The 144179-nt window shown below is 43.0% G+C and overlaps 1 protein-coding gene across 1 annotated transcript; it reads right to left on the reverse strand.

The window, feature by feature from the left end:
• Positions 1 to 6084: 6084 nt before the first annotated feature.
• Positions 6085 to 97877, reverse strand: LOC126282343 (proteoglycan 4-like). Its single transcript, XM_049982000.1, has 4 exons — positions 96742 to 97877; positions 95821 to 96276; positions 18140 to 18256; positions 6085 to 6214 (listed from the first exon to the last, which is right to left on the reverse strand). Exons 1-4 carry the CDS (start codon positions 97875 to 97877, stop codon positions 6085 to 6087), a joined length of 1839 nt encoding a protein of 612 aa, XP_049837957.1.
• Positions 97878 to 144179: the final 46302 nt, after the last annotated feature.

Here is a 144179-nt window from a genome sequence, read left to right on the forward strand (position 1 = left end):
TGACATGGACTCAACAACTCACCACATTTGCAGAAATACTGAGCCTTGTTGCCTCTATAGCCGTCCATAATACCGAAACTGTTGCCACTACAGAACTTTGTACAATAACTGATCTCTTGATCATGTTCCATAAATGTTTGATGAGACTCATGTCGGGCTATCTGAGTGTCCAAACCAGTCGTTAGAACTCTCCAGAATTCTTGAAAGCGGCAACGAACAACTGTGGGCCGGTCACACGGCCGATTTTCATCCATAAAAATTCCATACTTTTTTTCGAAAAATGACGTCAATGAATGGCTGTAAATGGTTTCCAAGTTGCCGAAAATAGCCGTTCCAGTCAGTGATTAGTTCATTTGGACCAGAGCACCCAGTCCAGTCCCGCCCACACCGTTATGGGGGCATCTCCAGGTGCACAGTACCTTGTTGATGACAAGGGTCCATTGCTTCGTGAAGTCTGTGCCACACTGAGGCCCTACCATCAGCTATTACCAATTTAAATCGGGAATCATCCGACGAGGCCGTGGTTTATCAGTCGTCTACAATCCAACCGATATGGTTACGAGCCCAGGAGAAGCGCTGCAGGGGATGTCGTGCTGTTAGATGAGGCATTCCATTCGCGTCGATCATCTGTTGCCATAGCCTACTAACGCCAAAATTTCGCCGAACTCTCCTAAAGAATACGTTTGTCGTACGTCCTATATTGATTTCTGTTGTTATTTCACGCATTGTTGTTTGTCTCTTCGCACTAATAACTTTTAGCACTAACAACTCTACTCAAACGCCGTTGCTCTCGGTCGTTAAGTGAGAGCCGGTGGCCACTGCTTTGTCTGTGGTGAGTGGTAATGCCTGAAATCTGGTATTCTGGCACACTCTCGGCACTAAGAATATCGGAATATTGAGGGTCTTAACAATTTCGGAAATGGAGTGTCCCATGCATCTAGCTCCAACTACCACTCCGTGTTCAGAGTCTGTTAATTCCCTTAGTATGGCCATAATCACGTCTGAAATATTTTCACATGAATAACCTGAGCACAAATGACAGCCGGTCGGTGTGGCAGAGCGGTTCTAGGCGCTTCAGTCTGGAACCTCTCGACCGCTACGGTCCTTAGGTTACTTAGGTTTAAGTAGTTCTAAGTTCTAGGGGACTGATGATCTCAGATGTTAAGTCCCATAGTGCTCAGAGCCATTTGAACCACAAATGACAGCTCCGCCAATGCACTGCCGTTTTATACCTTGTGTATGCGACACAACCACCATATTTGTATGAGCATACCGCTATCCCATGACTTTCGTCACCTCAGTATATTTTCGTGACCTCTACGTCAAGTCTTCGTTTGTTAATCAGGAAACGAAATTCTCTGAAACATCTTCAGTGACATGAAGTATATAATTTTACTTAAGTTGAGGACTTTTCATTTTGATTCATCGTAATTTATGTCTTTAAAAAACCTGCACCTGTATTAGTAATGATTTAACTGATAAAACGCTGCACCAGTTACGGAGCAACAACAAAAAAATGTGGTATTGTCTTTCTTAATTAATCATGAACAGAATAGCACGAGTACATGTAGTGCAGTAACTACGCTAATAACACAACACATATTATGCTGTAAACTAGTAGCGCAGAAATTTTAATTTTGTTACGGGAGTTGGCAGTTAAATAGTGGCAACTGCTTATTCACAACCTTTACAAAAGAGTTACATGTTTGCACCTGTTACTGTCCTTCAAAGTAGTCACCAGCATTGTGTATAACCTGTTGTCAGCGATGTAGAAGGCGTAGTATACCGTTAGCACAGCCTGTTGATGGTGCAAATGGAGCGGTCTTGCCTGTCGAATCTCTAGAACTGTTCGGAAACGAATGTCCCGAAGTGGTTCCTTCATCTTCGGAATCAAATCAAGGACTTAAGTCCGGAGAGTATGGTGGATGGTACAGTACGTCCCAGTCCCATAGACCGAACACAGCACCCCAGCTTACGCTGTATGCGTCTGCGCATTGTCGTGCAAAATGATGGGTTGGTTGCCCAGGAAGTGTCGTCGCTTCTTTCGCAAAGATGAAGACACTGTCGTGCTGTACGACCTCTGGCACATTCATTCTTGATCCAACTCCGTTGTTCCTGTTTCGAAAACATAGTGACACCGATACGTTAGACCGCTCGCTCACAAGTGACTGTTTCCCTCGATTGTGCGCACACCGGTGACGTGGGACGAGCGAGGCCATTTGCTCGGAGGTAAGGTAGGTACGTCAACAACGTGTGCTATCAGCGAAAATAGTAGATTCCATTGCATAGTGTCTCCAAAGCAGTGTTGCCATTATTTATGTTCTAACCCACGTATGTTTGTAATCACATTATATGTAATGTAAAAGTGCTGTATTCTAAGGGAAAATTTTCAAATTTCTTTAGATTCTTCAATAAATCCAGGCGAAATGTCCATAACAAACGTGGTCTGAGATGTGAGAGGTGATAATTTAACTGTAGTTTTTCACTGAACGAGTTAATTAATACAGATTTTATTGTTTTCAATGTTTGTGATTCCTACTACGAACCCAACAGCATTTACTGTTTTGACCACAGACACATTCAACAGTCGTTAATGTGACTTCCGATGTAATCTCTATTAAACGTAATGTTCACTACGCATTAAATTTTATGACGACAGCCACGCGGAATGGCCTCGCGGTTTGAGGTGCCATGTCACGGGTTGCGCGGCCCCTCCCGACGGAGTTTCGAGTTCTCCTTCGGGCATGGGTGTGTGTGTCGTTATTAGCGTAAGTTAGTTTAAGAAGTGTGTAAGTCTAGGGTCCGATGGCCTCAGCAGTTAGGAAGTCACACACATTTGAATATTTGGAACAGGCGACGGTCATTGCTTACTCTTTATTAGCCTTGCTCACATTAGGGTTGAGGGAAGATTATGAGGAGAAGACACTGTAATGGCTGATTTTAAATCTCATATATTCCATAAGTATGCGAGGTGACACTGCACCCGCTGCCAAAAGCAGGGTACAAACAATGTCAATTCTTGCAGCATTCCAACCTCCTTTTGTGGCAACATCTAATTTACCACCGACATCGAAAAAATTTTAACACGAATTAAATTATAATATCATTTGCAAACCTATTTTCTAATTTTATAACTGGATCAGTCTCGTAAGACATTTTCCAGTGGTAATGTACCTAGTATCGTAGAGGTGCACAGTTTGCATCTATGATCTACACATCGACAGGCTCATAACCACTTGAAAATGGTTCCTGTCATGTTTTCGTATGAAGCAGTTGCACAACCATTGGAATTCACGGTATCCAGTTTTATGGCGCTATATGATAAGTTCGTTGATTTTAAAAAAAAAAAAAAAAAAAAAAAAAAACGTATTGGGCTGAAGATGGCATAATGAATTTCCGAAACTGGTTGCTTTCAGAATAATATAAAATATCTCACAGTGTACGGCTCTTGGTGAAGTAATGGACAGAGACTTGAAAATGGTTTTGGAGGCTGACCCGGTTGTAATGTTAGAAAATAAAATGGCAAATGGAATAGTAATTCATAACCAGTTAATTATTACAGTTGTGGGTTATCGATTCATAGAATAATGTGCAAAATGTTACTGCAAAATTTAAAGCTTCTGAGACATGATATTTACCGCGAGCAACCCAAACAGACGTATCTACGAGGGGCGTTCAATAGGTATACTTCCCTCACATATCAGGTTGATTTTATTTCGGATTTCAATACACCATATTATTTCCCACACTCTTGGCTACAAAAGCCTGTTTTTTGAAACATAATGTACGTGCAATGCACTGGGCTTACGCCATCTTACTAGGAGGGCCTATGTGATCGCACAGTACCATTCTACTCGTAGACGTCGGAGCATGCGTCATGGAAGTTGGAAGGTGCGAGATCCCAGCTGTAGGGTGGATGAAGAAGAACATTTCAACCAAGTTTTGTGAACGCCTCTCGGATGCACAGACTTGTGCGAGCTGTTGGGCTGTAATGCTGGTTCGTTTGCCTTTTTGTAGCGAAGGAAACCCTGAAGACCTTTCTTCAATTTTCTGATTGGCATCACAATACACTTAAGAATTGATCGTTTCACCGTAAGGGAGGGCATTAAACAGAATAACTGCTTCTGAGTCCCAGAAGCCCATCTTGAACTTTTTCTTCGGAGGAGAGATGATGTAGCCCCACTCCATGGATTGTCGTTTTGTTTTCGGCTCGAAGTCATGAAAACATGTTTTTCTATTGTGACGATGTTTGACCAAAAAATGGTCACGATTAGCCTCTTTACGCTCAGGCTATAGAGCACAGATGGTCCTCAGTTGCTCTTTGTCATCTGACTATGAATACCCCAACTGGTGGACGAGTGTGTCAGCACTTCCTAAAGAAACGTTCAGTTGAACAGCGAGATGGTTTTAAATGGTGGATCACCTCGAATGAGAATAAATGTAGCTCCATCTTGGACTCAGGAGTGTGGGACAGCGGATGTCGATGAAATATAATAATACTGTCCGAACAGCCGTTATTTTTTAATTGCTTTATTAAACAAACAGTTTCGACGTCCATTCAAGTCCAGGCCTGTCGCATGAATGACCCCAAGTAGCAATCATGCTTGTATAAAACACGGTACTAATATTCATTCAGTTGCTGTCACATGAAAAATGAAGTTCGGATGCCTATGGGACAGACACAAATACCGGTGTCTTGTTTGATATAAGAACGTCTATTACTTGATGTCCTTTATACGACCGCGTGAAGATGAAGTGATTGGGTCGTCGAATCAGGCTGCCTAATAAAATAGTGTCAGAATAACGGCTGTTCGTATAGTATTACTGCATTTATAGCGAGAGTGTACGCACTTTCCGACATTGCACGAGTCACAACTGTTGTAAAAGGCAGGCACGAGGGAGATCCGATAGGTTTGCACAACCTTCTTGCAATGATGACACGCCTCCCCCAAGGACTCGTCTAGCATTTCTTCACTGTCAGTTCTCCTAAGACATTTTGCAAGTGCCTTTAAGTGTCTGGGATGATTTGATTTTCTGTCAAACTGAAGTCAACGACATCTATCTGATTGGATCGTATTTCCGTTATAGATGCCACTTTTAAGGCTACTACCACCTATCGTAACTTCATGAAATTAAAGGGGTTGAAGCGGGAATATTCTAAGAAGCTCCACAACAAATTCTGCGCTTATAACAGAAATCTGCCGAGAAAAAAATGTTCGTTCATCGTATTTGAGGGTGGTGGTCATCGATTTCTCCAGACCTCTGACGTCACAAGGGTCCGCAGTGCCAACGAGTGGACCAAAACTTTCAATTGGGTCAGCAATGATTTTTATCTGTATCTGTGCCGTGCAAGTGATGCTCAATGTTGTGGCACAGGAAATCTTTGGTGTTGTAAGTGTCTATGAATTATCATATCAGAAATCTTTAACAAGTTTTATATTCACTAATTAATCATACTTAAAAGAACGAGTACATTGACAAGATGATCATAGCAAATAATCCAGCCCTCAGTTTACATAATTCCAACTTGCTACCTATCGTAGTAAATCATACGATAAAACACTCTGGCCCTCAGAATATCTTCAGCTATACAAAAAGAAGGCACAGAAAAATATAATGTATATTACAGAGGTATACACATCGCAGCTAGTAACAACTTATCCTGGCAGCACCATGTTCCTTTGATCCACTAGGCCAACACCGTCTACTCGTACACGATGGACCCAATGGCCTGCGTTGACAGCAAACCACCACAAGTCGAGATCGTAGATTCTGCCAGGCTGCCTCCGCTTCTATGCTGCTCAAGACTCTGCTCCACCTTATACAGCTGGCTGCCCTCTCACACAGTTGGTTACTGTCGTCCCTTGACCGATTACTTCCATTCTCACTGCTGCTCCCCTCTGGCGATGACAACGCCCGTGCCGTCCCCTTCATCACCGGTTGACTCCATTAGCTAGCCACGGCAGAGCGTAAACAAGAATGGGCGGCACGCAACCCACGACTCCCTGCACTGACGGAGTGTGGGCTGGCATATAGCTGTCGGGGAAAGCAGGGAGTGGATTGCAGGTAGACTCCATGGCCAGATCACAAACCTGACCGTGAGTCCTCCTCCCACTCAATCGCGAACAGGTCGGCAAAGACCTGCTCGCCGAGGTGCTGTTGCTGGCGCTCTCTGCCGCTGCGGAAGGCAACAACCAGCGCTGGCGAAAAGAGCCTGGTGGGGCACGAATACGTCTGTGTCTTAAATCACATATGAAATAGACCACTGAATAGGATGATGAATTGGATTCTTCTGTAGCAAACTTAGTAATTAACACTGAACAGAGCATTGGTACTACCGTAAATGTTGCTGTTTTTGAGTCAGAGGAAGTGCAGTCATTGTTAACATTTAAAGAGGGTCAGATGCATATTAATAGGTAGAGGAGGGACCTAGCACAAGAATTAAATGAAAAAGTATGAAAGAGTGAGGATTAGGTAGTTGAAAGTGTTGCTGAAGGTTAGTGTTACCGCAGAATTCCTGTACATGATGATCAGGTATTTAAGGTAATGAAGGTCAGGTTGATCCTATGTCTCATTGTGAGAGGAGGAGACCACATTGTAATCGTAGAGATTTCCAATGAGAGAATGTTCGTGAAGTATAAATGTTTGGCTCTGACTGTATTCACTGTTTATCTGTCAAAAAATTCATTTGCTTACGAACACAACAAATGGGATTCATTGTCTTGCTTGTTTTGAGAAATCTTATTTTTCATCCCACCAGCATCGCCTGTTTGCCACAGTACTGAATTTGTATGTGGTTACTTGACAAGATGAATTGCTTCATGGATCTGAACCTTATTAGGATGTGTGAGCCTTATGACGTGTATAGGCATTTGCTCTTGTCTGCACGTTGGTCTGACAGAGATGGTGCCAAATTTTAGCAGTTCTGGTTTTAGCAAGAGTGCGTGTTTCTTTGAATATGTGTTAAAATCACTTTATATATAACACCATTATGTTGAGTTTATTTGTATTTGCCTTATGGAACTTATTTCACATTCATGAAAAATTATTGTGATTGACTGTGTGAAAGATAACTGTTTTCAAAACTTACTACACAAAATGGATTACGAAAGTAGTGATGAGGATGGATGTGGTAAGAATGGTAAATTATTTATTCTGATCTGAGGCCACATGAAATGGGGACTATGATTACGGGTGACATGATTTGTGACGTGATAGGTATGGTAATGGCAGGTGGAGACAGGGGGATGAAGAACCTGATTAAAATAAGGATGGTTAGAAGCGTGGTTATTTTAGTTATAACAGAAGTAGCAGAGGAAACGGCAGTGGTGGTCGCTGAGATGACAGAGACACAAGTCTGCACATTGTGGAAATACAATCAGCTGATCCAAGGAGTAATGCTGAAGTTAACTTCGGTGAGTGTGCAATTAGGGGAAGAGTTTGAACACTGTCTCAAATTTCTTTTCAGATCAATATTGTTCTTTGAGTCGAAATCTGTTGTGAATGAAAATAGTGGTAATGCAAATTTTATCAATATACACTCCTGGAAATTGAAATAAGAACACCGTGAATTCATTGTCCCAGGAAGGGGAAACTTTATTGACACATTCCTGGGGTCAGATACATCACATGATTACACTGACAGAACCACAGGCACATAGACACAGGCAACAGAGCATGCACAATGTCGGCACTAGTACAGTGTATATCCACCTTTCGCAGCAATGCAGGCTGCTATTCTCCCATGGAGACGATCGTAGAGATGCTGGATGTAGTCCTGTGGAACGGCTTGCCATGCCATTTCCACCTCGCGCCTCAGTTGGACCGGCGTTCATGCTGGACGTGCAGAGCGCGTGAGACGACGCTTCATCCAGTCCCAAACATGCTCAATGTGGGACAGATCTGGAGATCTTGCTGGCCAGTGTAGTTGACTTACACCTTCTAGAGCACGTTGGGTGGCAAGGGATACATGCGGACGTGCATTGTCCTGTTGGAAAAGCAAGTTCCCTTGCCGGTCTAGGAATGGTAGAACGATGGGTTCGATGAAGGTTTGGATGTACCGTGCACTATTCAGTGTCCCCTCGACGATCACCAGAGGTGTACGGCCAGTGTACGAGATCGCTCCCCACACCATGATGCCGGGGGTTGGCCCTGTGTGCTTCGGTCGTATGCAGTCCTGATTGTGGCGCTCACCTCCACGGCGCCAAACACGCATACGACCATCATTGGCACCAAGGCAGAAGCGACTCTCATCGCTGAAGACGACACGTCTCTATTCGACCCTCCATTCACGCCTGTCGCGACACCACTGGAGGCGGGCTGCACGATGTTGGGGCGTGAGCGGAAGACGGCCTAACGGTGTGCGGGACCGTTGCCCAGCTTCATGGAGACGGTTGCGAATGGTCCTCGCCGATACCCCAGGAGCAACAGTGTCCCTAATTTGCTGGGAAGTGGCGGTGCGGTCTCCTACGGCACTGCGTAGGATCCTACGGTCTTGGCGTGCATCCGTGCGTCGCTGCGGTCCGGTCCCAGGTCGACGGGCACGTGCTCCTTCCGCCGACCACTGGCGACAACATCGATGTACTGTGGAGACCTCACGCCCCACGTGTTGAGCAATTCGGCGGTACATCCACCCGGCCTCCCGCATGCCCACTATACGCCCTCGCTCAGAGTCCGTCAGCTGCACATACGGTTCCCCTCCACGCTCTCGCGGCATGCTACCAGTGTTAAAGACTGCGATGGAGCTCCGTATGCCACGGCAAACTGGCTGACACTGACGGCGGCGGTGCACAAATGCTGCGCAGCTAGCGCCGTTCGACGGCCAACACCGCGGTTCCTGGTGTGAGCGCTGTGCCGTGCGTGTGATCATTGCTTGTACAGCCCTCTCGCAGTGTCCGGAGCAAGTATGGTGGGTCTGACACCCCGGTGTCAATGTGTTCTTTTTTCCATTTCCAGGAGTGTGTGTACGTCTTAAGACATAAGGATTTGGTTTCTCTATGACGAGGAAGGAGATGAGTTAGTGAAAGAGAATTTGTTCGGTGTACTGTATATTACCATTCAGAATTCTGTGAACATCGTGGTGTGTGGAAAGTTTTTTTCCTATCAGACTAAGGAGAACAGTGCAAGAGCTCTTCCTGTCAGGCTGTATCCTGTCCCAGGGTTTAATAATACACATGTTAATGCACAGGATGTTTGAACTTGCTGTGACTTCTGATAATAATGAGTTGTTAGTGAGGTCTAAGAAGGGAGATGGAATTTGACTGCTGCTATATTCCAGACAAATTCGTATTGTTATTGTAGCATCAATGTAATGACTATTGACCTTAGATATCTTGTTGCAATAATATCACGGTATTAAGGTTCCTTCTTCTATTCTCTTATGACAAGTTACTGACAGTTTGAGCCTCACCTTTGTTGTCGAAAGTTCACAGCATTCCTATATTGTTGCTGTTGCTACCTTTTGGGTTGAACATCCAGTCAATTGCATTTATTACAGGTCTTAATAGGAATATATCTGGCGATTTGAGAATAATGTTGACTATCTACATTGACAATGTGTTGATTGTCTAGGAGAAAGTCATAGCGAGGTTTTGTACAGGCTGTCGACAAGTTAACTTAGAAAAATCGCAAATTTAGTAGGTGTCACGTGAAATTTCTTGGACATATTGTGAAGGCATCAAGAGTTCCACATGATTCTGTAAAGATTGAGGTAATTAGATGCTCCTCTGTTATAAAAATTAGGAAAAAGATTAGAGCATTCTTGAGAGTGATTAATTTTTAGAAATGGTTTATAAATAACAATATTTTGCCTACACATAGCTGTGTGCATTGATTGGAATGAAAACTTGCTGGCTTTCGGAAGGCATGAAAAATCCTATCGTCAGATTACGGAAGGATGTGGAAGGAAACTGGTGGTGCCTTTTGCATAAGAACCAGTCTTGCATTTGCCTGGATCGATTCAAGGAAATCAGGGAAAACCTGAATCCCAGATGCCCGGATGGGAATTAAATTGTCATCCTTCCGAATGTGAGTTCTTTATGCTAACCACTGGACATGGGACACCCAAATAAAGGCAGAATTTGAGTATGTAACGCTGGCTGTTGTAGGGCTACCTCTTTTTTCATATCCAGACTTACGGGTAGGTGAAGAATTTTGTCTATTGTCTTCCAAGAAACTGCTGTACACTGCCCAACAGAATTAAAAGATTACTGCTTCAAAACCCCGTAATTTCCACCCATTAAAAGATTACTGCTTCAAAACCCCGTAATTTCCACCCATTGCAACGCAATAGTTTGATATATGGTACAAGGATGCGACCTTCTTCCTCTGTAACGGTGCAGAAACGTGGCGTCCTGCGATGTCACCCTCAGGCTCGACGTTTCTTCGAACAGCTTGGTGTTGTTACATGTGGAGAAACGAACATACCTCAAAAGTTCATGTCACGTGTAAGGCGAATTAATGATGCCACATTGACACCAAATTTCACGAAAATTCTCCGCAACGTCACTGTGGACGTGTTATGTGAATGGAAGGTGGTAACACCCCGTAATTGGACGCCCTTTCAATGGAGGGCACAATCACGTTGCCAATCGTAGAAATTAGTATGTTTTCTTATAGGTGGCTGGGGAAATCATTGCAGACATACCGCTCCGAATCGACGCGAAAGGCCGCAGGGATTGACGAAAAGGGCGAAAAGGAAAACACCGTTTTTCCCTGTGGGGTTGATTCCCACACATTTCAAGATCGAGAACGACAGTTTACAGTGTTCTGAGCAACAGGGAGACATTCTTGGCAACTTCTGACACCCTCGGGCGATTGAACTACACTCCTGGAAATTGAAATAAGAACACCGTGAATTCATTGTCCCAGGAAAGGGAAACCTTATTGACACATTCCTGGGGTCAGATACATCACATGATCACACTGACAGAACCACAGGCACATAGACACAGGCAACAGAGCATGCCCAATGTCGGCACTAGTACAGTGTATATCCACCTTTCGCAGCAATGCAGGCTGCTATTCTCCCATGGAGACGATCGTAGAGATGCTGGATGTACTCCTGTGGAACGGCTTGCCATGCCATTTCCACATGGCGCCTCAGTTGGACCAGCGTTCGTGCTGGACGTGCAGACCTCGTGAAACGACGCTTCATCCAGTCCCAAACATGCTCAATGGGGGACAGATCCGGAGATCTTGCTGCCCAGGGTAGTTGACTTACACCTTCTAGAGCACGTTGGGTGGCACGGGATACATACGGACGTGCATTGTCCTGTTGAAACAGCAAGTTCCCTTGCCGGTCTAGGAATGGTAGAACGATGGGTTCGATGACGGTTTGGATGTACCGTGCACTATTCAGTGTCCCCTCGACGATCACCAGAGGTGTACGGCCAGTGTACGAGATCGCTCTCCACACCATGATGCCGGGTGTTGGCCTTGTGTGCCTCGGTCGTATGTAGTCCTGAGTGTGGCGCTCACCTGCACGGCGCCAAACACGCATACGACCATCATTGGCACCAAGGCAGAAGCGACTCTCATCGCTGAAGACGACACGTCTCCATTCGTCCCTCCATTCACGCCTGTCGCGACACCACTGGAGGCGGGCTGCACGATGTTGGGGCGTGAGCGGAAGACGGCCTAACGGTGTGCGGGACCGTAGCCCAGCTTCATGGAGACGGTTGCGAATGGTCCTCGCCGATACCCCAGGAGTAACAGTGTCCCTAATTTGCTGGGAAGTGGCGGTGCGGTCCCCTACGGCACTGCGTAGGATCCTACGGTCTTGGCGTGCATCCGTGCGTCGCTGCGGTCCGGTCCCAGGTCGACGGGCACGTGCACCTTCCGCCGACCACTGGCGACAACATCGATGTACTGTGGAGACCTCACGCCCCACGTGTTGAGCAATTCGGCGGTACGTCCACCCGGCCTCCCGCATGCCCACTATACGCCCTCGCTCAAAGTCCGTCAACGGCACATACGGTTCACGTCCACGCTGTAGCGGCATGCTACCAGTGTTAAAGACTGCGATGGAGCTCCGTATGCCACGGCAAACTGGCTGACACTGACGGCGGCGGTGCTCAAATGCTGCGCAGCTAGCGCCATTCGACGGCCAACACCGCGGTTCCTGGTGTGTCCGCTGTGCCGTGCGTGTGATCATTGCTTGTACAGCCCTCTCGCAGTGTCCGAAGCAAGTATGGTGGGTCTGACACACCGGTATCAATGTGTTCTTTTTTCCATTTCCAGGAGTGTATTATCTAGAGACATTTTGGGTTTGCATTACCGCACTGCGTGATTGTGCAAATTCGGAGTCTACAGGTTGGAACCACCAATGACAGTCTGAAACCAGTCGACGAAATTTGAACGTGACCCAGAGCAGAAGAGGGTGCCTAAGCATTTTCAGCGCTTCTGAATGTGTCCTCCTATAGCGTGACCGTGGCGGGGTGCGACATTGCCATATGCGTCAGTAAAACGGCAAAGAGTACCTCACCCCCCCCCGCCCTAGTTCGGCAAAACCCTCGGTCGCGTCTGTCCACCTTTATTGAAATTTTTAAAATGTTTCTCTGCATACAGTATCCGTGGCGAGAGTCCCCAGTCCCTGCAAGTAGGCTTTGCTGCTGCACATTTGGCACCAGACTGCTGCTCTTGCACCTGGTAGAAGGCATCGCGAGACGGAGAGAGGGGGATGGGTTGCTAGTCTACAAACACCTAGGGCTTCGGCATGGGTTCTGTCTATAAAGTTACATTACTAAAATTTTCAAATAAGGTAGGTAGGTGCCAACGAGAGTTTTGCCAAAATTGGCAGTCTTCGATCTTTATATCCTCTGTTTGCCATTTTCTACATCTACATCTACATCCATACTCCGCAAGCCACCTGACGGTGTGTGGCGGAGTACCTCTATCGGTTCTCCCTTCTATTCCAGTCTCGTATTGTACGTGGAAAGAAGGATTGTCGGTATGCTTCTGTGTGGGCTCTAATCTCTCTGATTTTATCCTCATGGTCTCTTCGCGATATATACGTAGGAGGGAGCAATATACTGCTTGACTCTTCGGTGAAGGTATGTTCTCGAAACTTTAACAAAAGCCCGTACCGAGCTACTGAGCGTCTCTCCTGCAGAGTCTTCCACTGGAGTTTATCTATCATCTCCGTAACGCTTTCGCAATTACTAAATGATCCTGTAACGAAGCGCGCTGCTCTCCGTTGGATCTTCTTTATCTCTTCTATCAACCCTTGAACCATTTGAACCACAAATGACAGCTCCGCCAATGCACTGCCGTTTTATACCTTGTGTATGCGACACAACCACCATATTTGTATGAGCATACCGCTATCCCATGACTTTCGTCACCTCAGTATATTTTCGTGACCTCTACGTCAAGTCTTCGTTTGTTAATCAGGAAACGAAATTCTCTGAAACATCTTCAGTGACATGAAGTATATAATTTTACTTAAGTTGATGACTTTTCATTTTGATTCATCGTAATTTATGTCTTTAAAAAACCTGCACCTGTATTAGTAATGATTTAACTGATAAAACGCTGCACCAGTTACGGAGCAACAACAAAAAAATGTGGTATTGTCTTTCTTAATTAATCATGAACAGAATAGCACGAGTACATGTAGTGCAGTAACTACGCTAATAACACAACACATATTATGCTGTAAACTAGTAGCGCAGAAATTTAAATTTTGTTACGGGAGTTGGCAGTTAAATAGTGGCAACTGCTTATTCACAACCTTTACAAAAGAGTTACATGTTTGCACCTGTTACTGTCCTTCAAAGTAGTCACCAGCATTGTGTATAACCTGTTGTCAGCGATGTAGAAGGCGTAGTATACCGTTAGCACAGCCTGTTGATGGTGCAAATGGAGCGGTCTTGCCTGTCGAATCTCTAGAACTGTTCGGAAACGAATGTCCCGAAGTGGTTCCTTCATCTTCGGAATCAAATCAAGGACTTAAGTCCGGAGAGTATGGTGGATGGTACAGTACGTCCCAGTCCCATAGACCGAACACAGCACCCCAGCTTACGCTGTATGTGTCTGCGCATTGTCGTGCAAAATGATGGGTTGGTTGCCCAGGAAGTGTCGTCGCTTCTTTCGCAAAGATGAAGACACTGTCGTGCTGTACGACCTCTGGCACATTCATTCTTGATCCAACTCCGTTGTTCCTGTTTCGAAAACATAGTGACACCGATACGTTAGACCGCTCGCTCACAAGTGACTGTTTCCCTCGATTGTGCGCACACCGGTGACGTGGGACGAGCGAGGCCATTTGCTCGGAGGTAAGGTAGGTACGTCAACAACGTGTGCTATCAGCGAAAATAGTAGATTCCATTGCATAGTGTCTCCAAAGCAGTGTTGCCATTATTTATGTTCTAACCCACGTATGTTTGTAATCACATTATATGTAATGTAAAAGTGCTGTATTCTAAGGGAAAATTTTCAAATTTCTTTAGATTCTTCAATAAATCCAGGCGAAATGTCCATAACAAACGTGGTCTGAGATGTGAGAGGTGATAATTTAACTGTAGTTTTTCACTGAACGAGTTAATTAATACAGATTTTATTGTTTTCAATGTTTGTGATTCCTACTACGAACCCAACAGCATTTACTGTTTTGACCACAGACACATTCAACAGTCGTTAATGTGACTTCCGATGTAATCTCTATTAAACGTAATGTTCACTACGCATTAAATTTTATGACGACAGCCACGCGGAATGGCCTCGCGGTTTGAGGTGCCATGTCACGGGTTGCGCGGCCCCTCCCGACGGAGTTTCGAGTTCTCCTTCGGGCATGGGTGTGTGTGTCGTTATTAGCGTAAGTTAGTTTAAGAAGTGTGTAAGTCTAGGGTCCGATGGCCTCAGCAGTTAGGAAGTCACACACATTTGAATATTTGGAACAGGCGACGGTCATTGCTTACTCTTTATTAGCCTTGCTCACATTAGGGTTGAGGGAAGATTATGAGGAGAAGACACTGTAATGGCTGATTTTAAATCTCATATATTCCATAAGTATGCGAGGTGACACTGCACCCGCTGCCAAAAGCAGGGTACAAACAATGTCAATTCTTGCAGCATTCCAACCTCCTTTTGTGGCAACATCTAATTTACCACCGACATCGAAAAAATTTTAACACGAATTAAATTATAATATCATTTGCAAACCTATTTTCTAATTTTATAACTGGATCAGTCTCGTAAGACATTTTCCAGTGGTAATGTACCTAGTATCGTAGAGGTGCACAGTTTGCATCTATGATCTACACATCGACAGGCTCATAACCACTTGAAAATGGTTCCTGTCATGTTTTCGTATGAAGCAGTTGCACAACCATTGGAATTCACGGTATCCAGTTTTATGGCGCTATATGATAAGTTCGTTGATTAAAAAAAAAAAAAAAAAAAAAAAACGTATTGGGCTGAAGATGGCATAATGAATTTCCGAAACTGGTTGCTTTCAGAATAATATAAAATATCTCACAGTGTACGGCTCTTGGTGAAGTAATGGACAGAGACTTGAAAATGGTTTTGGAGGCTGACCCGGTTGTAATGTTAGAAAATAAAATGGCAAATGGAATAGTAATTCATAACCAGTTAATTATTACAGTTGTGGGTTATCGATTCATAGAATAATGTGCAAAATGTTACTGCAAAATTTAAAGCTTCTGAGACATGATATTTACCGCGAGCAACCCAAACAGACGTATCTACGAGGGGCGTTCAATAGGTATACTTCCCTCACATATCAGGTTGATTTTATTTCGGATTTCAATACACCATATTATTTCCCACACTCTTGGCTACAAAAGCCTGTTTTTTGAAACATAATGTACGTGCAATGCACTGGGCTTACGCCATCTTACTAGGAGGGCCTATGTGATCGCACAGTACCATTCTACTCGTAGACGTCGGAGCATGCGTCATGGAAGTTGGAAGGTGCGAGATCCCAGCTGTAGGGTGGATGAAGAAGAACATTTCAACCAAGTTTTGTGAACGCCTCTCGGATGCACAGACTTGTGCGAGCTGTTGGGCTGTAATGCTGGTTCGTTTGCCTTTTTGTAGCGAAGGAAACCCTGAAGACCTTTCTTCAATTTTCTGATTGGCATCACAATACACTTAAGAATTGATCGTTTCACCGTAAGGGAGGGCATTAAACAGAATAACTGCTTCTGAGTCCCAGAAGCCCATCTTGAACTTTTTCTTCGGAGGAGAGATGATGTAGCCCCACTCCATGGATTGTCGTTTTGTTTTCGGCTCGAAGTCATGAAAACATGTTTTTCTATTGTGACGATGTTTGACCAAAAAATGGTCACGATTAGCCTCTTTACGCTCAGGCTATAGAGCACAGATGGTCCTCAGTTGCTCTTTGTCATCTGACTATGAATACCCCAACTGGTGGACGAGTGTGTCAGCACTTCCTAAAGAAACGTTCAGTTGAACAGCGAGATGGTTTTAAATGGTGGATCACCTCGAATGAGAATAAATGTAGCTCCATCTTGGACTCAGGAGTGTGGGACAGCGGATGTCGATGAAATATAATAATACTGTCCGAACAGCCGTTATTTTTTAATTGCTTTATTAAACAAACAGTTTCGACGTCCATTCAAGTCCAGGCCTGTCGCATGAATGACCCCAAGTAGCAATCATGCTTGTATAAAACACGGTACTAATATTCATTCAGTTGCTGTCACATGAAAAATGAAGTTCGGATGCCTATGGGACAGACACAAATACCGGTGTCTTGTTTGATATAAGAACGTCTATTACTTGATGTCCTTTATACGACCGCGTGAAGATGAAGTGATTGGGTCGTCGAATCAGGCTGCCTAATAAAATAGTGTCAGAATAACGGCTGTTCGTATAGTATTACTGCATTTATAGCGAGAGTGTACGCACTTTCCGACATTGCACGAGTCACAACTGTTGTAAAAGGCAGGCACGAGGGAGATCCGATAGGTTTGCACAACCTTCTTGCAATGATGACACGCCTCCCCCAAGGACTCGTCTAGCATTTCTTCACTGTCAGTTCTCCTAAGACATTTTGCAAGTGCCTTTAAATGTCTGGGATGATTTGATTTTCTGTCAAACTGAAGTCAACGACATCTATCTGATTGGATCGTATTTCCGTTATAGATGCCACTTTTAAGGCTACTACCACCTATCGTAACTTCATGAAATTAAAGGGGTTGAAGCGGGAATATTCTAAGAAGCTCCACAACAAATTCTGCGCTTATAACAGAAATCTGCCGAGAAAAAAATGTTCGTTCATCGTATTTGAGGGTGGTGGTCATCGATTTCTCCAGACCTCTGACGTCACAAGGGTCCGCAGTGCCAACGAGTGGACCAAAACTTTCAATTGGGTCAGCAATGATTTTTATCTGTATCTGTGCCGTGCAAGTGATGCTCAATGTTGTGGCACAGGAAATCTTTGGTGTTGTAAGTGTCTATGAATTATCATATCAGAAATCTTTAACAAGTTTTATATTCACTAATTAATCATACTTAAAAGAACGAGTACATTGACAAGATGATCATAGCAAATAATCCAGCCCTCAGTTTACATAATTCCAACTTGCTACCTATCGTAGTAAATCATACGATAAAACACTCTGGCCCTCAGAATATCTTCAGCTATACAAAAAGAAGGCACAGAAAAATATAATGTATATTACAGAGGTATACACATCGCAGCTAGTAACAACTTATCCTGGCAGCACCATGTTCCTTTGATCCACTAGGCCAACACCGTCTACTCGTACACGATGGACCCAATGGCCTGCGTTGACAGCAAACCACCACAAGTCGAGATCGTAGATTCTGCCAGGCTGCCTCCGCTTCTATGCTGCTCAAGACTCTGCTCCACCTTATACAGCTGGCTGCCCTCTCACACAGTTGGTTACTGTCGTCCCTTGACCGATTACTTCCATTCTCACTGCTGCTCCCCTCTGGCGATGACAACGCCCGTGCCGTCCCCTTCATCACCGGTTGACTCCATTAGCTAGCCACGGCAGAGCGTAAACAAGAATGGGCGGCACGCAACCCACGACTCCCTGCACTGACGGAGTGTGGGCTGGCATATAGCTGTCGGGGAAAGCAGGGAGTGGATTGCAGGTAGACTCCATGGCCAGATCACAAACCTGACCGTGAGTCCTCCTCCCACTCAATCGCGAGCAGGTCGGCAAAGACCTGCTCGCCGAGGTGCTGTTGCTGGCGCTCTCTGCCGCTGCGGAAGGCAACAACCAGCGCTGGCGAAAAGAGCCTGGTGGGGCACGAATACGTCTGTGTCTTAAATCACATATGAAATAGACCACTGAATAGGATGATGAATTGGATTCTTCTGTAGCAAACTTAGTAATTAACACTGAACAGAGCATTGGTACTACCGTAAATGTTGCTGTTTTTGAGTCAGAGGAAGTGCAGTCATTGTTAACATTTAAAGAGGGTCAGATGCATATTAATAGGTAGAGGAGGGACCTAGCACAAGAATTAAATGAAAAAGTATGAAAGAGTGAGGATTAGGTAGTTGAAAGTGTTGCTGAAGGTTAGTGTTACCGCAGAATTCCTGTACATGATGATCAGGTATTTAAGGTAATGAAGGTCAGGTTGATCCTATGTCTCATTGTGAGAGGAGGAGACCACATTGTAATCGTAGAGATTTCCAATGAGAGAATGTTCGTGAAGTATAAATGTTTGGCTCTGACTGTATTCACTGTTTATCTGTCAAAAAATTCATTTGCTTACGAACACAACAAATGGGATTCATTGTCTTGCTTGTTTTGAGAAATCTTATTTTTCATCCCACCAGCATCGCCTGTTTGCCACAGTACTGAATTTGTATGTGGTTACTTGACAAGATGAATTGCTTCATGGATCTGAACCTTATTAGGATGTGTGAGCCTTATGACGTGTATAGGCATTTGCTCTTGTCTGCACGTTGGTCTGACAGAGATGGTGCCAAATTTTAGCAGTTCTGGTTTTAGCAAGAGTGCGTGTTTCTTTGAATATGTGTTAAAATCACTTTATATATAACACCATTATGTTGAGTTTATTTGTATTTGCCTTATGGAACTTATTTCACATTCATGAAAAATTATTGTGATTGACTGTGTGAAAGATAACTGTTTTCAAAACTTACTACACAAAATGGATTACGAAAGTAGTGATGAGGATGGATGTGGTAAGAATGGTAAATTATTTATTCTGATCTGAGGCCACATGAAATGGGGACTATGATTACGGGTGACATGATTTGTGACGTGATAGGTATGGTAATGGCAGGTGGAGACAGGGGGATGAAGAACCTGATTAAAATAAGGATGGTTAGAAGCGTGGTTATTTTAGTTATAACAGAAGTAGCAGAGGAAACGGCAGTGGTGGTCGCTGAGATGACAGAGACACAAGTCTGCACATTGTGGAAATACAATCAGCTGATCCAAGGAGTAATGCTGAAGTTAACTTCGGTGAGTGTGCAATTAGGGGAAGAGTTTGAACACTGTCTCAAATTTCTTTTCAGATCAATATTGTTCTTTGAGTCGAAATCTGTTGTGAATGAAAATAGTGGTAATGCAAATTTTATCAATATACACTCCTGGAAATTGAAATAAGAACACCGTGAATTCATTGTCCCAGGAAGGGGAAACTTTATTGACACATTCCTGGGGTCAGATACATCACATGATTACACTGACAGAACCACAGGCACATAGACACAGGCAACAGAGCATGCCCAATGTCGGCACTAGTACAGTGTATATCCACCTTTCGCAGCAATGCAGGCTGCTATTCTCCCATGGAGACGATCGTAGAGATGCTGGATGTACTCCTGTGGAACGGCTTGCCATTCCATTTCCACCTGGCGCCTCAGTTGGACCAGCGTTCGTGCTAGACGTGCAGACCGCGTGAGACGACGCTTCATCCAGTCCCAAACATGCTCAATGGGGGACAGATCCGGAGATCTTGCTGCCCAGGGTAGTTGACTTACACCTTTCTAGAGCACGTTGGGTGGCACGGGATACATGCGGACGTGCATTGTCCTGTTGGAACAGCAAGTTCCCTTGCCTGTCTAGGTATGGTAGAACGATGGGTTTGATGACGGTTTGGATGTACCGTGCACTATTCAGTGTCCCCTCGACGATCACCAGAGGTGTACGGCCAGTGTACGAGATCGCTCCCCACACCATAATGCCGGGTGTTGGCCCTGTGTGCCTCGGTCGTATGCAGTCCTGATTGTGGCGCTCACCTGCACGGCGCCAAACACGCATACGACCATCATTGGCACCAAGGCAGAAGCGACTCTCATCGTTGAAGACGACACGTCTCTATTCGACCCTCCATTCACGCCTGTCGCGACACCACTGGAGGCGGGCTGCACGATGTTGGGGCGTGAGCGGAAGACGGCCTAACGGTGTGCGGGACCGTTGCCCAGCTTCATGGAGACGGTTGCGAATGGTCCTCGCCGATACCCCAGGAGCAACAGTGTCCCTAATTTGCTGGGAAGTGGCGGTGCGGTCTCCTACGGCACTGCGTAGGATCCTACGGTCTTGGCGTGCATCCGTGCGTCGCTGCGGTCCGGTCCCAGGTCGACGGGCACGTGCTCCTTCCGCCGACCACTGGCGACAACATCGATGTACTGTGGAGACCTCACGCCCCACGTGTTGAGCAATTCGGCGGTACATCCACCCGGCCTCCCGCATGCCCACTATACGCCCTCGCTCAGAGTCCGTCAGCTGCACATACGGTTCCCCTCCACGCTCTCGCGGCATGCTACCAGTGTTAAAGACTGCGATGGAGCTCCGTATGCCACGGCAAACTGGCTGACACTGACGGCGGCGGTGCACAAATGCTGCGCAGCTAGCGCCGTTCGACGGCCAACACCGCGGTTCCTGGTGTGAGCGCTGTGCCGTGCGTGTGATCATTGCTTGTACAGCCCTCTCGCAGTGTCCGGAGCAAGTATGGTGGGTCTGACACCCCGGTGTCAATGTGTTCTTTTTTCCATTTCCAGGAGTGTGTGTACGTCTTAAGACATAAGGATTTGGTTTCTCTATGACGAGGAAGGAGATGAGTTAGTGAAAGAGAATTTGTTCGGTGTACTGTATATTACCATTCAGAATTCTGTGAACATCGTGGTGTGTGGAAAGTTTTTTTCCTATCAGACTAAGGAGAACAGTGCAAGAGCTCTTCCTGTCAGGCTGTATCCTGTCCCAGGGTTTAATAATACACATGTTAATGCACAGGATGTTTGAACTTGCTGTGACTTCTGATAATAATGAGTTGTTAGTGAGGTCTAAGAAGGGAGATGGAATTTGACTGCTGCTATATTCCAGACAAATTCGTATTGTTATTGTAGCATCAATGTAATGACTATTGACCTTAGATATCTTGTTGCAATAATATCACGGTATTAAGGTTCCTTCTTCTATTCTCTTATGACAAGTTACTGACAGTTTGAGCCTCATCTTTGTTGTCGAAAGTTCACAGCATTCCTATATTGTTGCTGTTGCTACCTTTTGGGTTGAACATCCAGTCAGCTGCATTTATTACAGGTCTTAATAGGAATATATCTGGCGATTTGAGAATAATGTTGACTATCTACATTGACAATGTGTTGATTGTCTAGGAGAAAGTCATAGCGAGGTTTTGTACAGGCTGTCGACAAGTTAACTTAGAAAAATCGCAAATTTAGTAGGTGTCACGTGAAATTTCTTGGACATATTGTGAAGGCATCAAGAGTTCCACATGATTCTGTAAAGATTGAGGTAATTAGATGCTCCTCTGTTATAAAAATTAGGAAAAAGATTAGAGCATTCTTGAGAGTGATTAATTTTTAGAAATGGTTTATAAATAACAATATTTTGCCTACACATAGCTGTGTGCATTGATTGGAATGAAAACTTGCTGGCTTTCGGAAGGCATGAAAAATCCTATCGTCAGATTACGGAAGGATGTGGAAGGAAACTGGTGGTGCCTTTTGCATAAGAACCAGTCTTGCATTTGCCTGGATCGATTCAAGGAAATCAGGGAAAACCTGAATCCCAGATGCCCGGATGGGAATTAAATTGTCATCCTTCCGAATGTGAGTTCTTTATGCTAACCACTGGACATGGGACACCCAAATAAAGGCAGAATTTGAGTATGTAACGCTGGCTGTTGTAGGGCTACCTCTTTTTTCATATCCAGACTTACGGGTAGGTGAAGAATTTTGTCTATTGTCTTCCAAGAAACTGCTGTACACTGCCCAACAGAATTAAAAGATTACTGCTTCAAAACCCCGTAATTTCCACCCATTAAAAGATTACTGCTTCAAAACCCCGTAATTTCCACCCATTGCAACGCAATAGTTTGATATATGGTACAAGGATGCGACCTTCTTCCTCTGTAACGGTGCAGAAACGTGGCGTCCTGCGATGTCACCCTCAGGCTCGACGTTTCTTCGAACAGCTTGGTGTTGTTACATGTGGAGAAACGAACATACCTCAAAAGTTCATGTCACGTGTAAGGCGAATTAATGATGCCACATTGACACCAAATTTCACGAAAATTCTCCGCAACGTCACTGTGGACGTGTTATGTGAATGGAAGGTGGTAACACCCCGTAATTGGACGCCCTTTCAATGGAGGGCACAATCACGTTGCCAATCGTAGAAATTAGTATGTTTTCTTATAGGTGGCTGGGGAAATCATTGCAGACATACCGCTCCGAATCGACGCGAAAGGCCGCAGGGATTGACGAAAAGGGCGAAAAGGAAAACACCGTTTTTCCCTGTGGGGTTGATTCCCACACATTTCAAGATCGAGAACGACAGTTTACAGTGTTCTGGGCAACAGGGAGACATTCTTGGCAACTTCTGACACCCTCGGGCGATTGAACTACACTCCTGGAAATTGAAATAAGAACACCGTGAATTCATTGTCCCAGGAAAGGGAAACCTTATTGACACATTCCTGGTGTCAGATACATCACATGATCACACTGACAGAACCACAGGCACATAGACACAGGCAACAGAGCATGCCCAATGTCGGCACTAGTACAGTGTATATCCACCTTTCGCAGCAATGCAGGATGCTATTCTCCCATGGAGACGATCGTAGAGATGCTGGATGTACTCCTGTGGAACGGCTTGCCATGCCATTTCCACATGGCGCCTCAGTTGGACCAGCGTTCGTGCTGGACGTGCAGACCTCGTGAAACGACGCTTCATCCAGTCCCAAACATGCTCAATGGGGGACAGATCCGGAGATCTTGCTGCCCAGGGTAGTTGACTTACACCTTCTAGAGCACGTTGGGTGGCACGGGATACATACGGACGTGCATTGTCCTGTTGAAACAGCAAGTTCCCTTGCCGGTCTAGGAATGGTAGAACGATGGGTTCGATGACGGTTTGGATGTACCGTGCACTATTCAGTGTCCCCTCGACGATCACCAGAGGTGTACGGCCAGTGTACGAGATCGCTCCCCACACCATGATGCCGGGTGTTGGCCTTGTGTGCCTCGGTCGTATGTAGTCCTGAGTGTGGCGCTCACCTGCACGGCGCCAAACACGCATACGACCATCATTGGCACCAAGGCAGAAGCGACTCTCATCGCTGAAGACGACACGTCTCCATTCGTCCCTCCATTCACGCCTGTCGCGACACCACTGGAGGCGGGCTGCACGATGTTGGGGCGTGAGCGGAAGACGGCCTAACGGTGTGCGGGACCGTAGCCCAGCTTCATGGAGACGGTTGCGAATGGTCCTCGCCGATACCCCAGGAGTAACAGTGTCCCTAATTTGCTGGGAAGTGGCGGTGCGGTCCCCTACGGCACTGCGTAGGATCCTACGGTCTTGGCGTGCATCCGTGCGTCGCTGCGGTCCGGTCCCAGGTCGACGGGCACGTGCACCTTCCGCCGACCACTGGCGACAACATCGATGTACTGTGGAGACCTCACGCCCCACGTGTTGAGCAATTCGGCGGTACGTCCACCCGGCCTCCCGCATGCCCACTATACGCCCTCGCTCAAAGTCCGTCAACGGCACATACGGTTCACGTCCACGCTGTAGCGGCATGCTACCAGTGTTAAAGACTGCGATGGAGCTCCGTATGCCACGGCAAACTGGCTGACACTGACGGCGGCGGTGCTCAAATGCTGCGCAGCTAGCGCCATTCGACGGCCAACACCGCGGTTCCTGGTGTGTCCGCTGTGCCGTGCGTGTGATCATTGCTTGTACAACCCTCTCGCAGTGTCCGAAGCAAGTATGGTGGGTCTGACACACCGGTATCAATGTGTTCTTTTTTCCATTTCCAGGAGTGTATTATCTAGAGACATTTTGGGTTTGCATTACCGCACTGCGTGATTGTGCAAATTCGGAGTCTACAGGTTGGAACCACCAATGACAGTCTGAAACCAGTCGACGAAATTTGAACGTGACCCAGAGCAGAAGAGGGTGCCTAAGCATTTTCAGCGCTTCTGAATGTGTCCTCCTATAGCGTGACCGTGGCGGGGTGCGACATTGCCATATGCGTCAGTAAAACGGCAAAGAGTACCTCACCCCCCCCCCGCCCTAGTTCGGCAAAACCCTCGGTCGCGTCTGTCCACCTTTATTGAAATTTTTAAAATGTTTCTCTGCATACAGTATCCGTGGCGAGAGTCCCCAGTCCCTGCAAGTAGGCTTTGCTGCTGCACATTTGGCACCAGACTGCTGCTCTTGCACCTGGTAGAAGGCATCGCGAGACGGAGAGAGGGGGATGGGTTGCTAGTCTACAAACACCTAGGGCTTCGGCATGGGTTCTGTCTATAAAGTTACATTACTAAAATTTTCAAATAAGGTAGGTAGGTGCCAACGAGAGTTTTGCCAAAATTGGCAGTCTTCGATCTTTATATCCTCTGTTTGCCATTTTCTACATCTACATCTACATCCATACTCCGCAAGCCACCTGACGGTGTGTGGCGGAGTACCTCTATCGGTTCTCCCTTCTATTCCAGTCTCGTATTGTACGTGGAAAGAAGGATTGTCGGTATGCTTCTGTGTGGGCTCTAATCTCTCTGATTTTATCCTCATGGTCTCTTCGCGATATATACGTAGGAGGGAGCAATATACTGCTTGACTCTTCGGTGAAGGTATGTTCTCGAAACTTTAACAAAAGCCCGTACCGAGCTACTGAGCGTCTCTCCTGCAGAGTCTTCCACTGGAGTTTATCTATCATCTCCGTAACGCTTTCGCAATTACTAAATGATCCTGTAACGAAGCGCGCTGCTCTCCGTTGGATCTTCTTTATCTCTTCTATCAACCCTACCTGGTGCGGATCCCACACTGCTGAGCAGTATTCAAGCATTGGGCGAACAAGCGTACTGTAACCTACTTCCTTTGTTGTCGGATTGCATTTCCTTAGGGTTCTTCCAATGAATCTCAGTCTGGCATCTACTTTACCGACGATCAACTTTATATGATCATTCCATTTTAAATCACTCCTGATGCGTACTCCCAGATAATTTATGGAATTAACTGCTTCCAGTTGCTGACCTGCTACTTTGTAGCTAAATGATAAGGGACCTATCTTTCTATGTATTCGCATCACATTACACTTGTCTACATTGAGATTCAATTGCCATTCCGTGCACCATGCGTCAATTCGCTGCAGATCCTCCTGCATTTCAGTACAATTTTCCATTGTTGCAACCTCTCGATACACCACAGCATCATCTGCAAAAAGCCTCAGTGAACTTCCGATGTCATCCACCAGGTCATTTATGTATATTGTGAATAGCAACGGTCCTATGACACTCCCCTGCGGCACACCTGAAATCACTCTTACTTCGGAAGACTTCTCTCCATTGAGAATGACATGCTGCGTTCTGTTATCTAGGAACTCCTCAATCCAATCACACAATTGATCTGATAGTCGGTATGCTCTTACTTTGTTCATTAAACGACTGTGGGGAACTGTGTCAAACGCCTTGCGGAAGTCAAGAAACACGGCATCTACCTGTGAACCCATGAGTACGAGGCTCATTCGTGTTCATTTAATCCGGTGGACATTATAACTACGTACTCGGTCTCGTGGACGAATAGCGCGAGCTGGGTTTCACACGACCGTTTTCTTGCTAAACCCATGCTGATTCCTACAGAGTGGATTTCTAGTCTCCAGAAAAGACATTATACTCGAACATTCATGCTTGTGTCGATGTCATACGCCCCTCGTCTTCACGTCACAAGAGGACACAAAGTAAGAACGCTGGAAAAGCGTGAAATCACTTAGCTGTTTCGGTTCACATTCAGATTTCTTGAAATAGTTTTGAACTGTCGGTAGCGTTTCCAACGGCTACACGAGAGCAAAAATAGCGGTCACGCTGCGCTGCAAATGCGTGCATCACATTGTGTGGTAATGGTGCCCCTAAATGTCCCTTGAGATGAGTTCAAAACCCTGAGGGTGTCAGCAGTGCCAACGGTTGTGAAGAATGCCTTTTTGGTTCTTATAGCACTGCAAACTGTCGTTTGGGACAGCAAAATTGTGGGAATTAGCGTTCTAGGGAAAACGGAGTTTCATTGACGCTCTCTATGCCACCCCCTGCGGTTTTTTCGCGCCGATTCTGCGTGGCGGTGTGTCCGGATTATTTTCTTCGGTGGCTCATAAGAGGACGGTTATGCACACCTTTGAGCTATATTTCAAAAGTAATCATCACAGTGGGTGGAAATTACGGGGTTTCGGAAAACCGATCCCCTAATTCTGTTTTGCAGTGTATACGGGGTACTATGACGTCATAACGTTGTTTTTCTAACTTGGGTGGTGATTAATGTGAATGCAATAACTCAGTTACGGAGCTTGATTAGTTATGGAAGGATATCGAAGTACGTGTTTGGTCCGATGATGAAAATTAAAACTCATCATCGAGTTCTGGAAATTTTGATGAGTACGAGGCTCATTCGTGTTCATTTAATCCGGTGGACATTATAACTACAGGAACTGAATTTCAAAACTGAACGAGAGAGAGCTGAAAAGTAATGCTTCAAAATCTGTTACATAATTCTGAAAACTGAAAACAAGCGTTCCTAACATTCTACATCGTTATTCTTCATGTCTACATATACATTTCTCAACACTGTCATCCGGGCGACGAACAAATTCTCTCAATGAGAGACCAATATGTTGATACCATCACTTTAGTGTGTTTGACCTTGTTGATGGAGCCACAACATCACTTCCACTTGCACTATTTCATTACTAACAAAGTGAGGTTATCGAAGTTATTCTTTTTCAGAAATAGGTGAAAATTATACGGGGCGAGGTTGGGACCATGTGGAGGATGAGTGGTGGCGGTGAACCCAAGAGTACGGGTTACTGCAAGGGTCACAGTGCGCATGTGTTGACTGGCATGGTCAGCCTGAAGTAGAGGGGCCTCCATGTGTGGACGAACTCTTCGAATTCGAAACTCGATTACGGTACTGCACCGACATGTGTGTGTTACACGAAACCTTGTTACACGCTACAACTTCAGCATTATAACTGTAAAGGGCTACAAATATCTAGACATGAAAGAACAAAGATGTAAAATGTTATTATAGTTTGCATCATTTAAAAAACTTTACGAGTTTTCGTAATTAAAATTCGGAGGCATTACTTTCGATCACACCTTCTTATACAGGCCTGGAAAAGATATCATTGCTGACAATCTCCAAAGATCTCCTCTAGTGTCGACTCATGGGACCGAGAATGATGTAGAATAGAACAATTCAGTGTAATGTACTCACAGAAATTTTGGTTTTGGTCATTACATTGTGAGTGCACTTGAAAATATTGAGTAGGTGCAAGCTAAGATGCACCTTGGAAAGAGGTTAAGGAGAAGTGCAAAGGTCAAGACAACAAAGCAACAGGCAGTTTTATTTGGTGAAATGTGTCATTTAGTTTGAGAAAAGAACTGGAAATAATTCAGTGCTTGTTGTCTCTATTCTTGGAGAATTAGTCAATGATTGGTCTGTCACACACATTTTAGTTATGTGTACCATTGTGCAAGCAACTTTTTTTGCAAGCTTTAGAAAGCATGATTCTTTCTCAATGTGGAGAAGACCATTCGCAAAACTTTGACTTCATTTAAGCTGTGTCAAAATATATAACCACCAACGCATCACGTCATATACCTTTCGTTCCAATCATACCATCAAGATTGAAAGAACTCACTCCAGCTCACCTGCTTGAACCTCCTCTAAGATCTGCTGAAGGTTACTCCTGTATTTTTGTGGCTGTGGAGTGGACTTCAAAATTTTTCTCAAAGCTCTAAGGAGAGCTACCAGTATGTAGTATGAGCATTTCCGCGTTATTTACTGCATTAAGTCGATCATGTTGACCAGCTGATATAGTCCACAATATTTGTCAATAGTCTGGAAGCCTACTTCACAAAACAGGAGAATACAAACAACTCACATTTCATCTGACCACCCGACATCTATTCGCTTTGCAAACTGCGCCAACATTTTCATAGGTCTTGAGATTTGTATCTATATTTCTTTCCGGAAGCAATCAATGGGTTTGCGAATGGTTTGAAATCTACCCCACCTATATTAGTGCTGTATAACAAGTTTCCAGCATATAAAATAAAATAAAAATATGTACCGTTTCCAAATTTCTTTAAATCGAGGCACAGTGATATTGTGAAGTTAGCATTACCAAACATTTGGATGACTGTGGAGAGGTGTCAGCGAAACGACAGACGCCACACTATTAAAAACAATTTTTTATGGTCAGGCAGACGCTTCCAGTGAAATTGCGCATGCTGTCTCACAAAAGACGTGCGTTGACGTAAATTCCTTTCTATTCGTTTTAAGTCTTTTTCAGAGTGCGACATATGGGACTCTCAGATGTCACAGAAGCAGAGTTGCTGAGAAACAGGAGGAGGAAGGGAGATTATCATGTCTTTAATTTAGAGCTGTTGCTCGAATAGTCGTGTTAGGACGTGCAGTAAAGATACTCCATCTTATATGTACGTGTTACAAATATTTATGCTTGTGTGACTGATCAAAATATGATTGTTCCGATGTATGAATGATTTCTTATTGCAGTTCTTGACTTACATATGGATGACAGTAGGTAGCCAAGGAGAAGGGTCTTGACAGTAAGGTTATGTCCAGTGTGGAAGGTTTTGAATACACTACCTTGAGTAAATAGCGATAGTGAATCACACTGAGAGTGATCATGGAGTTGATAAAGTGAAAGGAACTGGTAAAAGCACTAGTATTGTCCAAAAGAGTCAACTGTGCACGAGGACAAAGCTGACACAGTGAAGTGAATTAACTGGGTATTCAACAGTTTACATTTATTTTCAACGCGTCGCCTAACCACGACAAGTTGTAGTACAACTTACATATCTAAGGGGAGATTCAGATTATCAGTTACTTATTTACTCTCACTATTCACATAGTTCACAGTGAAGTTAACACAGGGCAAACTTCCATTCAACTCAAATCAAACTACAAAATTACATTAATTCAGAGCTGAGATGCGGTACTAAAAAATGTGGAAGACTCTATAGAGTGTGTGCAACAAGATCTGCATGGCAGGTTGCGAAATCAAAGTTGTTGTTGTTGTTGTTGTTGTGATGTTCAGTCCTGAGACTAGTTTGATGCAGCTCTCCATGAGCAAGCTTCTTCATCTCCAAGTACCTACTGCCACCTACATCCTTCTGAATCTGCTTAGTTTATTCATCTCTTGGTCTCCCTCTATGATTTTTACCCTCCACGCTATTCTCCAATACTAAATTGGTGATCCCTTGATGCCTCAGAACATGTCCTACCAACCGATCCCTTCTTCTCGACAAGTTGTGCCACAAACATCTCTTCTCCCCAATCCTATTCAATACTTCCTCATTAGTTATGTGATCTACACATCTAATCTTCAGCATTCTTCTGTAGCACCACATTTCGAAAGCTTCTATTCTCTTTTTGTCCTAACTACTAATCGTCCATGTTTCACTTCCATACATAGCTACACTCCATACAAATACTTTCAGAAATGACTTCCTGACACTTAAATCTATACTCGATGTTAACAAATTTCTCTTCTTCAGAACCGCTTTCCTTGCCATTGCCAGTCTACATTTTATATTAGCTCTACTTCGACCATCATCAGTTATTTTGCTCCGCAAATAGCAAAACTCCTTTACTACTTTAAGTGTCTCATTTCCTAATCTAATTACCTCAGCATCACCCGACTTAATTCGACTACATTCCATTACCCTCGTTTTGCTTTTGTTGATGTTCATCTTATATCCTCCTTTCAAGACACTGTCCATTCCATTCAACTGCTCTTCCAAGTCCTTTGCTGTCTCTGACAGAATTACAATGACATCGGTGAACCTCAAATTTTTATTTCTTCTCCATGGATTTTAATACCTACTCCGAAATTTTCTTTTGTTTCTTTTACTGCTTGCTCAATATACAGATTGAATAACATCGGGGAGAGGCTACAAACCTGTCTTACTCCCTTCCCAATTTCTGCTTCCCTTTCATATCCCTCGACTCTTATAACTGCCATCTGGTTTCTGTACAAATTGTAAATTGCCTTTCGCTCCTTGTATTTTACCCCTGCCACCTTTAGAATTTGAAAGAGAGTATTTCAGTCAACATTGTCAAAAGCTTTCTCTAAGTCTACAAATGCTAGAAACGTAGGTTTGCCTTTCCTTAATCTTTCTTCTAAGATAAGTCGTAAGGTCGGTATTGCCTCACGTGTTCCAGTATTTCTAGGGAATCCAAACTGATCTTCCCCGAGGTCGGCTTCTGCTAGTTTTTCCATTCGTCTGTAAATAATTCGTGTTAGTATTTTGCAGCTGTGGCTTATTAAACTGATTGTTCGGTAGTTTTCACATCTGTAAACAACTGCTTTGTTTGGGATTGGAATTATTACATTCTTCTTGAAGTCTGAGGGTATTTCCCCTGTTTCGTACATCTTGCTCACGAGATGGTAGAGTTTTGTCAGGACTGGCTCTCCCAAGGCCGTCGGTAGTTCCAATGGAATGGTGTCTACGCCGTGGGCCTTGTTTCGACTCAGGTCCTTCAGTGCTCTGTCAAACTCTTCACGCAGTATCGCATCTATCATTTCATCCTTATCTATATCCTCTTCAATTTCCATAGTATTGTCCTCAAGTACATCGCTCTTGTATTGACCCTCTATATACTCCTTCCACTTTTCTGCTTACCCTTCTTTGCTTAGAACTGGGTTTCCATCTGAGCTCTTCATGTTCATACAAGTGGTTCTCTTATCTCCAAGGGTCTCTTTAATTTTCCTGTAGGCAGTATCAATCTTACCCTTCGTGATATAAGCCTCTACATCCTGGCAATCCCTGTTATGTATCTTACATTTGTCCTCTAGCCATCCCTGTTTAGCCGTTTTGCAATTCCTGTCGATATCATTTTTGAGACGTTTGTATTCCTCCTTGCCTGCTTCATTTAGTGCATTCTTATATATTCTCATTTCATCAATCAATTTCAATATTTCTTTTGTTGCCCAAGGATTTCTACTAGACCTCGTCTTTTTACATACTTGATCCTCCGCTGCCTTCACTACTTCATCCCTCTAAGGTACCCATTGTTCTTCTACTGTATTTCTTTCCCCCTTTCCCGCCATTTGTTCCCTTATACTCTCCCTGAAACTCTGTACAACCACTGGTTCTTTCAGTTTATCCAGATCCCATCTCCTCAAATTCCCATCTTTTTGCAGTTTCTTCAGTTTTAATCTACAGGTCATAACCATTAGATTGTGGTCAGAGTCCACATCTGCCCCTGGAAATGTCTTACAATTTAAAACCTGGTTCCTAAATCTCTGTCTTACCATTATATAATCTATCTGATACCTTTTAGTATCTCCAGGGTTCTTCCATGTATACAACCTTCTTTCATGATTCTTAAACCAAGTGTTAGCTTGATTAAGTTGTGCTACGTGCAAAATTCTACCAAGCGGCTTCCTCTTTCATTTCTTAGCCCCAATCCATAGTCACCTACTACGTTTCCTTCTCTCCCTTTTCCTACACTCGAATTCCAGTCACCCATGACTATTAAATTGTAGTCTCCCTTCGCTACCTGAGTAATTTCTTTTATCTCACCATAGATTTGATCAATTTCTTCATCATCTGCAGAGCTAGTTGGCATATAAACTTGTACTACTGTAGTAGGTGTGGGCTTCGTATCTATCTTGGCCACAATAATGCGTTCACTATGCTGTTTGTAGTAGCTTACCCGCATTCCTATTTTCCTATTCATTATTAAACCTACTCCTGCATTACCCCTATTTGATTTTGTGTTTATAACCCTGTAGTTACCTGACCAGAAGTCTTGTTCCTCCTGCCACCGAATTTCACTAATTCCCTCTATATCTTACCTTAATTTATCCTTTCCCTTTTTAAATTTTCTAACCTACCTGCCCGATTAAGGGATCTGACATTCCACCCTCCGATCCGCAGAACACCAGTTTTCTATCTCCTGATAATGACGTCCTCTTGAGTAGTCCCCGCCCGGAGATCCGAATGAGGGACAATTTTACCTCCGGCATATTTTACCCAAGAGGACGCCATCATCATTTAACCAAACAGTAAAGCTGCATGCCCTCGGGAAAAATTACGGCCGTAGTTTCCCCTTGCTTTCAGACGTTCGCAGTACCAGCACAGCAAGGCCGTTTTGGTTATTGTTGCAAGGCCAGATCAGTCAATCATCCAGACTGTTGCCCCTGCAACTTCTGAAAAGGCTGCTGCCCCTCTTCAGGAACCACACGTTTGTCTGGCCTCTCTACAGATACCCCTCCGTTGAAGTTGTACCTGATCAGCACCAGACGGTGGCTGGAGATGACCCATTCTTTGTGATGACCCGGAGTACAAAGATCAGAATCTAAGGGCACTGCCCTACAATCTTTAGTTTCAAAATACTCTACATGAAGCAAACAACTCCATGGTGTTGGCAAAATGACAGGCAAGAATTGTTGCTAAAGTCATGGAAAAGCAGAGGAAGGCCTAGGCAGCTTCCCTCTTTAAGCGTGCAAGATGCACATTTATAAACATGAATTGGGTACTGGGCAAAAGCTGTGTCTTCCCGAATGGTCCACCTTACGCACCAATAACCGAGTGAAGCAATACTATTGTCTGAACCAAATTCTCTGAGAGAGCACTAATCTGTCTCTCTTTCATGTTGGTAAGATTGTGCATCTGTCTGTTTGAAGTATTTCACAGACTACTAGGGGTGTCGGAACCTAGCTAGCATTCAATAGCCACTGAGCGAGTCTTTTCCTGGCTTCTGCAGAACTGTCTGTATCCCCAGAGCCAGAGGAGGTCCTCTTGAACTAATGAGATTCACAGGCTGCTTTCTGACAACAAAAGAGACACTTCCGAAGCTGCTTCACCCTAGCATGGCAAACGCAAGAATATCTTTTCAAACACAATGTCCTCCCTGGTACAGCCTCGAAACAGCAGCAGAAAGTCAACTTATATCGCATAGTAATATGTGACAGAAGTGTCACATCATGACAGTAACATCACATCACTCCTGTAAAACACTTAAAAAAACACACACTTCTAGTGCAAACTCAATCATTAGATCAGTTAGGTGGTTTCAGACTCATCAAACTCAAATATTCAATGTTCATCAAAACCAGAAAACGACACCCAACTGCCTTACATGAAAGAAAGGAATTAATATTGTACGGTACTTAAAATTCATACGCAGATTGTCTGTGTCAGCAAAAGAAAAGTAAAAAGACAAATATAGGAAAATTTGTTCTATATGAATATTTACTAATTAATTCTTCGCGTGGTTTACAATACGCGATAGTAAAAATGAACATTGTCTTTACAGAAATGTAACTAAATTTTTTACTTACATAAATTAAAATTTGAGTGCACTCCACAAAAAGGTTTCAAAATAACTCGACTGGACATATGCTTCTCTTTATTATAATTAAAAAATGCATTCCTACATTGGCCTATTCTCACCACAACAGCAATTTTTTCTTGCATTATCGAAAGTTTTGCCTATTAATTTTATTGAGAAAGGACATAAACCTAAGTAATAACTCTAAATGCATATTGTGACAATGAATTAGTTGGTGATAAGTTACTTTATTACATAGTAATGACTGCCACATTTGGACTAAAAAAGTGTGCGTGTGCATGGGTGTATGTGAATCATCTACAATCCTTGTGGTTATCATTACCACAATGAAAATGTATACATTTTAAAGTTGGACATCTGTGATTCCAATGTGTGCATACACAAACCCAGAGCCTGAGATATTATTATCGCTAGTAGTAGGGGGCTAACAGGTGTCGAGGGGAGTCGGAAGTGGTCGACGCAGGGTGCGATGGAGAACAGCCATGCGACGTGAGAGGTCACATCCTGCCGTAATCGTGCTAGTAGCCCCGGAGGATACTTTGGTAATAACTGAGGATTTTTTGGTAATTTGCCTTTTCGCATGTAGTTGTTAGTTGCTTGCGTACTGCAGGGGGTTTGTCGAATTCCTGTATGGATACAAAAAATGGCTCAAATGGCTCTGAGCACTATGGGACTTAACATCTGTAGTCATCAGTCCCCTAGAACTTAGAACTACTTAAAACTAACTAACATAAGGACATCACACACATCCGTGACCGAGGAAGGATTCGAACGTGCGACCGTAGCGGTCACGCGGTTCCAGACGGAAGCGCCTAGAACCGCACGGCCACACCGGCCGGCGTATGGATACACTGAGAGCTATATTCGTATCCTTGGTGTGGCCAGAAACGTGTTTGTTGAGTACAGACATTGTGGAAGACTTAAATGTCTGTGTAAAGGTGCCGCGCGGGATAGCCGCGCGATCTGGGGCTCCTCGCCACGGTTCGCGCTGCTCCCCTCAGAGGTTCGAGTGCTCCCTCTGGCATGTGTGTTTGTGTGCATCTCTCTCTCTCTCTCTCTCTCTCTCTCTCTCTCTCTCTCTGTGTGTGTGTGTGTGTGTGTGTGTGTGTGTGTGTGTGTGTTGTTCTTAGAGGAAGGTAGTTTAAGTTAGATTAAATAGTGTGTAAACCTAGCAGCAGTTTGTTCCCACGAGAACTTACCACAAATTTCCAGATTTTCTGTGTATAGTTTGTCTGCATTTAAATCAATTTTCAGAAAATACTAAATTAAAAGTTTTATTGGTTTAATTAATTTTTCTTTACATCGTTTAAGGTTACATGGCTAAATCCCTCCCGATCATTCAACTTATACGTACAAAAGTATGGCAATAATTGTTCCAATTAGTCCACGCACTGCACTCTGCATTGATCGCAGTATTGCTTTTCGAATTAGTATGTTGCTGATCACGCAGTTGCAGTCGCAAGACGAGGTAAGTTGTCTGTTGCGTACAAGAGCATTGAAGGACAATGGTTAGGAGTCTTTAGAGTATATTTTAAAATTCACAGTCAGAAGGTTGAGAATTGATTTCTTTGCAGTTCGTGGGAGTAGTAATTAATTTTGTGTTCAAATTTGTTTCCGTTCTTCTCAATCAGCAGTCTGTTATTATCAGAGACGGAACGTCACACACACACATTTCCGTACAAAATAATTACGAATCCGTTTGACATTCAAGTGTGTATTTACAAAATGTATTTTTTTTTTGCATGTGCTCAACATGTGCAATTATACCGAAAACATGTGTCACGGACAGTGACTCTTCTGGCGAATTTCCTGCCAGCCTAGTGGCTACGGGTTTGCTGACCTTTTCGCATGTCGGCACCAGCAGCTTGCCGGGCTGTGCGCTGAACAGAGAGTTGTGTGGCGGACCCCTGTGCGTGCTAGCGCTCGCTTCCCCCTGCCAGCTGATCCACTTCAACACCTGTTCGCAACATATCCGCCTGTGTAACACCTAAAGCGTGGTCACTTCTTAAAACCTCAGCAAAGCACATTATACCCCTGTCGCTACACGTTTTTCAGAGTGAAACTGCATAGCCATGACGAATTCAATGAACAACTATAGCTCCAGTTATTGCGCTACATTTTAACGCAGATTGATTCATGATTATTGCACCGATAGTTAATGTTGCGCTCTGCCTCAAAAATCTCGTTTACTCAATAGCTTTTAACATCTCTTTGCTCCAAAGATTTATGTTTAACAAATTATTTTTGGCGTTCAGTTCAAGGTCTCTCTGCAGGGCGATCAAAGTGAAATGTTTCTTACGCGACAAGTTGCGAGTAGTGTGACTTAAATTCAGATTACTAGTACTTTCTGACTACACAGGCCGGTGGACACAATAAAACGGATACCGAGGAGTACGCAGCAGCTAAGAAGAGACGTGGTGCAGGTCGCTCAGTGCTCTATTTGCCAAATCTGGTGTCTGACAAATCTTAAAATCCGCAGGACATCCCTTACTTCTTGCAACCGTCGGTAGACCACAAATCTCACAATAACAGCCGCTGTACGTCGAATGATCACGTAGAAAATGAAGTCCATTAATGCTTCTCATACTACACAGTAAAGGAACACCTCTTACAACACACAATGATTCACTACACCCTTGTCCGACCGCGGTAGCTGAGTGGTTAGCGCGACAGAATGACAGTCTTAAGGGCCTGGATTCGATTCCCGGCTGGGTCGGAGATCCTTTAGTGACTGGGTGTTGTGTTGTCCTAATGATAATCATTTCATTCCCATCGACGAGCAAGTCGCCGATGTGGCGTCAAATCGAAAGAGTTGTACCCGGCGAACGGTCTACCCGACGGGAGGCCCTAGTCACACGACATATTTACTACACCCTTCAGAACTCCATGACCACTGGCAAAAACTAACGGTTTCCCTCCAAGAAATTCACCGTCCCTCTAGAAAACTAAAGTCACACATGATATGTATTCTATGTTAAGAAAAAAACTTAAGTACGGCTCTGTAATATAAATTAGAAGAACGAAACAGTACATTAATACCTTGACTTTGACATGCTTCTAACAGAAAACTAAAACAATATTATCTGGATCCACCAATAATCCTCCAATACGATGACTGTATTTCAGTTTAAGACATCTACAAGTAGACACTTTGCTTTTACAGTAATTATGGTACTACGCGAATTTGTGAGCAACAGACGTGGATCTGCGCACTAATTTAAAAGTAAAATTGTTGTGTTGGCAGAAGAGCCAATACCGTGTTACAACTGGATGCCGAAATGGAGGCGTTTTAGCTTACGCAGGCTGGCATGAGGAGGGAGGAACTATACTGACGTGAGTTCTGGAACATGACAAGGAATTAGAATTCAGAAAGCGCACGTAATTAGTTTGATACTTAACTTTAATTCATTCATGATAAACGTCGCTCTTGACGGTAGATGATTCACAATATTATCTGTTCAGAATACATTCATAGTAACTGAATATGGAGCATTGCGAGGTCGTAGCAAATGACGTAGCTGAAGGCTATGCTAAACTGTCGTCTCTGCAAACGAGAGCGTATGTAAACAGTGAACCATGGCTAACAAAGTCGGCTGTTCAACTGGGGCGAGTGCTAGGCAGTCTCTCTAGACTAGACCTGCCGTGTGGCGGCGCTCGGTCTACTATCACTGATAGTGGCGACACGCGGGTCCGACGTATACTAACGGACCACGGCCGATTTAAAGGCTACCACCTAGGAAGTGTGGTGTCTGGCCGGGACACCACAAAAATGATGTTGCTAGGTGCACCTAACTCTGACGCCTTATGCATCTGTTTACACTCGACATGCCTTTAACGGCTCATCTACACAGGAAAAAATAAAGGGTGTATCACCTAAAACTCCTACCGCAAATAATGAAAAAATGAAAAGTGCTGTTGATTTTAAGTTTTCACAGACTGGATTGGAAATCAGGGTCTCGTATTGTTAGCCAATAAACAGATTGTAATAATACTAAGGAAGTGTATTATTGTGCAAACATACACTTTTTATGTGTAACAATGCCTATTGACATTAACAAACAGAATCTAGGGTAAATTGGAATGTCAGTCGTGTTTGTTATGGGATTATAGCGCGAGTCATTTTCGAAATATACAGTCAGTTCCACAAGAAAGTGTACGCTGCTATCTTAAGAAATAAAAGATACTATTATAAACGCATGTTTACCTGAAAATACATATTATTAGTAATTGCACAATTATCTAATTGTTAATCCAATGGGGGCATGTATCTATTACACCTTGGCACCTTCTTGGCACGCTTTGCAATAGACTTTCTGCATATTCTCTCTATAACGATCTTCGTATAGTCCTGATATTATTTGACAACTGCTTCTAAGTATATACTGTCTTTCCTTTAGGCTTCATCTTAATATACGACCAAACTTTCCAGACTGGATTTGCATCTGGAGACATTGCAAGCCAATCCATAGTGGACGCCCAGAGAGCTGCGATATTTAGGATTATTATCCTCTTGAAGCACCCAGTTTGTCTAGTCCGAACCAAATAGCTTCTTAACGGACCTCTGAAGGCATTTTGGATACATATTGCACATTTTTGCACTGATTTGTGACACTTCATATATTTTTCTCTAATCTTAAACGGCAAGCGATAAAACAAAACATTCAAATATGACGCTGCTTATGTATACAGTATGTAAAAGCGCACTACATTCGAGACCACTACCAGAGATGTTGCTGTGGACGATACACTGCAAATTATGGCGTAGACTTTCTTATGGACCTGACTGTATCTTCGAAAATTTCCCAGAATGACACTTGTATAATACGCGTGGTAGCACACACCAAGGAACAACACAACAGGACACAAAAAATGGTTCAAATAGCTCTGAGCACTATGAGACTTAACATCTAAGGTCATCAATCCCCTAGACTTAGAACTACCTAAACCTAACTAACCTAAGGACATCACACACACCCATGCCAGAGGCAGGATTCGAACGTGCCACCGTAGCAGCAGGGATCACCTTTACAGATTGTGTTCAGAATGACCAGCGGCAGCAAGAGTACACGCTTTGCTGCACAAGTGCTAGTATTTCAGTGGAGATCTCCGAGCAGGCTGCAGAAATACGTCAATGCATATCACTGGCTGTAGTTGGCATGTCCTTGTAGACAGCGACTTTCAGCTTCCCCCAGAGAAAAAAAAGGCAACAGGCGTCCAATCCGTGGAACGGGCTAGCCAAGATACAATAAGTTCCTTTGCGTCCAATCCAACGATTTGGAAACAACTCGTGAAGATATGTTGTAGTATTTCGTGCACTACTGACTGGACAGCCATTATTTTGGCACCACAAACTCGTCCTAGCATCCGTGGAAGATTGTCTATGGACTACCCGTGTTCCATGTATGAAAGACGGGGCTATGAGATAATGACACCGCACGTTGACACTACTTGGACCCTTACCTTGCATCCGACGAGGCCAATGTGGATTGTCAGCAGACGAACAATGAATGTTTCGGTGGTTTACCTGGCAGAGATTGGTAAATGAGGTTTCATCACTAAACCAAACACATGATACACTTGGAGTATTCTGTCTTAATGCCCATGTACAGAAGAAAAAGCGATCTTCATAAATGTTTCCATCCTGCCCATGATGGAGAGAGGTGTGACAGGGATGAGACGTATGTCGATGGAGAATGCGTAGCACACTTACCTGACTCATAGTTTTTCCTTGTGCGGTTGCGAGAGGCTAACATGGGGACCAATTGCAACAGCCACAAAAACATTAATTTCCCCCTCTTCTGTCGTCACTAGTTTCCTTCTGGTACGTTGTCTAGGTGTAACACTACCACTTTCAAGTGACTGCTGAAGAGTTTGATAAATAATTGCCAAGACCGTAGATGTTTTGCCAGATATCTTTCCCGATACATCCAACTGCATTCTCCCTACACTCCCATACACCATGAACATGTCGGCTTTTTCTGCATCGGTAAATCCTAAAGTCCACTCACGACCTAGCGCTTGGACTGTCGCTCACGGACTGACTAATGTACTCAAGGCATAAAGATACTAAAATCATACCTAGCAACTGCGCATGTTGAATGGCACAAACAAGTGCCGGCGTGGCTACTTTTAAAAATTCGATATCTCGTAAACGAATATCACCAGAACCCTGCAACAAATATCATCGACATTCTAATTTATCCTACTTTTAGTTTGTTAATGCCAATAGGCACTCTTCCATTTAAAAAAGTGTATGATTGCACAAAAAATACACTTTCTAAGTATTGGTACAATCCGTTTACTGGCTGAATTCCGTTCTGTCAAAGTCGCATATTAATAGCACTTTTCATTTCTGCAATATTTGCCGCGCACGTTTTAGGTGATTGACCCTGTACAATAACCACAAGCTAAAACATGACACAATTTACACAAAAAAACTTACTCTTAATCACCACCAGAAACTTAAGGGAAGGAGAATTTCTAAATAATTTATGCTATAACGACGCATTACATAACATAAACTAAAACTAAGGCAACAATACAGACACTGATTAGTCAAGCTTTTGACTACGTTCGGCAGCCGCATTTAGTTTTTCAATTACCTCGGGTCCTCCGCGTCTCGTTCCTTTGCCATTCCTCACAGGATATATTCTGAGCGTGATCTCTCCTCGTAAAGACTGAATCTCTGATTGCACCTATTATTCCTCTCACTTTGAGGCCGGCTCGGGTTGTCATTTTTCCCGACATTTCCATTTGTCCACTCATTGTGCACTGAGATTTTGTGCCAATTTCACTCCAACGTCGAGCTTATTCTTTTTCATTATTGTACTTAGTGAGATCTGTTAAAAGAAGCTGAAATGTCTCCAGTTCTCGATAAGGTGGAGGGATCTTTCCTGTTCTGTTGTTATTTTTCTGTGTACTTATATTAAAGCGCATCTACTCTCAGAGGTCCTGTGTGGGCTGTGATTTTCACATGGAAGCGAAACTTCGTAAATACGCTAATGTGGAACACATTTATGCGGGGAAAGGTAGTTCCAATTTTTGCCACCGGATGTAAAATGGTGCTTTGAATGGAAGAAAGACTGAATAAGGGACGGGACTAGGGCAGATAAGATCAAACAAGCGAGGAAGGGAGATTGTTGATTTCATTATTAATCACTGCTTGCAAAATTTGTTTTCTGTGAGTCCTAGATATATCGACGAGATGTTGCATACGTAAAGCGTAGTGATCGACAATTGTTCGCAGCAATTGTAGTGGATGTGTGCAATTGTTCTTTGATACTGGCCTTCAGATCAGGTAGAGGCCGAATGTGTAATTAGTGAACGCGTTCCTTTAGATACCTAAGAGGCCAGAGTCACATGGAATCAGATCAGATGATCTTGTAGGCCGTACATTTGGAGAACCTCTGCAGATAAAATGTTCTTGGAAGGTTGGAGTAAGTAGATATTTCACGGACGAGCGACATGAAGTGTTACCGCATCTTGCATGAAAATCGTGATTTCCAAAAAGTTGCGCTGTTTCAACGCAGAATTCACATGCAGTACAAGGAGGCTTCGATAACGTGCAGACGTCACTGCATAATTGAAAAGCCCTGCGGTTGTCTTGTCTTCAAAGAAGGAGGGACCGAGAATAAAGATGGTTATGAATTCATACCACCCAGTCACATATGGCGGGTTCAATGACTCTTCGTGCGTAATAAAGAATGCGAACATGGACATTTTTGTGTATTCACTGCACTCTGTAGAATAAAATGTTCCTCGTCACTCCATAGAACCGAAGAGCAAATTCAGAAAGGTGATACGTATCGTGAGGTTTCACTTGATCCACAGTCTGCGTCTTGTACGGGTACGAGTGTAACAAACCCCACAAAACTTTCTGAATTGTTGCCAGTGAGATGGGCAATTTTCAAAGCACTGCATGAGCTTTAGCACTTTGCAGAGCACGTGCTATATGGTCAGTTATGGCAAGTAACCTCGTTAGTAACTTTTCTTGGATGGGGTGCCGTCATCTTCCAGTTATCACACCAAAGTTATCCATGCTTTGAATTACATATAACAATTTCATATGACAATATAACATAAATACAGTGTCAGTTAGTTTATGGGATAAGAGAATAGTTTTGACGTACTATAGAACTCAAAAAAGTTTTAGTTTTCAAAGAATCTTACGTTTGCGCAGTTATCACGCACATGTAAGTGGTTCATCTTAATGAGGTTAATACAGATCTTTGATAACTTTCCACAGTTTCACTTCATTTGATACTCTACGTTTATAAACGATATGTTGGATTTTGACAATGGTTGCTGGCTCCATTGACGATGGTGATGCAAAATGGACTCAAGCATAACACTACCGACTATAACTATGATAGCAATTCACCAATAACGTTCCCCTTACTCAGGAATTAAACTTTGACGGTGATCGCTATCTGATATTAAGAATCCAGAGTTTGTTTCGTTACCTGAATTATTATGATTACAGGGAGCAGTGGTTTATTTAACAGGAATCGAACCAATGTGGTTGTAAAGCAAAAATGTTTTATCTTGGCAAGAAAAAATAGGCACCAGCCGAAAAAGGCAAAGTGATTTCAAGTAAATGTACTGTAAGTCAAGAAAACTAACTGCTATACTGGGTGCATATTAATAAAACCGACAAGCAGGAATGGAGGAAAAAATGTCCTGTGAACATGTTTCCGGAAAAGCATCATTCTTACAGTAGAAGCCGCTGACGAATGAAAGTTCCTATGGCCAGGGACCGTGTGTTCCTTGTGTGTAGCAGGCTGTATGATTGACGCAGCGCATTGTAAGGCTCGATGCTCACAAGAGAAACAGCTGCGCCTGCTCGCAGCGAGATCGCGGCCTCAGAATTATTCCAGTTCACACACGGCGGCATCGCAGCGATAGTCGCGTAATGGTGAGCGAAATTTCAAGTCATCCGATTTGCGTTAAAAAAATTGTTTTATGTAGATGAAGCAAAACTACACCCATATGTGTACTTAGTTTCTCAATAAAACTTTACCACTGTTTTAGAATTGCGTACGTTCTCTGCTGTACAGTCTTTCTCACTCGATTTTGAGAAAACTGTAAAGTAAAACGATACGATTTTTTCGTACGTTGTAGCCAGAAATCTCAGCTTTGCAATGTACAGGTTTTATTTTCATTATTTCTGGTAGTTATTGTGATAGTACAACACCGCGCATATTTTTAAAAGTTTGCAGTGACAAATGTGGTCCTTGACTAGTTTGCGTTTTGTAATATATTAATTATTCCTTGCTACTGTAGTGTTATCTGGAAGATGTGAGAACGGAGGACAGGCGTTCCAAGGCGCGGAAGCAGAGACGATGCTGAGAGCAGACGAAACTAGGAGAAGTATTGTTACATGAAGTAAACCGTAAGAGGAGAGCTTTGCGAGAATGCAGACGCCCACAGACGCGGTCACAGGGCGTTAGTTACTCTTCAAGGAATTAACGTGTAACTTCATATGTTGTCTAGACGCCGTAGTAGGTTGCAACCGTAGAACTTTGTAACCAACAGGAACGTACTAGCGTATCAAGCCAGCTTGATATCAGCCCTGAGAACAGCAGCGTCAGTAGGCTCACTAGGGTTAGAAAGAGAGCGAAAACGCCAAACATTGTTAACCTAGCACTCCCTACTCCGGGTAGCCCGGCTCTGAGCACTATGGGACATCTGACGTCATCAGTTCCCTAGAACTTAGAACTACCTAAACCTAACAAACCTAAGAACATCACACACACCCATGCCGGAGGCAGGGTTCGAACCTGCGACCGTACCGGTCGCGTGGTTCCAGAATGAAGCGCCTAGAACCGCTCGGCCACTCTGGGCGGCCGGGGAGCGTGAGGAGCGGGGAAAAATGACGTACAATAATAACGTTTCAAGCCTTATTTGGCAGAACAGTTACGTTTAGCTTTCAGCTGAACAATGTTGATACCAAATACGGACTTATTGCAACTGCATTAACATCCCCGCCTTAGGAGCAGTGGATGGGAACCTAACTAAACGGTGATTGGCATGCGCTTGCAAGAGACCTGCGGGATTGGCTGGGTGGCTTTGATTGGGAACAACATCGCCCCCACGCGACTCCTTAAAACCCCTAGATTCCGCATTTTGCAGAGAACTCAGTCAGACGATCTGGGCGCCGAATCCGCGTCCGTCGACTCCAGCATCGGTCCAGCTCCGCGTAAGTCTGCTCTCTCACTTGGAATGCCTCAGTGAACAGTGTCACATTCAGTATGTTTTGTTTTGCAACAAAGTTGTTGCCTTAAGACGCTGTTAGTGTTCCTGTGGTTAGCATCCACTCCTGGGATTTCTGGAGTGGCTTCTGTTGTAACAGTATTATTCATGCTTCTTCTAATCCTAGAACTAGCCTCCAGTGTATTAGCTAGTCCTTTCTGGAATAAACAACTATTTCAAAACCCTGATTGTCCAAGAGTCTCCACAACGAGTTCCCTGCAGCGCCTCACCACCTGTATTTGTAGTAAATGGCTGTACCATTGTTGGCTCAGATAGATGAAAACAATCAAATGCCTTCACTGTGAATTGTCCTTCTGCCTTCTGTTCTGTACCGCTCGGGAGCGCAGACTGACCAGTAACCCTTTTTTTCCCCTCTCTCACCTATGTCAGGACACGACAGTTTTCAGCATTTTACGACATATAATGCTGCGTAATAAATATAGCTTACATATCAAAATTGTTTTTACGCTGTAAGGAAAGCCGTACTTGTTTCCAATCTACGGTCCTGTGGCCGCGACGAATTACGACCAGCGATACTCGACGCGATGACTGCGTGCTGCACTATTCCGCACCAGTACTATGTTGGGAGCCAACCAGCATGGACGTACGGAGAAAAAGCAGACAGTGTGTGCTAATTTCGTTTACAAATACATCCCATGAACCATGGACCTTGCCGTTGGTGGGGAGGCTTGCGTGCCTCAGCAATACAGATGGCCGTACCGTAGGTGCAACCACAACGGAGGGGTATCTGTTGAGAGGCCAGACAAACGTGTGGTTCCTGAAGAGGGGCAGCAGCCTTTTCAATAGTTGCAGGGGCAACAGTCTGGATGATTGACTGATCTGGCCTTGCAACATTAACCAAAACGGCCTTTCTGTGCTGGTACTGCGAACGGCTGAAAGCAAGGGGAAACTACAGCCGTAATTTTTCCCGAGGACATGCAGCTTTTCTGTATGATTAAATGATGATGGCATCCTCTTGGGTAAAATATTCCGGAGGTAAAATAGTCCCCCATTCGGATCTCCGGGCGGGGACTACTCAGGAGGATGTCGTTATCAGGAGAAAGAAAACTGCCGTTCTAAGGATCGGAGCGTGGAATGTCAGATCCAATGACGAGCAGGTAGGTTAGAAAATTTAAAAAGGGAAATGAATAGGTTAAAGTTAGATATAGTGGGAATTAGTGAAGTTCGGTGGCAGTAGGAACAAGACTTCTGGTCAGGTGACTACAGGGTTATAAACACAAAATCAAATAGGGGTAATGCAGGAGTAGGTTTAATAATGAATAGGAAAATAGGAATGCGGGTAAGCTACTACAAACAGCATAGTGAACGCATTATTGTGGCAAAGATAGACACGAAGCCCACACCTACTACAGTAGTACAAGTTTATATGCCAACTAGCTCTGCAGATGATGAAGAAATTGAAGAAATGTACGATGAAATAAAAGAAATTATTCAGATAGTGAAGGGAGACGAAAATTTAATAGTAATGGGTGACTGGAATTCGAGTGTAGGAAAAGGGAGAGAAGGAAACATAGTAGGTGAATATGGATTGGGGCTAAGAAATGAAAGAGGAAGCCGCCTAGTAGAATTTTGCACGGAGCACAACTTAATCATAGCTAACACTTGGTTTAAGAATCATGAAAGAAGGTTGTATACGTGGAAGAACCCTGGAGATACTAAAAGGTATCAGATAGATTATATAATGGTAAGACAGAGATTTAGGAACCAGGTTTTAAGTTGTAAGACATTTCCAGGGGCAGATGTGGACTCTGACCACAATCTATTGGTTATGACCTATAGATTAAAACTGAAGAAACTGCAAAAATGTGGGAAATTAAGGAGATGGGACCTGGATAAACTGAAAGAACCAGAGGTTGTACAGAGTTTCAGAGAGAGCATAAGGGAACAATTGACTGGAATAGGGGAAAGAAGTACAGTAGAAGAAGAATGGGTAGCTCTGAGGGATGTAGTAGTGAAGGCAGCAGAGGATAAAGTAGGTACAAAGACGAGGGCTGCTAGAAATCCTTGGGTAACAGAAGAAATATTGAATTTAATTGATGAAAGGAGAAAATATAAAAATGCAGTAAATGAAGCAGGCAAAAAGGAATACAAACGTCTCAAAAATGCGATCGACAGGAAGTGCAAAGTGGCTAAACAGGGATGGCTAGAGGACAAATGTAAGGATGTAGAAGCTTATCTCACTACGGGTAAGATAGATACTGCCTACAGGAAAATTAAAGAGACCTTTGGAGAGAAGAGAACCACGTGTATGAATATCAAGAGCTCAGATGGCAGCCCAGTTCTAAGCAAAGAAGGGAAGGCAGAAAGGTGGAAGGAGTATATAGAAGGTTTATACAAGGGCGATGTACTTGAGGACAATATTATGGAAATAGAAGAGGATGTAGATGAAGACGAAATGGGAGATACGATACTGCGTGAAGAGTTTGACAGAGCACTGAAAGACCTGAGTCGAAACAAGGCCCTCGGAGTAGACAACATTCCATTAGAACTACTGACGGCCTTGGGAGAGCCAGTCATGACAAAACTCTACCAGCTGGTGAGCAAGATGTATGAGACAGGCGAAATACCCTCAGACTTAAAGACGAATATAATAATTCCAATCCCAAAGAAAGCAGGTGCTGACAGATGTGAAAATTACCGAACTATCAGTTTAATAAGCCACGGCTGCAAAATACTAACGCGAATTCTTTATAGACGAATGTAAAAACTGGTAGATGCAGACCTCGGGGAGGATCAGTTTGGATTCCGTCGAAATGTTGGAACACGTGAGGCAATACTGACCTTACGACTTATCTTAGAAGAAAGATTAAGAAAAGGCAAATCTACGTTTCTAGCATTTGTAGACTTAGAGAAAGCTTTTGACAATGTTGACTGGAATACTCTTTTTCAAATTCTAAAGGTGGCAGGTGTAAAATACAGGGAGCGAAAGGCTATTTATAATTTGTACAGAAACCAGATGGCAGTAATAAGAGTCGAGGGGCATGAAAGGGAAGCAGTGGTTGGGAAAGGAGTGAGACAGGGTTGTAGCCTCTCCCCGATGTTATTCAATCTGTATATTGAGCAAGCAGTAAAGGAAACAAAAGAAAAATTTGGAGCAGGTATTAAAATTCATGGAGACGAAGTAAAAACTTTGAGGTTCGCCGATGTCATTGTAATTCTGTCAGAGACAGCAAAGGACTTGGAAGAGCAGTTGAACGGAATGGACAGTGTCTTGAAAGGAGGATATAAGATGAACATTAACAAAAGCAAAACGAGGATAATGGAATGTAGTCAAATTAAATCGGGTGATGCTGAGGGAATTAGATTAGGAAATGAGACACTTAAAGTAGTAAAGGAGTTTTGCTATTTAGGAAGTATAATAACTGATGATGGTCGAAGTAGAGAGGATATAAAATGTAGACTGGCAATGGCAAGGAAAGCGTTTCTGAAGAAGAGAAATTTGTTAACATCGAATATAGATTGATGTATCAGGAAGTCGTTTCTGAAAGTATTTGTTTGGAGTGTAGCCATGTATGGAAGTGAAACATGGACGATAACTAGTTTGGACAAGAAGAGAATAGAAGCTTTCGAAATGTGGTGCTACAGAAGAATACTGAAGATAAGGTGGATAGATCACGTAACTAATGAGGAGGTATTGAATAGGATTGGAGAGAAGAGAAGTTTGTGGCACAACTTGACTAGAAGAAGGGATCGGTTGGTAGGACATGTTTTGAGGCATCAAGGGATCAAAAATTTAGCATTGGAGGGCAGCGTGGAGGGTAAAAATTGTAGAGGGAGACCGAGAGATGAGTACACTAAGCAGATTCAGAAGGATGTAGGTTGCAGTAGGTACTGGGAGATGAAGCAGCTTGCACAGGATAGAGTAGCATGGAGAGCTGCATCAAACCAGTCTCAGGACTGATGACAACAACAACATACATCAAGCAACGCAACAGGAGATTTCGGGATCACTCGCTCGTTAGTTCACGACTGCTGAAAGGAGCGTTCGTGACTCTGTTTGCCGATTTACTGGAAGATGAAAGTAAATTCGTTAATTATTTTCGAATGACTGTACAGTCATTTCATGATTTAACAATGGAACTGCAGTCATTATTCAAAAGCATAGACTCTTCGATGAGGCTTTCAGTTTCACCTCAAGAAATGTTGGCTGTGACTTTGACGTAAGCAGAGAGTATTTAAGTATTCACACCATGTTCATTATTTTAATCTAAAGCTAAAATATAGTGAACTGGATTATAACTGTACATGGTATTCTTATATCACCGATATTTTGTTATCGTATTACTGGATATGGTATTTTACTTATGTATTATGATATAAAGTATCATAACTAACAGTAGATTAGGAGTAGTCGAGATATTTTGCATAAATAGTTGTAAAGTAATTAAACAACGTTGTGCAGGAACTTCAATGCATTACAAGAACATGTAAAGGGCAGTCGAACAAAAGACAAATGAGCACTAAGTTGGAAAGTCTCATTCATGTTCCTGAACTCTTCCAATAAATTCGTCACCTCGTTTATAAACTCCAATTTAACATCCAAAGGCAACATTTTAACTGCAGGAAAAAAGTGACTCAAAAAAAAAAAAATTCTCATCATCCGGTGCTTCGGATGAAGCTGACGGTACTGGAACATTCATGAATTATAATAAACACTCTTAAATTATCCTGCGTCGTTTGGAAGCAGGTGCATTATCCAGATTTTTCAAAGGCTCACTCTCTGCAGATGATGATGTTTCTGCTGTCACTTCATCCACAGTTTCACTACCAGCCACTCCACTATCAACGACACCAGTTTGCGTGGGACCTGGATCAACTGCGTTCCCAAGGGACGACAGTTGACCGGTGTATACATACCTTCTAGACGAAATCGCTCCTTCCGCTGATTTTGTGACTTTCATTTCACATTTAATGAAGGAATCTTGAATACACTTCCATCTTTTCATGAATTTTGAACCTGTAACAAAACACAAACTTTTGTGTAACGGGCTGCTACTAAAGACAGTATTATTATTGTTATTATTAAGTTAATATTGATCTTTGGCAGATACCTGGGTAGTGGCTACAATCTAATTTACCCCCATTATGAATGCAGAATTCGTCACACAACACTGTAAAATAGTAAGGAAAATTTACAAGTCTGTGTGGGAAGTTTTGCGTGAAGAGTGTATACCAAAATTTACAGAAGAAAGGTAGTTGAAAAATTCCAAGAGATTTGAAAAGCATGCAGACTTCCCGAACTGCTTAGGTGCCCTAGATGGCAAGCACGTGAGAATAGTTAAACCAGATTTCATTGATTCCAAGTTCTACAGCTATAAGAAATTACATTCTGTAGTTCTGTTCGTAGTTACAAATGAAAACTTTTTGATCAACTACAGTGAAATTGGATCTCGTGGTAGAGAATCGGATAGCACTATCTTCGAAAACTCTAAGCTGTATAAACTACTAGAAAGTGGCCAAGCAAGCCTACCAAAGGGCAACGTCTACCAGGAACTAAAGAACCTTCTGCGCCCTTTAAGTTATTGGGGGATGAAGCGTTTTCTCTAATTTCGTTATGAGACCTTACACCGGAACTTTCCTCTCCTACAAGAAACGTATCTTTAACTACCGTTTAAGTCATGCTTGGAGATATGTGGAGTGCGCATTTGTTATTCTGACGAATAAATGGCGAATATTTCATAGACGTATCAACGTTAAGCTGAACTTCACTATTAGCATCATCAAATGTTGCTGTGTCCTTCAGAGCTGCTGTCGTTCAAGAGAAGGGTTTAACTTTGAAGACACTTTAAGTATACAGGGCCCATGTGATCTGGGCAATGAAGTTCCAATCATCCAAGCAGGAAGTTCACTTAATTCTAGAAGAATGTTTTCGGTGCTTACTTCATAAAGTGCTGGAAAAGAACCACGGCAAGATAAATGTATTTAAATCTGGTCGGTATCAATCATAGTGAACAGTAAGGACAATGTATTGTCGAATGTGAAAGATTATTTCATTTATGTAACTATTGAAATGTCTATAATTATGTAGTTTGTGGCTGGAATACAATACAGCTGAAGTAAGAAAATTTATTTAACCTTCATATTAAGTGAAGAATTGCTCATTGAGATGATGGGCTCTCGCCAGTGAGCACAAAGCAAAACATTCATTATTAACTGGAGACTTGCTCATTGAGATGAAGGCCCTCTCGACAGTGAGCACAAAGAAATTGTTCCTTAACGCTGTTTCAAGTTTTGAATGCCCACATTCGAGCAAAAGCGCCACCACTAGAATGCAAACACAAAATAAACTCCTGGAAATTGAAATAAGAACACCGTGAACTCATTGTCCCAGGAAGGGGAAACTTTATTGACACATTCCTGGGGTCAGATACATCACATGATCACACTGACAGAACCACAGGCACATAGCCACAGGCAACAGAGCAAGCACAATGTCGGCACTAGTACAGTGTATATCCACATTTCGCAGCAATGCAGGCTGCTATTCTCCCATGTAGACGATCGTAGAGATGCTGGATGTAGTCCTGTGGAACTGCTTGCCATGCCATTTCCACCTGGCGCCTCAGTTGGACCAGCGTTCGGGCTGGACGTGCAGACCGCGTGAGACGACGCTTCATCCAGTCCCAAACTGCTCAATGGGGGACAGATCCGGAGATCTTGCTGGACAGGGTAGTTGACTTACACCTTCTAGAGCACGTTGGGTGGCACAGGATACATGCGGACGTGCATTGTCCTGTTGGAACAGCAAGTTCCCTTGCCGGTCTAGGAATGGTAGAACGATGGGTTCGATGACGGTTTGGATGTACCGCGCACTATTCAGTGTCCCCTAGACGATCACCAGAGGTGTACGGCCAGTGTAGGAGATCGCTCCCCACACCATGATGCCGGGTGTTGGCCCTGTGTGCCACGGTCGTATGCAGTCCTGATTGTGGTGCTCACCTGCACGGCGCCAAAGACGCATACGACCATCATTGGCACCAAGGCAGAAGCTACTCTCATCGCTGAAGGCGACACGTCTCCATTCGTCCCTCCATTTACGCCTGTCGCGAAACCACGGGAGGTGGGCTGCACGATGTTGGGGCGTGAGCGGAAGACGGCCTAACGGTGTGCGGGACCGTAGCCCAGCTTCATGGAGACGGTTGCGAATGGTCCTTGCCGATACCCCAGGAGCAACAGTGTCCCTAATTTGCTGGGAAGTGGCGGTGCGGTCCCCTACGGCAGTGCGTAGGATCCTACGGTCTTGGCGTGCATCAGTGCGTCGCTGCGGTCCGGTCCCAGGTCGACGGGCACGTGTACCTTCCGCCGACCACTGGCGACAACATCGATGTACTGTGGAGACCTCACGCCCCACGTGTTGAGCAATTCGGCGGTACGTCCACCCGGCCTCCCGCATGCCCACTATACGCCCTCGCTCAAAGTCTGTCAACTGCACATACGGTTCACCTCCACGCTGTCGCGGCATGCTACCAGTGTTAAAGACTGCGATGTAGCTCCTTATGCCACGGCAAACTGGCCGACACTGACGGCGGCGGTGCACAAATGCTGCGCAGCTAGCGCCATTCGACGGCCAACACGGCGGTTCCTGGTGTGTCCGCTGTGCCGTGCGTGTGATCATTGCTTGTACAGCCCTCTCGCAGTGTCCGTAGCAAGTATGGTGGGTCTGACACACAGGTGTCAGTGTGTTCTTTTTTCCGTTTCCAGGAGTGTAGTTTAACGATGATACTTACGTATATAATTTCTTTTCTGATCCGGTTTCGCAGCAAAACCCTCACCAAACTTTTCACTCATTGGAACCAAGTGGCTCTCTTCTTAACTCGATCGGGATACTCCTTGTTAGAACTATCCCATATTTCTGGATATTTTTTAACTTCTTCAATAAACAATTCGACGTTGAAATCGGTTGCATCCATGGCAAGCTGACAGCAACTGTCGGTGTGGTAGCGATCACGTGTTTGCTGCTCCATTCACATGCAACGCCTTCTGCTCCGCGGTGATCGGCAAGATGACTGCGACGCATCGGTGGTTGGCGAGTGCAATTCGCTCGCCGCGATCTCGCTGTTATTTCGCATCGCTACCGCCGCAATGTGCGCCGCTGCATTATTTCACATGCACTACTGAAGCGCGGCAGAAACTGACAGTGCCATCGCGCGATGATAAATCGGTCGCGTGCTTCGAGCCTAAGCAGCAGAATGGTCCAGTACTCATATCGGGAACAAGTTAAGACGGTGCTTGCGTACGGCCAATCAGATGGAAACGGCCAAGACGCAGTACGGCTATACCAGTACAAGTACCCTAACAGACACTAACATATCACACTTCTGAAGCCCATTTTGGGTGTTTGTGTGATCATAGATCCTTTCAGACAGACGAACGCACCTGTAGGCGGCGGACTGTGGTTACACCAGTTTTGTAGTACCGGTTTCTACATGATGCTGATACGACCGTAGTAAAAGCTCCAGGCAAGTAACATCCCCCCCCCCCCCCCAACATAGTGTAGGCTAAAATTCGATTATGTGCATCGTGCATGAGAACCGCTAATACCATTATCACCTGAACGACCGCAAGCACTATCAGTAGCGGATTTCCCTCTGCTGGATTTTTTCGATAGTTTGAGCACCATGTTATCACAGCTATAGGATTTCTGTCATCAGAGACCACAAATCTTAGATGCGACGTATGAACGAGTGCCCTGTACCCACAAAATCATCTCTGTACTGCGTTCCGGAACGAACTGTTGCAGCACATACACCGGGCAATTCCGCACAGATGTTCATAGGAGCTATTTTCCTTCATTTCCAGTCAGTAATCAGTCCCTGCAGCTTGTCGGTTTTATTAATGTTCACCCCGTTGCTGGTTGTGGTCATTAGTCCAGAGAGTGGTTCGATTCAGCTCTCCATGCTACTCCATCCTGTGCAAGGTGCTTCATCTCCGAGTAACTACTTCAACCTACATCCTTCTGAATCTGCTAAGTGTATTCATCTCTTGGTCTACCTCTACGATTTTTACTCTCCACAATTCCCTCTAATACTAAATTGGTGATCCCTTGGTGAAACAGAATGTGTCCTTATTCAAGTCAAGTTGTGGCTCCAATTTCTCTTCTCCCCATTTCTATTCAGTACCTCCTCATTAGTTATGTGATCTACCCATCTAATCTTCAGCATTCTTCTGTAACACCACAAGTAGGAAGCTTCTATTCTCTTCTTGTCTGAACTACTTATCGTCCATGTTTCACTTCCATACATGGCTACACTCCATAGAAATACTTTCACAAAAGACTTCCTGACTCTTAAATCTATACTCGATCTTAACAAATTTCTCTTCACCCAACAAACGCTTTTCTTCCCTTAGCCAGTCTACATTTTATATGCTCTCTACTTCGACAATCATCAGTTATTTTGTTCCCCATATAGCAAAACTCTTCTACTACTTTAACTGTCTCATTACCTAATCTAATTCCCTCAGCGTCACCTGACTTCATTCTACTTCATTCCATTATCTTCGTGTTGATTTTATTGACGTTCGTCTTATATCCTCCATTCAAGACACTTTACATTCCGTTCAACTGCTTTTCCAGGTCCTTTGCTGCCTCTAAAAGAATTACAATATCATTGGAAAACATCAATTTTTTTATTTCTTATGCATGGATTTTAATTTCGACTCCACATTTTTCTATTGTTTCCCTTACTGCTTGCTCCATATACAGATTGAATAACATCGGCGATAAACTACAATCCTGATTCACACCCTTCTCTGTCACTGATTTCCTTTCATGCCCATCTACTCTTATAATTGTTATTTAGTTTCTGCACAAATCGTAAATAGCATTTCGCATCCCTGTTTTTACCCCTGGCACCTTCAGAATATGAAAGAGAGTATTTCAGTCAACATTGTCAAAAGCCTTCTCTAAATCTAAAATGCTAGAAACGTAGGCTTGCCTTTCCTTAGTCTATCATCTGAGAGAAGTCGTAGTGTCACTATTGCCTCGCATGTTCCTACAGATCTACGGAATCGAAACTGATCTTCCCAAAGTTTGGCTTCTACCTGCTTCTCCATTCGTCTGTAAACAATTCGCGTTAGTATTTTGCAGCTATGATTTATTGAAGTGATAGTTCGGCAGTTTTCACACCTGTCGACACCTGATTTCTTAGGGATTGGAATTATTGTATTCTTTTTGAAGTCTGAGGGTATTTCACCTGTTTCGTACATCTTACTCACCAGAAGGTAGTTTTTGTCATGATCTCATGTTCATTTACGTCCGCTTCCATTTCCATAGTATTGCCCTTACGTACATCGCCCTTGTATAGACTTTCTATATACTCTTTCCATCTTTCTGTTCTCCCGTCTTTGCTTAGGACTAGTTTTTGTTATACATATAGGTGGTTTCCTTTTCTCTTAAGGTCTCTTTAATTTTTCTCTAGGTAGTATCTACCTTACCGCTAGTGATATATGCCTCAACCTCCTTAAATTACTCCTCTAGCCATCCTTGATTAGCCATTTTGCACTTCCTGTCGATCTCATTATTGAGACGTTTGTATTCCGTTTGGCCTGCTTCATTTACTGCATTTTTGTATTTTCCCCTTTCATTCATTAAATTCAGTACTCTTTCTGTTACCCAAGGATTTCTACTAGCCCTCATCTTTTTACCTACTTGATCCTCTGCTGCCTTCATTATTCCATACCTCAAATCTACTCATTCTTCTTCTGGTGTATTTCTTTCCCCTGTATTTGTCAATCGTTCCCTAATGCTCTGTCTGAAAATCTCTACAAACCCTGGTTCTTTCAGTTTATCCAGGTCCCATCTCCCTAAATTCTCACCGTTTTCCAATTTCTGCAGTTTTAATCTACAGCTCATAACCAATAAATTGTGGTTAGGCTCCACATCTGCACCTGGAAATGTCTTACAATTTAAAACCTGGTTCCTATGTATTACCACGATATAATCTATCTAAAATCTACCAGTGTCTCGAGGCCTCTTCCATGAGTATAACCTTTTTTCATGATTTTTTAATCAAGTGGTAGCTATGATTAATTAATGCTCAACACAAAAATCTACCAGGCGGTTTCCTCTTTTATTCCTTACTCCGTGTATTTTTCCTTCTCTTCCATTCCCTACTATCGAATTCAAGTTCGCCATTACTATTAAATTTTCGACTTCCTAAACTATATGGATAATTTTTTTTATCTCATTATACATTTCATCAATTTCTTCATCATCTGCAGAGCTAGTTGGCATATAACTTTTACTATTGTAGTAGGCGTGGGCTTCGTGTCTTTCTTGGCAACAATAATGCGATCACTATGCTGTTCGTAGTATCTTATACAAGCTCTTGTTTATTTAATTCATTTTTAAACCTGCTCCTACATTACCCCTATTTGATTTTGTACTTATAACCCTGTATTCACCTGATCAGAAGTCTTGTTCCTCTTGCACCTAACATCAATAATTCCCACTATACCTGTAACAAATCCATTTGTCCTTTTAAATTTTCTAACCTACCTACCCGATTAAGGGATCTGACATTCCACTCTCCGATCCGTAGAAAGGCAGTTTTGTTTCTCCTGATAACGACATCCCCCTGAGTAGTCCTCTCCCGGAGATAGGAGTGGGGACTATTTTGCCTCTGGGACGCCATTATCATTTAAACAAATAGTAAAGCTGCATACCCCCGGAAAAAATTACGGCTGTAGTTTCCCCTTGTTTTCAGCCCTTCGCAGGCTCAGCACAGCATGGCCGTTTTGGTTAATTTTACAAGGCCAGATCAGTCAGTCATCCAGACTGTTGCCTCTGCAACTACTGAAAAGTCTCCTGCCCCTCTTCAGGAACCACACGTTTATCTGGCCTCTCAACAGATATTCCTCCGTTGAGGTTGCACCTACGATACGGCTATCTGTTTCGCTGAGGCACTCAACCCTCCCCACCGACGGCAGGGACCATGGTTTATGTCGGAGTGTCGGAGTTCACCCCCGTATATGACTTTATTTTGGATCGGTAAATAGCACAAACCAACAAGTATTTGTAAAGTATTTATTTATGAGCAACTCAGATAAAGCTTCAAATGACTTGACAACAAACCACCTCCCAGGAATGTTTACTGTCTGTTTTAAGGCAGGAAATATAATTGTCGTAACACAGTACTTCTTAATACGGAATGAGACAACTAAATTCGACATGAGGTGGATCCAACATTTTACAATTTCAGGGCAGTAACAGACAATTGATCAGCACATTATTATGTTAATCAGTACTATTTCTAAATATTTCAAGTGTATATATAAGTACACTCCTAGAAATGGAAAAAAGAACACGTTGACACCGGTGTGTCAGACCCACCATACTTGCTACGGACACTGCGAGAGGGCTGTACAAGCAATGATAACACGCACGGCACAGCGGACACACCAGGAACCGCGGTGTTGGCCGTCGAATGGCGCTAGCTGCGCAGCATTTGTGCACCGCCGCCGTCAGTGTCAGCCAGTTTGCCGTGGCATACGGAGCTCCAACGCAGTCTTTAACACTGGTAGCATGCCGCGACAGCGTGGAGGTGAACCGTATGTGCAGTTGACGGACTTTGAGCGAGGGCGTATAGTGGGCATGCGGGAGGCCGGGTGGACGTACCGCCGAACTGCTCAACACGTGGGGCGTGAGGTCTCCACAGTACATCGATGTTGTCGCCAGTGGTGCCGGAAGGTGCACGTGCCCGTCGACCTGGGACCGGACCGCAGCGACGCACGGAAGCACGCCAAGACCGTAGGATCCTACGCACTGCCGTAGGGGACCGCACCGCCACTTCCCAGCAAATTAGGGACACTGTTGCTCCTGGGGTATCGGCAAGGACCATTCGCAACCGTCTCCATGAAGCTGGGCTACGGTCCCGCACACCGTTAGGCCGTCTTCCGCTCACGCCCCAACATCGTGCAGCCCACCTCCCGTGGTCTCGCGACAGGCGTGAATGGAGGGACGAATGGAGACGTGTCGCTACAGCGATGAGAGTAGCTTCTGCCTTGGTGCCAATGATGGTCGTATGCGTCTTTGGCGCCGTGCAGGTGAGCGCCACAATCAGGACTGCATACGACCGAGGCACACAGGGCCAACACCCGGCATCATGGTGTGGGGAGCGATCTCCTACACTGGCCGTACACCTCTGTTGATCGTCGAGGGGACACTGAATAGTGCGCGGTACATCCAAACCGTCATCGAACCCATCGTTCTACCATTCCTAGACCGGCAAGGGAACTTGCTGTTCCAACAGGACAATGCACGTCCGCATGTATCCCGTGCCACCCTACGTGCTCTAGAAGGTGTAAGTCAACTACCCTGTCCAGCAAGATCTCCGGATCTGTCCCCCATTGAGCAGTTTGGGACTGGATGAAGCGTCGTCTCACGCGGTCTGCACGTCCAGCACGAACGCTGGTCCAACTGAGGCGCCAGGTGGAAATGGCATGGCAAGCAGTTCCACAGGACTACATCCAGCATCTCTACGATCGTCTACATGGGAGAATAGCAGCCTGCATTGCTGCGAAATGTGGATATACACTGTACTAGTGCCGACATTGTGCATGCTCTGTTGCCTGTGTCTATGTGCCTGTGGTTCTGTCAGTGTGATCATGTGATGTATCTGACCCCAGGAATGTGTCAATAAAGTTTCAACTTCCTGGGACAATGAATTCACGGTGTTCTTATTTCAATTTCCAGGAGTGTATTTGTGTTACACAGAACCTAAGTTTAAAATAGGGTCACTGAATCTATTAACGTCTTGCTAAGTTTAAGTCTGTTACTTTTACAAGAAAGCAAACGTCTTTTGGAATGCCTACTGCGCTTGATAAATACTTTCAGTGTAAGAATTATTCAACTAATGATTCAGCATTAAATGGAGGCCCTGAAACTGTACTGCTCACTAACTGACTTCAGTACATATACTTCACACAAGGTGTAGTAAATATGCATACATAGATGTAAATATAAGAAAGAAAGCACTGTTACAAGCCTAAAGATTAACTAATAACTGAGTAGGCCTTTGAACCGTATTGGTCTATAATTACTCGTTAAAATCACAACTAATTTTAGTTACTTTTAGTACTGAACAAATCTTCTGATTAGACTGAAAATCAAATATAAGTTGATTCGTTAGTTAGGACTGATTCTCTTTCATTTCGTTTACACAACATGTGGAATATATCATAAAGAGATTAATTAAACACTTTATAAAATTATCGCACCATCAAACTAGATTATAGTGTTAAACAATAATCGTTCTTTAGTTCATTAGGAATCGGACACCCGAAATCGCTGTAGCCTTATGAAAAGGAACTGACCCCTGTAAGTGACTGAGGATTAAATCAGTGTACTTAACACACAGTTGAAATTAATTTACTTATTATTTACACCTTAAGCAACTTAAAGTGCTTGCAAATAAATGAAATAATGAACTTAACTTGTGGTGAAGGCAGTGGTTATGGTGATCTTCAGTGGCTCTAGTATAAATGGTAATAAATGATCATGGCCCTAAAGGTAAAACTAGCTCTGTAAATTATCATCATGGCACTGTAATTTTATAATTCAGAGTGGACTAATAAATGCCATAACATAAAAGCCAGAATACGGATACATAGGAGGCATAATTAACCAAAATTGCTTCTGTCTTTGCTCCCTTGGCACCCAATATGTTCACTGTTCGGTAACCACCGACCCCACCTCTCTCTTACACACACCCACACCCAAACACACACAAAGACATTTTCAGTATTTCGCTCCAAATCACCTGTTGCATTCCCGCTTACAGTGCTTCGTTACAAAAGAACTTTCTTCCAGGTTTTACATGTGTGCAAACCTACTCACCCTATTCAGGAACCAGTTCAATAGACAACTGTTTAACATTTTAGTACTATAAAAGATCACAATTCTAAAAATTACTCATTCTTGATAATCAACTATACAGGAAATAAGAACAACTGTTTACATATGTGCTAGCCAAAGAGCGTAGTAATACAGATGTTAAATTATGCATAAGAAAACATAGAAGTTGCATGAAAAGGTATAATGGATATTAAACATGAATGATACACAAAGACAAGCCGCAAAAGATATTAATCGTGGCTTCGGTACCAATCTTAATGGGTAGGTTACAGATAGAAAGTCCGATAAATGGAACAGAATATGCAATAGCTTGGCATGTCTTAGGTTGCACCACAAGGGCATCAGGAATTCCGCCGCTATCAGGTTATATGTAAAAATGATAGCATGGAATTACTGCAACATAAACATCGACTTTCACAAGTGGTCCTAAAAGGATTAGTTTGGACAACTTACATATTTTACACAACTCGTATTTTACACAACTAAAGTGACAAAGAATAGAGTAGTTACATGAAATGGACTAGAGCTTAGCGCATGGAAGGTCTCTTTTTTTCTATTTTGCCTACACAGCATAATTCAGTGTCTAGCACTCGGTTATTTAAATCAACAGTGCTTTGTGATGAATATTTTGTGGTGAAAAATGGAAAGGAAGCTAGATGGAAGGAGATAGAAGGGGACATTGTGGCAGTAAAACGGAGAAAATAGAAAATTTGTGCTGGGCTGGGGCTCAAACCCAGACTTCCACCTCTTTAGAACAGTTGTCATAACCGCGTCGACCATCCGTACTTGCTTTCAGGCATATATGGAGTGTGCCATTCGTGCTGGCGAAACGTCACAAAAACCGTCAAACAAACGTCGGCCGTAAAACCCGAGTCTAACGTCAACAGCAGTTTGTTAATGTCTGCTGTGTTCGTGCCTGATGTGTTAAATGTTACAGGATTTAAGTTAGCTTTTTAACTCCCTAGAGAAAAAAAATGGAGAAAGGAGGAGTTGCCACATTTGTCAGAAACTGTTTTCATTTAAAGGATATTGATAATAAATTTTGCTCAGAGCAGCATTTAAAAATTTTGCAAGGGAAGTAATATTTCATAATAACTCCTTTGTAATAGTAGGTATATACAGACCACCTTCAGGACATTTTAGCCTCTTTATAAAAAATTTAGTAGCTCTGTTGTTAAATCTCATGGTAAAAAATAAGGAAATAGTGATTGCTGGTGATTTTAATGTGGATTTATTGAAAAGCTCTGTCAGTGAACAATCATTTCAGTCCGTAATATTATCATTCAATTTAATTCCTACTATGAACTTTGCAACTAGATATTTAAATGCTCTGAGACTCCTGTTGATAATATCTTTGTAGACAAATCTAGGGAAAAAATTCACATCACAAAACCAATAGTAAATGGGCTACCTGATCACAACATGCAGCATCTTAGCATCTTGTGTTAAATATTGAAACTTACCAGTATAAAAATCTATTAAATCTGAGTACAGGACTGTAATAAATATGTTAAAAACTGAGAAATTCAGGAAATTGCTCGAAGACATGAACTGGATAGATGTTTACAATAAATCTAACTGAAATGTACAATACAAAGCATTTATCAATAAAGATACCTCCTCTTTGGAAAATTATTTTTCCCTAAAGGTAACTGAAATCACACAGGAGTCAGAAAGTAAAACGTGCATTACATAAGGAATAAGGGTATCATGTGGGAAAAAAGGAGCCCTGATCTACTATCTAGGAACAGTTCTGATGTTAGAATTGCAACGCATTACAAAGAATACGGCAAAATATTTAAGCAAGTAATCCAGGAATCGAAGCAGCTTTATTATGAGAAAAAGATAATTACACCAGGCAACATAACAAACACTGTATGGGGTGTAGTGACGACAGAGAAAGGTGGAGCCAAATAGGAAGAACAGGAGATAGCTCTGAAATTAAATACATGTAGCGTTGCAAACCTCTTAAGCAGGCACTTCGTTTCTGTTACTGAAAGCTTGGGGTTATCAGGTTCGGTGAACAGTGTAATGGACTATCTGAGACCTGTCTTTAAAAATAACTGCAGTAAAATGGAAATTACACGTTTCCTAAAGAAGTAGCATCTATCTTCAAATCCCTAAAATCAAAGTATTATAGTGAATATGATTACTTAACAATGAAGTTAATCAAAGAGTGCTCATATAAGTTATCTTATTTGTGTAATCAATTTATTATTAGCAGAACATTTCCAATCTGGCTCAAATATGCTGAAGTTATGCCAGTTTTCAAGAAGGAGGATAAAGAGATACCATAAAGCTATCGACCAATTTCAATTTTGCCAGCTTCCTCAAATATATTTCAAAAGGCATTCAAGCGTCTCCTTAATCATCTGACTCCATATAATATATATATTTCTCTAGTCACAGTTTAGATTTCTTAAGGACTGTCATATAGAGAAAGCTACTTATACTTACAGTGAGAATGTACTTAATTCTTTAGACAATACATTAAAGGCTACTGACATTTTCTGTGACGTGTCAAAATCCTTTGACAGTGTGAACCACAGCATTCTCTTAAGTAAATTAGAATATTATGGTATCACTAGCAAAGATGCAAAATAGTTTGAGTCTTATCTGTCTAACAGGAAACAAAGGTTGTCGTTGCAAAATACCTGTGCAGTAAGCAGTCAGTCTTCATGTGATTGGGAATAATTTCCTGTGGTGTTCCTCAATATTCCATCTTTGTTCCATTGCTTTTTTCTTAATGACACCTCGTCTGTTACATTGCCACATGCTAAATTTATTTTGTCTGCAGATGATACAAACATTGGAATAAGTAGCTACTGAAGAACAGTATTACAAACAGCTGCTAATCAATTTTTCACTGAGGTTAATAAATGGTTTAAAGCTAATTCACTGTCATTAAACTATGAGAAGACCCACCATATGCAGTTGAGAACCTGTAAGAGATTTCCTTCCAGCATGTGTGTAACGCATGAAGACATGCAGATGGAAGAGGTTGACAGTGGTAAATTTCTGGGCTTACAATTCGATAGTAAGTTCAGTTTGGAAGAGCATACAACAGAACTACTTAAGCACCTAAACAAGCCTGTATTTCCAGTATGAATGATGTCAGACGTAGGAGATATAAATATGAAAAGAACATGCATACTTTGGTTACTTTCATTCTATTATGTCATCCAGAATCATATTTTGGGGTAACTCATCAAACCGAGGAAAAGTTTTAGGGTGTAAAAGCGTGTCATAAGAATAACACCATGTAGAAACCTCTTAGGGGAACTTGTTACTCTAACCACCGCATCTCAGTATTTGCTGCAAGTAATAAATACTTATTTCCAACCAATAGCTCAGCACATAGTATAAATACTAGGAATAACAACACTCTGCATGAAGTCCTAAAATCACTTACCTTGGTCTAAAAATTTTCAATAAATTGCCAGCTACCGTTATAAACTTGGTTTTACATAAAGCACGGTTTAAACATGGTTTGAAAGACCTTTTGATAGACAACTCCTTCTTCTCTATGGAAGAATATCTCAACAAAGACTGGTAAGCCAGGTTAAGTAAAAATGTCTGTTAGATTACAGTTTTGGCAGCACTTCTTCACAACGGACAAGATTAGGTATTTTTTGTGTGATATATTTATTAATAGTGTATAACAATGTTTCATTCTGACAGCATGTGAAATTCTGTAAATATTAGCTCTGCCAGTTTACCTCATTATATTCACCTCTTACAACAATCTCCTGACAAATAATGAAGGTAGTAAGTATTAAATTCAAATGTTTCATGTTCTTATGTTATACTTTCTGACATGTTCCACACCCACGAGAATGGGTCAAATGGCTCTGAGCACTATGGGACTTAACATCTTAGGTCATCAGTCCCCTAGAACTACTTAAACCTAGCTAACCTAAGGATATCACAAACATCCATGCCCGAGGCAGGATTCGAACCTGCGACCGTAGGAGTCCCACGGTTCCGGACTGCAGCACCTAGAACCGCAAGGCCACCGCGGCCGGCCCCACGAGAATCATCTCATTTTTTGTGTCTATGGAACGAAAACTGAATCTAATCTAATCTTATCTAACCTAATAAGATAAACGCTTTTGAGGACAATTGTACATCAAATGAAACGTACGTTTTGCTAGGGGCCCCCATTCGGTAGACCGTTTGACTGGTCCTTTTTTTTATTGAAGACACTTCGGCGACTTTCGAGTCGATGACGATGAAAAGATGACAACAAACGACTCAGTCCCCAAGCAGAGAAAATCGCCGGTCAGGCTGGGGACAGAACCTGAGTTTTGCATTCTGCCTAGCCGACTATTTTCTTTCTTATTTTACTTCCTCTTCATCGATTTTTTCAAACAATTCAATAACATTGGAAAATTAATGAAAGTAATTCAAATACACGTGTCTTTTCATCATATTACCTTCCAAATGTAATATGTATGAAGTAATATGTTGTGTTGAAAAAACATAAATGAAAAAATGAGCAAACTGGATCCATCGAACTGCTGACTAAATAATATTTTTCCTTTTATGATTAATGCTGAAAAAATATGAATTAAAAAAACAAGAGGGGGACTCGATGCGTGTGTCCTCCGATTAGGGAACTTCATTTTTCTTTTCCTCCTTTATTTTTCACTGGCTAGCGCTCTATCGACTTTTTTTAATTAAGTAAAGAGGTCAGCTTCAGGGTAGTGGAGACAGGGTGGGCTGGGGTCGTAACCCGAGGCTTGGCCCTGATGCACCCTCCCAGCTGTCCCTGAATGCTGCTGCACTGTTCATATTTATATTTGTATTATTTTATTTTTTCCTTACAAACCTAAAATTTGGGATATAAATTTGATACGAATTATTTCTATTGTACAGAAGACATTGTAAACAATGTAAATAACATTAGTCACGTCAACAAAAATATAAAACCTAAGCACATTTCCTTCGCGAATTCGTGTTTCAACATACGGGTAAACTCAAAATATCAGAGAACAAAACAGTGAATGGAAGTTGCTATAATTGTAGCGCTTATATAACGACCGTACGGTCGACAGAGATACAATTAAGAATGACGCCGTTGTAATTTTGAAGAATTTCTTCCGTATTCTCATATCTGTTTCCGTCTTTTCATACATTACGTTTATCCTTTTTACATTAATTACTACTGGCACTCCACTATCGGACATGTCTGAAAGAACAGGCACCATTTTGTTCCTGCAGCCATTATGAGTGACATCACAAAGGACATTTAGCTACTAGTCGGCATTAATTTACATCAATGGTGAAGTTGAAAAAGTGTGCCAGACTAGGATTCGAACCTAGGTCCCCTGCTCACTAGGCAGATGCTCTGACCACTAAGTCCCTTGGGCACAGTAGTCGCCGCAACTGCACACACTACTCTAGCACGCCTCAAAAATGGTTCAAATGGCTCTGAGCACTGTAGGACTTAACTGCTGAGGTCATCAGTCCCCTAGAACTTAGAACTACTTAAACCTATTTAACGTAAGGACATCACGCACATCCATATCCGTGGGAGGATTCGGACCTCCGACCGTAGCTGTCGCGCGGTTCCAGGCTCTTGTGCCTAGAACCGCTCGGCCACCTCGGCCGGCTAGCAAGCGTCCCGTCAGATCTCAGTTCTCAGCTTACCCATGCACCATTGACGTAGTGCTCCCGCTCATCGTCCTCTTTACTCGCAGAGTTTCTCCGATTCCCCTAAGTGTGGTCTGCATTTGCACTGGAGGGATCATAGGGAGCCTAGCCCCAACTGAATATGTGTCTGCTCTTTCCACTTTCGCCAATGATTAAATCAATAGCAACTGTCAGCTAAATTTCATTAATTCATTTTTGTCTGGTCACTTGTGTGTCACTCCATTAAATACCATTCCAGAAATTTTTGTGACTAACAAGTAATCAGCGTCTGTTTGGCAGTCGCTTGAAAGTGCTTGTAAACTTACTGATGCGTTTATAGGTAGCACACTTCAGTGGCAACCAACATCAGTCTTAACTGAATCCACCATGCCGGTACTTGAGCGCCTCTACGTAATGCGGTTGATGGAGGTGGAGGAGCCAGTGTCAGAGCGGGCCCAGACAGGTGGTAATTACTGCGTCGCTGCCTCCGTGCCTGGCGAGCCGCCAGTCGCAGCCGCTGCCGCTGCCGCAGCCACAACCACAGCCGCGGGCCGCTAATGAGGCCGTGTCTGACCGCGGACGCCCGGCTGCCGACGACAGTTAGCGCCAGCGGTCGCTCCGGCCAGTCCCAGAATGCTAGCCGCACACAAGTCAGGCCGTGACACCTCCCCCCACACTCGCTGAAATACTCAGCTGAGAAATGGACAAGACACGTTCATAGGATTTGTCGACCTGGAGAAGCGTTAGTGTCAAATGATGCACAATGTTCCAATTTCTGAGTAAAACAGGGGAGACTGTAGGGTAACATACAATATGTAAAAGAACCAAGAGGGAACAACAAAAGTGGGAGACAAAGAATCTATTTGATCAAAATTGTTGGCACACCCTAGTGTCAAGCGGTTACTAACAGCGAAGAGTGCCATAGGAATTCCACTGTCTAATGCAGAGGAGGGGGCGAATAGGTGCGAAGAGTGTTTGGAGGCCTATGTGACAGGACGACTTGGAGCAGGAGAGGCATCACAGGACATTTTAATTTCCAGTGTCCATACTTTTTCAAATAAATTCATAAAACTTTGTCAGCATCACCAGAAAGTTCGAAAACATAATAAAAGAATTTTTTTTACGTCCGAAATTTCATCATTTTTTTCACTTACCAATAACTGTATTTGTTGCTATAGGTACACTTTTCTTCATAAGTTAAAGAGATTCTTCGATGAATTTCGCACAGCATACATACCATACTCACAGGTGTATGAAACTCTAGAATTTATTTAATTTATGAAAAAACGAATGAACTGTTATATTTTAAACTTCATGTTTAGAAGAAACACAAATTTCATACTTAATTAGCTCAATTTTTACCACAGTTTTTAATAGATTTAGAAAATTCTAGAGTTTCATACACCTTAAAGTATGGTTTGTATGCTGTGCAAAATTCATTGACGACTCTCTCTTACTTATGAAGAAAAGTGTACCTATAGCAACAAATGCTGCCATTAGTAAGTGAAAAAAATGATGAAATTTCACATGTAAAAGAAATTATTTCATTATGTTTTAGAACTTTTACTGCTATGAGTGTGAATTCTCAATCCTTCCTGTTCATGATGACAAAGTTTTATGAATTTATTTGTAAAAGTATAGGCACTGGAAATAGAAATGCCCTGTGGTGTCTCTCCTGCTCCAAGTCGGCCCGTTTTACGTCCTAACCCCCCCCCCCCCTCCCTAATGGCGTGATAGTAGAAGATACAGGAATCGATACAGACGCGACTGGAGAGCCAGTATTTCAGAATTTAAAAGAGCTTTGGAAGACTTACAATCGAAGAAGGCAGACGGGATAGATAACATTCCAACAGAATTTCTAAAATCATTGGGAGAAGTGGCAACTGTCAGGCTGGCCTGTAAAATGTTTGAGTCTGGCAATATACCATCTGAATTTCGGAAAAACGTCATGCACACAATTTTGAAGATCGCAAGAACAGACAGGTGGGAGAATTATCGCAGAATCAGTTTTATAGTTCCTTCATCCAAGTCGCTGATGAGAATAAGATAAAGAAGAACAGATAATTCAGCATGTGTTAGATGACGATCAGTTTCCCTTTAGAAAATATAAAGGCAATTCCGACGTTGCGCTTGATAGTAGAAGTACGACTGAAGAAAAATCAAGACCCTTTCATAGGATTTGTCGACCTGGAAAAAGCATTAGACAGTGTCAAATGATGCACAACGTTCGAATTTTTGAGTAAAACCGGGGAGACTGTAGGGCAATATACAATATGCATAAGAACCAAGAGGAAACAATAAAAGTGGGAGACAAAGAACCAAATGTTATGATTAAAAAGGATGTAAGGCAGCGATTTAGTCTTTAGCCATACTGTTGAGTCTACACATCAAAGAAGAAACGACGGAAATAAAAGAAAGATTCAACAGAGGAATTAAGATTCGGGGTGAGAGGATGCCAGTGATACGATTTGCTGATGACATTGCTATCCTCAATGAAACTGAAGAAGAGTAGTAGGATCTGCTGAAAGAATGAACAATGTAAAATGAACAGTCTAATAAGCACAAAATGTGGATTGCAAGTAAGTAGAAGAAAAACGAAAGTAATGAGAAGTGGCAGAAATCAGTTAAACATGAAACTTAGCACAGGAATTGTGATCACAAAATAGATGAAGTTAAGGAATTCTGCTACCTAGGTAGAAAAATAACACATGATATTCGGAGAGAGAAGGATATCAAAAGCAGACTAGTATCGGTAAAATGACATTACTGACCAATATAAGTCTACTGGCATGAAACATAGGCTAAATTTGAGGAAGAAATTTCTGAAAATGTACGTAAAGAGTAAAGCATTGTATTGAAGCATTTGAAATGTGGTATTACAGACGAAGATTGAAAATCAGGTGGACTGACATGGTAAAGAATGTTCTCTGGACAATCGGCTAGGAAATTATTCTATAGAAAGCACCGAGAAGAAGAACGGTCAGAATATGAGGACATTTGTTGAGATATTATGGAGTAAGTATAATGATATTAGAGGGCGCTGTAGGGGAAAAGTGAAGAGTAAAACAATTATTGGAATACATCCAGTAAATAAATGAGGACACAAGTTGCAAACTGTATTCTGAGATATGGAGGGAGGTTGACACAGGTGAGGAATTCTTGCTGGGCCACGTCACACCAGCACTTACCTTTAGTGTGTTGCCACCCCTGCTGCCAGCTACCGTTCGCTTATAGGTGACATACAAACACGGTGCGTTATTTCACGGGTGTTGTTAATGTCTAACGCGGAGCAATATTGGAACCGCCGTCGCGAGTTACGAGGGAAGTGGGAGATACTTTGTCAACAGCTGATATTAAGTGACCAGCGACTGAACTGCTACACTCGATGGGTTTTCTAGCCTAACCACAACCTCGTGACGCGCAATGTATCCGAGAAAACAGCGATCAACAGTTAGCGGAAGAACTAAAATTACGATTGCTTTGTTCATGGATTTTAAGGCTAACTTCTACGAGGAAACTCAAGACTGAACAATTTCGTAATATGGTTGTATAGATGTCTTCCGTAGAAATATTTCAGTATTTGTGGTATAAGTAAATTGTAATTTCTAGCTGTCGTTGGTTACCTGAAAGTATCATACGATCAACAGGGGATGACGCGTTACCAACTAATGAGCAGTCCCGGTAGGGACTTCGATGCAGATTATAGGCGACAATAGCAGATTACCAGGAAAAAGAGAATGATTGGAAGAAAAATAATAGCAAATAAAAAACTCAATAATATGACGAAAATGATGCTGCAAAGCTATGGAAATTTAAAAAATAATTTAGTGAATAAAACTGAAAATCCAATTCTTTTGATTAGATGCAGAAAATTAAAAACATTCATTGCCTCTGACGAGACGAGCATGTTGTATTTATGATATTAGTGTCCAAATAGCAACGATTAACTCACAGTCTTCAAAAATTCGGGTTCACGCATCGTCATTTGAAGCTTATTTCATGTAAGCCGATCTGTGTGATTACAACTATTATGTAAATGACGCTGAATAGCGTCTTGTGCGGATGGATTCAACAGTGTTTGGTTAGTACTCTGCATGAAACAGTGTCATAAGTATTGTTGTATGTGATTTTGTTTGTGTGTGGTTATTATGTTTGATGAAACAGGAAATGAAAGGACAAAACCAGCATTCGCGATCCAAACACACCAAGAAAGAAAACTATACACCTCACTGGAAGTGAACTAACTGTTGTGGTAGTATGGCAACGGCGAACGGTTCGGACGTGACGAGCGCTACAATGTATGAAGAGTCAATTACCAACAAATTTTAATCGGACTATAGATGTCACGACAGGTGAATCCGAAAGTGTAAAATTAGGAGGGGAGTAAGAGCAGAACACGTCGGTCAGGATAGCTAAGCAACTTTGATCGTTGACTAGTCTTCCATCAGGGATTTTTCAACCCTTCTAAAGCTGCCTAGGTCGACTGTTAGTGATGTTGTTGTGATATGGAACTGTGAAGAAACAACCACAGCCAAACGAATTCCAGGGAGACCTCGTGCACTGATGGACAGGGATCGTCGAGCATTGTGGAGGTGGTTATAAGAAATTCATGAAATCAACGGAAGGATTTACTCATAAATTGCAAAGTACTCCCAGCGGTCCGTCTAGTACAATGACAGTGCTTACCGAATTAAAAAGATTGCGGTACAGCCACTTATTTCTGTAGCCAGTACCAAGCGACACTTGCGAAACACGTCCGGAGTAAAAATAGTATCCCTTTGAGAAGTTTCCAATTCACTCGAGATTTATTGATGCAACAGTGCATATGGTGTACATGTAATTATTACACATACAGATCAATAGCACAAGAGGTTCTGAGGTACCAGGTACCGACCCGTACTGAAACACCCATGTAAGTACGTTGTAAAGCCTCCACGGGCCGCAATGCAGGCGCTGACTCTGTCGTCTAGTCTACTGTACAGATAGCGAACACTGTCCTGGGGTACGCTGCTTCCCGCCTGCTTAACTTGTTCACCTAGTTCTCTAAGATTTGTTGGCTGACGAGTCACTTCTCGTCCTATTACATCCATAGGTGCTTGATTGGAGACAAGTCCGGAGATCTTGTTAGCCATGGGAGTTGCTGCACGTTTCTCAGAGCACGTTGAGTTTCATGGGCGCTGTGTGGGTGGGCATTATCCTGTTGGAAATACACGTCACCTTCCTATTGCAAGAACGACAAAAGAACGGGGCTAACAACTTTTTGCACGTATCGAACGCTGGTTAACGTGCCCTCCAGAAACACCAAAGGTGAAAGAGAGTTATAAGTTATGGCACCACAGGCCACAAGGCCTCGGGTGGGGCCAGTGTGTCCAAATTAAACGGTGTTCAGCAGGTCTGCGTCGTACGTGCAAACGACCATCACTTGCATACAGACAGAACCCGCTTTAGTCACTGAAGACCACGGTGCCCCATTCCGTCGTCCAAGTGACCTTCCAACAGCATCAGTCGATCCATGCACGTCAATGTCGTGGTGTGAATGGAGGATGGGCTAGAGCTCGAAAGTTTCCATTACAAATTATTTTTGTTTGCTTTTAATTTCGTACTGCCTTGATGGTTGGTTGTAGTTTTGGTGGTATTTAGCGTTGGGTGACATTTCCAAGTGCAAGAGAAAGTGACTATATCTGCCTGTGAGAATACCACATGAATTTGTCCCTGCTTTATATTCTTTTTCTAAAAATGCACAAATTGACTAATCCTCAACGTCACTATTAATCTCTTTAGTTGAACAAAGTGATCCCTTTGCATTAACGATCTACCTAACAATGCTCTTCATAAAATGGTCCCTCTGCCTTGATTATTTTTGTAGCAAGCTGATCCTGAAATGAAAATATCTTACTACGTAATGTAACTGCTTGGAAACATAGTACTTGCTACTCTGTGTATGCTGGTTGCAAATTTCAAAATACAGTGCTGAGAGCTTAGTGCAGTGCTTCAGATAAGAAGTTAACGATTTTATACACATCATTGAGTAAGGTACTCTTTAAATTAAAGAGGCTTGCATCGAGGATATGGACAATGCTCTTACGTGAAATATTTCTTCAACAAATTTAAAATATCTGATACATTACTGTATGAAACTCAAGTTGCAACACTAATTAACATTGACGAAAGAAAACATTGATATCAACCTCTTACTCTAACATATGTTAGACAAATATTTAATAAATATGGAAAACACTGCACAGTGAAAATTACTCAATCTTTAATGACTTCGTTTTCACGACCATCCTCCACAGCAAGCACAGATATATTTCTTTTGTGAACAAACCAAACAGAACGAGAGACACAGAGAACTCAAACTAGTTATGTTTATATATCAGTGTTATGTCTATATTAGTAACAGAAGACTGATATTGCAACACGACAACAAGGGCAAACAAAATGAAAAGTGGAAAGAAAAATCCTCGAAGCACAGAAATATGCTTATGTTTCATAAACAGAGCGGTAGGGCGACCTTCATTTGACCAGATTAGAAGGAAGGATGATACCAATTATAAACGCTAACAACTATCCCACTGATGACGTCTTAAAGTGACAAAAGGCGAAACGCGTCTGGGAGAACAAAATACGGTTCAGTAAGAGAAGGCGGTTTTTTTAATTAGAAGACAAACGCTCAATCTTTAATGAAAAATATAACGTTCTCTGATACTGATGTCTCATTCAGCAATGGCTCCAAAGACCGCGCGACTGTAATGCAACTAAATAAAAAATATTACCTTCATTCCTTTCCTAATCTCATTACATTTCATTTCTTTCTAAATCACTAATCGATCATTCTCCTCTGTTTCGCAATATTCAAACACAAATCATATTATTTTAACCTTATGTCGACATTGCCACGAGTACATTGCTACGCGTTTGTTTCACTACTTCTCTAACGATAAAATTACTACGCTCCTCGCTGACAAGCAGCGATGACAAAACAAGCAAAGCTTCCAGCGAAACAGCTACTCTGACCAAAGACTGCGAGCAAATAATCATCAAATTCAAAATTGTCGCCTTCCGTGTGAGACATCATGAGTACGAACAAATTCCAGAAAGGCTAATAACAAACTCCAAATAGACCAATTTCAAGGTGTGTGTGCCCAGAGTCTTACTGCTACACAACCTATTCGCAGCAGTTCTTTAATATCTGCTGTGTGGTAGCTGTAAGATCTGCCACTACTTCCCGTACAATATCATCTTCCTGGAGGATATCTATGCTGTGTGGCGTCCAGGACCTCATCTACGGGTGTGAGAACGCTCACGCAGTCACTGATTGCTCATTGCACAACCGATGCAGAACGTCCAACTTTTGTGACAATTCCCCATTTCCGCCCAGTTGGCTGTAGGAAGCGCGAGTGTGTCTCCGTAGCATGGTCGCATACTTGCTTCACACGTTTTGCACCACACTGGGCCTTCTGGTTGTGAGTTTTTCGTATTAAAGAGTAGACACAGCTGGCACTCTGGTAGCTATTCACTACGCTACCTGCTGTCCCCCTGGTGGCATATGGCGTCATCGGATAAAAATCGATATTGTCTTTTCAGGTGAACAATTTTTTTCCGGCGGTGTAATTAGAGAGCGACGGAACTTGACAGTGGATGTCTGGCAACGAGCTATTCGCACTCATGAATCACACTATAGGACGTGCCAATTCGATGGAAGGATTTCGGTTTGGCGAACGCCTGCAGAATGGTACCTGCCATCATGTGTAGCGACAAAAGCGAAGTACGGAGAAGCTGTGTTGCGCTGTGAGGATGTTTTTCATGGTTAGCGTGTGTTCGTCTTCTCGCACATAACCCTAGAACAGTTGGGCAGGATCTGTGAGACCCACTAGTTTGCGTTTCAATGAATTTGTATTCCTATAGTTGTTGACTTGATTCGAGCGCTCCGCTACCTCCCTATAAATCCAAGAAAAAGCGTGCACGTCGTGAATAAGGTTTTGCATTCCTTATTCACTGTCCGGCAGTCTTCCAAAGAGCACGCGGTTCTGTCAGACCCAGCCCGACCGTTTACCTTACTAATTTCAGCGAGTGCGATTCCACTTTTATTTTCTTGTAGATCTCTCACAGAGTTACTTTCAGAACTTATTGTGATGCCCTGAAACCGAATTATCATTACCAATAGTTTACAGCTTACAATGGTAAGAGAGAACCTTTCATACAGTGAAATTTACAGAATTTTATATGATGATGAGAGTGAAATAGACGATTCTGACACGGACGCAAACTCCGAAATAAACAGTGACCATGACAGTAACAGTGAAATAAGTGGTGCCGAAGAGAAAGATGTTCAGCCTTCTGCCAGAACAAATGCACCTACTACTGTTGATTCAAGTACGTCTCCGTAACTGATTCAGGTATATCACCTATCCGAATTTCTGTTGCTTTGCGTCTTGTAGACCCTGTAAAAGGAGCTGGAAGAAATCTGACAAAAGGAAATTGATTTACTTCTTACCCAGTCGTCAGGAAAGTACTACAAGGAAAAGATATTACTGATTTTGGTACGTTAAAGAAAAGAAGCCTGAAATTCCAGTTGAGTTTTTACCCAAAAAAACTAAAAATGAGTACTCAAGTATGTTTGGATTTCAGAAGGACCTCACATTACTGTCATATTCACCAAAACAAAACAAATCAGTACTACCTATTTCGTCGTCACATCATGATGATGAAACAGACAGTAACACTGGCGAAAAGAAAAAACCTAGTATAATAACATACTACAATAAAACAGAGGGTGGCGTAGATGTCGTTGAGGCTATGTGTCGTGAATGTAAAGTTGCTCGAGGGACAATATGGCCTCTCTGTCTCTTTCTTCGGTTGTTGAACACTGCAGTCTCAATTGCTACATTGTATTCAAGGTAAACAAAAATGTTTCAGATAGAAGAGAATACCTCAGAACCCCAGGAAATCCTCTCATAACATCATATTTGACTATGCATGCAACTCAGCCAAACCCTCTGGGCGAAATTCGCAGGCTTGCCTCTAGCCTCCCCCGCACCAAAGAACAGTTGAAGATCCACAACCAGTTAAAGGGGTAGATGCTAAAAATTCAACACCAGAAAAACTAAATACTTTTGCACAGTTTGCAAAGTATGGTTATGCATGGCGCATTCTGTAATGGTTTGCGGCGTATGTTTTGAAAAATAATGAATTTAGAGGACGATATCTCACAAACTATTCATTATATTCACCATTTTCATTTGTGTAATGAAAATTCAACATTTTTGCTTCTTAGTTCTACAACTTATTCTCATTTAAAGTCGCATTTCAATCGATTTACTTGTATTTCCAGTTGACTTGCATTTAGCACTAAAAACAAGTATATTTTCAGCTTCTTTTTACAATTATTGTATAATTAAGCAGGTTTAAATAATGTCAGTATATAATTTAATAGTACCTGAACAAAATAAAAATTCGTCATTTGATGTAAATATACTGTTTGTCACTTGTTACAAGTGTTTTATTCATTATGTCCCACGAAAACATCCCGACCGTCCTTGAAACTATTTATCCCTCGACCGTTGTAGGGTTAAGAAAAAGCTAAATGAACAAAGATTCGAACACATTTTACAGCATTATGTCCTGTACAGAGTGGAGGAACAGATCGGAGACGATGCTTTGGAGAGGATGATTCTATCAGGATGACAGTGCCACGGTTTATCGACCATAACGTTCCTGAAATGGATTGACCTGCCAAATGTCCCGACCCCGACTCAGTGGATCAACGCTGGGATGAGTTGGGACGTCGAATTCGCTCCAGACTCGAGCTTCCAACTTCACTATCTTCCCTGGTTTCAGACACTGAAGAAGAATGCTACTTTTTCGAAGACACTACATGTCCCCAGCCAGGTACTATCCATCTTCTGTGTTGTTTGACCCGATCAGAATTACCAACATTATGTACTCCTGTGACCTATGTTCTTTTGTGAGGTATACGTCTCGAAACGTTCACTGCATGCAATTCCCTTGACAGTGTTGTCTCTGTAGCTGACTGAGATGAAACTACACTCACAGACTGCAGCAATTCCTGTCTGATTCCAAAATGATTATCATTGACAACACATGACCATCGCCTCTGATCCCCGTAAGTGAGGAGTGTTCTACGAACACTGATGGATATGAGTCTTACACCTTTCCTTGATAGAAATATAGGACAGTCCGTTCTGGTACATACTCTCACGGCAGTCACTGAATGCTGTAACACACGCTCTGAACTGTTAGTTTCTCCAAAGGAGTTGCCTACTGCTACTCTCAGTTTCACTAAAATCTGAAGTTTTATTCACGACACAGTTCATGCAGTTGAACTCGGAAAAGCCGGGAATGTGAATAACACAAAGTGTATACAAAGTGATAACTTCTGACCCTAATGAAAACTAAGAGAGTTAATAGACTACTTAGACGCTAAGTCAGAACTTAAGAGAGAGTTAAACAATTACTTATATGCACAGTTCAAAGACAAACGCGTGTGAATGATGTGCTGGATGGTCGATCGGCGGCTTCCCCACGACAACGGTTTGCTGCTCGCTGAGCTCGTTGGTGCTGGACCGGAACGTAACTGGTACTGACTTCACTATCGGAGCTCCTAGCTTGAAGAAGTTTTAGCATGTGCCTTGTGGGCAGATGAGAACGGGCTGAGAGCAGGTGCAGTTGAGCTTTGTGTGCTAACGTGTTCAATGCAGGTACTGACTACATATGTCTGGAAGTCCAGACTTAGTCGGGAGAAACTTAGCAGGTGTGGTAAGTCAAGACTGACTCCAAGGAAATTTTGTAGCTCCTAGAATTGCTACCACTAAATTCTGGTAAACTGAATTTGCATGATAATTGTAAGAATAGGTTTTTAATGCGGATTGCCATTGTTAATGTGGGAGAGCTTGCGAAGTGACGGTATGAAGAGAAAGGACATATATGAACTGTTAGATTATTGCGGCACTGACTGATAGAGCTGCATCTTGACCAAGCAACTATTATTTGCATATTTTGGTATTGAGATTTGTTTGCAATTGGACAGTGATCCGATTTGTTCCGTATTTTGTGGCGAGTGTTACTGTTTGGCACCCTCTAATGTAATTAAGTGGTCGCTGTATTTATGTTGGAATTTAGCACCCTGTGATGCAGTTGAATGACTGCAGTGTTTGTTTGGGGATTTGACACCCTTTATACTAATTGAGTGGTTGCTTTACGTGTATGGGAAATTGGTGTGGTGATCTGCATTGAGCGAGGTACTGACTCAGTTGCAGATAGTTTTTTGAACAGGTACTAGCGAATTGAGAACGGAACTTTTGTTTGGTCATGCGGCGTGTTTTGCCCGAAAATTCGCAAATATCTGTCCAAAAATAAAACCACAACTGTAACCACTCGGAACCATTAATGTGTGATTTGTGCTGTGTACATTACTTGCAGAATTATTATGGCCAGCGACCATTCAGTTAGAAAACTTTAGTGGGATGCGTTTGCGAACATCGAAAGCAGCAGGATTTTCTTTCAGTTGTTTGACTGCGGAGCGTAAAGTGGGCTCGTAGGTTTTCCTTTTTTCTTGTCTTTTATATGATTTTCTATCGATGTTGTTAAGCTGTCAGCTTTGCTGGCACTTCTACAGAGCCGACGATAACCTGGTGTAAGGTAACAGGGGTTAAATAAAAATTTGACTAGTGAAAATTTGAGACCCGGCATTTTATTTTAAGGCAAAAATGTAAATTTCCATTAATTAATCTTAAAACGGAAAGAAAGGATAATAGAAAAGATATCTAAATGGTACCTAAAGAAAATAAAAGACAAAGATATTAATGTTTTCAGTTTGCTTATTTAGAGAATAACAGTTCCGAGATAGAATTTTCGTACGTTATGCCTATCTAGGTGGATATAATAGGTAATATTCTATTTGATTAAAGAGCTAAGAACTGAAAATAAACTAATCAGTACAGGCGAAAGACAGAAAGAAACACTTTATAGAAATTTTATAATACGAAAACAACTCAAGAATAGAACATTTTTGCAACTGATAAACAACAGAGGCGAAACTAAAACTATGTCGCTAACTTGACGGTAAATTTCATCTTTGCGTAAGGTTGTCATAAAAAACAACTGAAGGGAAGCATGCAATTATTACGTCCACTTAGAATAACTGTAAATAAAATAACTTCGCTTTTGTTAGGGTTGCTTCAAAAAGGCAATATTTTTGCTGTAGACTCGCGGGAGATTTGTGACAATTGTACATAAATGTTTTTTTTACATTATGCTTGCAAGTCGGCGATGTAATTATTCTCTGACTGCGCATCGCTAAATTATGTGTGTGCAACCTAAAATATCACTATATATCAGTTATTTCTGTGGCATGTAGCATATCAGTATTGAGTACTAAGAAGTACGAAAGGATCTACCGTTACCAACTTGGGATCTAGATTGTGCTCTGGCCAATCGTCATTATCGAATTGTTGATTTAAAGCAGTACTATCATATACTACGAAGCTTTAAGTATTAAAAGTATACACTTAGATATTTCAATTATTATGAATAATTAAGCAGGAAAACTGACGTTATTTGCGAAACCTTTGTCCAGTAGTAACTGATAGGTTATATATAAGTGTGACATGAAGTATAAATGAAAAAGAGGAATTCATACTGGTTTGCATATTAAAAATTAAAACACGTACATGCAACATCTTGAACATATCTGCATCTATGTGCTAGGTACATGTCAGTCAGCTTCGTAGTTGCTGAAGGTTGCATCTACATACATATTCCAAACGTGTGATGGAAAGGAGTAATATGTGATCAATACAACCAGGGCTTTTACTCACCACCTGCGCACGTAATCATTATTGACAGAAGTGCTCCAGATAGTAATAAATAAAGGAGGGGTTCTTTACGTGAAGTGTTGACCACTACTGTGATATATTTTGAGCCACAATTACATGAGCTGCGACCCTACATTGAGGAGGATTGTCGTGATATATATATATATATATATATATATATATATATATATATATATATATATATATATATATATATATATACCTTAAGACTATACGTGCAATTAACGGACTTGGGTATGAACCACATTATTCCATCACAGTATAGTCTGAAAATATTTTGTTTGCATTCGCTTCGCTAAACCGCCGACTGAAGCTCCATATGAAACATTTGAAAATACTCTTGCTTTCTACAATCAGAATTTCATCGATGTACCTAATTCGTTGCTTGTAAAAATTGGCACTAGTTGTTTGGTCACGACATACACCCTGTTCTTGAGGGCTCAACGTGCTTACGGTCGAAGAAATGTTTGTTCAACTTGACGCCCAGACAGGTCACCGTCACACTCCGAGAAAAGTCTTGTCCACGCAATATGAAGTTCGTGATGAGTTCATGGCGTTTCGAACTAAAATGAATCACTATCAACGATGCTGGTTTTAAGTGGACCTAATTATTTGAGCACAAAGCAACCATCGCATCCGGTTTGCGTTATAATGGACGAATATTTACTTGTGCATGACGTTCACTAGTAATGAAGTCTGTATCATCGGCGAATTATGCAATATGAACACCCTCAATTGACGGCATTTGATAACGTACGTACTGAATAATAACCTGGACAGTACAGACCGATGTGTTAATTCCTGCTCTGCCCAGTCTGGTGTCAGATGATTGGCCTTTAATGGTAACAAAAATTTTCGTATTGTGCGAGGAAGCTGGCCATGAGATTCACGTAACAAGTCCGGGTGAAGTCGTGCTGCCTCTTAAATTCTAGTATAGCAGAAGCTTACGTGTCCCGCTCATTTGTGGGCACATGATCGGCGTCGGAAATTACTGTAAAAATTTTTGGAACAGTGATCAAAAGTTTGTAAAAATTTTTCTTTCACAAATTCAGTCTTGATCACACCACCTATGCTTCAAAAATTTTTGAAAGAAATTTTTTTGGTAATTAGAGTGTTGCGATTTCATCAGCGCCAGTGGCGAAGTTTGTGTCTCCGGTATTAGTGGAGTCTTCATTGGATTCGTCCTGCAGACGTGTTATTATTTACATGTTATTGGTGTCTGCCAGGTCACGCAACCTGAGGGCAGTAGGCCTAGCTTCGGTATGTCGTTATTGCTTGGCTCCACATTCGTCCGCCAGAGGCATTTAATGTTCGAAGTTGTGGAACAGCTATAAGTCGGATTTTCACTATTGCTATCGTTTGTAACTGACTAATGGCGGTCGAACAGAAACTGCTTATGCACCCCCCTGAACACCACAGCTTACCACGACAAAAACATCAATACTTCTCATATTCTGAAAAATGACACCAGTTACATAGCTAAGTTTTGTAACATTTCTGTCAGATTCGGTACTTGATACTGAATCTCTCTTTCCCATCATTTTGTGGTTAGCTTTGTTTTGAGTGTACGAGGCATATTTGCTAGAAGGAAAGATCCTCATTATCGGCTGGAGATGGTCAATGAATCTCTTAAGGAGGGTGAAGGTAGAGTGTGGAATGGGAGGTACGTGGAAATGAGGTACGACTTGCCTCATGCTTTTGTGAGTGGAACTACCCCCTCTCACAGCCCTGAGCGGAGGCGCCATATCACCGTTGCCATCCAGAAGAATACTTGAGCACGACCTTTTGGTCTATCCTGTTGAGATATCAAAACAAGATAAGAAGTCTAGCACCACGATTCCATCCATAGGTTTGGTCGACCTGGAAAAAACGGTCGAAAAAGTAAAATGGTGCAAGATGTTCGAAATTCTGAGAAAAATGGGAGTAATCGGACCTGGTGTGGACCCAAAACACGAAACAGTAGTCCAGTATTCAAGAAGAGATCGCACTAGCGTCCCATAAGCGGCTTCCATTACAGATGACAACACTTTCGTGAAATTCTCCTAATAAATCGAAGTCGTAGATTTGCCGTCCCTATTTGAATTCTCACATACTCGTTCCATTTCCTATCGTTTTATAAAGCTACGGTTAGTTATTTAAACGACATGACTGTGTCAATCAGGACATTACTAATGCTGCATCCGAATACTACGGGTTTGTTTTTCCTACTCATCCACATTAACTTACATGTTCCTACATTTACAGCCAGCTGCCGTTCATCACGCTAAGTAGAAATTATGTCTCAGTTATCCTGGAACCTTCTGCAGTTTCTCAACTTCCATCCATTACCGCACACCACTGCATCATGAGCAAATAGCCACAGACTGCTGCTCAGCCTGTCCTCCAGATAATGTATGTGGGCATACTTTCCTTGGGCAGTCATGACGATACCCTTGTCTCTGAGGAACACTCACCGTCGTGGGCAACATACTGGCTTCCATTACTGAAGGAGTGTTCGAGCCACTCGCATATCTAGGTAACTGTTCACATGCTCGCACCTTCATTTACAGTGTCCAGGGGCACCGTGTCAAATAGTTACTGGAAATCTAGAAATGAAAAATCTGCCTGTTACCCTTCCTCCATACTTCGCAGAATATCATCTGATGAAAGAGCAAACTGAGGTCCCCACTAGTGGTGCTGTCTAAAACTGTGCAGATTCGTGTACATAAGCTTCTCGGTCTCAAAAATAGTTATTGTATTCGTACTGAGATTCTGTTCAAGAACACTGTAGCAAAACGATGTTAGGGATATTGGTCTGAAATCTTTGGAGGCTCTTTCTTTGCCCTTCTGATATACCGGAAACCATGTGAATTTTTTTTCCAGTCGCTTGGTACTTTTCACTGGGCGACACATACCTGATAAAAGGAAGCTAAATACGGAGCCTATGCCTCACTCTTTCTAAACCCGAACTGGGTGGGAGTAACGCCATCTACACTCCTGGAAATCGAAATAAGAACACCGTGAATTCATTGTCCCAGGAAGGGGAAACTTTATTGACACATTCCTGGGGTCAGATACATCACATGATCACACTGACAGAACCACAGGCACATAGACACAGGCAACAGAGCATGCACAATGTCGGCACTAGTACAGTGTATATCTACCTTTCGCGGCAATGCAGGCTGCTATTCTCCCATGTAGACGATCGTAGAGATGCTGGATGTAGTCCTGTGGAACGGCTTGCCATGCCATTTCCACCTGGCGCCTCAGTTGGACCAGCGTTCGTGCTGGACGTGCAGACCGCGTCAGACGACGCTTCATCCAGTCCCAAACATGCTCAATGGGGGACAGATCCGGAGATCTTGCTGGCCAGGGTAGTTGACTTACACCTTCTAGAGCACGTTGGGTGGCACGGGATACATGCGGACGTGCATTGTCCTGTTGGAACAGCAAGTTCCCTTGCCGGTTTAGGAATGGTAGAACGATGCGTTCGATGACGGTTTGGATGTACCGTGCACTATTCAGTGTCCCCTCGACGATCACCTGAGGTGTACGGCCAGTGTAGGAGATCGCTCCCCACATCATGATGCCGGGTGTTGGCGCTGTGTGCCTCGGTCTATGCAGTCCTGATTGTGGTGCTCACCTGCACGGCGCCAAACACGCATACGACCATCATTGGCACCAAGGCAGAAGCGCCTCTCATCGCTGAAGACGACACGTCTCCATTCGTCCCTCCATTCACGCCTGTCGCGACACCACTGGAGGCGGGCTGCACGATGTTGGGGCGTGAGCGGCAGACGGCCTAACGGTGTGCGGGACCGTAGCCCAGCTTCATGGAGACGGTTGCGGATGGTTCTCGCCGATACCCCAGGAGCAACAGTGTCCCTAATTTGCTGGGAAGTGGCGGTGCGGTCCCCTACGGCACTGCGTAGGATCCTACGGTCTTGGCGTGCATCCGTGCATCGCTGCGGTCCGGTCCCAGGTCGACGGGCACGTGTACCTTCCGCCGACCACTGGCGACAATATCGATGTACTGTGGAGACCTCACGCCCCACGTGTTGAGCAATTCGGTGGTACGTCTACCCGGCCTCCCGCATGCCCACTATACGCCCTCACTCAAAGTCCGTCAACTGCACATACGGTTCACGTCCACGCTGTCGCGGCATGCTACCAGTGTTAAAGACTACGATGGAGCTCCGTATGCCACGGCAAACTGGCTGACACTGACGGCGGCGGTGCACAAATGCTGCGCAGCTAGCGCCATTCGACGGCCATCACCGCGGTTCCTGGTGTGTCCGCTGTGCCGTGCGTGTGATCATTGCTTGTACAGCCCTCTCCCAGTGTCCGGAGCAAGTATGGTGGGTCTGACACACCGGTGTCAATGTGTTCTTTTTTCCATTTACAGGAGTGTGCATTCTGTATATAAAGAGAAATGGATGCAAATGGATTTCTCATGCAGAAGGTGCTTTAGAAAGTGGGCTGTTTGTCAATAGATGGTGTTATGGCTAATGCAAGAACGAGAAACTTCTAGCAGCACGTGCTGAAATCCAACAGTGGCAAAACTGTGGCCTATCGAGACAGCTGTTCACCGTTCCACGATGTTGGAGCTGGTGTTGATAGCAACTTCATAACTTGCGTGAGAAGGGGTCTGGGGGTTCAGGATCATACTCTAGGACATATGGGGATCGCAGAGTGAATAATAAAACACAGATTTTTTTTCGGTAAATTTAGGTTAGAAATGTGAAATCGGTTGTAGAAAACCGCGAAATGTGCCCGCTTCAGCACTATAGTTTCAATAACTTTCGACAGGTGGAGGTGCTATAAGTAATCTTCGAAATGGCCTCTGTAACGGAGGTGTGTTTCAAGTAGAGAGCTATCATTGAGTTTTATTTATTTACTTATTTATTTTTTTATTTATTTTCCGGTAAACCATAGCACTGCGGATAATCATAGGCGCTTACAGAATATCTACTGAGATCTGACAGTACACAGGAACACGTTGAACCGTTGGCTTAAGCGTCTGCCTACATCGCAAGAAGGTCGCGCAAACGTGTCCGATCTCCCGCGTGCCGGGTGGCGGTACACAGTTGAGCCTCTTGCGTTCGGACACTCTCATTCGACGTGATCACAGTATTACAATGAAATATCTCGCTGCTCAACTGGAAGTCTTTGTTAATAGGGCTGACACACTTGTCCACCAATTGGGGTACTCAAAGGTGTGTGCCCTCTGGATTACTTACTGCCTAACAGAAGACTACAGAGAGCAACTAAGGACGCCTTGTTCGGAGTTGCTTGAGCGTTACCAAGTGGATCGAGATAATTGTTTGTTTTTAACATCGTCACAGGCCATGAAACATGGGTTCAGTACTTCAAACCAGACCGGCCGAGCGGTTCTGGGCGCTTCAATCTGGAACCGCGTGACTGCTACGGTTGCAGGCTTGAATTCTGCCTCGGGCATGGATATGTGTCAAGTCCTTTGGTTACTTAGGTTTAAGTAATTTTAAGTTCTTGGGGACTGATGACCTCAGATGTTAAATCCCATAGTGCTCAGAGCCATTTGAACTTCGAATCCGAAACAAAACGGAAATCTATGAAATGGCGCATATAAAGGTTCTGCGCCGCACCTTCAGCTGGTGAAGTCATGACGACAGCCTTCTGGGACTTTGTTATTCTGTTTTATGTCCTCCCTCATGGCGCAGCTATCAACTCTGAAGAGTATTGCTCTACCTTAAAAAATTGGAGAACAGACGTGAGCGTGTTCGTCGACTCAAAAAAGTAATTTTAAATAATAAGATAATGACTGACGTTCACTGATCAGATTAATAAGAGCTACGTGGAACTACTCATAATTCGTAATGGAGGAGACAAGTCTTTAATACTGGTAAAGTAAATAATCTGACTGCAAAAATTTTGAACAGTATAAACTGCCTGAATAATGATCTTTGACATAAAACCTACGATTATTAGTTTTGCAAAGCTGATCATAGATCCCAGAACTAAAACTGATACGCTGCGCAGAAAAATATAACTGCCTCTGAATGACGTAATTTAGCCGGCCGCGGTGGCCGTGCGGTTCTGGCGCTGCAGTCCGGAACCGCGGGACTGCTACGGTCGCAGGTTCGAATTCTGCCTCGGGCATGGATGTTTGTGATGCCCTTAGGTTAGTTAGGTTTAAGTAGTTCTAAGTTCTAGGGGACTGATGACCTAAGATGTTGAGTCCCATAGTGCTCAGAGCCATTTGAACCATTTTTTTGACGTAATTTAGCCCTGATTGAATAATCAAAAAAACATCAAAATATTTAATCCTTACCTCTATTTTGCGCAAATCTGGATAAAGCGTTGTGGCACTACCCTGTCTATGCTAAAGCGGCAAATTGCTGTATCTAAACAGAGACACTCGTGAGGTGTAATGATTTCTCTGTTAGTTTCAAGCTGAAGTATTTTCGGAACACACTTGGCTCCTTCTCTACGTTTGAAAAGACCATGATCAATTAAAAACTGTAAGAGAATGGTTGATGAAAAATGGCACTGCAATAATAAAAGAGTGACTTGAAAAAAATTATCTTGTAAGTCCTCTTCACGTAAATAAAAGATTCCATTACACTTCCTCCTTTTTAGATGAGTTACCATCACATAATCATCTTAATTAAACACGTCAATAAATTGAGACTCTAAATTTGAAACATACCATAACAACTGCTTCCTTACTTTAACATAGTTAACCACTATCTGCTACTGCGCCTAAGCGCACACCAAAGATGATAACCCTGCAACACAGCTTACAGCATCAGTGCTCGCTCATATGCAACAGCTCGAGAGAAAATACACGATTTTATTGCACAGTCGATTAATACTTAAATGACACCTGTCAAGAGGAACTTGAAAACTTCGTTGGACTGTACTTCCTCATCTTCTCTATGGCTCGGATCTCGCACCTTCCGACTTTCACCTGTTTGGCCCAATGAAAGATGCACTCCGTGGGAGCAGTATGTAGATCATGAGAGGATCATTGATGCAGTAAGACATTGGCTCTGATATCGACCAGTAGAGTAGTATCATGTTGCCATACCGTAACTCCCAGTAAGGTGGCGTAAGGCCTTCACATTGAACGGAGACAGTGTTGAAAAGTAGGGTTTTGTAGCTAAAAGTTTGGCGGATAATGTGGTGCACTGGACTCCTGAATAGAAACAATACGCTTTCAGAAAAAAAAAGTTACATTACTTATTTAAGTTCGCTCGTAGAACAGCTCAACAGCCCAGTACGTTGTTCATTTGAGCCAGTAGGATCGTGTCAACACCTCATGGACTTTGATTCAGGAAACGGGATTGCTAGCAGGAAGACATGTATCCACGCAAACGGACAGCGTAACTCCTGTAACATAACAACCTCTCAGCGAGGGGACGTCTATTGCTGCTTCTCTTTACTCGACGGTAGAGAGAGGCGTGACGGCAGTGGATCGCCCAACAATAGCACTGGTGACAAGGGTTGCACCACGTCGTCGTTTCAGATTATTCCATTAGTATGTATTGCATAACGATAGAAGTAGACATGTCTGGAGGCTCCGAGGACAATGAGGTTACCATATAGCATTCCTTATCATATGGACAGTCCATCTGATTTGACTGTATAGTATGGCACTGGGCCCACGACTACACCATCTCTCGTTCGCATAGCAGATAACTTGGGCAGAAATTCAGACGTGTTAAAGTTAGCGACTGTGGATACGGGCCTTGACGCCCGTAGGATTTCCGCGAAATGATCAAAAAGAATGGTTGAAAAGGCTCTACACACTATGAGACTTGACATCTGAGGTCATCAGTCCCCTACACTTAGAACTACTTTAACCTAACTAACCTAAGCACATCACACACATCCATGCCCGAGGCAGGATTCGAACCTGCGACAGTAGCAGCAGCGCGGTTCCGGACTGAAGGGCCTAGAACCGCTGGGCCACAACGGCTGGCTTATAAAGGATGGACAGGTCCCCAGGGTTCTCTCTTCAACTACATTCATCGTTTGATAGAAATATAAAGGTGATTTTATTACATAAATAACAAGTATCAGCAATCACCAAAATCAACTAATTAGTCAGAAATTTGAAACGGGCCGTTAAAATTATAAACTGACCTATAATTGACAACACGGAAAAAATTAAAAGCCTTAAAATATCAAACTAACAAGAAACGAGACCAATAATCTTCTAATTATGACACAACATCTACATCGACATCTACATGACTACTCTGCAATTCACATTTAAGTGCTTGGCAGAGGGTTCATCGAACCACAATCATACTATCTCTCTACTATTCCACTCCCGAACAGCTAGCGGGAAAAACGAACACCTAAACCTTTCTGTTCGAGCTCTGATTTCTCTTATTTTATTTTGATGATCATTCCTACCTATGTAGGTTGGGCTCAACAAAATATTTTCGCATTCGGAAGAGAAAGTTGGTGACTGAAATTTCGTAAAAAGGTCTCGCCGCGACGAAAAACGTCTATGCTGTAATGACTTCCATCCCAACTCGTGTATCATATCTGCCACACTCTCTCCCCTATAACGTGATAATACAAAACGAGCTGCCCTTTTTTGCACCCTTTCGATGTCCTCCGTCAATCCCACCTGGTAAGGATCCCACACCGCGCAGCAATATTCTAACAGAGGACGAACGAGTGTAGTGTAAGCTGTCTCTTTAGTGGACTTGTTGCATCTTCTAAGTGTCCTGCCAATGAAACGCAACCTTTTGCTCGCCTTCCCGACAATATTATCTATGTGGTCCTTCCAACTGAAGTTGTTCGTAATTTTAACACCCAGGTACTTAGTTGAATTGACAGCCTTGAGAATTGTACTATTTATCGAGTAATCGAATTCCAACGGATTTCTTTTGGAACTCATGTGGATCATCTCACACTTTTCGTTATTTAGCGTCAACTGCCACCTGACACACCATACAGCAATCTTTTCTAAATCGCTTTGCAACTGATACTGGTCTTCGGATGACCTTACTAGACGGTAAATTACAGCATCATCTGCGAACAGTCTAAGAGAACTGCTCAGATTGTCACCCAGGTCATTTATATAGATCAGGAACAGTACGCTTCCCTGGGGAACACCTGATATCACTTCAGTTTTACTCGATGATTTGCCGTCTATTACTACGAACTGCGACCTTCCTGACAGGAAATCACGAATCCAGTCGCACAACTGAGACGACACCCCATAGCTCCGCAGCTTGATTAGAAGTCGCTTGTGAGGAACGGTGTCAAAAGCTTTCCGGAAATCTAGATATACGGAATCAACTTGAGATCCCCTGTCGATAGCGGCCATTACTTTGTGCGAATAAAGAGCTAGCTGCGTTGCACAAGAGCGATATTTTCTGAAGCCATGCTGATTACGTGTCAATAGATCGTTCCCTTCGAGGTGATTCATAATATTTGAATACAGTATATGCTCCAAAACCCTACTGCAAACCGACGTCAATGATATAGGTCTGTAGTTAAATGGATTACTCCTACTACCCTTCTTGAACACTGGTGCGACCTGCGCAATTTTCCAATCTGTAGGTACAGATCTATCGGTGAGCGAGCGGTTGTATATGAGTGCTAAGTAGGGAGCTATAGTATCAGCGTAATCTGAAAGGAACCCAATCGGTATACAATCTGGGCCTGAAGACTTGCCCGTATCAAGCGATTTGAGTTGCTTCGCAACCCCTAAGGTATCTACTTCTAAGAGACTCATGCTAGCAGATGTTCGTGTTTCAAATTCTGGAATATTCCATTCGTCTTCCCTGGTGAAGGAATTTCGGAAAACTGCGTTCAATAACTCCGCTTTAGCGGCACAGTCGTCGATAACAGTACCATCGGCACTGCGCAGCGAAGGTATTGACTGCGTCTTGCCGCTTGTGTACTTTACATACGACCAGAATTTCTTCGGATTTTCTACCAAATTTCGAGACAATGTTTCGTTGTGGAACCTATTAAAGGCATCTCGCATCGAAGTACGTGCCAAATTTCGCGCGTCTGTAAATTTTAGCCCATCTTCGGGATTTCGCGTCCTTCTGAACTTCGCATGCTTTTTCCGTTGCCTCTGCAACAGCGTTCGGACATTTTTTGCGTACCACGGGGGATCCGTTCCATCTCTTACCAATTTATGAGGTATGAATATCTCAATTGCTGTTGCTACTATATCTTTGAATTTGAGCCACATCTCGCCTACATTCGCATAGTCAGTTCGGAAGGAATGGAAATTGTCTTTTAGGAAGGCTTCTAGTGGCACTTTATCCGCTTTTTTAAATAAAATTATTTTGCGTTTGTTTCTGATGGATTTGGAAGAAATGGTATTGAGCCTAGCTACAATGACCTTGTGATCACTAATCCCTGTATCAGTCATGATGCTCTCTATCAGCTCTGGATTGTTTGTGGCTAAGAGGTCAAGTGTGTTTTTGCAACCACTTACAATTCACGTGGGTTCGTGGACATGTATCCAAAGAGGTTAAAACCAATAAATAGTATAAGTTATTGCCTTTACCGGGGCACTAATGTGAAAAGCATTTACTCCTACAATATCTTAAGCATTCAATATTACTTCATGGATAAGTGTCTCTCCCAGAACCTAACAAGCAATTAATTAGAGATAAACCAAAGAGGCTCTAAAAATAATTAATTGACACACACTTGCCAACAATAAAAATGTTTAAAAACATTCAAGAATTAAATTTTACTTTAAAACTAACTCAGAATTTGAACGACATCTTTTGCTGATAAATTGTAAAAGTAGACATATCACAATCTGACAATGTAGCAAATACAACTATTAGATCACATGTCAAAGACACAGAGCCAAAAGGGCACACAGTAATTTTTTACAGTAAACGTAACGTGTCTACGCGATCCACTCATTGAGATCGGCATGCTCTAGGTACAGGCTGGGAACCCCTTACCGCCTTTACTCCCTGGCTAACATTTCCGATATTTACGTTCCCTTTGTGGGAACCACGAAGTCGAGGTAATCGCCGAACGCTCCGAAGGCACCTGGGGATCTTCTAGCAGTTGAAATGGCCCGCCTAACTTCAGTAACAACCTTGTGGATGACATCGGAAGTTCACTGAGGCTTTTTGCAGATGATGCTGTGGTGTATTGAGAGGTTGTATAAATGGAAAATTGTACTGAAATGCAGGAGAATCTGCAACGAATTGACGCATGGTGCAGGGAATGGCAATTCAATCTCAATGTAGACATGTTTAATGTGCTGCGAATACATGGAAAGATAGATCCCTTATCATTTAGCTACAAAATAGCAGGTCAGCAACTGGAAGCAGTTAATTCCATAAATTATCTGGGAGTAAGCATTATGAGTCATTTAAAATGGAATGATCATATAAAGTTGATCGTCGGTAAAGCAGATGCCAGACTGATATTCATTGGAATAATCCTAAGGAAATGCAACCCGAAAACAAAGGAAGTAGGTTACAGTACGCTTGTTCACCCACTGCTTGAATACTGCTCAGCAGTGTTGGATCCGTACCAGATAGGGTTAATAGAAGAGATAGAGAAGATACAACGGAGAGCAGCGCGCTTCGTTACAGGATCATTAAGTAATCGCGAAAGCGTTACGGAGATGATAGATAAACTCCAGTGGAAGGCTCTGCAAGTGAGACGCTCAGTAGCACGATACCGGCTTTTGTTAAAGTTTCGAGAACATACCTTTAGCGAAGAGTCAAGCAGTATATTGCTCTTCCTACGTATATCTCGCGATGAGACCATGAGGATAAAATCAGAGATATTAGAGCCCACACAAAAGCATACCGACAATCCGTCTTTCCACGAACAATACGATACTGGAATAGAAGGGAGAACCGTCAGAGGTACTCAGGGTACCCTCCGCCACACACCGTCAGGTGGCTTGCGGAGTATGTATGTAGATATAGTAGATGTATGAGATGCCTAACTCAGAAACTAAATATCTTATTAGTTAAGATGTAAAATCTATATCTTCACATGATCCACACAGACCGCAAGAAGAAGGTACAATATTACAGCCTGGGTATACTAATTTTAAGGAAGTCTTGGTGCTTAATAATTACTTAAGAGTGCCAAAGCCGTAAATTCTTGGGAAAACTACAAGGGAGCCTTCATTTCTGTCACCTCAGTAGCGAATGCCCCTTACACATATAAGCCAACAAGAAAATTTCAACAACTTTCTAGCTAGGCGGCAAAAGAACTACGAATAAATACAAATGGTATTTTAATCAAAATATCCACGGGTGTACTGCCGGTCTATAGTGTCCAACGGGCACAATATTTCGGCGATCAAACATGTCGCCATCATCAGGTGAAATGACGGACTGAGCTCCTGTGAACGTGCCGGCACGGAGATCCGTACGCTATGGCTGCTCAGGGGGAACTGGGTTCGGTCGCGGCGGCGGCCGATTTAAATACCCTCCGCCCGCGGCGCGCTCCCTCCGCCGTCCGCGCTCCGCGCCACGGTCTCGCGGTGGAACAGATTGCGACGGCGTCTGAGATGACGTCGGTGTGATGGCTCTGTCCGCCGTGGTCGTCACAACTATGCGTTTTCTCGATTTACTCTTGATTAACCCAATCGCTGGTTCCCAAGCCTTGCTAAAATTATAGCCACAGTCACGGTTTATGAGGTCGTCATTGGTGCGAATTTCGATGGCCTCTCTAACAACGCTGTCCCAGTATCTCGACGTCTGTACCAGAATCCTCGTGCGGTCATACTCCATAGCGTGATTTTCCGACAAACAATGTTCAGCGACCGCCGACTTGCTCGGATACATTAGTCGAGTGTGCCTCTGGTGTTCACGGCATCGATCCTCGACAGTACGCATCGTCTGACCAATATACGACCTGCCACATTGACACGGAATGTGGTACACGCCAGCCTTACTCAAACCGAGGTCATCTTTGGCGCTCCCCACCAGTGCAAGAGTTTTATTCGGAGGACAAAACACAGTTCTGACACGGTGTTTCTTCAGAATGCGGGCGATTTTCCCAGAGAGTGCGCCTGTGTATGGAATAAATGCAGTGCCTACCTCCTCCCTCGTGACTTCATCCATATCAACAGGTTGTGCTGCAGTGGTTGGGCGGAGAGCACGTTGGATCTGCCACTCTGAGTACCCATTTTTTTCGAAACACAGTTCTCAGATGTTCCAATTCCTGGGGTAGACTCTCTGTGTCAGAGATAGTGCGCTCCCTATGTACTAGAGTTTTAAGTACCCCATTCCTCTGTGAAGGGTCGTGGCAGCTGTCTGCGTGCAAATACAGATCAGTGTGTGTTGTCTTTCGATACACCCCATGACCTAGGGTGCCGTCAGCCCTTCTCCTGACCAAGACGTCAAGGAAAGGTAATTTACCCTCCTTTACAGTCTCCATAGTGAATTTGATGTTGGGGTGTATGGAGTTTAGATGTGTAAGGAAGTCAAGGAGTTTATCCATACCATGTGGCCAGATGACGAACGTGTCGTCCACGTAACGGAAAAAGCAAGTAGGTTTCCATTCGGATGAAGACAGGGCTTCCTCCTCGAAGTTCTCCATGTACAAATTCGCCACCACCGGTGAGAGTGGGCTACCCATGGCGACTCCCTCCGTTTGTTCGTAGTATTCTCCATTAAAAAGAAAATACGTGGAAGTCAAGACATGCCTAAAAAGTTCAGTGGTATTCTCGTCAAACCTCTGACCAATCAACTCTAGCGACTCTCGCTGGGGTACCCTCGTAAACAAGGAAACGACGTCAAAACTCACCATGATATCTGACTCATCCAACCTGAAGCTATCAAGGCGTTTAACAAAATCCACGGAATTACGGATGTGATGAGGGCATTTACCCACATAAGGACTTAATATTCCCGTCAGGTATTTGGCCAACAAATATGTAGGTGCACTGATTTTGCTGACAATGGGGCGTAATGGTACCCCCTCTTTGTGAACCTTCGGGAGTCCATATAGTCTAGGCGGTACCGGACCTTGGGGTAACAATTTCTTAGCGTCACCCTCCGGTAAATCTGCGTCCTTGAGAAGAACCCTCGTCTTGTTCTCCACCTTCTTTGTAGGGTCAACGATGATCTTCCGGTAGGAATCGTCAGTTAGCAGGCTCTGCATCTTATCAGTGTAGTCCTTAAGGGAGACAACAACTGTAGCATTGCCTTTGTCAGCCGGTAAGACAACAATTTCAGAGCGTTCCCTCAGATCACGAATGGCCGCCCTCTCTTTACTGCTGATATTTGACTTCATCGGCTTGGATTTCGTCAACGCACGACAAGTTTCACGACGTATTTCCTCGGCTGATTCTGGCGGAAGTCGAGCTGCAACCTGTTCAACAGCACTAACAATTTCTGCGACCGGAGTGAACTTGGGGGTGAGAGCGAAGTTGAGACCTTTCTGCAAAACCGAGACCGCATCATCACTCAACACCATGCCACTCAAATTGATGACAGTCTTGCACGGAACCTGCAGAGATGGTTTGTCAAGGAGACGTGAGAACTTAGCTGTTTGACGTCCTGTAGCCTTCTTATGAGCTGACACCCAGGTGACACCATCAATCCAATCCCAAGAAAAAGAAGTGAACTTAGTAGCCAGTTGCAAATGTAACTTGAGTAATTCCTGTGAGATAAACTCAAGGCTCCGGCGGGTGAATTGCACTCTCTCACGTACCAATGTGAGGCTGGCTCGTTTCTTGATTCTCTTAGCTGCTGCAGAATCGATGTGATGCATAACCTTAGCAAGCAGTATATTGCTCTTCCTACGTATATCTCGCGATGAGACCATGAGGATAAAATCAGAGATATTAGAGCCCACACAAAAGCATACCGACAATCCGTCTTTCCACGAACAATACGATACTGGAATAGAAGGGAGAACCGTCAGAGGTACTCAGGGTACCCTCCGCCACACACCGTCAGGTGGCTTGCGGAGTATGTATGTAGATATAGTAGATGTATGAGATGCCTAACTCAGAAACTAAATATCTTATTAGTTAAGATGTAAAATCTATATCTTCACATGATCCACACAGACCGCAAGAAGAAGGTACAATATTACAGCCTGGGTATACTAATTTTAAGGAAGTCTTGGTGCTTAATAATTACTTAAGAGTGCCAAAGCCGTAAATTCTTGGGAAAACTACAAGGGAGCCTTCATTTCTGTCACCTCAGTAGCGAATGCCCCTTACACATATAAGCCAACAAGAAAATTTCAACAACTTTCTAGCTAGGCGGCAAAAGAACTACGAATAAATACAAATGGTATTTTAATCAAAATATCCACGGGTGTACTGCCGGTCTATAGTGTCCAACGGGCACAATATTTCGGCGATCAAACATGTCGCCATCATCAGGTGAACTGACGGACTGAGCTCCTGTGAACGTGCCGGCACGGAGATCCGTACGCTATGGCTCCTCAGGGGGAACTGGGTTCGGTCTCGCTCGCTCGCTGTTAAACCCTGGCTACATATGCCAGGTGTAGGGGCAGGTTAAGAGCGGCGCTGCTGTTCCTGCAGTGACATCTTCAGGATGCGGTTTGTCCTAACGGAGTGAGCTGTCCTCACTAGGCGTCAGTCATTGCGACACCATATTGTTTTCCGACATCGGGCTGCGAGAGAAATTACTCTCGCAGTAGGTCTGGCCATCGAGTCGTTGGCTTGTGGTGGACCTGGCGGCCCAGACCACGAATCAGGCGACTGGCAGAATGTTCTGCATCGCTGTAGAACACCCTTGCGATTTGCCGGAATCGAACCCGTAGGAAAGGGATGCCCGCTTCCTCATGGAGCAGCCTTGCTGGGTAGCGAGGCGGCTTGTGGAGCGCAAGTCGCAGCGCCCTATTTTGCACGCGTTGGAGCGTCGCAATGTGCGTCGCTGCCGCGTTACCCCACACCACGGCCGCATATTCCAGTACCGGTCGGACGAGGGACAGATACATGGTGAGGCCGTGGCGTGGAGGAAGCGTCGATGAGGGATTGAGTAATGGGTAAAGCGCACGAAGGCGCCCCACTGCCCGCCCTCTGACGTCGCAGATGTGTGGCAGCCCCGTCAGGTGTCTGTCCAATGTCACCCCGAGATATTTTCCGGTCCGCCACCATGGAATGGGCCCCCCATGATCGTGACCGGCGGTAGGTCCGGTGGCAGCATCCTTCTGCTAAAGATGACAGCCTGGCTCTTCGCAGCGTTAAACTTAAGGCGCCATTTCGTGGACCAGGCACCCAGGATGTCACATCCGAGCTGGAGGCGGCGGCGCATCTCGGCCGCGTTCATGCTGCCGGTGAACAGCGCCGTGTCGTCAGCATATAGCGCCAACTCCACGCGTGCCACCCGCGGGGCGTCGGCGGTGTACAGGGAGTACAGCAGGGGACCGAGGACCGACCCCTGCAGCACTCCCGCCCGAATCTGCCGGTCGGTGGATGTGCCCTCATCAGCTCGGACGTGGAAAGTGCGCCCCGAGAGATAGGAGCGGAGCAGGACCACGTGCGACGTCGGTACCCCGTGCACAAAAAGTTTGTACACGAGGCCGTCGTGCCACACGCAGTCGAAGGCTTGGGAGACGTCGAGAAGTACCGCCCCTAGGTACTCCCGCGTCTCCAGCGGACGCATCGCCTGCTCCACGAGGCGCAACAGCTGCTGTGTGGTAGAGTGGCCCCGCCGGAAACCAAACTGTTCTTCGGGAAGGAGTTGCTGCTCTGTCACGATGCGCAGCAGCCGCTCCACGTACAACCTCTCAAACACTTTTGAGAGGGACGGGAGCAGACTGATCGGCCTACAGTGCGCTGCCTGACGCGGATCCTTGCCGCTCTTGGGGATGGCAACCACTTCCGCATGTTTCCATGCGGAAGGGAAGTTCCCAGTGCGGAGGATGCAGTTAAAGATGTCCGCCAGAGATTGGTGTACCTCCGGCGGTATCATCCTCAACAGGTGGTTGGTGACACCATCCGTGCCACCCGCCTTCCTCGGGTTGAGGCGACGGAGCTGCAGTTCCACTTCCTCGGGTGTTATCTCCTCGATCACATCGTCGGCCTCCCTTGCAGCGAGGAAGACCGGCAGGCGATCCTCCACCAGACGAACATGATCGGGATCGAGCACACCATCAACAGGACGAAAATTTTCCGCGAACGTGTCCGCGAGGATGCTGGCTTTAGCATCCGGCTCGCAGACAACGTCCGCGCCCGCATGGAGAGGCGGGACTCGCTGGCGACGACGAAGGAAGCGCTTGGCGGTCCGCCAAGCACTACCATCCGTCGTAGTTAGGGTGGCCACCAAGCCCGCCCAGTCCCGATTCCGATGTTCATCGATGGCTGCCCGAATCTCGCGTCGCGCCCTGTTGAGGCGGCGCTTCGTTTCTGGCTGCCGTGTGAGCTGCCACTCCCGGAAGAGGCGATTCTGGTTTGTTATCGCCTCCAGGATAGGCGGCGGGAGTTGGCGCGACATGTGTCGCGGCCGTTCCGGCCGCCTGGGGGTGGCCGCCTCCGCCGCAGCTAGTGCGTGCCGCGTGAAGAAGGCTAACGCTTATTCAGCCCCATGCACAGCGGGATCTGGCGCGCCCTCGAGTCGGGCAAGGACCTCGTCACGGAAGCGCGTCTCGTCGATGCCACGGAAGTTGCGGCGGACGGACGGCAGAGAGGCACCGATGACGTCCATGTCGAAGACCACCGGGAGGTGATCGGACGACATGGCACATCGAACGGTGGCCGAAGTGAAGTGCCCAACACCTTTGAACTCGGCGATGACGAGTACATCTGACTGGCCTCGATGGGGGAAGACAGTGTGATCATAAGGCCCCAGTACTATCGCGCCATGCCGCTGTGTGGCGCGGAGGAGTCGGCGGCCGCTGGCATTGGTAACGCGGGAGTTCCACTGCGTGTGCTTGGCATTCAAGTCACCCGCAATGAAGACTGTCCCACGCAGAGCCAGCAGGGCGTCGATGTCGGCCTCCTGAAGCAGTCCCCTCGGCGACCTGTAGACCGCAACGAAGGTGATCACCCCTGCCGTCGTGGTGACAGCCACCCCAGTGGCCTCCACTGCAGTGAGGGGCGGAAGCTGAACGTCATGGTGCTTGAGGGACGCGTTGATATAAATAGCCGTCCCCCCGCCATGCGTCAACCTGTCGGTGCGGTAGCACCGATAGTTGGCCACCTTGACATGTGTCCCCGGCTTCAGGAAGGTCTCGCACACGAGGCAGATGTCAATTGCCTCGTCGCGCAAGAACTCCCTGAATTCCCCTTGTTGGGGAACCAAACTGTTTGCGTTGAAGGCGCAAACGGTGAGGCCATGGATGTGGCGATTATCCATGACGCGGCGGGGTTGCAACGCCGGCCTGAAGGGCCGACGTGACCGCGGTGACGAGCACCGGTAGCTGCTCGAGCAGCTGGCTCAACGACCGCAAGAGCGAACGGAGCTCGGCTGCATCGGTGGCCGAGGGGGCGGCGTTGGCCGCTGGGGCGGCCTCCGCCACTGGGGTGGCCGGTTGCGGCCACTCCGTAGTAGACGACTGCCGTGGAGCGTCGGCAGCCGGTTGCGGCGTAGCACGAGGTGCCGTCGTCTGTTGCGGCAGTGTGTCATCGGCATTCCGGCGTGCAGCGGCATGGGTGGCCCGGCCCGCGCGCCGGCGACGCCTGCGCGGGGCGGCAACCCGCGCGCTCTGCGTGGGTGTGGGGGTGGCCTCCACCCCGGGCGAAGCCGGGGACGGCGAGGCCGGTTGCCTCGTCTCGCCCGCCGCCAGGTCCGAACGTCGGGCGGTGGCGGCTGATGGTCCGCCCTTGGTGGCGGCAGCAAAGCTGGTGGACGGGTGCACCTTACGAGAAGGAGCAGCCCCTCCGCTCCGGTGGTTTCGGCCCCTTTTAAAGGCCGAACAGCCTCTGTAGCTGGCAACGTGCGCGCCGCCGCAGTTGCAGCACGTCGGCTTCTCTTCCTTGGCAAGCCCGCAAGACTTGCTCTCGTGCTGTCCCGCGCACTAGTCGCAGCGGGGCCACATAGAGCAGTAGCGGGAGACATGGTCGAGCCTCTGGCAGGAAAAGCACTGGGCCCTCTTGCCTTTGGCTCGGAGAGGTTCCACCGCGACCCTGACCCGGCCGACTCGCTGCACCTGGAAAATCTTCCGATTTTCCAGGTTGTCGACGAGGACAACCTGGTACAGTGGCATGTCGCGGTGCGTGCGCGGGGACTTCGTCAGTCCGGTGGACCGGACGCCGAAGCCCATGTCCTCGAGCTCTTCTCTAAGATATTCCGCCCCAAACTTGAGGGGAACGTGGCGGAACACCACCTTCAGAAGTTTGAGCGGCTCAGAGGGTTGCGTGTAGCACGGGAGGCCATCTCTGGAGATGGTGTCCATCACCGCGCGGTACTCCTCGTTAGAGGACACCGTGACCTTGTAGAGGTCACGGCCAGCAGTCTTGACAGTGGCGGGCGTGGCCACCCTGTCCAGTTTTTGCTGGAACTCCTTGTACCCGCCCGCCCATTGGATGACGATGGGCGGGGGCTTCTTTTGGGCCGACACAGGAGGCGCGGCGCCATCTTCCATCGCGTCCACGCTGGCGCCCGCGAACGCGTTGGTGGTCGGCAGCGGCGGCGGTTGCTGCAGCGCAGCATCCCTGGCAGTGTGCCTCCTGGGAGGGGCGACAAAACCATCCTCATCCGGCTGCCGGGGGGTGGCAGGCGGACGAGTGGGCCGCCGCGTCTTCGTCGGTCTCGGCGAGGCGGCGCTCGCGGAGGAGCCCGCGATAGTCGTCCCAGACTCTGTGGTGGAAGGGCGGGAAGCCCTCGAGGCCTTCTTCGGCGGCCTCGCTGTGTCAGACGTCTGAGAGGGAGTGTCGGAGTCGTCATGCGTCATAGCCCGGCGCTTTCTGGGCGCACGGGCAGCGTCAGAGTCAGTGTCACGGCGCTCTGACTCGGCAATCGCCTCAGCCAAATTTGCGTCAGGCAGGTCGATGTCCTGCATCTCGGTGGCCGCAGCTAGCGTAGCCACGGGCTCTTCTTGTGTCTCGGGGACCAGGGGTGCAGCCGGGGGCACATCGACCTCTTCAGTGGTCGAGGCCAGCGGCGCAACTCCCGCCGAGGCCGCCACCGGCGGGACCGCAGACTCACGCGATTCGACCGGCGGGGCTCGCGGTGGCACACTCGACACTTGCTGCCTCGTGGACGGCAGAGTGGCACCCTTCCGGATGTTACAGAAGGCGAGTATAGTCGCCTCGTCGTCCTTTCGACCAGGGTAGGAGCCCTCATGGGCGAGTTTGTTCATAAGAATGAACACTCGATCACGAGAGAGCGCATCAGAATCCGAAGAGTCATTCCTGTCGTGGTCAGTTGTCGTAAGCCAGTTCGTCATAAGTGGGGGGCCGGATGGGGCCGCCACCGGAATCAGCTCAGTCACCTGAGCTGGCCCCGACGGACGGCGATCCACCACACCCTTCGCAGGTAAAGCAACCTCTCTCAACGACATCTCGAACAGCACTCGCGTCGTGCGTCGTGATCCGTGTGTGGGGGTTCGGTCGCGGCGGCGGCCGATTTAAATACCCTCCGCCCGCGGCGCGCTCCGTCCGCGCCCCGCGCCGCGGTCTCGCGGTGGAACAGATTGCGACGGCGTCTGAGATGACGTCGGTGTGATGGCTCTGTCCGCCGTGGTCGTCACAACTAAGAGTAAATCGAGCAAACGCATAGCTGTGACGACCACGGCGGACAGAACCATCACACCGACGTCATCTCAGACGCCGTCGCAATATGTTCCACCGCGAGACCGTGGCGCGGAGCGCGGACGGCGGAGGGAGCGTGCCACGGGCGGAGGGTATTTAAATAGGCCGCCGCCGCGACCGAACCCAGTTCCACCGAGCAGCCATAGCGTACGGATCTCCGTGCCGGCGCGTTCACAGGAGCTCAGTCCGTCAGTTCACCTGATGATGGCGACATGTTTGATCGCTGAAATATTGTGCCCGTTGGACACTATAGACCGGCAGTACACCCGTGGATATTTTGATTATCAAATACGCCGGGAGAAACTCAAGAATCACATCATACACCTTTACGGGGAGGAGATGTATCGCAGCATGAAGAAATTTGAAAAGTTGCGCCACCGTAGATATCGTTTGAAAAGTACTCTTGCCTTTCTAAAGAGATGTCGTTCCGAGAATGTTGTTCCAAATTTTGCTAAGGTTATGCATCACATCGATTCTGCAGCAGCTAAGAGAATCAAGAAACGAGCCAGCCTCGCATTGGTACGTGAGAGAGTGCAATTCACCCGCCGGAGCCTTGAGTTTATCTCACAGGAACTACTCAAGTTACATTTGCAACTGGCTACTAAGTTCACTTCTTTTTCTTGGGATTGGATTGATGGTGTCACCTGGGTGTCAGCTGATTCCGCTCACAAGAAGGCTACAGGACGTCAAACTGCTAAGTTCTCACGTCTCCTTGACAAACCATCTCTGCAGGTTCCGTGCAAGACTGTCATCAATTTGAGTGGCATGGTGTGGAGTGATGATGCGGTCTCGGTTTTGCAGAAAGGTCTCAACTTCGCTCTCACCCCCAAGTTCACTCCGGTCGCAGAAATTGTTAGTGCTGTTGAACAGGTTGCAGCTCGGCTTTCGCCAGAATCAGCCGAGGAAATACGTCGTGAAACTTGTCGTGCGTTGACGAAATCCAAGCCGATGAAGTCAAATATCAGCAGTAAAGAGAGGGCGGCCATTCGTGATCTGAGGGAACGCTCTGAAATTGTTGTCTTACCGGCTGACAAAGGCAATGCTACAGTTGTTGTCTCCCGTAAGGACTACACTGATTAGATGCAGAGCCTGCTAAATGATGATTCCTACCGGAAGATCATCGTTGACCCTACAAAGAAGGTGGAGAACAAGACGAGGGTTCTTCTCAAGGACGCAGATTTACCGGAGGCTGACGCTAAGAAATTGTTACCCCGAGGTCCGGTACCGCCTAGACTCTATGGACTCCCGAAGGTTCACAAAGAGGGGGTACCATTACGCCCCATTGTCAGCAACATCAGTGCACCTACATATTTGTTGGCCAAATACCTGACGGGAATATTAAGTCCTCACATCCGTAATTCCGTGGATTTTGTTAACGCCTTGATAGCTTCAGGTTGGATGAGTCAGATATCATGGTGAGTTTTGACGTCGTTTCCTTGTTTACGAGGGTACCCCTGCGAGAGTCGCTAGAGTTGATTGGTCAGAGGTTTGACGAGAATACCACTGAACTTTTTAGGCATGTCTTGACTTCCACGTATTTTCTTTTTAATGGAGAATACTACGAACAAACGGAAGGAGTCGCCATGGGTAGCCCACTCTCACCGGTGGTGGCGAATTTGTACACGGAGAACTTCGAGGAGGAAGCCCTGTCGTCATCCGAATGGAAACCTACTTGCTTTTTCCGTTACGTGGACGACACGTTCGTCATCTGGCCACATGGTATGGATAAACTCCTTGACTTCCTTACACATCTAAACTCCATACACCCCAACATCAAATTCACTATGGAGACTGTAAAGGAGGGTAAATTACCTTTCCTTGACGTCTTGGTCAGGAGAAGGGCTGACGGCACCCTAGGTCATGGGGTGTATCGAAAGACAACACACTGATCTGTATTTGCACGCAGACAGCTGCCACCACCCTTCACAGAGGAATGGGGTACTTAAAACTCTAGTACATAGGGCGCGCACTATCTCTGACACAGAGAGTCTACCCCAGGAATTGGAACATCTGAGAACTGTGTTTCGAAAAAAATGGGTACTCAGAGTGGCAGATCCAACGTGCTCTCCGCCCAACCACTGCAGCACAACCTGTTGATATGGATGAAGTCACGAGGGAGGAGGTAGGCACTGCATTTATTCCATACACAGGCGCACTCTCTGGGAAAATCGCCCGTATTCTGAAGAAACACCGTGTCAGAACTGTGTTTTGTCCTCCGAATAAAACTCTTGCACTGGTGGGGAGCGCCAAAGATGACCTCGGTTTGAGGAAGGCTGGCGTGTACCACATTCCGTGTCAATGTGGCAGGTCGTATATTGGTCAGACGATGCGTACTGTCGAGGATCGATGCCGTGAACACCAGAGGCACACTCGACTAATGTATCCGAGCAAGTCGGCGGTCGCTGAACATTGTTTGTCGGAAAATCACGCTATGGAGTATGACCGCACGAGGATTCTGGTACAGACGTCGAGATACTGGGACAGCGTTGTTAGAGAGGCCATCGAAATTCGCACCAATGACGACCTCATAAACCGTGACTGTGGCTATAATCTTAGCAAGGCTTGGGAACCAGCGATTGGGTTAATCAAGAGTAAATCGAGCAAACGCATAGTTGTGACGACCACGGCGGACAGAGCCATCACACCGACGTCATCTCAGACGCCGTCGCAATCTATTCCTCCGCGAGACCGTGGCGCGGAGCGCGGACGGCGGAGGGAGCGCGCCGCGGGCGGAGGGTATTTAAATCGGCCGCCGCCGCGACCGAACCCAGTTCCCCCTGAGCAGCCATAGCGTACGGATCTCCGTGCCGGCACGTTCACAGGAGCTCAGTCCGTCAGTTCACCTGATGATGGCGACATGTTTGATCGCCGAAATATTGTGCCCGTTGGACACTATAGACCAGCAGTACACCCGTGGATATTTTGATTATCAAATACGCCGGGAGAAACTCAAGAATCACAACAAATGGTATTTTATTAGTATAAAAATATTAAGTTATCATCATTAAATGGAGAACTAAGAACACCTCACGACCGTGTGGAGCGTCTTCCACTGATTGGCATTCATCAAAATTTAGAAAGCGGGAGAAATGAAAAAAAAAAATACTTGTTTACAGTTTGCGTCTCTCCTACCAGCAATCAGACAGGTAAATGACACAGCTTAACATCAACCGGCAAAACCAACCAGTGACGTAGGATATACTTAAGGCTTAGTTGGCTTTGTGGGTACAATGAAATATATATTAGATAATATAAATACAGAGAGCAGATGAGAAGATTGCAAATGGTTATTGAAGGATGTGAATAAAACCATTATCACTTTAAATTTATATGGCCATGTCCCTCTAACAATTAGTCAATCCATCTGATATAGGTCCTGCGCGGCATCATTGCTTTTTTAGTGTTCACAGTAGGCATAGTCTGATGTTAATCTATGATTATAGACAGTGTCCATATTTCTGGATAGGTTTCCCTACGGTTCGACGATCCTTATGCCGGACACTTGGTCTTTGTGACTGTGACTTTATGACTGTCACATGGGTCAACGATTTCCATTTAGAATACTTGCCCTCGTCTCACTGGCTGAATCTTTCATAATGACGCTTGCTGCACAAATTAATTACAGTTATCGGTGTTATGAGAGAGGGTATTAATTATACCGGTAACAGTTAATCTGATTTATCAAATGAAGATATAATGTCTGAAAATGAGTCCGTGATCATATTTTTGGCAATATATTTTACAGGTCCGTCTTGATCACATAAATTTTTACATTTCACTATGACCGGTTTTGGCTACTGCCATCTTCAGATCATAGAATATTATGATGTAGTATCAACGTCAAACTAATCATGTAGGCACATAGTAAATCTTATTTAAGTAGCACATTGCACGGAGCGAACATTACAGATTTCCGTGGCGTTAACTTTCTACAACCGCATGTTGATCGCGTTGCTTTAACCTACCTCAATACAACAGTATTTGAGTGTCTAGCAATTTCTCATCCATAGGAAACATTTGCTCATGGGCAGCTGAGACATTTGTTCGCCATCAGTTGCACTACCGCCAATGAAATCCCACTCAGAGTTCAAACACTGTGGAATGACTTTCCCATATCCGCCAGCATGTTTATTTTTTCTCGATACCCAACCTCGTCGCAGCTCTGTGTAATACATTTAGCATTCTGTTGTTTATTACTGTGCTTGACAGTCCGAAGATTGATTTAATGCAGCTCTCGGCCCTATTCTACCCTGTGTGAGCCTCTTCAGCTTTGAGTAACTACTGCAACCTACATCCACTCGTATACTGATATGTTTAATACATTCACGTTTAGCGCTTACAATTTTTATCTTTCGCACTTCCCTACATTGCGTAATGACTTAGGATCTAACCTATAAGCTGACCCCATCTTTTAGTCAAGTTGTAAAATGCATATCATTTTTCCGCAGTTCGATTCAGTACCTACACGTTAATTATTCGACTTACCCATCTAACCCGCGTCATTCTTTTATAACACCACATTCCAAAACCTCTGCTCTCTTTCAACCTAAATTGCTTAAAGTCCGCGTTTCACTTCCGTACAAGGCTACCCTAGAGACCTTCAGAAAAGAGATAGTAACAAATAAATTCATTTCTATGTTAGCAAATTCCTTATTTTATAAATGATTTTCTTGCTATTGCCAGTATGCATTTTCTATTCTCCAGATTCCGCCATCTTCAATTATTTCGCGCCAAATAGCAAAAGTCATCTACAAATTTACTGTCTTATTCCAAATTCTAATTCCATCACCATCTCCCGATTTAATTCGGCAACACTCCATTACTCTTGTTTCATTTTTCACTGGTGTTCATCTTATAATCTCTTTGCAAGACACTATCCGTTACAGTCAACAGAACTTCCAAGTCCTCTGCCTTCTCGGACAGAAATACAATGTCATCGAAACAGCTGAAATTGTCGTACGTCTCCTCCCTGACTTTAATTCCCTTTGCATTTTTCTTAAACGTTTACTTTACTGTTTGCTCACTGTACAAATTGAACCACATTGGGGATAGGTTAGAGCACTGTTTCGCTCAGGTCTCTACCACTGCTTCGATTTCACGTCCTACTTTATAGCTTCAGTTTTGTTTCACTCCAAGTTGTAGATAACTGTACTGTCCCTGTATTTTATCTCTGCTACCTAAAAAATTTCAGAGAGTGTATTCTTATAGTGTCATAAGCTTTATCTAATTCTATAAATGCTGTAAACGTAATTTTATCTTTCTGTGGCCCATCTTCTAAGATACATTGTAGTACTGCCATGCGTGTTCCTATATTTCTCCTTAACCCAAGCTGACAATCCTCTAATTCGTCCTCTAACTTGTTTCTCATGCATCTGTGAAGACTTTTTGTGCAGCGTTTGCTACCACGACTCATTTAACAAACAGGGTGGTAGTATTGACATATTTAACGACCTACCTTGTTTAGAATTGGAATTATCACATTCTTCTAGAAGTATGAGGGTATTTCACCTGCCTAATATACCTTGCACCCAGGTGTAATGTCACTGCCACGACTGACTCCCCAAAGATCTGCATAATTCTGACGGAGTCTTGTCTACTCCAGGAGTACTCTGTCAAATTATTATCGGAGTATCACTTCTTCTTCTGTTCCGTTCTTCCACAGTCCACGAACAGAACAGAATCGAAGCGTTTGAGACATGGTTCTACAGCAAAATGTTGAAAATTAGGAGAATGGTGATGAGATGAGATGGTTCAGTTTTCGTTCCATAGACCCAAAACCGAAACGATTCTCTTGGATGTCAGATGGGTAAGATATGTGCAGATTCTTCGCAGAATTGGTGAAGAGAGGACCATAAGGAAACACTGACAGGAAGAAGGGATAGGACTATAGGTTATGTGTTGAGACATCAAGGTGATAGAGGGATCTGCAGAGGGTCAAAACTGTAGAGAGAGACCAATATTGGGATACAAAACGATTGAGGACGTAGACTGCAAGTGCTATTCTGAAACCAAGAGGTTACGACGGGACAGAAATTCATGCCGAGTCGCATCAAAAGAGTCCGAACACCAATGACTCCAAAAAAATTTTCTGTGTTCGCTTTCGACTGCTTCACGTATTCTTCCGATGTGTTTTATAGCAACGACAAGTAAAATCTCGTAATTTGCTATACAACCTGGTGTTGTAATTTTAGTGGCCAGCAACGTGTTTGTTAACAACATCTTGAGTTTAACTAAAAGGCCCTGGAACTTTGTTTTTTATTTGAAGACCTATTACGAAACTTCTTCTTTCTTTGGTTTCGTTGGAAACACCCCCACTGGTGCTCCTGTTCAGAATTTTCTAAAATCGTCACTTATAAGCGCCTTCTTTCGATGTCAATCATGTCACAAAATTTTTCAGAAAGAAAATCCTGTACTGATACAGAATATAATGAGGTTCAGCTGGAGTTAATTGATCGCGTCGGCGATATCTTAACCTATCTTAAGTTTTTACTGACGCAGCAAGGCACGTAATGCAAAACACTACACTTTCAGCATGACTAATATAGATGTAGTTGATGCAAGTTCAGCGTTATTGTGCTGCGGAAATGTTGTTTACTGCGTCTACAGTACAACACATTTAGTCATTCACATTTCCATCCTTTATCAAAGCACTACGAAAATAGAACGATTAGGGTGCCATTTATTTAAACGTTTTGTGTGTTCATTTACCGCAAGAGATCGTGCAGTGTTTGGACTAGCAGCTTATAAAAGACACTGAAACGAATGCTATGTATCAGTGCCTACGACGAGGATCAGATGCGATGTTCCTGTACCCGTTCGGTGTCTACATTTACTTTTAGCATTATGTGGGTTAACGGCTTAGGTGAATGTAGAGATGTTTTTTATAAAGAGTCTAGAGAGTATTTCTGCCTTAAAGCCGTCCATCTGAATTGAAGTCACGTGTCTAACTGCCTAGAGTCATATTGAAATTCTAACACCAAATTTCCTTCGATCTTCCAGTAAGTCAGGTTTTGAACGTTATTTTCAATTATTAGTCGGTGATCTTATTTCATGAGACAAACGTTATGCTGGGTAGGCCGTAACTCAGTTGACACTAGAGACCCTTTCATTTTGTATAACTACAGAAGAGAACTTAATGTTGTAGCGAAATATTTTATGCAAACACAGGCCAAATAACACAGATAAGAGTCCGAGGAGTATGGAATAGCAAGAACAACCCTACGAAGGATTAGGTTAGGTGGTTAGTGTTTAACGTCCCGTCGACAACGAGGTTGTTAGAGACGGAGCGCAAGCTCGGATTAGGGAAGGATTGGGAAGGAAATCGGCCGTGCCATTTCAAAGGAACCATCCCGGCATTTGCCTGAAACGATTTAGGGAAATCACGGAAAACCTAAATCAGGATGGTTGGAGACGGGATTGAACCGTCGTCCTCCCGAATGCGAGTCGACTGTGCTAACCACTGCGCCACCTCACTCGGTCTACGGAGGATTGAGAAAAGGTCTAAATTGAGACCAGCCGTACAGTCCATGACTGTAGCGCCTGAGTCTGCACGGCTAATCCCACGCGGCTTATAAACAGTACTACTACATACCTTCAAGGCCTGTATTAAGATGACCTGGACAGGCGATGGAGTTACTTGGGTTGTGCACAATCCGAGCAGAGTTTCCAACATTGTCTGCAGTTTTTAGTGTTATGGCAACGAGATGGAGCGCCCCCGTATTATGAATACTTTGATGAAAGGAGAGACAGACAGGCTACTACTGAATGGCCTCGAGATCCGCTGATATCATTCCCGTGGATTTTTAAGTCTGGAGTTACAAAAACACGTGGTTTATTTCGTCAAGATTCGTGATGTTGAGGATCTGAAGGAATCAACCAGTCGAAACTAGAAACCTGCAGTCCCAGAAGATTTGCGACAAAATTCGTGAACAGTGTTGAAAAGATGCAATGTTTTGCGTAGAGTAGCATGGAAACCCCTTCGATAGTCTTTTGTAGGTTCCTTGAACTCTGAATGTATTTCTGTACTGAAAAAAACGTTGGTGCATTCGTTTGTTTAATATTTATTACGGCACCAAACGCATGTTTGACAGTTGAACTAGGCTGTGGCTGAAACAGCTGTCGAAATCACAATAACATTTGTTTATTATGTCCAGTTTCGGCTTATTTTAAAGCAATCCCGAGAGGTTTTGGGCCTGTAAGGGTAGGAACAGCAAAGTTACAGACAGTACTACTACATATGGCGTTAAAAGAAAATGGAGAAATGGTGTAGCGATTACCCCAATATCTGGTGCTGGCGGCTTCGCGGTTTTTCATGTGATGGCTTAATGGCGACCATCTTTGCCTTTACGCTACCTAGACAACGGCGTCGTTTTGAGTTCTTACCAGAGAGCCTGGCTAGTAAAAATACAATGACGTGCGTATATTTTAATGGCTGTGTCATTTGATATAATTATACCTGCTACATATCATATGTATGCTGATGACCTTCAGTTATATCTAAGTGCGAAACCCAGCAATCTCAAGAAAGCTATTGAAAATTTCAATACTTACCTCGATGCTCTGTCAAAATGGGCACATGACATAGGTCTAAAACTAAACCCATCTAAAACCCAAGCGGTACTTGTTGGTCACTCTAAGCTCATTAGCCCAAAACATCGGGAATCCGTACCACCTCTTATCCTAAATGGAATACATATTAACTTCTCTCCCTCAGCAAAGAGTTTGGGAGTAATAATAGATGAAAATTTAATTGGACAGAGCACGTAACTGCCGTGTGCAAAAAAGCATCAGCATCCATTCATGTCCTACAAAAATATGAGAATCCCTTCCCTTTAGATCTGAAAAACAAATTAGTACAAACGCTTTTACTCCCAATCATTGACTACAGCGATATTATCCTACAAGGCCTCTCTCAGGAAAATTCCCGACGTCTAGAACTTGTCGTGAATGCCTGTGTCCAATATATCTGTGACGTTCGACTTTTTGATCGCATTTCACCAGCATATGCAAAATTTTCCTGGCTGCGTGCAGACAAACGCAGAGATTTCCATACACTCTGTCTCATCTACTGCCTTATAAATGCACACTGTCCCTCATATCTCTCCTCGTCCCTAACGCTCATGTCGGAACAACATGACAGAAACACACATTCCCATTATAATAAAATTCTCTCCGTTCCACTGCATCGCTCAGTCACCTTCTTCAAGTCCTTTACCATAGCGGGAACCAGACTCTGGAATAACCTCCCTCGTTATGTTACAGAACTTAAAAACATGCCCGGCTTCAAAAAACAGTTAATGACGTATCTACTTAAGCAACAGTAATGCCTTCCTTTGAACATGAATGCTCTTCACCTCATTTCTTCCATCTTTCCCTCTCCTTAAATCTCCTTCCTCCAAAACTCGCTATACTAGTAAACATCTACTTTACACACCAAGATATTAATGTACATCTGCACAAACCTTCATTACTATTGCCAATCTTTCTCATGTTTGTCATTATTATTTGATTTTTTTACTGTTATTATTATTGCTTTTATCATAATCTGTATGTATAGCACCTGTTGTAAAAATACTGCCAGCATTTACTTTATTAGGTCTTAGTCGCTACTCTTCATTCATATTGCCACTAGAGTAAGATAATTTTCTCATTTAAACTATGGTCATGATGTAACTCTGATGTGTGAAATGTTGCATGTGTGGAACACTGGTCCGATGTAAGAGAGGGCCTGATGGCCATAATCTGATCAGGTTATATATATATATATATATATATATATATATATATATATATATATATATATATATATATATATATATATGTGTGTGTGTGTGTGTGTGTGTGTGTGTAATATCTGTATGTGCATACAGTTACTACTCTCTACTTAATTCGTTTATCGACAAAATTTTAAAAAGAACGATACTTTCATTATTCACAACAATGTCAGTAGATAATACTGGAACTTCTGTTTATTTTATTTTAAGATAAATGATAACATAACTGATTGTTTATAATGTTTTAACTTCTTATGTACTCGTACTTTGTCTACGAGATCTCGCTTTGTAAATTTCATACAACTACGACGTTTCAGTTCTTGTGAAGCGTTTACCGTTGGCTGTTGCTGACGTAATCTATAGTCGGCGCGGAAATCGCTCATTATGTAACCCGTTTCTCCGTAGCTATCGGCGACAGTGTGCGATCGTGGTATCACGTGAAGAATCTAGGAGCCACCAGCATCAGCCATAGAGGTACAAGCTACAGCATTTCTCTACCTTTCTAATGCCGTATGTATTAATAACGCCCGCATCTCGTGGTCGTGCGGTAGCGTTCTCGCTTCCCACGCCCGGGTTCCCGGGTTCGATTCCCGGCGGGGTCAGGGATTTTCTCTGCCTCGTGATGGCTGGGTGTTGTGTGATGTCCTTAGGTTAGTTAGGTTTACGTAGTTCTAAGTTCTAGGGGACTGATGACCATAGATGTTACGTCCCATAGTGCTCAGAGCCATTTGAACTTTTTTTTTTGTACTAATAATGTTTGTAACTTTGCTGTTCCTACCCTTGCAGGGTCCAAAAAATCCTAGGATGGCTTTAACATAAGCCGAAACCGGTCACAATAAACCAATGTTATTGCAACCTTTACTCTTGTTTTAACCAGAGTAGCAGCAGATAACTGAGCTACACGGACAGTGCTGTCTAAAGTTATGAACTCAACTATGATCCTCCCTGCGTTTAAACCACGATGCTGTAACAGCTTACACATCTTTAAGACACTTGAAGGTGATCTGAAAGGCGAATCCGATTGTGAGTATGAAATTATTTTTCCGTGGCTCTCGGTGCTTGAAATATAACCTTCTGGAGATACTGTGAGGCGCATTGCAGATAATGCTGCTGTAGTGATTTGTAGTAATGTCGCACTGGTGGCCGACACAAGAGCCAAACAATGTGCAGTGATGTGACAATGCGAGGCAACGGCAATTTGCGCATGAATATCGGATGAGGCAGTTACCATACGAATACAACTGGGAACGTAAGCTCTAGAGAATGGGCAACGTGATAAACATGATGTTCCACGTACAATAGTTATTGACGATGTTTCATCAGTGGTGCACGACATTTAAATTGTAAGTACCGCAGTGATATTACGTAAAGGGACGACGTTAAGATGTACTTATACTAGATGTGACACTCTGCTTGCATACATACAGGAGGAATGAATTTGTACATTGACTACAACATCTTGTAACTCGAGAAAAGTGTTTCCTCAGCAGAATCGACCCAGGATTCAACGTAACTGACTTAGGGATAGCCCAGAGACCTAAATATTTATGGTTGGAGGTAAGGTTAATTCCGAATGTAATTACAGTGTCTCAGTATCTTTGTTATTTGCTGGTAGGTTCACCATCAATGGACATCAGCACGCTGTATATTCTTTTGTCAGAAAACACAACGGATTTCGTTTACAGTACTCTAGTGATCCATCTGTATAGTCTGTGATCAGGGTACAGGCTTAACCGTGCGTTTGGATTGCTGACAAACTGTCCTACGTGTCGAGGGTACCGCAAAAACAAAAAAATACTCAAGAATGTGTTGAATTAAGATTTTGAGACCGACGAACTTCATCGATGAATTTCATTTCCTTAGGAATCTTCTGAAAAACCTTAGTTGCTTATCACCCTACCACTCCACTAAATGTATGTTGTCATTTCGTCTTAAATCTCTCCGAACAAAAGCTCATAGATACCTGTCAAATCTGTGTGGTTCAAGAATTTCATCGTTGATTGTAGAGTCATATTATGTCTCGACTTTACGTCTCTTTCTACGCGTTACATTACGTTTGTTCATCATACACACCATGAGATTGCTATAAATGTTGTCTGCTTCTGTATACAGAGTGGACAAAGCTGGATGTCTCGAGCTACAAACTGAATGTAGGAACTCATTTCAGGAAACGTTATCTAACGACGACACTGTAGAAAGTAGAAACTAATACTCTTTAAAGGCTGGTGCTAGAGCACTGACTCTTAGTAGCTGGAATTGCCTGACTCTTGTTGTGGGATTCTCCGCTGTTCAAGCTAACAGCGACTGTCGCTAGCTAATTATGGATGTAGTGATGTAGACTCGTCCTGTGAGTTATCTTCACTAATGGAACGATGTGTGTCATTTTATAGTCGTCTGGGATGCTCTTTTGTTCTTGTAGCAACGCAAAATTGGAGATGTTAGTTCACAGAAGGAAAAGAAACGTGGTTTGTAATCAGGACTAGCGTTGGAAACATTTTTCAAGAACTTAGGAGGTACGTCATGATTTCTTACAAAGAGTAAGGTAGTAATAGTTTCTTATTATTTTAAGACGATCCCGTAGCAATTTGAAGGATAAGTAAACAAAATCTGCCTGCAGAAAAGTAACACCGTGTCAGAAGTATGTTCCCACTCACATATGGGGCGTTGCGATGAAGAAATAATAGTAAATGTAGTTTTCCATCAATAAAGGTCTACCTGTTTCAAAACTCTGCTTCGACGGAAGGAATTTTAGTACAGCAAAGGTCTGTTATATGTAGCTAACTATTACCCTAGGCCTTTGCTTGCGTATATGTTTATACCATAAGTTGCACAAATCTCGTCCACCACGCTCTTTTTCTTACCACCTGCTCCTGCTCCTATGATTTTCTCCTCCTACCCCCTCTCTTTGATCTTCGCCACCCCCCCCCCCCTCCTATGTCCATCTTCTCCTCCATTCTATTACTGTCCATTTCCTCCTACGTCTAAGTCGATTTCTGCCCCCCAAACCTCTCTAACTCGTCCATCGCCCAATTTTGAATGGAGGAGATTCAAACAGGCCCTAGTCAAAGCACTGGAAGAAACATGTGAAAGGACTTTAACAACAGTCAGACAGAAAGAAGGTCCATGGTGGGATGAGGGAACTACAGGAGCAGTCAAGAACCACACTACTGCATGGAAAGAATGTTTCAGATACAGAACAGAAGATATAGAGACAAATGGAAACGACTAAGCGGAACGAAAGGAAAATGACAGAATTGTCTAAGGAGATGTCTTGGAAAAAATGAAAAATAAAATAGAACGGAATTTTAAAGATGACAATTAGGTAACAGAAGGTGGCAGTATTGCAAACGTCATAATCATAGAAGGGAAATCGGCATGGGGGAAGAATAAGTTTTGAAATTACGGAAGAGATGCTCCCAAAAACTATATGAAGATTGGAGAAAAAGAGATACGCGTAATGAGGGAGAGCGAGACGAAAGGAATAGCACCAACACAGAGGAAACAACCAGAAGTGTAGATATTGGATATACATGAAGCTGTGTTAGATGTAAAAAATGTCATCACTATGGAAATGATCAAAGCAGTAGGACCTTTCTGAGTTCAGTGGCTGTACAGAATAATAAGGATAATATGGTCATATGTAATGATCCTAGTGAAAGGCAGTTATTGTACCTACCTTCAAGAAGGGCATTCACAAAAGAATAGCACCACTGTGCCGCTGAATGAACGTTTATGGAGAGAGAATTTTCATTAAAATTGTTAATAAAATAGAAGCATTATTAAAAGATAAACAGCAAGGTTGTAGACCTGAAGATCAACTGTAGCCGATATATTTACAACCATGCGTTGTAGAAAAGAAATGGGATTTGGGAAATACATCGTAGTTGCATTCATAGATATAAAAAGGGTTTATGGTACTTTAGGAAGGGAAGATATATGTCAAGGTTTGTATGCGCTAGAATTGTTGAAGGGAATGCTACTGAGTATCAGAAACATGCATGCCAAAAATGTAATAGAAGCAAAAAAATCGAACTAGTTTAGAACGAACAGGGGCGTTCGGTAAAGAAGTGTGATATCACCAGTGCTTTTTAATATTGTCATGGACACCATAAGGAAAGCTCACTAATGATTAAAAGCAGATGACATGAATATCATAGCATATGCAGACGATGTGATAATTTGGACAGAATCTGAGCAGAAAGTAGAAGAACAACTGAATGCCTTGCAGAGAGTAATTGAAGAAACAGGCATGGAAGTAAGCTTAACAGAAAGTGAAGTAATGAAAACTCAGCAATAAAAACGAAAAATGAAAAGACATAGGTTTTAAAGGATAAAGAAGTAGATGTTTTCAAGTATCTAGGAAGTACATTAACCGAAAAAGGAAACATCAAGGCTGAAATTTCGGAAAGAATAAAAAATTGTTCTAAATTTTGTTAGTACGTATCGGACACAATTAGAACCTGTAAAATACCTTCCACAGCTAAGTTCATGATATGGAAGTAATATTATCTGCTAATTTTGAACTATGGATCAGAATGTTGGACGTCGGCAAAGAAATATCTGAGCAGAATACAAGGTCCTGGGTAGGTCGAGAAGGGACAGGATAAGAAATTAAACACGAAACATCCAGCAGATCAGACCTCCAAATAGACTATAGAGGGAAATACACTGAAATGGCTTAATGACATTAAAAGAACAGGAACAGAAGAACTTCAAGGAAGAACCTTAGAATGGACAGAATCCGGACGAGGATCAATTGGAACATCACGAACAAGATATGGAGATTAGATAAAGAATGATATGGATCAAAGAGGACTCCAGTGGGGGAGATGCTGAATGGTACACTGTGGAAAAAGAGGCTCTGTGAACGACGTGCATAAGCAGAAACGTTTCACGATGAAGAAGAAGACAAATTTCGAAGAATTTTTTATCATGTAAGGAATCTGATCAAAACGCAACAAAACCGCTCTTGCACATCGAGAGAGAAAAATAAATCGCATCCCTAGAGAGCCGCATCAAAATACATTCCACTGCACTTAATCAGCAATCCTCGCCCATATTTGGCGACGTGATGCTTTTCGCATGGACTACGGGCAAACTGTGCGATAAGAGACAACCATTTATCAATCGAACCAATTTTTTGTGTAAAAGCTTTAAAACAACCATGCAGCTATAAAAATGCTACGTTTATAACGTGTGGAAGGTGTTGGGAAAATTACTAGTTCTTCCTTATTTTATGATGAATCTTACCCAGGCACGTGTAAATCATCCAGAGTAAAACTATAAATGTATCTAATTTTACACACAAAGCTCCCGTGTACGACTTACAATTCCTTCCTGGAAACTTATTTTAAACCCCTAATTTATCTTTGCCTTTCTTTATTATGCCTGTTATGAAAATATTAATAAGTACTTAAGACTGAGCATTATTTCGGTTTATTTGTTGTATACGTAATGTAAAAACTGACTATAAAAATATTTACACATAGGGGAAAATGATATAGGCCTACTTTCTAAACGCCTTGTGATCTGAAGCTCCCACTTATTTCATTTTCATACCTGGCTAACCCCTTCATATACCATCATTTTGGACGAAGTCGGCAGTGAGGAGATCCCCTGTTTTTAGGATTTAGACTGTATACTGGCCGCGCTGACAATTCTATTTTGGATTTTGCTTTCAGAATGTAATTTTGTATAACTATAAGTTATTTGTAAACCATTATTTACTTGCTACATCGCAATGATTGTTTTTAATGTAAATTTTCCTGTGTTGTTTTATCTGTAGCTACGCACACTTGTAATGGTGTATTTCACAATTGTTTTGTCTTTCATCACTTAAGATACAGTTAATTTTTTGAGTGAATTAAAGGAGAGTTGGTTGTTTAAGTTCGCGGCATTGAAACGGTAAGCTTTTATCTGTATGACAGAGCATGCATATTCACATGTTAGTATTTGTATTCAGTAATAACTGTAACGATTGCTTGTAAGCATTTCTTTCAAAAGTAAATAGTTGAAATATCCCTGAGAGCTAATCATGTTACCCGTACTGTCTTCACCTGAAGACAGTTCCATCCCACATAACTCGTATTAATTATTAATGAATTTTAACTTTACAGTTAGGAGGTTAAAAGAAAGATTACTGTCATATACAGCAAGTGGAAACGTCCCTCATATTGATTCGACGCTTTTCGGAACCGATGCTTGTTTTCGGTCCACTCAGGAACACCATTACACGGTCTAGTGCTTAACAGGTCAGATTTAAAAAGTGTTCTTTGCACTCACGTCTCCTTATCTTCGATTTAAAATTTTTTGTTAAAGGCAAATTATCTCTCTATTTAAACACACTTGTACTAATTTATAATGCAAGGAAAAATCACAGAGTAAATGATATTCATTTATTAGGTCAAGATAAGAAATCAGAAGTCTTATAGTGTTTATTAAATTGTTATATGTAGTGAGATGCCGTTCATCATACTGCAGTCCCATAAACTATTACGGCGGTCAGAAGACTCTTCTGAAGCAGCTTTTCAAGCTAGTCTGTCCCGTGCAAAACTTTGCACAGGTATAGCAACCTACATCCCTTTGAATCTACTTACTCTGTTCATTCATTATTGGGCTTTCTCTACGATATCCCAAATTACATACGCACACGCACGCACACACACACACACACACACACACATACACACACGCGCGCGCGCGCGCGCGCGCGCACGCACACACACAGACACTTCCACCATTACCAGACTGAATGTCAATTAACAGATCCTTTCTTTTAGTTAAGTTTTACCCACGTGATTTTACTGTCGCCCTGATTCCAATCAGTACCCACCCATTAAGTATCGCGTCTATCCATATAATCATCAGCGTACTTCCGTAGCATCACATCCTAAAAGCTTCAATTCTCTTTTTCTCTGTATTGTCCATGATCCGTATTGGAATTTCGTGTAAGGCTACGTTCCAAACAATTACCTACACAGAAAACTTCGTGAAAATCATTTTCTATCTTAAAAATCTCTCATTTTTAGGAACTCTTTCCTCTCTATTGCAAGTCTGCACTTTATGTCCTGTCCATTAACGCCCCGTTAGTAATTTCACTCACTCGTGTACTACCTTCAGTATCTGAGTTGCTAAATAATTTCCTCTTAATCATATGATTCAGTTTCACGACATTCCGTTGCCCTTCTTTTGCTTTTGCTATTATTCCGTGCTACCACTCATTGTTTTCAACTAATCATACAAGTATTTTATCGTCTCCTACGAAGCTGCAGTGCATCAGATAATTTCACATTTATTCTGTCATATCCATGAACCCTGTTACCTTCTCCCAATTTACCTTCAGTTTCCTTCACTGCTTTACTCACAGCTATAATCAGTAAAAATGAATAAGACTATCTAGTCGATACTGCCTTTCACAAACCAAATTAACATTCTCAAAGAACTTACAAACATGTCTACCAAGGAAACATAATGGCTTGACCACAACAGCTGTACTCGCCAATCCAGAACATCGTAAGTTGGGTCACTCAAAGTAAATGGTTTATACGACAAAACTTCCCCAACTGGATGTCTCTCAAGACCTTGTAAATAACGTATTAAAAGCTTATGAGCACGACACACGTTAACAGCTATCCAATTTTGGCTGCTCATTATTTTTATTTAACTAAGAGAGGAAATGAATTTGAAGTCTCTCACAACTCTCCGTAATTCAGATACTGACTGATATTTCACTGAACTCTTTCAACTATCGTGTGTGAACTCCAAATCGAATATGTCTTTATAGGTTTATAGACGCGATGTATATGCTTAAAAAGTATAAGTCATGAATTATTACGCGGGTAAGTCCCGAAACCGAATGACAATAAATAAATAACAAGTCTTCAAACTCTGTTGATTTCAAGACAGGTGACTAACTGAAGAGCACAGTGAATTTTGTATCCGCCTGTAGCTAATGGAATTGTAGATGATATCATCGAATAACTTAATTTACTAAGCTTTTCTATTCGTAGTGAGTGGGTCATTTTGTATCCGTCCTGTGGCTATCCTTCAATCAGTACTCTGCGTTACATGCTTCTGGTTGAAGATCGTTGCGCGATAGAAATCAACCTTGATCGAAGCAGTATATCTGGGGCTCTCAGCCGCGCTCAATTCTGGTCCGGACTAATGTTGTTAAAAGACTCCTTACCCAAATTTAACAGCAACTGCCACGATTAAAAGGCAAGTGTCGATCCTATTCAGTGCCAATTGATTAGGTACTCTGGAAAAATAGTATGGCACCGATGGAAACGGGCTGCAACAGACCGAATTGATCTCCTATCGCTTGGTGCCACAATGGTGTCATTTCTGTGCAAGCACCGAACTTGACACCCCTATTACCTGCATATCAGCAGTGTTTATCACACTGCCCGACTACGAAATCTAAATTAATTTTATTTATGACAATAAGAGAGACAGTAATTGTGTATTAAGATTTTCTAAACCATGTACATATTTTATTAACATGACTAGTTTCGGTAAAATTAGGCCATCTCAGATTTAGAATTAAACAATGAAACCACCAAGCAATTGTCGCTACTCATCATCGAAGTTATTTAACATAATGGTTGAAATGAATTACAGGTATATGTAGATATGTAATCAGACATGCAGGAAAATATAGCTGTGATCCTCATTAACTAAAGTGTGTTCTCCAGACGATTATCAACAATGGATGAGCCGTAGCATATGAATATGAAGATACTGCTAAATTCTGAGGTTACCATAGCAGTGAAAATGGCGAACACTGGACTGTCTATATGCTGTCGTGAACGTCTGAATTGCTGGTACACCCACTGACAAAATTAAACATTCACACACTGTTTTAAAATATAACAACGTACATTAGTGTGATTCTTTATGGTAGTTATGTGTTGATTAAGACGTTTTTATCCGCAAAAATAATAAGAATCTTCTTCACTGGCCTCAACAAAGTAATTACATATTAATGCAATAAAAACATGAAATGATGCAAAACATCGCACCTCACTACATCCTCATTAACAGTAAGTTAAATGCGATCGTAAGTTTTATGCCTTTATATAGGACAACCTCGAAAAATTATTATAGATGCTTGCTTTCTAAAGGGTTGGTAGACAGTGACTTAGTTACGGTTCCACCGTTGTTGCAGACGTAAACCTTAGTGTTGTTTCAGCCCCAACCCATCTACAATTCGGCGCCGCGAACATCTTTACTGAGTGACAACGTGATGCAAGGTAAAATACGCTCCCTCCCCATAACCTACATCAACAATGCTGTGTGTTAATGTATCCCAGTTAGAACATATATTATGATCAGTATGACCATGTTACTTGAGGGTTAATTGCGATGTGTTTTTAGTATATGCATAAACTTCAGTTTCTTCCAGAATATATAAGAAACTGTCCTCTTGTTTAGTATATACAGCTGTTTTGTTATACATTTTAAGGAAAAGATTTTCGTCCATTTAGTGCAGTACAGAAACTGTGATAGTGTTCTGTGTGTTCCAATGCTACTAGTAACATACATCAAAATAACTCCCGTCTGTTCGGCATATTACATACTGAAGGCTCTGAATTCAAGGCTGTAAACAATATGATTACACTAACTAAAATTGCTGTCATGCATTACTATTAAATAACTTGGATGTTAGTAGTGAACAAATATTTTGTATTTCGCTAACTTCACTTGTAAAAATGATGGGATCCAGTTCGGCCAAAACCCGTCATGAAAATAAAAAGTTCAATTAATTAACAATGCAATGCTTTGCTGATAGAAAATAAGGTCACATAGTGGAGATAAGACTATTAAGATGAGACCAATAGTTGACGTCATTAAGAACAGTAGAAATGCAAAAAAAAAGAAAATCAAACAAGCTAACTGAGCTATCACGGGAACAGCGGTTTTTGGACCTCAAATATTCTTTTTATCAACGTCTTCAAAAATACCGAAAACGTTAAAACATCAGACCACAGAGACAAAATATGACTTTTGATCAGGGACGTAAATGTATAACTACCGAGTGCGCAGCGTATACAAATGTGTGTGAGAGTATAGACTGTGACGCAGGGAGAACGACACGTGCAAGTTTAGGTTTGGCCGCGCGTCGTAGACGGATGGCCAGGGTGGTGAAGGAGACCACTAGTACAATGTTAAAAATTCGGGTTCAAGTCCCGGTCTGGTACAAAATTTCCTTGTTTTCATTCCCTTATACAGCTGCTGGTTGTTCGTATTCGTAATTGCGAATACATTTCATATTCTTCTTATATGCTTTTGACGAAGGCTGGTACTAAGGTTTTAGTTATCACCTCGACGAAATCAGGCTACAACAACGAAACTTTGTGATTTCGTTGGCAATTCTCTACATATTAATCCTTCGATGTGACCCACGTTTCCCAACACTGGATGACTTAGAAGAGATGCTTGTTTTAAAGTTTGCATTTTGAGCGTTGAGAAAAATTCTATTTCGAAAATTACCTCGTCATCGTTCTGTAACTGTCTGTCACATCAGAGGCCAAAGGGTAAAAAGCCATTGAGTGCTCTACCAGGAGAATAAGAAATTTAAGGCAAAATTGGATAGGCTTCTTTTTTTTAACCTATATAAGTTATGATGTGAGTGATGTTTGTTTTTACACACCTCATAGATTGTTAAGCAATGATTATGCTGCTGTTTAGCATTTGGATACTGCAAAGGTTTGTACCTTTTGACTGTAGAACGAATATTATTTTGTATATTTGTATGTAACGGCAACTTCATTTGCTGTTTACGTTAGAAACTACCAAAAGAAGTTCACCAAAGATAATCTAATCTCCTGCAATTAGCATTTAACTCATGATCGATTAGCTTTATATCATATAACGAGAAGATTTAGCGAAGGTCTTTGATCAACTTTTCCGTGCTTCTACCACAATAGTACTTACGTCACTAGCGTTCTAATTAGTGTACAACATACGCTTCTGTTAACTGATGACACTACTGAGCGTAGTCGAAAATGTCGTGTGCAGAACTTACGATACTGGAATTTGATACTTATTGTAACACCCGAGATGTATCCGCTATCAAATAATCACATGAGAGACGATTTATTTGAACTGTTTTTACGCTTTTAAGTATTAGGTATGGTTTGTACATCTTTGTAATTTCGTAACTTATTTCTGTATACTCTGTTCATTTTTGAACCTTTCGATAGATAACCTTTGATGATGGTCTATGACCGAAACCTGTTTATGCTTAAGGTTTTCAATAAAACAGCTGATCGTCAAATATGCATTTCATCATTCACATTTTTCGAGGTGATCATTAAAACTTTATGACTACGCCTTGGACACTTCAGATAATATATCGCTGACTCGCGTTGTTCACTTTAACCTTAGGTTCATGGCGTAGATAGTGATCTGCTTGGAAGATTAATTGGTGGCTTGCGTGTCCAGTCCACTTGCCCTTGGATGGACTGCCGTGGCTCCTGAGTCAAGTAACTTGCTTGGATGGTGAACAGAAAATAGAGGCATCGAAAAGATATCTCCCCCAGAACGTTATAATTCTCTCTTAAAACTGCTAAACTGATCGAATAAACTGTTTCCTTATTTCTGATTACTCATTACTCACAATGTGTAATGCAGCTTGGAAACTCGTGAGTTGTTTTCACAAGGAACACTAAGTGCAACAGAGTGGAGAGAGTCCATATGTCTGAGGCAGCAGGCTCAGCAAAATAATACTCTCCTAGATAGCTTTTCTTCTATACGGTATAGGTATATTCCCTCTGGTCGTGGGAGAAACTTTAACAGCTATTGCCCTATCTTAGCTTCCGGCAGGCGCATCCGCCTCCCTGCCTGCCACCAGATAGGACCTTGAGCGCGGCCGCTGACTTATCCTATATAATGACGGCGAGGCCGGAGTTGGCCGCACGGAACTTCGCGGTACGCACGCGCCCACAGAGTTTAGCCGAGGCTGAAAGTTGCTCGGCAAACACTCGGCTTGTTTACTCAGCGTCTGCAGTTTCCAGAAAATTCTCCCTGATCGAGCAGCTGCCTTCGGATCACGTGATCCGTGGCCTGCGTGGCTTGTGGTATGCACGTTTGCTTTGACGATGTAAATGAGGCGGAATAATGCGGTCAGCTGAGCATCCACATAAACGCGACAGCTCTTCCAAACCTTTTTTCACTGGGTACATCTATATTCTATTTGTCTTCACCGCGCTAAGAGTTTTTTCATGCTGGAAATTATTTCGTCATACTCTCATTACTTTAGTACTCTCATTGGGTGCAATCAGCACGAATTTTACTCATAACTCTGATAAATTGCACTGGGTGAATGTCTACTATAGGTACTAATAAAACAAGCAAATAATCGTAATGTACATATATGAGGAAACCAAAGCTTTACTCAATAAGGCACAAATGCAGACATGCCCATGTTAAAACACTGTTAAGGTGTAAGGCTATGTTTATTTCGAAACACTGCAAGTGAGGCATAATTTTTTTTTTTTTTTTTTTTAGGTCATCAGTCTACCGACTGGTTTGATGCGGCCAGCCACGAATTCCTCCCCTGTGCTAGCCTCTTCATCTCAGAGTAGCACTTGCAAACTACGCCCTCAATTGTTTGCTTGACGTATTCCAATCTCTCTCTACAGTTTTTGCCCTCTACAGCTCCCTCTAGTACCATGGAAGTCATTCCCTCATGTCGTAGCAGATGTCCTATCATCCTGCCCCTTCTCCTTATCAGTGTTTTCCACATATTCCTTTCCTCTCCGATTCTGCGTAGATCTCCTCATTCCTTACCTTATCAGTTCATCTAATTTTCAACATTCGTCTATAGCACCACATCTCAAATGCTGCGATTCTGTTTTGTTCCGGTTTTCCCACAGTCCATGTTTCACTACCATAGAATGCTGTACTCCAGGCGTACATCCTCAGAAATTTCTTCCACAAATTAAGGCCGATATTTGATATTAGTAGACTTCTCTTGGCCAGAAATGCCTTTTTTGACATAGCGAGTCTGCTTTCGATGTCCTCCTTGCTCCGTCCGTCATTGGTTATTTTACTGCCTAGGTAGCAGAATTCCTGAACTTCATTGACTTCGTGACCATGAATCCTGATATTAAGTTTCTCGCTGTTCTCATTTCTACTACTTCTCATTACCTTCGTCTTTCTCCGATTTACTCTCAAACCATACTGTGTACTCATTAGACTGTTCATTCCGTTCAGCAGATCATTTAATTCTTCTTCACTTTCACTCAGAATAGCAGTGTCATCAGCGAATCGTATCATTGATATCGTTTCACCTTGTATTTTAATTCGACTCCTGAACCTCTCTTTTATTTCCATCATTGCTTCCTCGATGTACAGATTGAAGAGTAGGGGCGAAAGGCTACAGCCTTGTCTTACACCCTTCTTAATACGAGCACTTCGTTCTTGATCGTCCGCTCTTATTATTACCTCTTGGTTGTTGTACATATTGTATATGACCCGTCTCTCCCTATAGCTTACCCCAACTTTTTTCAGAATCTCGAACAGCTTGCACCATTTTATATTGTCGAACGCTTTTTCCAGTTCGACAAATCCTATGAACGTGTCTTGATTTTTCTTTAGCCTTGCTTCCATTATTAGCCGTAACGTCAGAATTGCCTCTATCGTGCCTTTACTTTTCCTAAAGCCAAACTGATTGTCACCTAGCGCATTCTCAATTTTCTTTTCCATTCTTCTGTATATTATTCTTGTAAGCAGCTTCGATGCATGAGCTGTTAAGCTGATTGTGGGATAATTCTCGCACTTGTCAGCTCTTGCCGTCTTCGGAATTGTGTGGATGATGCTTTTCCGAAAGTCAGATGGTATGTCGCCAGACTCATATATTCTACACACCAACGTGAATAGTCGTTTTGTTGCCACTTCTCCTAATGATTTTAGAAATTCTGATGGAATGTTACCTATCACTTCTGCCTTATTTGACCGTAAGTCCTCCAAAGCTCTTTTAAATTCCGATTCTAATACTGGATCCCCTATCTCTTCTAAATCGACCCTTGTTTCTTCTTCTATCACATCAGACAAATCTTCACCCTCATAGAGGCTTTCAATGTATTCTTTCCACCTATCTGCTCTCTCCTCTGCACTTAACAGTGGAATTCCCGTTGCACTCTTAATGTTACCACCGTTGCTTTTAATGTCACCAAAGGTTGTTTTGACTTTCCTGTATGCTGAGTCTGTCCTTCCGATAATCATATCTTTTTCGATGTCTTCACACATTTCGTCTTAGCTTCCATGCACTTCCTATTTATTTCATTCCTCAGCGACTTCTATTTCCGTATTCCTGATTTTCCCGGAACATGTTTGTACTTCCTCTTTTCATCAATCAACTGAAGTATTTCTTCTGTTACCCATGGTTTCTTCGCAGCTACTTTCTTTGTACCTATGTTTTCCTTCCCAACTTCTGTGATGGCCCCTTTTAGAGATGTCCATTCCTCTTCAACTGTGCTGCCTACTGCGCTATTCCTTACTGCTTTATCTATAGCGTTAGAGAACTTCAAACGTATCTCGTCATTCCTTAGAACTTCCGTATCCCACTTGTTTGCGCATTGATTCTTCCTGACTAATGTCTTGAACTTTAACCTACTCTTCATCACTACTATATTGTGATCTGAGTCTATATCTGCTCCTGGGTACGCCTTATAATCCAGTATCAGATTTTGGAATGTCTGACCAAGATGTAATCTCCCGGCCTTTTCCAAGTATACCTCCTCCTCTCGCGATTCTTGAACAGGGTTTTCGCTATTACTAGCTGAAACTTGTTACAGAACTCACTTAGTCTTTCTTCTCTTTCATTCCTTGTCCCAAGCCCATATTCTCCTGTAACCTTTTCTTCTACTCTTTCCCCTGCAACTGCATTCCAGTCGCCCATGACTATTGGATTTTCGTCCCCCTTTACATACTGCATTACCCTTTCAATATCCTCATACACTTTCTCTATCTGTTCATCTTCAGCTTGCGACGTCGGCATGTATACCTGAACTATCGTTGTCGGTGTTGGTCTGCTGTCGATTCTGATTAGAACAACCCGGTCACTGAACTGTTCACAGTAACACACCCTCTGCCCTACCTTCCTATTCATAACGAATCCTACACCTGTTTTACAATTTTCTGCTGATGTTGATATTACCCGATACTCATCTGACCAGAAATCCTTGTCTTCCTTCCACTTCACTTCACTGACCCCTACTATATCTAGATTGAGCCTTTGCATTTCCCTTTTCAGATTTTCTAGTTTCCCTACCACGTTCAAGCTTCTGACATTCCACGCCCCGACTCTTAGAACACTATCCTTTCGTTGATTATTCAATCTTTTTCTCATTGTAACCTCCCCCTTGGCAGTCCCCGCCCGGAGATCTGAATGGGGGACTATTCCGGAATCTTTTGCCAATGGAGAGATCATCATGACACTTCTTCAACTACAGGCCACATGTCCTGTGGATACACATTACGTGTCTTTAATGCAGTGGTTTCCATTGCCTTCTGCATCCTCATGTCGTTGATCATTGCTGATTCTTCCGCCTTTAGGGGCAATTTCCTACCCCTAGGACAAGAGAGTGCCCTGAACCTCTATCCGCTCCTCCGCCCTCTTTGACAAGGCCGTTGGCAGAATGAGGCTGACTTCTTATGCCGGAAGTATTCGGCCGCCAATGCTGATTATTTATCAAAATTTAGGCAGTGGCGAGGATCGAAGACGTTTTGTTTATGAATCAAAGACGCTACCCCTAGACCACGGGTATTACAAAGTGATAAACTGTCGTCGCTTGATTTTGTCATCATTCCAGATAACCTAAATACTGGTATAGCTCGTCAGTGCCATAGCCTTCCACATTCATGACTTCAACCCTTTGGATTCTTTCGTGTGGGGACATCTAAAAGCTATATAGTATTCACGTACCATCAGCAGTGTCGATTACCTCTGGGAACCCGTTATGAATTGGTGTGAATATATGCCTGGAATTTTTGAGCTTGTAAGGACATCGGCGGGGTAAATTAGCTGCTCTGACGTTCACATAAACGGTTGCGTATCTGCAATTAGGATCCTTGGGGACTTTGTCATACTATGTTTATGTGCTCAGCCCTAATATGTTGTATTTGGGAAACCGTTTTCGAATCTATATTCATTAAGATTATCCCTAAGATTGGCCTGAAATTTAGCATGAACTTAGTTCGAGATGCTTGGAATTGTTTGAATACGAAGCTTTGTCTCGAATCCGGCAGAAAATCGTAAGCAACACTTGTCTAATTAAAGTATGCTTCAGTGATGGAAATACTATTGACGATAGTGCTGCTAAAGTACGGTTACTAAACACAGCGCCCCGAAATTCCTTCATGAGAGAAGACGAAATAAATATTCCAGAATTTGAATTAAGAGCAGTTGCCACCATGAGTGGCCTACCAATAGATATCCTCGAAGTAGTGAATCAATTCAAATCATTTAATAAAATGAAATTTTCGGATTCAGACTGTATACCAATTAGATTCCTTTCAGAGTATGCTGACGCAATAGCTCCATATTTAACAATGATATACAACCGTTCGTTCAACTAAAGATCCGTATCCAAAGACTGAAAAGCTGCACAGGTGACACCAATATTAAAGAAGTGTAGTAGGAGTAATCCATTAAATTACGGGCCCAAATCATTAACGTCGATATGCAACAGGATTTTGGACAATATATGGTGTTCGAACATTATGAATTACATCGATCTATTGACTTACGGTCAACACCTATTTAGACGCTATCGTTCTTGTGAAACACAACTATCTCCTTATTCACATGAAGTGTTGATTGCTATTGATATGGGGTTTCAGACTAATTCCGTATTTCTGGATTTCCGGAAGACACTGTACCACACAAGCTGCTTGTAGTGAAATTGCGTGCTTATAGAATATCATCTCAATTATGTGACTAGATACTTGATTTCTTGTCAGTTCGTAGTAATTGACGGAAAGTCTTCGAGTAAAACAGAAGTGATTTCTGGCGTTCCCCAAGATACAGTTACACGCCCTCTGTTGTTCCTTATCTACATAAGCGGTATAGGAGACAATCTGAGCAGCCGTCCTAGATTGTTTGCAGATTATGCAGCCGTTTACTACCTAGTAAAGTCATTGGGTGATTAGGAGAATAGGCAAAACGATTTAGAAAGGATTACTGTGTAGTGATAAAATTTGTGCACGAGGAATGAAATGCACTATAGAATATTACTATTCAGTTTGAGAGATCTATATGATCTGGTCTCAACAGGTTCCTCACTTCGGACAGCAGACATCAAAACAATCAAGGCCAAATTACTTAACATGAAGAGAAATCAAATGGAAGGGTTGAAAATAAAATCAAAGGCAACTACTTCACTGTATCATTTAGTGAAGCATACGAAAAACGGACGAAGGACTTTTATTGATGAAATTCGAACAAAAAATGGTACGATTCTCAGAACGCAGCAGGATATCATGGATGAAATTTATCGCTATTATTGCGAGCTATATTCTATACATGAATGTAGTTATGCTTCCTTGGAAGAATTCCTTGAGATCGTAGCCCCACAGCTGACAGAAGATGACAACGAAAATTTTCTCTAGGTAGTTCAGTGAAGAGGAAAACTCAGGACTGGATGGTTTGCCAGCAGAGTTTTACGTCCGTTACTGGCCAATAATGAGTGTGAAAATCACGGACATTGTAAATGAGGTTATTAAGGGGGAAATCATTCCGGCTGATTTTAAGGAGAGTAAAATTATTCTTGGGCCAAAAAATAATGGAAACAAGCATTTAAATAATTTTCTTCCAGTTTCACTGCTGAATTCTGATTATAAATTAATAGCTAGAATAGTAAACAAGAGAATTTCATGCGTTTCAGATAAGATATTTAGTAAACATCAAAACTGAGCGCAAAGCAGAACCATTTTTTTTTTCAAAATCTACCAGAATTCAGGGATATCATTGCAATAACTTCTGTAACAAGCATAAAGTGTGCTTTATTTTTCTTAGATTTTTATAAAGTCTTCGATGTAGCAAATCATGATTATCTTCTAGAGATGTTGAACAAAATACGTTTCAACGATAGCCTTCGATGTATCAAATCATGAATATCTCCTACAGACGTTGAAGAAAGTAGTTTTCAACGATAGATACAGTTGATAAACAACACTGCAACTGGAATAAATGCAAAAATTGCGGTGAATTGTCAATACTGCAGGCCGACACAAATATTACGAGGGGCTTCTCAAGAAAGTCCTTTGTCCACATCGCTCTTCGGCATTTCACTGGAACGTTTCCTCCGACATGTCTATGCTACTGTAGATTAAAAGGCTTAACATTATCAGGAAATGAAACAGTTATCAGAGGCTACGCCGACGATATAGGGATTATTATAAGAAATAATGAAGAGATAATCAAGCTAGTTACAGTGATTGATACGTACTGTGGAGCATCTGGAGCCAATTCAAACTAAAAAAAAGTAAGATGTTAAATTTCAGACTTTTGATAATATCAACGTTGTGTGGGCAAAATTAGTCCGACAACATAAAACATTTGGGATCAGCCTGACAGCATGTCCCATGAAAACGACGGCTTTAAACTGCAAAATTGCAACAGATAAAGTGCATGGAACCAACATGGAGATTTTAACTCGATATATGAACCAAGCTCAAAGAACGAAGTCTATCAACACCTTGCTTATTATACTGCCAGCTTTTTCCAATACCGAGAATGATAGCGAGGAGAATAATGTCCAAACACACAAACTTTTTATGGAAAGGTTAAGTGTTCAAAGAACCTGCTAAGGTAGCCACTTTAAATCCAAAAAATCGTGGACTAATATAACAGATAGAGCGTCTGCACTTTTTATCATAAGGCAAGTTAGTTTAATAAGAGACTCGTGAGAAAGCATAGCCAGCCAACTTTTCGAGACCATTAAACCTCGAAGCTGGCTTCTCCCGAATGACGTGCAGAATATCAACAGTCGTTTACAGCATGTGAGGGTTTTGAGTTCAATTATGTAAGTGCCGAAATCAGAGATTCACCACACATAACATCAAGAGCCATATTGCGGGAATGACAGAAAAGCGAAGGAAGGAACAAAATGGAATGACAGATTCCAAACATTGATTGGGCTAAGATTTGGAAAAAAAAACATTATTTCTAATGTGCTCACATCTAATATAAAAACATCATGGTACCAGACAGTTAACAACATAGTTAACACCAATGAAAGATTCTACGCAATCGGACTCTGTGCAACAAATTCATGTCAACAATGCCATCTAGCCTACACAATAATTCATCGATACACTTTCAGCGGTCACATGAATAGTTGGAAATGGATCCGAGAGCAAATAGCTCTGATTACAAGGACATCCCCTGCGAGTATATCGCTGTCATTGATACACAGGCCTGAAGCACGCTATTTCCCAGAGGGAAAAAGTAACGCTGAGTACAGGTTGTTGGAAAATTTTGTTAACTACGTCATTAATAAACTATGATCCGACAGCACCATAGAGTTCAAGGTACACATGCTGTGTGAATACCACAAAATTAGAAGGTATTCGAAGAAAAATTTCTGTAATATGTTAAAAATCATATTTGAAAGATTGGGCATTGATTAGCATACAAAAAGTAGATTGTGTTGACAGTGATGTATTGCAATTACTTTAAGGATACTATTTGAATTTTTACTGTAAATTTTTGGTGTGTGCTTTTTCTACTTCAGAAAGTAGTTTTGAAATTCTATAAGCTAATGTACAGAACCTACGTAACAGTCAGATTGTGTGTCTAGTAGTGTCTCAACACACAACATTAGAGCTGCGTTATTGGTTTATACGAGGGCTATCCGCAAAGTACATTACGTTTAGGAATTAAAAATAAATAAACTATTGGAAAATTTTTTTCTTATATGCAGATGAAAGCCACGCTTCAATACTACTTTTCTACATAGCTGCCATTTAAATTACGGCACTTATCGTATCGATTGACGAGTTTGAAAATTCCTTCGTCGTAAAATTCGGACGCCTGCGCCTTCAACCTTCTTGAAGCTGTGCGTCGTCATCAAAACGCTGCATAGCCAACCACTTCTTCATTGCTGAGAATAAGTGGAAGTCATTCGGTGCCAGGTCAGGACTGTACGGCTAATGAGGAAACAACTCCCGCTTAAAAGATTCGAGAACTTCCAGAATGGCATTTGCCGTGTGGGGCCGGGCGTTGTCGTGAATCAGCAATATCTTTGAGCCCAACTTTCTCCAGCGCTTGTTTTGTATTTGCTCTTCTGAGGTTGTGCAGAGTTTGGCAATACCTTTGAGAGTTTATTGTAGTGCCTGTTTCCAGGAAATCCACAAAAATCGTATTTCTACCGGGTTACTGATTAACCACGTGGTTGAAGGCGCAGGCGGCCGAATTTTACGACGAAGGGATTTCCATGCTCGGCCATCGCTACGCTAAGTGCCTTAATTTAAATGGCAACTATGTAGAAGAGAAGTATTTAAGTGTGGCTTTCATCTGTATATAATAAAAAAATTCCAATACTTTATTTATTTTTAATTCCAAAACGTGATGTATTTTGTGGATAGCCCTCTTAGTATAAGTATGAAAATTGACAGTTTTTTTGGAAATGAAAAGAGAGGTTAGCCGTGCAGTCTAAAGCATCGCTTTCCGCGCGGGAAGGCGTGCCCGTCCCCGGTACGAATCCGCCCTGCGGATCAGTGTCGAGGTCTGGTGTGCCGGCCCGTCTGTGGATGGTTTTTAAGGCCATATATTTAGTAAGAACGGGTTCTAAAATGCACATCTTAAAAGCTGTGAGCACTTATTTATCTTTCATACTGTGAAACGCATCTCTTGTACTGCAAGCGCTTCAATTTCATACTTTGGAAGGAAGTAGTATGGATCAAACCAATGTGATATGAAACGCATACTTTACGTTTTATACACACTTGTTCAGCTTCGTTACCATGAAGCATATCTCTTCAGCTGAACAAGTGACCGTATGAGGTATGAGGTATCTGCTTTAGAGCCCTTTACTTGATGTTCTGTATTACCACCTCTGAAAGCTGTCTACCCTACAATCTTAATAACGACAGTGCCGATACATGTGATCGCTTGTCAGAACTATCAAAACGACTTTTACTAATAGCTTTCGATGTGGACATTTACAGACCAAGATTCCTTACCTCAAATTAATGCATTTCCCCTAAACTTGTAACTTCATCGCGGTATCAGCCTATAATTATCAGTCTGGTACCATTTCTTGAAAGTAGCACCCCGGTTTGCAGAGACTTAACAACGGCACCTCGTAGGCTGTTGCCAGCATACAGAACTCACTTTAGCCACATCGATTGGCGACAGAGTGACCTTACAACAGCAAGGGGAAGAAACGCAGATCTTGAGAAATTTTGATAATGCTAAACTGGAAGTATGTGCAACGCTGGGGCTGCATAGGAAGATAAAAGTATGTAAAAAATTAATTATATTTAGCTAATAACACAGCGTAAAAAAGTAAATCTAGGGCAGATGCTACCTGGTGAGAGATGCTTGTCGTCTGATACTAATTCAAGGAATGCGCTGAACAGACTGCGTTTACAGATAACTTTTGTCCGTTGTTACACGTTACAATGGGTCAACCCCGATTTATTTTCCATTTCACTTCTTGCTTCGCCGGTTTTTAACCAAGGATCAGTTTCTGATTCATAATTCCGTTCTTTCGTTTTTTTGACGTGACACTAATCATTGACGATGGTTTATATCACGGGAGGAGGACTGAGAACCCTGCCTAACCACACCAATTATTATTCGTATAAAATTACATAGCTTATTTATTAAATGCGTATATGCCCATTCATTGTCGGGCGTATATGAACCACACCTAGTTTCCTAACCAGATGTGTAATTTTTTTTTCCATTTTTACATCTATGGATTCAGAGCTTTAAGATATCTTACATACCTTCAGCTCACGTTTTATTAAAGCATTACTTGAAAAAAAATCTGAGTAGAATCTGCTTTTTTGGGTGTCTAATCGACTTCAATAAATACAGTAACAACTGACTATCAGACTTATGATTGTTTTATATTGTAATAGTGTCAAAACATGTATTTAAATACCTATTGCACTGTATGAATTGTCGATCCGTCATGAATAACTATGTATTAGTTCCAGCTAGATTGTTACTTGTCCATTCCGAGTTGATTGTTATCCTAGCCGTTTGGTCCTGGATATCGCCTCGTCACACAGTTCTGTGTTTCCGTTTCCCTCTCGTTCCAGCTACTGTTCTAGATAATGTTGCTGTAGGTGGCCTTGTCTCAGTGATCGTTCAAAAGTTACCATCCCAACTGTAACCTCTTTTTCAGCACTTCAGCGATATTACGACATTTGCGCAACTCCTGTACCTATTCATGCTAAATGGCTTTTGACTGCTTTGGTACATGAGGCACTAGTCCATCCAACCTGGCAGACCTATAGATTACAAGAGTTCGGCAAGAAATGGATTCAGCGAATCTTATACCTGCATTTAAATTGTATGTGTTCTGGTTACTATCAGTATTATTTTATGTATTGACAATGTATAGCCAAAAAACGTACGTCTCCCAACAATTTTTCTTGGAAGATTAGTTGCATTTACAAAGCTTCAGTTATTATACCATGATAGGAAAAGCTAACGAAATGTGGTAGAAGCTACTGGCCCCAGACTAGCTGGTACGAACATCTGTTGTGCAAACTAGCCTGCAGAGGACTCCAACGAAAAACAAAATTTCCTGCGCATTAGTGAGTGGCGGACACGCAAGATTTGTTCCTCGAAACACGTGGCGGCCTACTGATGTGCATGCTGTACGGAGAGCGTTGGTTGTGTCCGTTGAGTGCCAGGGCACGGAGGTGGAGGTACAGATGGAGGTAAGCAGTGCTTGGCCAGTACAAAGTATACCTTGATCCGCTGGTACTCATAGGTTCCGGATTAGGTGGAGTAAGCGGTACTTGGGCAGTACAAAGTATGCCTTAATCCGATGGATTTCATAGGTTCCTGAATCCGCACGCACCAGCATAATGTGGCCACAGCATTTCAAACCCCTAATATCAAAGGTAACTTGTAGCATCGCAAACTCCGCAGATGATGTGGACGAATTTTGAAGTTGGTGCTTTGTGAAACTTCCTTACGTTGTTTGTCCAAAGATAAATTATTCTGTTCGGAAACGGGTGTCTTTTCCTGTATCCGTTCAGCTGTCTTTACTAAACAGATTCCTTCAGAACATAAACCGATCAGCTGTCTGTCCATCCACAGTCGATGGTGCATAATTTAGCATTCTCTTATTTGTGATAAGATATTCTGTCTTACTTCATTCAGACGTAATATTGTTTTCTCGAATATTTTGTAACAGTTTTGCCTTAATTTAATCAATTATGTCATGAAACTATTTATTAATGTTACATGACCCTCGCAGGCAAGTCAATTAATAATCGTGCCCTGCAGTTTCATGCCTTGCAGTACATTCTCAATCGATCGCAACTAAGAAGCTGATGTCGATTGTGCCCTCTTGTCTCCATTCAATGTAGATCTTAAAAGTTTTATTTTATTCCATCCGTCTTTATCCGACGTAGAAGTCTCATTTATGCACAGTTGAATTACTCTAATAATACACTCCTGGAAATGGAAAAAAGAACACAGTGACATTGGTGTGTCAGACCCCTCATACTTGCTCCGGACACTGGGAGAGGGCTGTACAAGCAATGATCACACGCACGGCACAGCGGACACACCAGGAACCGCGGTGATGGCCGTCGAATGGCGCTAGCTGCGCAGCATTTGTGCACCGCCGCCGTCAGTGTCAGCCAGTTTGCCGTGGCATACGGAGCTCCATCGTAGTCTTTAACACTGGTAGCATGCCGCGACAGCGTGGACGTGAACCTTATGTGCAGTTGACGTATAGTGGGCATGCGGGAGGCCGGGTGGACGTACCGCCGAATTGCTCAACACGTAGGGCGTGAGGTCTCCACAGTACATCGATGTTGTCGCCAGTGGTCGGCGGAAGGTGCACGTGCCCGTCGACCTGGGACCGGACCGCAGCGACGCACGGATGCGCGCCAAGACCGTAGGATCCTACGCAGTGCCGTAGGGGACCGCACTGCCACTTCCCAGCAAATTAGGGACACTGTTGCTCCTGGGGTATCGGCGAGGACCATTCGCAACCGTCTCCATGAAGCTGGGCTACGGTCCCGCACACCGTTAGGCTGTTCCAACAGGACAATGCACGTCCGCATGTATCCCGTGCCACCCAACGTGCTCTAGAAGGTGTAAGTCAACTACCCTGGTCAGCAAGATCTCCGGATCTGTCCCCCATTGAGCATGTTTGGGACTGGATGAAGCGTCGTCTCACGCGGTCTGCACGTCCAGAACGAACGCTGGTCCAACTGAGGCGCCAGGTGGAAATGGCATAGTAAGCCGTTCCACAGGACTACATTCAGCATCTCTATGATCGTCTCCATGGGAGAATAGCAGCCTGCATTGCTGCGAAAGGTGGATATACACTGTACTGGTGCCGACATTGTGCATGCTCTGTTGCCTGTGTCTATGTGGCTGTAGTTCTGTCAGTGTGATCATGTGATGTATCTGACCCCAGGAATGGGTCAATAAAGTTTTCCCTTCCTGGGACAATGAATTCACGGTGTTCTTATTTCAATTTCCAGGAGTGTATTTTAAGTACTTGAAATGCTCTCATTAGGGCTAGCAAACTCTGAGGGCGTATGCTATCATGAGGATGCAGAACACATTTTTCTCATTAACTGAGATGCACCGGCTGTTGACTACAACGGCTGATGAATAGTTTCAGGCGTGCTCGACTTCAGTCCTTACGACTTTTATCAGGTGAGATACCTAAATGATGCATTTCGTACAATCTACATTTCATATACAGGGGGCTCTCCTATAAGTCTTAGGGTGCATTTTCTCAAATATTTCGCCATAAATTTGAAATTTATTTTTAGCAATGTATAGCTTGAGACAACCCAAACAAATACTGTTCATCGCGTCTTTCATGCGACGCCCATTGTCGACGGAAAGCGCCAGTTTTTTTCCCATGACAAATAAAATAATTTTTATACCGGAATTTTACGTGCCCATTCGATAAAGCGGCCCCTGATTAGTCTAGTGTGACATTCACTCTGTCGACATGTATTAACAGGAACAGTAAAACACGAAATATAACGAGTACTCCAGCAGCAACATCACTGGCCTGGCCCACGCTGACAGTTGCTGTCCAAATTTCCAGTGCTACTGAGTAGCTACTGGGCTGATGTTTGTTCTCTGTGTTTTACTGTTCCTTTTAATACATATCGACAAAAATAATGGACCGCTCTCTGGAATGAGAATGTAATATTCCGCTTTAAAAATCATTTTCTTTGTGACAGGAAACAAACCGATGCTTTCCGTCTACAATGGACATTGAAGGAAAAACCTGCAGAACACTATTTGTCTGAGCTGAATCCAGCTATACAGTGCAGAAACGAAAATGCCAATATCTGATTAAATACCAGAGGAAATGCTCTAGACGTCTTTTAGGAGGGATGCTCCTTGTAAGCACATTTTATTAGTAGCTTGCAGAAACTTGCCTTGGCAAGAAGAGATCCATCCATCATCAAACGAACATGGAGGAGAAAATATGTGTAATGTTTAAGCTTTGGTGATGAGGTACTCACTGGAGAAGAAGCACTTATGCTTACAGGAGAAGGACAGAAAAGGATATTAGCCATGTATTTTTCCAAAGAAACCATCATACCTTTCTCTTTACGGACTTGAGGGAGAACAAGGCTTGTCGGATAAGTATTTGACCACAGCTGCTCTTGACAGTCATTAGTGCCAAAGTCACTGTGCCTCTCTTCCCAGCACGTTCCAACGAAGAAAGGAGTTTTTTAACATAATGTATGATCTTCCACGACTAACCGAAACTGCAAATCCCTTGACAAATTACAAAAAGATACTGTACCATTTCAGCTTCAAATTTATTTATCGGCTGCAAAAGAGCCACTTGCAGACGTTATACAGCAACCGAAACAAGTACCATCTACAGACATTAGCAGATCGCTATTTCTATTTACTGAGGACCGACATCTTAAGAACAGTAATGAAGTCATCTCACTCCAAAAACGCCTACATCTTTTTGTCATATTGGCTTCGTTACATATAGTCATCTGCTAATAGTGAAGAGCAGAAAATTGCAGTGTTGCAAGTCTCTACATGATGTGTGATCCTCAGACGCGCATTTTTCGAATCTTTCATTCCTCTACTGTAATTTGGCGACACAACATCTGAACATTGTTTACTGTAAGGAACCTGGAATTTATGTTTGGATCTCAGAAAATATGAATAGAAATTTTTAGCTTCTGTTAGGAAGTAACCGCTCATTGTTTGCAGAATTAGAGCTGATTCTTATTCAGAAATTAACCTTACTGTATTACCAAATATTCTACAACGAATATATTTAAGCCATGTGCTTCCGTTTCCCGATGATCTTTTGTTCAGTGCATTCGGCTTATCTTAATCCTGAGCCACAACTTGCCGAAAATTCCACACAACCATCTGTAGAACTCGATGAACGCATCACGGTCGTTCCTGAGATAATGAAACGGCCGAATCTGTAGTTGTTTCCAGATATCTCCTGCACAATGGACTCCCTGCAGCTTGGATTACAGGAGAACACCACTACCCACAGATCTGGAAGCAACTACAGATTCGGTCTTCTCACGAGCTCAGGAACGACCGCGACGCCTTCATCGAGCTCTGCAGATCAAGAGATGGCTGTGTGGAATTTTCGGCAAGTTATAACTCAGGATTAAGAGAAACAGTATGCACTAAACAAAAGACCATCGGGAAACGAAAGCACACGACTCATAACGAATAGATTTAACTTAAGTGAAGCTATGGTTTGCTGTATATTTCCTGAGACCCTTTTTAAAGACTGACTCAAGCTGTCTCATGTGACATCGGTGATGAAAATTTCGTCGCGGAGTAATACTACATGAGTGTGTATAATCAGCGTTCTATTCGCTCTGAACAAGGCGAAAAAAAAACAGAAAATACGAGGGCTATTCGGAAAGTAAGATCCGATTGGGCACGAGATTTAAACCACAGTGAGAATCCAATAAAGCTTTGCAGAATGCTGGCTGATCGCGTCATGTCGTTCTTTCGCCTATGTCATGCAGTCCACATCACACAACTGTCATGCAAATTAAACCGTTTTGATTCTCACAATGGTTTCCATTTAGCGAACGATCGGACTTTACTTTCTGAATGGTTCTCGTCCTTTAGTGGCACACAGCACAATTAAAGTCCTGTCATGCTCAATAGTTAACGATAGGCCTTACGATGCACGAGGAGCGTTCTATAAAGGTTGTTGTTGTGGTCTTCAGTCTTGAGGCTGGTTTGATGCAGCTCTCCACGTTACTCTATCCTGTGCAAGCTTCTTCATCTCCTAGTACTTACTGAAGCCTACATCCCCCTGAATCTGCTTAGTGTATTCATCTCTTGGTCTCCCTCTGCGATTTTTACGCTCCACGATGCCCTCCAATACTAAATTGGTGATCCCTTGATGCCTCAGAACATGTCCTGCCAACCGATCTCTTCTTCTAGTCAAGTTGTGCCACAAAATACTCTTCGCCCCAATCCTATTCAGTACCTCCTCATTAGTTATGTGATCTACCCATCTAATCTTCAGTATTCTTCTGTAGCACCATATTTCGAAAGCTTCTCTTCTTGTCCAAACTAGTTATCGTCCATGTTTCACTTCCATACGTGGCTACACTCCATACATATATTTTCAGAAGCGACTTCCTGACAAATGTATACTCGATGTTAACAAATTTCTCTTCTTCAGAAACGCTTTCCTTGCCATTGCCAGTCTCCATTTTATATCCTCTCTTCTTCGACCATCATCAGTTATTTTGCTCCCCAAATAGCAAAACTGCTTTACTACTTTACGTTTCTCGTTTTCTAATCTAATTCCCTCGGCATCACCCGACTTAATTCGACTATATTCCATTATCCTCGTTTTGCTTTTGTTGATGTTCATCTTATATCCTCCTTTCAAGACACAGTCCATTCCGTTCAACTGCTCTTCCAAGTCCTTTGCTGTCTCAAACAGAATTATAATGTCATCGGCGAACCTCAAAGTTTTTATTTCTTCTCCATGGATTTTAATACCTACTCCGAATTTTTCTTTTGTTTCCTTTACTGCTTGCTCAATATACATATTGGACAACATCGGGGAGAGGCTACAACCCTTTCTCACTCCCTTCCCAACTACTGATACCCTTTCATGTCCCTCGACGCTTATAACTGCCATTTGGCTTCTGTACAACTTGTAAATAGCCTTTCGCTCCTTGTATTTTACCCCTGTACTTTCAGAATTTGAAAGGGAGTATTGCAATCAAGTTGTATGAATAATACAACATATTTCTTTTCTCGGCCAATTTCGATGAAAAAATGTATAATTGTATTTGGGACGTCGTGGAATATTCCCGCTTCAGTTCCTGTAGTTTGACGAATTTCCGACAGGTGGCGGTGCTAAACGTAACCAGCAAAATAGTGTCAGTAATGGAGGTGAGTTCCAAGAAGCAGAGAGCTGAGTTTCTTGTGGAGGAAAGCCTGAGCATCGACGATATTCATAGGTGCTTACCGAAGGTTTACGGGGACCTGGCTATGAACAAAAGCACTGTGAGCTGCTGGAGGAGTAGCCTGTCATCAGTCGCAACCAGGTCGCGCAAACCTGACCGATCTCCCGCGTGCCAGCCCGTAGCACAATGCTGTGACTCCTGCAATATTGGAAAGTGAGGACGCTGTCCTTCGAAATGATCGACAGAATTTAAACTCCTCCTTGTTTAATTGCAAGTCTGTGTATGGAACCCACAGAGTTCTTTGTTTCCAGCAGAAGACCATAACAAGCAACGAAGGACCATCTATGTGTGATTGCTTCCACGTTACGTGGCTAATAGTGACAATTTTCTGTCGAACATCGCCACAGGTAAAGAAACGTGGGTTCATCACTTCGGTTCTTAAACAGAACGGCAATCCGTAGTGTGGTGCCACAGCATCTCTCCTTCGAAACATCACTGCATTGATCTTCCTCGTCCACTCTAAAGCTCGAATCTCGCACCTTCCGGTGTCCATCTGTTTGGGTGACTAAAGGGCGCACCAGTGGTCTAGCGTTAGCGTCTCTGAATAGTAATTCAGATGTTGTGGAACTGGGGGTCGAATCCCACTAAATTTTGAATAAAAGTCATCAATCGTTGCAGAAGAAGGTTTTCGGCATAAGAAATCACTCTCACCCAGCCAAAGGTATAGTCGAAGAATGCGGAGTAGTGGTCAGAGGTTCACGGCATTGTCCTGCACTTGGGGTGGGAAATTTCCAATGAAGGAGGCATGGAAATCATTATATTCAAGATACACTTTATGTATCCACTGGACGTGTGGCCTGTAATTGAAAAGGTGCCATGATGATCGCCAAGTTTCCGGAATAGTACCCCCATTCGGATCTCAGGGAACGGACTGCCAATGGGGAGGTGACCATGAGAAAAAAATAAGGATAACATTCTACTTGTCGGGACGACGAATGTCAAAAGTTTGAACGTGGTAGGGAAGCTATAAAATCTGATAAAAGGAAATGCTAAGGCTCAATCTATATATAGTGGTGGTTAGTGAAGTGAAATGGAAACAACACAAAGATAAGTACGGTGTAATGTCAATAGTAGCAGAAAATGGTATAACAGGAGTAGGATTCGTTATGAACAGGAAGGTAGGGCTGAAAGTGGGATACTGAGAACAGTTAAGTGAGAAGACTTTTCTCATCAGATTCGACAGCAAACCAACACCGATAACAATATTTCAGTTATACATGCCATCATCGCAAGCCGAAGATGAAGAGAAAGTGTATGAGGATACTGAACGGGTAATTCAGTACTTAGAAGAGACGAAATTCTTAAAATCATGGCGGATTGGAATGCGGTTGTACACGAAGGAGTAGACGAAAGAGTTGTGGAAGAATCTGAGCTTGGTAATACGAATGAGAGAGGAGAAACACTAACTGAGGTCTGCACTAGATTATAGTTAGTAATTGCGAATACTGCGTTCAAGAATCTGAGAAAGAGAGGATATACTTGGAAAAGGCCATGGATTACGGGAAGGATTCAGTTATATTACATCATGGTCACCTAATTCCGAAATCAGATACGGGATTGCAAGGCGTACACAGGACCAGACTGAGATGACAATGGGATAATGGAGAAGAGTGGGCTGAAGCTTAAGAGACTAGTCAAGAAGAATCAATCGCAAACATGTGGTATACGGAAGTACTGTCGCATGACCAGATACGCTTGAAGCTCTTTCGGGTTATAAATACTGCGGCAAGGACTTTCTCAGTAGGCAGTTCACATGAAGAGGAATGGACATGCGTTAAAGGTACATTCACAGAAGCTGGAGAGAACCATGTAGCTAAAAGAAAAAAAGCGAAGAAACCATTGGTAACGGAAGAAATACTTCACATGATAGATGAAAGAAGGAATTACAAAAATATTCAGGGAAGTTCAGGAATACAGAAATACAAGTCACGTACGAATGAAATAAATAGGAAGTACAGGGAAGTAAAGGTGAAATGTTAGCATGTAAAATGTGAAGAAATCCAGAAATGATTATCGAAGGACTGTCAGCATATAGAGAAGTAAAAACTACCTTTGGTGAAATTAAAAGCAACGGTGGAAGCATTAATAGTGCGATGGTAATTCTGCTGTTAAATGCAGAGTAGAGAGCGGATTGGAGGAAAGAATACATCAATGGCCGGTGTGACGAGGAATATTTGCCTAATGACGTGAATACATGAAGAAACAGGAGGCGACATAGAAGAGATAGGGAATACAGCATTAGAATCGGAATTTTAAAGAGCTTTGGATGACTTGAGGTTAAATAAGGGAGAGGGGGAAGATGACATTCAAAGAGAATTACTAAATTAATTCCTGAAAGTGCCAACAAAGCGACAAATGAGTGTGGTGCGTGGAATGTGTGAGTCGGGCGATGTACCATCTGACTTTCGCAAAAATATCATTCACAGAGCCCCGAAGATTTAAAGAGCCGACAAGTGCGAGAATTACCGCACATTCAGCTTAACATCTCACACATCCAAGTTGCTGACAAGAATAATACACAGATGATGGAAAAGAAAATCGAGGATGTGTTAGATGACGATGAGTTTTGCTTGACGAAAGGTAAAGGGACATGGAGACAGTTGTGACAGTCTATTTAATAAAGGAAGCAAGACTAAAGAGAAATCGAGATACGTTCATAGGATTTGTCTACCAAGAAAAAGCGTTCGATAGTATCAAACAGTGTTAGATGTTCGAAATTCTGTAGGTAATCTATAGGGAAAGACTGGTAATATATAGTAAGTACAGCCAAGAGGGAAAAATGAGGGTGGAAGACCATGTTCGAAGAGCCCGGATTCAAAATGATATAAGACAGGGATGTAGTATTTCGCCCCTGCTGTCAAATTTTTACTATGAAGAAGCAGTGACAGAAATAAAAGAAAGGTTCAGGAGTGGAATTAAAATGCATGGTGAAAGGATATCAAAGAGAAGAATTAATGATGACATTGCTATACTCAATAAAAGCGAATAAGAATTACAGGATCTGTTGGATAGAATGAACATTGTAATGAGTACTGAATAAGGATTTAGAGCAAAAAGCGAAGAAAAAGAAACTTAATGTCAGGACTGGTGATATCGAACTAAATGAAGTTAACGAATTCTGCCACCTGGGCAGCGAAATTGTCCTTGTCGGGAGAAAGCAAGGAGGCCGAAGAGGACAGACTATCACTGACAAAAACGGCCTTCCTGCCCAACAGAAATCTACTAGTCATAAACATAGGGCCTTGATTCGAGGAAGAAATTTCTGACATGTACCTTTGGTGGACAACATAGTATGGTAGTGAAACAATGACAATAGGAAAATCAGAAAAAAATGAATCGAAGGATTTGAGATATGGTGCTACAGAAGAATGTTGGAAATTAGGTGGACTGTTGAAGTAAGCAATGAGGAAGTTTCTTGGAGAATCGGCGCGGAAATGAATAAATGGAAGGCAGTGACTAGAAGGAGTGACAGGATAAATCTGTATGAAGTAGTGAATGGGGAAGGAAAGGGGAGAGATGGATGGAATTCGTGACTGCGAGACGCACATGGTATTATTGTGGTATTGCAGTAGCGGCAGTTGAATATTTGTACCTGGCTCCTCATGAGCGGTTGACGTAACCGCTTGGGGATTCGGACACGGTCAGTGACCCACTCGAACTTTCAACTTAGCGTCCACTGCAATTTAGCATCCCTAGTCCGTTTAACCCTGCCCATAAATTATTGTTTCCCGTATGAGTTTCAACGATATTCGTGCAACCGTACTCATTTCCGACAGAACAGACACCACTCAGATATGTACGTTATATTTAATCTGTTGATGTAGTGTTTTGTGCCTTTGGTAAACCAATCCATCTTTCTCCAAATTTTAACATCCTCTAGGTCGATTCTGTGATATTTAAACTGAATGCTGCTTGCTATTTTTACTTTTCATTTGGAGAACTGCCCTTAGCGTTTCAGTGCTCTTCTGTCATCTCTCGTTTCATGAGTTGTGCCAAATAACATCATTTTCATTAATTTACATTGTGCACTCTTTTTGTTGTTATGACCTTTTTTTAATGTAACAGTATCGATATTTTTGTCACGTTCACTTTACTGTAAGATACACTGTTGGTGTTTTGTTTATCGGAGTTGGACACAAGTAGTGTTTCCTGATTGTGTTATTTTAACTGAAGTACTATTATTATGTGGATCGTGGTATTAATAAACAATATTAAAGTTGCGAATGATTTGGCCTCCACAAACGTCAACGTCTTGGCTCTATCAACGTTTCCTGCGCTCCAGTGAGGAATGTTACAGCCCGAAACTAACACTAAGTAGTACAGCGTTTTTAGTGGAATAAATCAAGTACAAATACGATTTGCATGGTTATTCCAATAATAAAGAGAGGTCGAGCACATTATGGAGAATCTCACCTTCTGCTCATAGGTTGTACGAAAACAATCGATAAAATTAGCAAGGGACATTTGACCCTAGAACAGAAAAAATACCATTTACAGAGATTAAGACATAATAATTGCTGCAAATTAAGCTCTAAATCAAAAACTTGATCTAGGTTGCACCATACCCTTAATCCATTTTAATTCTCGTATACAGCACGTTTTGTGGCAATGAAACAAAACTGAACACAACACACAACTTATTTACCAAAAATGCAATACCTAACTTATTTGCTGCTGGTCTAGACATATGGAATCCATTCGTTATCTATAAAACGCCTTTTTACAATTTGAAGGAACTGAATGAAAACTTTGATTATGGGAGAGAATATCCTGTTAAGCGTTCTATTGTAATTGAAAACAATGAAATTAAACAGGGAAATTTATTCAGCTTTCTCTGTCATACCTTGTCATAGCACAAAGCACCCTGTACTGGAAAGCAGATGATAAGCTTGTTACACTGCTGGTATACTTCACAAAAACTAATAATAAAACTATCTGGTGGGAGAACCTGACAAAATTGTACAAAACATTTCCCTTCACATGGCGCTACATGAAAATATAGTGTGAGGCTTCATGAATAAGAAATGGAAAAGATGAGATAGATTTTTGATCGTACCAGCAGGTTAAGAAAGTATATTTAGAAAATGAAAGTGGAAACATGAACTAAATAACGCTGGAATGTAATGTACAATTGACGACGAACTTGTTAGAGATGAAAGAGAAACATTTAATGCAGAATAATGGGAAATGAAATCGACTGAGGGAAACCATTATAAAACGTTCTTAACAAGCTTCATGGTCTAAGGCTGGGCGAAAGAAGAGCACAACTTCTTCCAGCACCACGATTCGAGTGTGTGTTAGCGATTTCAGCTATAGGCGCAAAGTAAATACGTGGTGTCTCAAGTGGTTCAAATGGCTCTGAGCACTATGGGACTTAACATCAGAGGTCATCAGTCCCCTAGAACTTAGAACTACTTAAACCTAACTAACCTAAGGACATCACACACATCTATGCCCGAGGCAGGATTAGAGCCTACGACAGTAGATGTCGAGCGGTTCCAGACTGAAGCGCCTAGAACCACTGGGCCACACCGGTCGGCGTGGTGTCTCACTGGCAGTAAAATTCTAGGCAATAAAAATACAGTATTCCTATGCTGTCTTCAGTTTATCTTTATTACAGCATATTCTTCTTAATAACGCTGAACATAAATACAAACTCCTACTCGCCCACCCGCAATAATTCATGTCCGGTACTAATCGTTCTCGGTGACGGTTAAATTCAAGCCCACTCGGGCTCCTGAAACTCTGTGTTCTTTAATCTCCCTTTCATCTTTTAGCAATTTCACATAAAACTTTCGTCCAATAATTTGACTATCGAATATCTCATCTGACGATTTTCAGTGTTCCTCTCTGTTAATAAGAAAACTGTATGTCACAGAATGGTTGTAAACAATTCAAAAATAGTAATAGGCCGGTTAAAGATAATTTCGGTTGTGTGAAGATCCAAACTCATCAGCTAGGACGCCAAAAACGAAGACCATGGACATTTCTGTGTTTCGTACAACAATGTTTATTACGTAGTTTTTACCTCTGCATGTATCATCGTGAAATGGAGTGACTTACCCGACAAGTATTTAGGGACTACCATGAAAATATTTAGATCTGACAATGAGAGTAGACCAAAAACTAGTTGCAATTAATAAATTATTCAATGCTATACGTAAATCGATAAAATGATGTATTCACAGAAAACTAAAAGTTATGTCAACGTTACCAGAAAAATATAGTTTTTGATAAGGGTCCAACGTCACCAACGCATGAATATTTCAGCTATAGATCTAGCAGGTACTATATCACAGTTGTGATAAACTTACGATGGAGAAATTATATCTTTACTGGTTATCACACTGGAAGTTTTGTAACCTGTCCATTATATTTGTTTCTGTCCGGAATTTAGCCTAACTTTACAGAAGCTAACATGAACTGAAGTGTAACTGATATAAATGCAGCTTGACTTTATATTAAATGCGCAACGGAAGTAAAACAATTATCTGGCCCTAATCAAAATTTTGCATGTTAACAACATTGTCGCTGATTCCTCGAATGCACAACACCAAACAGCAAGTGTGCAGCACCTAAGATAGATTTTTGTTTCTAAATACGTATTCAGACTGTTCCATGTGGTAATGCGTGATGATAAACAGGGGAATGGGGAGAGTAATTATTCCTGTGAAATGATATTCAAATTATTTTAGAATGAAATATATATTCAAAAAGATAGAGTGAAACATGCGTCTGAACAACACTATGCTTAACAAAGTAAATGATGATTTAAAAAAGGGTACACAGTATTTCTATAAAAATCAAACAACTTAATCAGTTAATATGCAAATCCATAACTCAGGGAACTGGAGTGGTTCTCCTCACAGCTCTGAGCAAGTCAACTAGCTGCGCAGAAATCGCTAGCAATCAGATGTTGATTATACACGGTGTTACAAACGTACGGCCAAACTTTCAGGAAACGTTCCTCACACACAAATAAAGAAAAGACGTCATGTGGACATCTGTCCGGAAACGCTTAATTTCCATGTTAGAGCTCATTTTAGTTTCGTTCTTCCACCTTGGCTCAATGGAGCACGTTATCATGATTTCATACGGGATACTCTACCTGTGCTGCCAGAACATGTGTCTTTACAAGTACGACACAACATGTGGTTCATGCACGATGGAGCTCCTACACATTTCAGTCGAAGTGTTCGTACGCTTCTCAACAACAGATTCGGTGACCGATGGATTGGTAGAGGGGGACCAATTCCATGGCCTCCACGCACTCCTGACCTCAACGCTCTTGACTTTCATTTATGGGGGCATTTCAAAGCTCTTCTCTACGCAACCCCGGTACCCAATGTAGAGACTCTTCGTGCTCGTATTGTGGATGGTTCTGATAAAATACGCCATTCTCTAGGGGTGCATCAGCGGATCAGGGATTTCATGCGACGGAGGGTGGATGAATGTATCCTCGCTAACGGAGGACATTTTGAACATTTCCTGTAACAAAGTGTTTGAAGTCACGCTGATGCGTTCTGTTGCTGTGCGTTTCCATTCCATGATTAATGTGATTTGAAGAGAAGTAATAAAATGAGCTCCAACATAGAAAGTAAG

Source organism: Schistocerca gregaria, chromosome 7 (assembly GCF_023897955.1).
Source record: "Schistocerca gregaria isolate iqSchGreg1 chromosome 7, iqSchGreg1.2, whole genome shotgun sequence".
NCBI lineage: Eukaryota > Metazoa > Arthropoda > Insecta > Orthoptera > Acrididae > Schistocerca > Schistocerca gregaria.

Coding starts and splice junctions, on each gene's coding strand:
- LOC126282343 (XM_049982000.1), bottom strand. CDS start 97,877: ATGTCGTTGAGAGAGGTTGCTTTACCTGCGAAGGGTGTGGTGGATCGC. Junction 96,277..96,741: donor ATCTCCAGAGATGGCCTCCC/GTGCTACACGCA, acceptor GGCCTTTAAAAG/GGGCCGAAACCACCGGAGCG. Junction 6,215..18,139: donor GAGTGGGAGGAGGACTCACG/GTCAGGTTTGTG, acceptor GTGCCCCACCAG/GCTCTTTTCGCCAGCGCTGG.